Source organism: Chionomys nivalis, chromosome 1, assembly GCF_950005125.1.
Source record: "Chionomys nivalis chromosome 1, mChiNiv1.1, whole genome shotgun sequence".
NCBI classification, from domain to species: domain Eukaryota; kingdom Metazoa; phylum Chordata; class Mammalia; order Rodentia; family Cricetidae; genus Chionomys; species Chionomys nivalis.
In genome coordinates this window covers 59137851-59239841 of record NC_080086.1, presented here as the reverse complement: position 1 = coordinate 59239841, position 101991 = coordinate 59137851, and the positions used below count along the sequence as shown (strand labels likewise).

Here is a 101991-nt window from a genome sequence, read left to right as displayed (position 1 = left end):
AGAGGCAGGAAATTTCTTAAAACTGTCTTACCCTGTCTTGGCAAGATTTGACAGTCCTGCTTATTCATTTCCAGATATCATGTAACTTGTCAGTGGTTGAGGCATTGTCAGTTCCTTGTCCAAAGGCCAGTTTTACCAAGAAAAAAACAAGCTCCAAGTGGAGTGTTTTTGGTGCTCAACATTTTCTCAGGAATAGATTGGTGCCGTCAGAAGCAATCATGTCTCATGTCAACAGAACCCTAAGTTATTTAAATGCCATGTTTCACAGATCCTTGAAGTGGTTGAAGATTACCTAGCTAGACAGAATACAATCTCTATATATCAAAAGAACCTAGTTGATCTGACTGTATGTACAACAAACATGAACAACTATTGACCTATAATAATTACTACCTGTATAACTTAAAGACTAAAACTTCATGTCAGAATATTAAATAATCTGTAAACAAATGTGCAACAAATGAGGACAATGACCTCAAAATATAAACAATCTATAAGTATCTTGATCAGAGGTAGGGGTAATATATAATGCAATATGAAAATATATCCTAAAAGTTGTATTAATATACAAAATGTTTTAAACTGAGGTAGAAACATTCATATATACAATTTGACAAAATAACTTTGCATAGGTGTACAAATGTAGTGTGGCAGCCTGGATGGACAATACTGGGAAGGAAGAGCAGACTTCTTGACAGAATACACCAATGTTGGTTCTTGCATGTGATAAAAAACCCTGCAGTGACATATGCACAGAGGGAAGTGATCAAGGACCATATAGGAACTGTCCATGCTGTCTTTGAATACTTCTATAAATATAAAAACTTAAAATAGAAAGGTTTATTCTAAAATACATGTAAGAAAGCACTTAGTCCAGTGCCTGGTGTGTAGAAGGCACTCCCATGGCTCACAGCTGGTGTACTCACAGGCATTCTTCTTGCTCCATAGTGTATGCCTAGCCTTAAAATACAGAAGTGTTGGATCCCTTTCTGATTATCTGCGAAAGCTTGAATCAGGGAACCAGCCCCATTGTTAGAAAATGGTCTTGGCCAGCCTGGCAGCAGAGGAATCTTTCTAAACCCTAAGTTGAACCACCACATCCCTCCTCTGCCCAGCACTCTCCGTGACTCCTGCTTAGACAGAACAGACACCAGTGTGGCTTGAGGTGTTCTAGGGAGCATCAGGAGGTGCAAGCACTTCCTCCCTATTGTAGTGGCCGTCTGACACCTGCCTGCCTGTCTGTCCCTCCTCTGCCTGGACACCCCAGTCCCGCAGTCAAGCACCTTCTCAGAGTTCTATGGCCTTCCCCACGTCCAGTGTTCTCCTTGTCACCATATCAGCTCCTACCTGTTGCCAGATGTGGCTCTCACCAAGGTGAGTTCCCTTGTTCCTTGCTAATGCTTGGATCTGGAATCTCCCAGAGGTCCATGCGCTGAAGGCTGTTTTCAAGGGTGGTGCTGTGGGGCAAGTGGCAGAGCTTACCGGAAGGCCCTTAAGTGATGAGGGTGTGCCTTTGAAGGGAACAGCTGGATCCTTGATTCCTAACGTGCACATGCATTCTCCCCTCTTCCCTCCCCTCCCCTTCTTCCCTCCTTAGCCCTGAGGTGAATACTTAGCTCCACCACCTACTCCTGCAATGCTGTGCTTCCTCATCATTGGCCTACAACAATGGGGCCAACCAAACATGAACTCAAGTCTCTGCAGCCGTGAGCCTGAATGAACCTTTCCCCATTGTAAACTGGTTCTTCACCATTTGTGACAGTGACAGGCTGGTGGAGACACCACTCTGCGGGGAAGGGTGGCAGCATGCAGTGACCAGCCGAGACAGGGAGACCTGCTTCCCAGCAGCCTAGCCTGAGTGGCATAGGCATTTGCTTTGTTCATCTCCGTCCTCATCCAGTCTCTTTGCCACTCAGTGATGCTATTCTTAATAATGACAGGCCCTGTTTCTCAGTCATGGGTCTCAGGTCCCCTCCCCACCAATGCTGTGGACCTCAAGTGATTCTTTCCAAGACAGGTACTGGGGCCTGCTTTGCCTCCCCTACTCCAGAAAAAAGAAAAAAAATATGTTCAAAAATGCTGTCAGATTGTGACCTTCTTTGGAAATAGTGTCACTGCAGATGTCATTAGTAAAAGTGAGGTCATCCCAGATTCCAGAAGGCCCTTTGTCTCACATAGCCAGTGCCTTTACATGAAGACGCACGCAAAGACAGACATCCATGGAGGTGCATCGACAGGATTAAAGACATGGTGGGAAGCCCAGGAAAGCTGAGGATTGTCACCCCGTCAGCAGAAACTTGGAATGACCCAATGACAGGTCTCTTCTGCAGAAATAATTTGGGACAGGGGGCTGAATTTTTTTTTCCTTTCCCCAGTAGAGTTTGACTCCAAGCTGTGTGACTTTGGATACATACTTGCCTTCTCTGTGTTTCTGCTTGCTCCCGTATAAGAACAATGTGACAGCACCCACCCCCTGAGGTTGCTGTAGAAATTAAGTGCTGTGACTTCACAGCCAGTTCTGCCTGATCTCCATGAAGGTAGGCTGCACTGTCATCCAGGGCCCCACCCTGTTTATCTTTATGCCTCCTGCCTCATCCCCTGCCCTTATTGAAAACCCAATTTTCTTCCCTCCAACCTAATCTTTTCGTGCACATTGGACTCAGCTCATTCATCCATTGCTGAGCAATTTCTCCTTGGAGCCAGTGGTGTCAGAGAGAGAACAAAGGTGAGGGCTCTGTGGGCTGAACAAATGAGGGGAGACACAGCTTTCCTTTGGGGAAACAGGGTGTGTAGGAAAATGTCATTCACATGCTAAAAGGTTTCCTGGGCTCAATTAAGCCTGTAGACTTCACAGCTGATTAGCATCTTATCCCCTCAGCCTTGGCAGTCCTGAGTGCAGAGGGTGAGGCTGCCTCTTCAGCCCTGCATTTCTGGAAACCCCCTGCAGGACGCTGAAAATGAACCTGGCTGAAGCCCAGCTCCTGGGGGAGATGACTGATGACTGGGAAGATCTCCTCTCTCCACCTTGATTTAAAGCCAATAGGAGATTTCATAGACAATGCACATCCCACAGAGATGAACGGGAAGAGAATCCACCTGCCACCCGCTGCAGACCCCCGGGGCCCAGCAGGCGTGAGACACACTGTCAAATATGCAGTGTCACCATACAGATTGTTGTCACCCACAGCTCCGAGCCTGGGAGAGATGTGCACACATCTGCTTCCACATGCTTGTAGCTTGAATGTGAAATGTCTCCCATACTCTCACACGTTCGAACACTTGGTCTCTGGCTAATGGTGAGTTCCAGAAAGCTGTGACTTTCAGATGTGGGCCCTCACTGGAGGATGAGAATCACTGTGAAGAAATCTTGAAGGTATTTTATTCTAATCTGGGACCTATTTCCTCACCACTTTTTACTTTCTGTTTCCACCTAGATGCTACTACTGAATTTAGGGTTATACCCTATGCTCCAATAAGCCAGATTCAACCAACCATCCTTAAAAAACCAATTATAAGAGCCAAATTAATAGTGGAAAAAAAGGAACGGGAGATTTATTCTATGTGGCTACACTGGGAAGAGAGACAGATTTAGTGATCCCACCCCCACTCAAGTGCATCTTAGGAGTCTTAAGGTAAGGTTAAGGGTTAAGTAGAGGGCCAGGTAACGCACTGCTAAGCAATCCTCATCAAGGTGACATCTTCTCATCACTGTCTTGGGTTCCACTCTCTTGCAAGGCAGTCTGAAAATCTTTTAAGTTTCTGTTTTATTTAGTCCAAATTTTAGACTTTTTCATTTTCTTTAACTTTTTTTTTTTAAAAAACCTTTATGTCTATGGGTGTTTCACGTGCATGTATGCTTACAAATCATTCCTGGTGTCCACAGAGGTCAGAACACATAAAATTTTCTGGAACTGGGGTTACAGGTAGTTGGGAGCTGCTATATGGGTGCTGGGAGGTCCTCTGGAAGCATGGCAGTCTTCTGCCAGCATGAAATTCATGGAAGAAATTACATTTTCTTGGGATCCATTGTTTCAATTGTCTGACAGTCAAAGAGAAGAACAGTGTCTCTAGAATAGCTTAATTCCTTCCAGGCTGGACAAAATTCAAGGAAATGAAAGGTTCCAGCTTGGTTAGAGCTTGGAGTTGTGGAATCAAGCAATCTCCCACCATACCTTCTCCTCTGTGATAGACTGTATCCCTTCAAACTATGAGCCAAGATAAACCTTCCTCCCTTAAGTGCTCTTGTCAGGATTTGGTCATAACAAGAAAAATAATGAATACAGAGTCATTTTCATTTCATGATCTCAAACCTCCCATGTGCTCAGTCAGGTAAGAGAATTGAAATTCAGAGGGTGATGAGATGTGCCCAGGCCCCCGTCACCAATCTGAGTCCCTTTCTTCCTCTGTCTTCTGCAATAAACTTGGATGCCTTTGAGACTCTGGTCAAAGGTCTGGTTTAGAAGACAACATTCTGGGAATGGGCACTGGATCACTGCTGCATTATTGGGACTTGATAGAGGAAAGTAATACCAGACAGTCTCAGCTGCTGGGAAGGTATCAAATGAAACAAGGAGCTTTTGGAAATACAATGTATGAGAACTTGTGGACCTGCCAGAGCAGCATTCTGACCAACATCACAATCTTATTTTTATTCCCCCATTCCTGTACTAGGGATGGAAGCCAGGATCTTGCATGCACCACAACATTGAACTACATCCCATCCTTTTCTAGTTGAGAGAATTTTGACTTGGGATTAGAATAAAATTTCCAACAATTTCCCAAATGGCCCTAAACATGCCTTTGCTGTATTTCTGCAAGGCAGTGTTCTCAGCATTGATGAAGATGATTAAAAATGCCTTTTTCTTGGGAGGTATTCCCATTAGTGGGGTGCCACTAATTTCTCTTCATGAGAATTTCTAAGGTGTAAACTGTATAGCCAACCAGGAGATAATCAGAGATTCCCCACAGGCAGTCAACAGACAAAGTAAGACTCTAATGACTTACCATTAGTTTTCTAGGACAGGACTTCTTTAAAATTCCACTCACAACCTCTTTTTATCCAATATTTTTTCATGACCCCAGGTATATAAAATAGGTGTAAAAGCTATAGCGAAATTTATTTTAAAACAATTCTTTGGTATATGTAGATTTTCACCATTTATTAAAAATGAAAACCAATTTCTATCCTAGTGAGGTGGATATGCTTATTTTTAACATAAATAATTAAGTGTCAGCTAAATATTTGATACTATAGGACACAGTGTTTTTCAGAGTCGACAGCTTCGATTTTTATCATCTTCATCAATGCTGAGAACATTGCTTTGCAGAAATACAGCAAAGGCATGTTTAGGGCCATTTGGGAAATTGTTGGAAATTTTATTCTAATCCCAAGTCAAAATTCTCTCAATAAGTTAGCAGTTTAAACAGCAATTTCAAAAATAAAATATTCTGGGGGCTGGTTGTGGTGGTACACAGCTTTAATCCCAGCATTATGGAGAAAAAGGCAGGCAGGTAATTGTGAATTCAAGGCTAGCCTGTTCTAAAAAATGAAGTTCCAGGTCAGCCAGGAATACATAATGAGACCCTGTCTTATAAACAGATAGGTAGGTAGGTAAGTAGATAAAGATAATATACTTAAGATCGATAGATAGATAGATAGATAGATAGATAGATAGATAGATAGATAGATAGATAGATGACAGACAGATAGATACGTACTTAAAAATTACAGCTGTAATTCTAGCATTCAGGATTACAGAGGCAGGAGGATTGTTGCAAATTTGAGGCCACCCAAGTCTGCACAGTGAATTTGAGGTCAGTTGGCTATGAAGTAAAACCGTATCTCAAAAAACAAACAAAGAAAGAAAATCAAATAAAATGATAGTTTTTTTTCCCTCACAGTCCGTTTTCAAATAATAATTTGTTTTCCATTTTTACCAAATCCTTTGTTTTCATGAAGACACTTGAGTTTACTTAGCCCTCCTCAAGATGGCGCCATTCTTTTCCATCACCCAAGCCTCTCCACTCAATGTAGTATCTGTTGCAATGCAAGCTATTTTCCGCTCGCCTCAAGACGACGACAAAACTAGTCATTCTCGCCTCACTTTCTGCTCTCTTCAAGACGACTACAACGATCAACTTCAACCCTAGGGCACCCCCTCCTGACCTTCTCAAAATGGCGACGAAGCGAAGCGTCACCTCATACTGACGCTTTCAGGATGGCGCCGAGATCGTAAATTTGTGTCGCAAAATCACGCAAACTCAGCGTCGCTGCAAAGATACTTCCGGTTCCGGCTCAGGGCGGGCTCATAAGGCCTGGCAGTGGCTGAGGGGAGGCTAGGTGCTGCTGGGACCTGGTATCCTGGCGGCACGATGGACCGAAAGAAAAAACCTTTGGACGTTACAGCCTCCTCGGTGAGTTCGAGTGTGGCTTAGCTGCGTGCTCCTAGTTTTCCCCGCTTTTCTCAGTCGAGAATGGCGACCTAACCTATTGCCTCACGCAGGTCAGGAGCCTGGACTCTCCGTCTGACTTTCTCCCCGCAGGGACCCTCGACAATTCCTTATTCACAGGATCCTGAGCCCGGTTTCGGCAGGCACCTGGACTAGGCTCGCCCTACACACAAGTCCCGGAAGCCGTCCTCCCCGGGATCTCAGGGTGCATCCTGCGGGTCAGCCGCCACAGCCCAGCCAGGCTTCGCTGTCTGCAGGGACCTGGAGGATATGGAGCCCTTCCTGGCGTCTCCAATACAGAGATTTGACTCCCCAGGACCCCAGAATACCTAGGGTCCCCCTAGCAGGACCCAGACAAGTTAGTTAGTGACTTGTAGGATGGGCTGCCTCGGGCCGCGAGAGCTGACAAGATTTTGTCAGAATTTGGATTCAGTGCTTATACACTAAATTCAGCAGGGTGTAGTTGCACATGGCCTTTCCCCGCAGCATGTGAGAGGCCAGTCTCTGTGCTTTAGAGGCCAGCCCGAGCCACATAGTTTCAGGATAGCCTGGGCTACACAGTGAGACCCTGTCTTTAAAAACCAAAACAAACTAAAGCCAGATTATCCAGAGGATAGCATTTTCAAAAACTACAATACAAATGAAATCCAGGAACTGGTCATTTTGTGAGCTTAAATTCAGAAGTAGTTGTAGAATAGAAAAACATATAACTAGATAATTGATGCATTTAAGAAGAGGTAAAAGGCAAAATTTTCTTCTTCCTTCCTTCTTCCCTTCCTTCCTTGAAGAATTTTGAATAATTTTGAATATTGGGTCCTGGAGCGAGACTCCTTTATACTGTTAAAATTCTTACCAGCAGTACCTTTAAATAGATTTCTTTCAAATGGAAATCACTGAACTCAGTCGTCCCCCCCCCCCCGCCCCCAAAAAAGGTATGGGGCTGGAGAAATGACTCAGAGTGGTTAAGAATACTGACTGCTCTTTCAGAGGACCCTAGTTTATTCCTAGCACTCAGATAGCAGCTCACAGCTTTCACAATTTTCCAGAGAGTCTGACACCCTCATGCAGATACACATGCAAGCAAAACGCTACTGCCCCAAACATAAAAAAGGAATCATTTTTTTAAAAAAACTCTTTGTTTTGTTAATAGCTGTTCTGCCTGCACCTTTATATGTGCAACACGTGTGCCTGGTGCCTTCAAAAGCCAGAAGAGGGCATTGGATTCGCTAGAACTAGAGTTATGTATAGATGGTTGTAATGGTTGTATGCCACATGTGAGTTCTGGGAACCTAACCTGAGTCTTCTGCAAGAGCAGCAAGTATTCTTAACTCCTGACTCATCTCTTTATTTAGCTCCTGAACTCAGTCATTTTTCTTTTCCTTGTCAGCCAGTAGTGCCTGATTTACAGATGCCTGTACGTGTAGCTACTTGCCATCACATCATTTCCTCCCACTTGTTAGGACTAATACAGTGGAGAGGTAGGTGCAAGTATTTGCCCAGCTGCCTCATCTCTTCACCTGTGCTCCCCATCACATTTTCAAACCCTGTGATTCCTTTTAAAAACAAACTAAGTCACTGGACAGTGGTGGTGCTTGCCTTTTATCTCCTCAGCAATTGGTAGGCAGAGGCAGGTGGATCTCTGTGAGTTTGAAGCCAGCCTGGTCTACAGAGTGAGTTCCAGGACAGCCAGGGCTATACAGAGAAACCCTGTCTCAAAAAAACAAAACCAAGCCAAATCAAAGCAACAAGAACAAGAACAAACCAACCAAACAAACAAACAAAAACCAAAGTAAAGCTTGACCCTGTACTTCTGGTTATATGTCCCACAAACAGAAAGCGCTTCAGAAGTTAGTTGAATCCTATCTGTACCTGTTTGTAGATTTCATTTGTTTACTATGTCACTTTCTGTTGGCAGAAAAAAAAAGCCTTGAGTAGTAAAAGTTGGAGTAGAACTAAATTTGTAGCAAAACTACAATGAAACCCAATGTTGTTTAATTTTGTGTGGAGTTCTATATTTAAGCTTGTGTTTCTTGTCCATGTTCAGGAAGCCAAAATCTTGGAGAAGTACAGTTGCTTAGTAAGCCAGTCAACTGCCACAGTGAATGAAATATTGTTGTTTACTTTCTTGTTTTATTCTAGTTAGTAGATCTTAAAGCTGAGCTCTTCCGAAAACAAGAAGAATTCAAACAAGAAAAACTTCTAAAAGATTCTGGAGTCTTTGGAAAACCAAAGACAACTAATAAGGTAAAAATACCTCTACTGATTCCAAATATGGGAGAATTGCATTATAAGTTTTTGAAAAATGTCAGTGGTTATCTATAAATAAATAAATATAAAGAAAAAAGTCCCTGACTTATAATTGAATATTTGCATAAACTTTGTTAAATATTAAAATTAGTAAGATTATCTAATACTCTTAAAAAAAGACTTATTTTAAGTATATATGTTGTGTATGTGCTTGTATGTATACATATGTCATGCTTGTATATGCCATTTGTGTGTAGATGCCCTCAGAAACCAGAAAAGGGTGTTGAATCCCCTGGATCTGGAGTTACTTGTAGTTGTGAGCCAAGTAATATGGGTGCTGGGAACTGAACTCAGATCCTGTGCAAGAGCAGTAAGCCCTCATAATGAATGCTAATCTATCTCTCCAGTTCCTATATTCTTCTTTAACATGCTGTTAATAATTGGGTTGTTCACATTCTCATGGAAGATTAGCATGTATTTTGTGTCCAAATAGAGATAAATAACTGTAATATATAGATAGACTTAAAATATGAAAGTGTTTAAGAGTTTTAAAACTTGTATAGGTAGTAATCTGCTTACTATATTCCTTTGTATTCTGCTCATATCCATTAGAATGTTGAATGATGTTGTAATCTGTCATGGGTAAATGTCAGTTGAGAAATAACGCAGTGAAGTTCAGAGAAATTCTTCAGGTGATTTAGGAGTTTCCTCAGCCCCAGCTTTGTCATGGCCTGTCACGTCTGTTGTAAGCTGTAAGCTAGCTGTCAGAAGAAGTAGTTCTTTGATGGTTCATGAGATCCAAGGATTTTCTTTGCTTTTTGATGCTTTGTGATCATGTGGTTTTATTTTGTTCTTTTGAATCATTCTCCAGAAGCCAAGTATCTGGACCAAGCAGAATGCTGGTGTTTCCAGTCGAGCAGAGAAGGATGCAGAACAGAAGCTTGAAGAGCAGAAGACTTTAGACAAAGCAAGGTAGTTACACCTGAAAGGAGGGGTTACCAGACCAAGAAATAAACGTTTAGTTGATACTCTTCCTGATGTACAGATCTGATAGACATCTTTCTGGACAAATGCTTTATGAATGTAAATACAGTGTCCTTTGATATCTGAGGGGCATTGGTTGGTTCTAGGTTCCTACTCTTCCTCAGATACAAAGCTTAAGATGCTCCAAATAAACTAGTGTGTGTGGTCTGTGAAAACATTCAGTATACTCTAGAATCTTTTCTAGATTACTTGCTATGCCTAATATGGTGTAAGCACTTTGTAAATAGTTGTTATTCTGTATTGTTTAGGGAATAATGCCAAGAAGGAAAATATGTACAGACAGATGCACAGTATATATTAGCACAATATCATTGTTTTGGAATATTGTTTCTTTCCAGGTAGTTGAATCTGGAGATGTGGAGGGCCAGCTGTCCCCTAAAAATGCTGTAATTTACACATATCTGTTGTCTTGCACAAAGAAAAAAATTGAGCTTAGAAGATGAAGTAGGGTCCTGTTTTAAGCTTTTATCACATACTAAATATATCATTTTTTTTTTTAATTTGGGAAATAACTATTTGTTCTGGAAATTGGCCAGCGTCCTCTCAGAACTTCTGGTTGTTTCTTGGTGCTGGCAGCCTTGATGATCTTGAGCACATTGAAGAATACTGTCTTAACTTGGGCCTACACCCTCCCATGGTGATAATGTCACTAGTCTGTACATTCCCAAAAAGGGAACAGGCAGACAGATATGTTCTTTGTGCTTCTCAAAGCAATTGTACTTTTGGATATAGTAGATATAGTTCTAGATGATGACAGTGGTCCTCTGCACCTTCGTCTTGGTCACGACACCAGAGAGGATCTGCTCTCAGAGATGTTATCAGTGAAGAGGCATTTCTTGTCTGTTTAGGTGCCCTGGATGGCCTCCTTGAGCATGTTGAGCTTAGACTGATGCTCTTATAGTACCGAGGGTGCCCTTATAGTACCTTGCCTATAGTACCCACTTGTTGTTTTAAAAAGACCATGGACTGCTTTTGGTAAACACACTCGGTCTGAATATCTGACATCTTTCTGGCAGCCTGAGAAAAAGAAAAGGCTATATCAACAATTTTTTTGTTGTTATTGTTGCTTGCTTGCTTGTTTGTTCATTTTTTTCGAGACAGGGTTTCTCTGCATAGCCTTGTTTGCCCTGGCCTTGAACTTAGAGATCTACCTGCTTCTGCCTGAGTGCTGGGATTAAAGGGTTGGGCCACCACCACCTGGCCTATATCAACAATTTTTTAAAACTTGTATTTCTAGGGATGGGATCCCAATGGTCTTGTCCGCTAAACCACATCTTCAGCTTAACACTTTTTTCTTTTGTTGTTGTTGTTTCGAGACAAGGTTTCTCTGTAACTTTGGTGCTTTTCCTGGAACTAGCTCTTGTAGACCAGGCTGGCCTCGAACTCACAGAGATTCACCTGCCTCTGCCTCCCAAATGCTGGGAGAAGTGTTCCATGGACACTATTCCCCATACTGGATTGCTTTACCCAGCCTCAGTACATGGGGAGATGCATAGTTTTATTGCAACTTGATATGCCATGTTTTGTTGATACTCTCAGGAGACCTGTCCTTTCTTAAACAGATGGCCTCTTTGGGGCTTCTATTTTTAGGCAATTAGAGAATTCCTTGCCCTTTAGCTTGTTACTACTTGCTAAATGCCGTCAACATTATGTGAGCAGCGAGTCTGCTTTGTCAACATACCAAGGTTGTTGTCTTATATTAGTATGTAGTTTCAGTGTATTATTTGTGATATTGAAATAGATATTGTCATGTTTTTAACAAATTAACTTGGTATAAAGAAGTGTAATAAGCCACAAATGACCAGGACCCTGGTCTAAAAACACTATGGCAAAGAATCTTGCCTTGAGTCTGGTGATCCTTTTGGCAGACTAAATAGAAAATGTTTACATACATCTCTCTTACCACATGTCACTTAAGTTGCATTTAGCAGCTAGGTTGTTGGGCCTTAACTCAGTGCATCCCATTTGTTCACTCATCAGATACTTATTGAGCAGTTACTCTGTATCAGGTATGGCTTTCAGTCCTGCTTTCACTGATGAAGTAGATGAAGTGGGTCTGAAGTCTCTTCAGGACAGGGCAGTCAGCACCTGTTGTGCCCATCTTTTCATGGCTGGCCTCAGGGAGGTGTTAACTGTCAGCTGTTGATAGTTAGTGGCAGAAGGGACAGTTATAAGACCATTTCTAATTCTTGTCTGTTTTTCTCCTAGGGAAAAATTGGAAGAAAAAGCCAAATTATATGAAAAGATGACTAAAGGAGACTTTCCAGGTAAACAAATGTTTATTTGTATTTCTTTATTGTCTACAATTTGTACAGATTCTCAGTATTATATTATCTGTTTAAATGATTCTAAGAGGGAGAAATTTAAAAATCCAACTCAAAACTTTAATTTCAGTGGTTATATAGAGATAGGAAAATATTCAGTAATATTCCAGTGGTTCCCTGGGGGCCAGGCAGGGACAGGAGAGTGTAGGGAACCGATTCTACAGCTCTCACAGCAGGTCTCATCTGGTGGAGGAGGAGAGCACAGCACCAGGAGACAGTTTAAACAGACCAGCCTTGCATGTAGGGACATCCATGCCTATGGGAAAGATAAGGTGTGCCGAATTACGGGTTAAGCTGCCTCTTTTCCTGTTGTCTCTCTGTTTTCAGTTTTATCTCTGTGATGTGCTTTTTTTTTCTAACTTCATGGTTTTGCCCTATTGCATTTGTGTGTGAGTGTGGGCATGTTCATGCTACAGCATAGGTATGTAGTATGTGTTGATATTCACCTCTTGCTTTGTTTAAGGCAAAATTTGAAGGGTCTATTCTGCCTCCCATCTTGCTGCCATAGGAATTCTGGGATGTGCTGCAAACTAGGCTTAATGTGGGTTCTGGGGATTCAAACTCAGGTCTTCATGTTTGGGCAGCAAGTACTTATGCACTGAGTCATCTCACATTTTTAAATTTTAGTTCTCTCCTTATATTTATCCAGTTTGGAAATCTTTAATTTTTCTTTTTGCTAATTCCTTGCTCTTTTTGTTTTCTCTCCAGAATATTTGTTTCCTTTCCTCTTCTCTTTGTTTCCTCTATTCCTCCCTTTTCCTTGCCTCTTTCCTTTATCATACTTATTATTTCTATTCTAAGTAATTGTGACTTCATGGCATATTCAATTAGTAGTTGTACAATGTGCTTTGAATTGGTTTAGAAATTTGTAATACAATTCCCTTTTGTCATATCCCCCTGAAATAGCAGAATTCATAGTTGGACAACAGTGTAAGAGACTTTCTGGGCCAGTGTACACACCATTGGCAGGAGGCAGAGAAAGCAACTAAGAATTCAGGAAATTTCTAGAAAAAAATGGGCTTTGACTTGGTGAGCTGGAGGAAAGGATCCTGTCGGGGAGAGTGGTAAGAGTGGATGTTCAGAGTGGGGAGAGCTGGAGCCCAGCAGTTCCACCTTGCCTAGCAAACAAGACACCAGTGAGTGTGGCCATCATTTGCCTTTTCTCAGACGGCATCATTTACAAAGTTGGGGGCTGTGGTAACAGTACTACACTCTAAGGAGCAAGATGGTCATTCCCAGGATGCCTCACTGGTGTGTACATCTACACCTCATCTCTCAGAAACATACCTCTTCCCTTTTGAGATACTATGTGATTTTGAAAACTTGTTGTTTTATTCTTTTTTTGTCTGGTTCAAACTTTTATTGTTACTATAAAAACCTAGAGACTGGAAAGATGGCTTAACTGTTGAGAGCACTTGCTGTGCTTACAGAGGAACAGAGTTTGGTTCCCAGTACCCATGTATCACAACTGCCTATAACTCCAGCTACAGAACTAATGCCCTCTTCTGCCTTCTTAGGGCACTAGCACTCCCATGTACCCTTCTCCCTCATATGTGTAACTTAAAATAAAATGAAAATACAGTAAATCAATAAAAAGGAATGTGTTTGTGGAAATGGGGTTTTGTCAAAGCCAACAGTCCTACCTACTGATCCTTCTATTGTACCTGTGTGTCTGAACTGGTTAAGTCTTAGAGCCTTAGTTGTCTTCAGTGTAAAGGGGGATAGTACCACCACTTTGGTCATAGGGAACCCAGTGTATGTTTTAGTCCAGTCTCTGTCCTTAGGAAAAAACAAACAAAAAAACATGTTGAGTTCATCCCTATAGAACTTAACTCTTGCCTGAAAACGATGTCAACTTGTGAAAAGAACTCAAAAAACGCGTGTGCGTGCATGCTTGTGTGTGTGTGTGTGTGTGTGTGTGTGTACATGTTTGAGACAGTGTCTCACCATGTAACCCTACAGAGCCTGGAGCTCACTATGTAGACCAGGCTGACCTTGAACTCACAGATCTACTTGCCTCTGCCTCCTTAGTGCTCTAATTAAAGGTGTGTACACCATGCCCCAGCTTCAGAGGATATTGTTTACCTGCATTAGGACCTTTCAAGCACTTTCTACCACACATTAGTGTAAGAGTTGAATGATGCAATTCATATATTTAGAAAGATCTGTTACATCACAGCAAGAAGGGTCCACTATCTTGATTGGGAGAAATGCTGTTCTGCTTCTCTTAGACATTGTTGGCTATGAGTTGCTCAAAATCAGTGACTGTTGTCTTAAATGGTCCTATTGCTCACACAGTGTATTGATGACACAGCAGGAATCTCAAGGCTTTTTAAAGAGTATTATGGTCTGTGTTATGGATGGCCTATTTAAAGTTTTCTGTCAGGTGTTTTGTGTTTGTTGTCTCTGTAAATTGTGATGGAGGCATTGACTGGTGAACAAACAGTCAGGCAGTAGGGCTACTTCTTAATTCCAGCTATGGTTTTCTTTCTTTCTTTTTTTTTTTTTTGTTTTTCGAGACAGGATTTCTCTATGGTTTTGGAGCCTGTCCTGGAACTAGCTCTTGTAGACCAGGCTGGTCTCAAACTCACAGAGATCCGCCTGCCTCTGCCTCCCGAGTGCTGGGATTAAAGGCTTGTGCCACCACCGCCCGTATGGTTTTCTTCTTTAATGTAAAGAATCCATAAATTGATTTTTGTGTTCTAGATGAGGAAGTGGAGGACATGTACCTTGTGGATTTCACACAGAAGATCATAGACAAGCGAAAAGAAATGGAGGTGCTTGGTGCTACTAGAGAGTCTGGAAATGCAGAAGAGAGAGATGATGATGAAGAGTTTTCTGAAAAAGACATACCTCCTCCCCAAAACCCCAGTGAGGAGTGGTGGGTAATATTGGAGCTTAGATCATTGTGAGCCCCCCAGACTTGCTTTGGCTTTTTGAGAATCATTTTGCTTGATGGTATCACATCATGTTTTCTTACTCTGCCTGGGTTTTCTGTGTCCTGAGAACCACCCCCTCTAAGTTGGGATGAGCTAGTGTTGTATAAATTGTATAGATTTAAGCACACCAGTGGAGCAGTAACATCAGTGACTACAGATAAGAACTCAGCATCTACTGTGCCCAGTGTGGTGCCAGGCCCATGAATCCTTGGGCAGTGCATCAGTATCCTGCTCCCTTACTACATGTCCTGGTTCAGATGTCAGGTCCTGGGAAGTGGTCCCTTTTGAGTCCTGCAAAAGAAACTGGCAGGGTAGGCACAGTAAGCTATATCCTAACTACATTCTTTTCTGGTATTGAGGCGTGGGTTCCAGCACTGCCTTCTGCCTGTGTGGACTTGATAAATTTGCAGTTTCTCTGAGGCCTAGCTTCCTTCCATGGAAAGTAGAGATGCAGTGCTTCAGTACACAACTATTTCCCTTAAATTCCCTCATGGAAGCAAGTGTGTTCCATTCTGGGGCATAAGCAGATATTTTGCAAAGCTCCATTATTGATATTTTCCTGAGTTTAACCTGTACATATATAAAGGATGGAGGAACCCAGCCTTTTATAGATCAGATTGCAAATTCCATAACGGTGTCTTTTATGCTACTTAGACACTTATTCAGCAGAGCTTGCCATTGCTTAGACATCTCTGATGTTCTTGTTTTGGGAGATTTCTTAGAAGCTGCTCAGAACTGTTTGTAGATTTCTTAGCTTTTGCTAACTCCTTTGTACAGGTATTTATGCATAAATAAGATGTTTTTACTACTGTAGATGGCAGAGAACCTTTCTGTTCATAATATGGAAGGTGTCCACTGTGGTCCATACTTTCTTACCTTTTAAATAACTTAAGTCTAAAGTTAGAGACTATTGTGAGGGTAGGCATATGGCTGTATGGCACATGGAACCACAGAGAACGCAGCCTCTCTGTGCCTTTCTTCATCATTTGTAGTCTAAGTACTTGCTTCCTCTTCTGAACTATTTTTTGCGTCTTACCCTATTTATAGTTGACCCACTCTAGATCTTATTGTCTGCAAAACATCTGAGCCATACTTTTGCTTGTCTGGTTTTTGTTTGTGTTTTTTTTTAAAGACAGGGTCTCTCTGTGTGACAGCTCTGGCTGGAACTTGCTCTGTAGACCAGGCTGGCCTCAAACTCACAGATATCTGCCTGCTTCTGCCTCCCAAGTGCTGGGATTAAAGGTGTGTGCCAACACTTGCCGGTTTGCTTGTTTTTATACTCTGCCTAAATTGTGTTTTCTGGCCTGCACCCCTCCTGTTTCCCTAGAGCCCTATAGAGCTAGAGTACTCAGCCCTCCGTGGATCACCCAGCTTCTCCAGGTTTATGCTGGGACTGTTCAGTAAGCAGTTGCTGATGAGCTAGAGCCATTGCTGACTACTGTATTCCCTTGCTGGTGTTCTGTGTGTTTTGGAGGCCTGCTCCAGAACAGAATAGCTGTGATTGCTTTTCAAGGCAGAAATCTCATCTCTTTTGATTGGTCTAATGTCTTATTTATTTTTCTTATTAATGCCTGTATGATTACAAGCAATTTGTCAGCAATTTGAAGAGTTTGGAGGGCAATTGAAGGTGTCGCATGATACCATATGGTGCAGTAAGACGCAATGCAAGCAATTCCCACACTTTTTTTGTGTTTGAATTAAGCTCCAGAATTGTTAGTGCTTGTGAATCCTTTTGGTAATTAAATTCCAGGTGGTGGAAAATCTTTCTGCAAAAATACTGTAAATAATTACATGGACCATCTGGCTAGATTCCCCTCCCCATTCATTAAAAAAAAAAAAAGGAAAATGAAGTTGCTGCTCTATATAGTTGTAGGTTTGATTTCTTCTGACAGTTGTCTGTAGAAGTGGATTTCCAAGTGTTTGGTTTTTAAAACATGGGCTAACAAGGAAATCAGCATCACTTGAGAAGAAAGAAATTGCAGGCAACAGCAGAGCTAGCTGAGTCCGACCTTTATTGCTTTGCTAACTTGCTTTACAGCATATAGTATGTGCTTCACTGTGTGTTGTGCACTCTACTCAGACTATGGGAGATTCCTTGCCTATGATAGCAAATATAAAAAATCTGTTGCATGCCAGGCAGTGGTGTCCTTTAGTCCCAGTACTCGGGAAGCAGAGGCAGGCAGATCTCTGTGAGTTCAAGGCCAGCCTGGTCTGTAGAGTGAGTTCCAGGACAGGCTCCAAAAGTTACGCAGAGAAACCTTGTCTAAAACAAACAAACAAAATTCTGCTGCACCATAGTACAAAGGAGATGTTTTCTATGAATACCTGCCCATACTTTGTGTTATTAGGAAATCTCAGTGTTTTGTTTAACCTTCTGTGTGCTCAGCTTGCCCTGTCTCCACTGTCTGCTTTGGGCCAAGATGAAGAAGGGTATATATTGTTTGTCTTGTTAATTAAAGTGGGTCCAAAAATTACCATGACTTACATTAAAAAAACTAAGATTGCTGGAAAGAATGTGTCAATTAGAAGTAGAGCAGTAATAGAAAAACTGAGGTTTTGTGGAGGGCACAAAAAGCTTATTGGATGTCATCTGCTAATTAAGAAGCCTTTTCTCTGTGTTAGTGGTCTCTTGGCTTCAAGGTTCTTGGTAACAAGGTATGTAATGGCATTGCTTCTTTAAAGATCAACTGTCTTCCCAACTTCTCACTTTCAGGGTGGATTACGTGGACTCTTTGGGCCGATCCCGACGCTGCATGAGAAAGGATTTACCAGATCTATTGGAGATGGATAAAAATCTTCAGGGAAGACTGTAAGTTTAAAATGTGACCTGTGTTTGGAACACAGCCATGGGGATTGTCTTGTGGGAGAGGCTTCTGACTATTTGTTGCTCTGCTCTATTAGGATCTTTAATGTGTAAGACTATTATATACGGAAGCCTGTAATGGTTAACGTATTCAGAAACTCATAACTTTGCTCAGGGAACAACCTGAATGCCATTATTATTTACTGATTTTCTTTTCCTGAAACCCATTTTTGAGGGGAGTAGTGGGGAAATGAGTCACGTTATTTCCTGGGCTGGCCTTGATCTAGGTTTAAGTGATTCTTCTGACTTAGCTTCCCCGGCACGCACTCTGTTCTGGTCATGTACATTATAATTGCTGAAAGGGATGAGTAGACTATTGAGTAGGATGTCTGATCTAGGTCGCAAGTACAGAATGAGCCCAAACCTAGCTAACAAACCAGCCTTTATGGACAGAGGGATTTGAGAAGGTTCACTTGCTTTTATTCATTTCTTATTTATGTGTCTTTGTATATTGAATCAAAGGCTTCATGATTACATTTCTAATGGGACCAAAGAAATAACATTCAAAAATATCTTGGTGGTTAAAATTCCATATAGCCAGCTTTTATATGAGAAATATTGGAGAAGCTACACCTGTGTGTGTCTTCCCATCTTAGGCATCCTGTGAGTAGGCCTGGAGTAAACACAGAGGCCACAGCACAAACCATGACCACCTGGTGGGACAGGGAACTCTAGCAATGTCCGTGTCTCTAGACCAGAGGCCATTCAGGGAAGTCCAGTGGTTCATCCTTCCTGGTTAGGCCACTTTCCATATGTCAACCAGGACAAGTCTAGAAAGGAAAGGTGGTTGTCTTGAACACTGAGGCAAGATCCTATCATACTCATCTATAAGTGTGGTAATTAATTGTTGCTGTTTCATGGCACTCACCTGAACATAGGTTTCTGTTCCTCTACTAGTTTCGTTAGTCCTGCTAATGAAAAAACTTTATTATCTGAAGACATGAGGAAAGAACTTCAGCGCCAGCAATGGGAAGAAGAAGAAAGGGAGGCTCTGAAAAAGCCAATGGGGCCTATCCATTATGAAGACATTAGGGAAAATGGTATTGTTAATTTGGGAGGGAGGAGTATTTGTGTGTGTGTGTGTGTGGTGGTGGGTTTTTTTGTTTGTTTGTTTCTCTCTAGCCAGTAAGCACAAAGCCAGCACCTCTGATGCAGTCAGACTGTGCATTGGAGGGTGAAAACCATCCTCTTGTCCACAGCCTGAGAAACTTAGGGGCCTCTTCCTAACATGTCTGTTAGCCTAAGAATTTGTTCCCAGAGAGAAGAGGATACAGCCAGGGCTGAGTAGCCTGTCTATATGTTTTTCACTTAGCCATTTGACTTTTTTGTTTTTTCTTAATCAATTTTTTTTTTTTAAATTAAACTTGTGCTGATATCACTGTGTGTCTCTTTTGGCTTGTTAGGGAACTTGCTGTAAATGCGGTTTGCTAATCAGAGAAATCTAACATTTTGATATTTTTGATTATTTCAGAGGCCCGACAACTTGGTGTTGGGTATTTTGCCTTTGCCAAAGACAAAGAATTGAGAAACAAGCAAATGAAAACTTTAGAGATGCTTCGTGAACAGGTATAAGTTAACTTTAAGGTTTTTGTTATAGGTTTGAATAATTTTTTTATTGATAGGTCATGCTTTAAAAAATGTAGTAAATCCAGGTATGCATAATCAAGCATTGGGCAGAGAGAGAGTCCAAACTGAAGATCTCCATCAGGTCCCTCCCCTTGGAGCTCAGGAAGCCCTTTGGAAGAGAGGGAGGAACAGTGAGGAAGAAGGGGAGCTAGAGGGATCGAGGACACCAGAATACCCAGTTCACAGAATCAACTAAGCAGGACTCATGTATCATGAATTCTAATTGGTCTTAATAATAAAAACTTAGAGTCAGATATAGGGGTTAATGCTGAAAGATCATAAAAGCAGAAAAGCCAGCCACTAGTTCTTACCTCTACTGAATCCTCAGACCAAAGGGGCAATTTCTGTCCCTACGAATCCTCAGACTGAATGCTGTCACTACGAAACCTCAGGCTTAATCTGAGCTCTTGTCTCTTCCCGCCATATATTCCTCTCTCCACCCAGCCATATTACTTCTGTCTCCATCTCCGTCATGCTGGGATTAAAGGCATGTGATTCTAACTGCTGGGATCACCTTTGTATAATCTCTGTTTCTCTTTTAGACAGATTCAATCTTGTGTAGCCCAGAGTGGCCTTGAACTCACAGAGATCCATCTGCCTCTGTCTTCCGAGTGCTGAGATTAAAAGTGTGTGCCACTACTGTGTATTCCCTATAGCTAACTAGTGGTTTAGCTCTGCACTCTGATCTTCAGACAAGCTTATTTGTTAGATCACAAACAAAATACCACTCCAGATTCATACAGGCTCACAGACTAAAGCAGCAATCACAGAGCCTGTGTGGGTCTGAACTAAGTCCTCTGCATATATATTATGGTTGTTAGCTTGGTGTTGGTTTTTTTGTTTTGTTTTTGTGGGAGTGGGGGTATCTCTGATTCTTTCATCTGCTCCTGGGACCCTCTCTCTCCCACTGGTTTGTTTCACCCTGATATGAGGGTTTATGCCTAGTCTTATTGCATCTTGTTATGGCATGTTCGGTTCATATCCATGAGAGGCCTGCTTTTTTTTTTTTTTTTTTTTGAAGGGAAACAGGAGGAGTATATCTGGAAGAAAGGGGATTTGGGCTGGGGGCTGGGAGGAGTGGAAGGAGGGGAAACTGTAGTCAGGACATATTTGTATGAGAGAAGAATTTTAAAAATGTAAATTGAAAGTTGATATTCAGAATGCCATTGTTGGTTACATACAGGTAATTATTAAATTATTGAGGGTTTTTCAACTCTAAAATTTTAACTGTACTTTGCTAGGTTTTGTTCTTATTAGTAATATATGTGTATATAATGTGTATGTGTCATGGCATGTGTGGTGGTTAGAGGACAACTTTAGGGAGTTGGTATCTCCTTCTGTCTCTGTGTTGATTCCAGGGATTGAACTCAGGCTGCCAGGCTTGCATCATTGCAGCATGCATCTTTACCCACTGAGCCATCTTGCTAGCCCTACTGTTTTATTATTACTATTATTATTTTGTGTGTGTGTGTAAGCTCTGCCTGCATCTGTGTATGTGTACCATATGCACACGAGGCTCCTGTACAGGACATTGAACTCCTAGAACTGGAACTGTGGATAGTTGTAAGCTACCACGTGGGTGCTAGCAACTGAACTTGGGTTCTCTGCAAGAGCCACAGTATTCTTAACTACTGATTCCAGCTCTCAGCCCTGCTGTTTTAAGTCTAGCTTCAAACATAGCATTTTGGGATGATCTGTGTGAGGAAATAGGAAGCTGTGTTAAGGAATTAAGGAGCAGAAGAGAAATGAATGGCTTTTTTCCATGTGGAGGCTTCCATAGGGCTCTCTGAGTTCTCATTAAGCTTCCTAAGGACATTCCTTTTCATAGGCCACCATTTTCAGGGTCTTGAGGGGAGCTGCTTAGGTGTGCTGTTAAAATTAATTAGCACGCACTCGGGAGGCAGAGGCAGGCGGATCTCTGTGAGTTCGAGACCAGCCTGGTCTACAGAGCTAGTTCCAGGACAGGCTCCAAAGCCACAGAGAAACCCTGTCTCGAAAAACAAAACAAAACAAAACAACAACAACAAAAAATTAATTAGCACTTTTTTTTAAAAGAAAAAAGAATTATTTCATCATTTTATTTATTTATTTATTTATTTATTTATTTATTTATTTATTTATTGGTTTTTAGAAACAGGGTTTCTCTGTAGCTTTGGTGCCCGTCCCGGAACTAGCTCTTGTAGACCAGGCTGACCTCGAACTCCCAGAGATCCGCCTGCCTCTGCCTCCCGAGTGCTGGGATTAAAGGCGTGCGCCACCACTGCCCGGCTATTTCATCATTTTAAACAGAAATGTGAATTTGACTTTGAATAATTTTCTAATTTTTTGTTCTGTTCAGACAACAGATCAGAGAATAAAACGAGAAAACATAAAGGAAAAGCGAAAGGCTATGTTAGAAGCAAGACTTGCCAAACTTCGACAAAAAAAGATTAAAAAATCAAAGGAAGATGGGACTGAAGAAGAAAATAGAGGTATTTCATGTCTTAAATTTCTGACTTTCACAGGGAAATCTTAGATCTCTTGGTGTTCACTAATAGGATTGCAGTGTAGGAATCGGCAGCTTAGTTTTATCTCTAAATACCATGTGCCTTTGAAGTACCACCAGGATCAGTTTTTATTGCTCTTAATTATTTTATTGCTCTTAAATATTTCCATTGACTTATTTGTTAATGTATGTGGTGTGTGAGCGAATGTGAGTGAACATGTGTCAAAACACAGGTACGGAGGTCAGAGGTCAGTTTTCAGTAGTTTGCTTTTTGCTTTCTCTGTGAGATCCCTGGTTCAGAGTCAGGTCATCAGGTTTCCTTAGCAGGCACTCTTACCCACTGAGCCATCTCACTGTCCAGGAGCAGTTTTTGTAGCTAGAATGGTTTGGAATGACATTGTCATGTTTTTAGGCAATAAACAAGATGCATTGAGTTGCTTCTTCTTTTTTTTTTTTTTTAAATATTTATTTATTATGTATACAATATTCTGTCTGTGTGTATGCCTGAAGGCCAGAAGAGGGCGCCAGACCTCTTTACAGATGGTTGTGAGCCACCATGTGGTTGCTGGGAATTGAACTCAGTACCTTTGGAAGAACAGGCAATGCTCTTAACCACTGAGCCATCTCTCCAGCCCCTGAGTTGCTTCTTATAATGACAATTTTGTAAACCAAGACTTAAAAGTTTGGCTGGGTACATATATAAGAAATAAAGTTTTTAAGTTTAAAAATATAGACAAAAATATAAAACTACATATTTGGGGGGTGCCATGTGATGTTTTCCATAACTGCATATATTATGTGATAAAAATCAAGGTAAAGGTATGACCAGTTGCACAAAGTTGTCCTTTGACCTACATATGCTGTGGAAGTCACACCCACTCACATAGAGAAATAAGTACTAATGTCTGTCTAATCAGACATGCTTGCTGCTCCCATGAGCATTTACTTCAAAATTAGTGTTAAATTTTTATTTTTGGTTTTTCGAGACAGGGTTTCTCTGTATAGCCCTGGTTGTCCTGGAACTTGCCCTGTAGATCAGGCTGGCCTCAACTCAGAGATCTACCTACCTCTGTTTCTTGAGTGATGAGATTAAAGGCATGCACCACCACCTCCCAGCTTAGTATGTTGAATTTTAAACCCATGGTAATAAGGTCTTATTTCCTTACAAAACTAGGTGGAGATGTTACTGTGCTTTTGCCATCAGAACCAAAGGCTGTACCTGCTCCACCTCCTGTGGCCCAGAACAGCAAGGTAGAAGTCATCATCCAGGAGCGGAAGGATACCAAGCCTGGAGTGCCGCACATCCGAGAGTGGGACCGAGGAAAAGGTAGGGTGGAACTTCTAGGTCTGAAAACTTCCTAGTGAGGCCCTTGGAAAAGTAGTTTTTGTTTTAAATCTAAGTAAGATTCTGGTGTGCTTTTGTTTTTATTTTTTACGGTGTAGAGCTGGATCCAGGGCCTCACACGTGCTAGGAGGAGCTCTACATCTGAGCTCCACCGTCAGCTCCACGGGAGTTGTAGTCCTCCTGAGGCTTAAGGAAGTCTCCAGGTCTCTCAGCTTGTTTCTTTTCCATCCTGGACACTAGTTGTTTATACAGGGAAATATGGGTAAAATGTGATCACAAAAGACCAGCATCTGCGAAGGCATTCTGTCCACAGAATGAATACATTTCTGAAAATTACTTGGCAAGTTTAAGCCCTCTGGAATGTAACTTTTCAGGAACTGCTTTTAAAGTGTGATGGAGGTTTGGTGTTCTGAGGTACTCTGTCTTTAGCCATCTTTTTGTGTTTGTTTGAAAGCTTACCTAAGCTTCCATTGTTCATGCACGTCTTTCTCTAAGTTTTCACCAAGGTGCCCACCACAGTCTTCACTGCAGCAGACTGTGTTTTATGCCTTTTTCAAAGATACTCAGTGGAACCTTAGCTCCTGCTGTTGGAGCTGACAAGAGAAATCTAAGAGCCACTGTTCAGATCGGATGAGTCCCTTCTGTGTCCTCCAGAACTCAACAAATGACAAACTGCTTTGATATGAACCACCTACCATGTCAACTTCAGCAAATAATTGATTATTGATTATTTCATTTCTCTGTAATTGTAGTGCCCTTTAGGCAGTTGTGGTCCAGAGCATCTCTACAGAATCTTTCTCTCTTTTTTTTTTTTTTTTTTTGAGACAGGGTTTCACTATTTAGCTCTGGCTGTCCTGGAACTCAATTTGTAGACCAGGCTGGCCTCAAACTTACAGAGATCTGCCTACCTCAACCTCTCAAGTGCTAGGATTAAAAGCATGTGCCACCACTGCCCAGCCTATGGTAGCTTTTAAATGCATATAAGAACTGAAAAAATTTTTTTAAAAAAATGAAAAATTACAGTAAACTTGACTGGTTCATAATTGTTTCTAATAATATTCTTTTTTATTTTCACTAGAATTTTCTTTTGGGTTCTGGTCGAAGAAGCAGTCAGAACTCCGGGCTGAACGAGATCCTGAGTTTGCCCCACCATCGAATTACTTTGTGGGTCAAAAGAGAACTGGTGCTTTGAGTAGCCAGCCATGGAGCAAACCGGGGCCGGCACCAAGCGACTCGGGACACGGCTCTGGCTCGTCACACACATCTTCTGCCTCTGAAAGCCCATCACAGGCCTCCACAGTCACTTTCCAAACCCTAGATGATATGATATCTTATTATAAACAAGTCACATGACCTTGAAAAGCATGCTGTTGCATTTGTGTCATCAGAAGTCAGGATAGCTGAGTTTTACATCTTCCTTCCTGTCCTTTCCCTAGGATGCACAGGCTTGAGGCCAGATTACTTAGAAGGGAAGAGTGAGTCTGCCCATGGGAGCTCACTGTCTACTTAGCTGTCCATTTTTAATGCTTGGTGTAGAGGGAATTTAGCTCTTCCCCTTCATGCTGACCCAGTTGTAACTCATTTGGATTTCCAGGTGTGAGAACTGTAAATACTAATCTAAAATTTGATACTGAATAACTTGTTTCTTTTTTAGGTTATTTTATGTATGTGAATGTTTTGCCTTTCTGTATATGTGTGCACAACGTGTGTGCCTGGTGCCCAAAGGGGTCAGAAGAGTGCATTAGAACCCTAGAGCTGGAGTTACGGATAGTTGTGAGCCACTATGGGGTGCTGGGAACTGAACTTTGATCCTCTACAAGAGCAGCCAGTGTTGTTAACTACTGACCCATCTCTCCATACCTGCAGAGAAGCTTATAACCCTGCTTCACAAACACACCCACCCATGACTTCGCTTATAGGACTACATTCCTTTCCTTTCAGAAATGCTAGCATGCTAGTGTCTGCTCCACAGATTCAACTTCCCAGACAGGTAATGGAGCAATATCAGGAGTTTTTACCTGTCTATCAAGCAAATAAGGGACTATTGTAGGAGGCAAAGTGGAAAAGGGAAACTGGTGGAATGCTAACTAAGCAGTCACATCTGAAGTCATAAGGTCAGAAAGAGCACCTACAATTCAGAGAGGGAGAAGTTGATTGTTGATCTGTTCAACATGTTATCCAGTTGCCTACATCCCTGTTTCTCTGGACATCTGGAGCTGTGCTGAATTACTTGGGCATTCCTGAAGGCTGCTGAACGTGGTTAGAGACCAGCACTCCTAGTTTTGCCAGTTATAGCTTTGACCTTGTCTTTCTCTCCTGCCTTAGTATGTCCTGGTGTTTCCATTGCTTGAGGCTTTTTTGACTGTCTGTAGCCTGACTTGGACCCCATTGTGTAGACTAGGTAGGTCCCTACCTGTATCCTTATTGAATCCACAGGATGTCACTAAGTAGGGGTGTCAGAGGATTAACCCATGCAACTGCAAACAGGCAGTCAGGAGTTGGCTGCCAAGCCTTTGGGAGCAGTGGGTCGTTTCCAACTCAAGGAAAGTCTCTGCAGTGCCCTGAAAGAATGGAAAGAGGTGTGAAGGAAGACCTACTCTTTGGGGTCTCCTTGATAGTTTTTTCTCTGCTCACATAGCACTGCATCATGAGTAGAAGTGTTTGATTTGTCCTGTGATGACCCACCTGGCGCAAGGTCATGTGGCATCTACTAAGTGTCAGTTCCAGGACTTAAACAACTGATCTCTAACCTCTAGACTCATGCACCTTTTTCTAGAACCCAGTCTTGTCCCATTATGAAGGAAGTTACCTTTGAACTCCACAGCAAAGGGAAACCTAGACATAATGTCATTCTTTCAGTCTCATCAAACAAATACCTCTTAATATACATCAAAACGCTAACCCAGCTCCTTTTTTTTTTACCCCAGAAATGACAAATGCATCCTAAAATTCAATGGAAATGCCAGGGACCCAGAATAGCCAGAGAAAAGATGGAGGACCAAATTTCTTGATTCAAGACTTTGCAAAGCTACCACAGTACAAATGGTGTGGTGCTGGTACAAGAACACAGGCACATAGGTCAGTAGGGTAGAATAGAGCCAGGTATTCGTGGGCAGTTGACTCTTAATGAGGGTGCCAGGACCAATGGGAAGGAATGCACATTTCACAACATATTGTCCAGGGCAAAGCAATGAGTTTTGACCTGACACCATATCTAAAAGGCAACTCGGGATAAACTAAAGACCCAAAAGCAGGGACAGAAACTAAAAAGTCAACCTTTATGTGGGCAGAAGTAGTCAAGCACAGCCACTCATCACCGACAACTAGTAACTGTAGGTCACGTTTTCTCTGGGATTTTGAAGACTGTAAATCACTTTCTAATCCCTTCTTTACCACATCAATTATAAGGCTTTTTGACAAGTCCAGCTTACCTTCCTGTTTCAGCCCCTCAGATGAAACATGAAATCCACTTCAGAAAGTTGTTTCTCATGGAACAGTTTTGTATGCGAGTGTCCAGAAGATGGCAGCAGACCCTCAGAGTTCGGATCCCTGCTCTAAAACAGTACTGGTATCATAGGGATGCAAGGGAAAGTGTCACTTTCAGTTTTATTTCTTTTTGATAGACAGTTTTATGCAGCTCCAACTGGATATGTAGCAGAGATGATTTTGTAGTCAGTACAGTTTCATACATGTATGTATATAATGCATTCCTTTCCCCTTCACCCTCCATTCTTATTTCCTTACACCCGTCAACTCCCCCTTTTTCTTACAAGTCCTTTTTTCAGATTCTGTTCGTTGTCTTGTGATCCACTGATTTTATCTGAGACTGCCTGTGAGACCATGGGTTTAGTACTGTCTATTGGAACCTGGACAATAACAGTGACTTTCCCCCAAAATCCATTGTAGCCAGTTGTTCAGCAAGGAGAAATAGGGTCCCATGAACCCCTCACCAGTCAATGATTGCTTCTTGACAGTTGTAGTCTTTTGGAAGTCCTGTGCAGGTAGTTGAAACTCTCTGAGATTATATGTGCTGTGTCATGTATGCAGTGGCTATGTTGTGCCCTGAAGATGACATTTCACAGCTCTCTCTGTCTTCTAGTTTTACATTCTCTGTTCCCTTTCCTGATGTTACTGAGCTTAGGACAGGCACTCAGCCATCTCTTGTTCTCAGAACCTTGAGCACCATGTGCATAGTCACAGAGAGGCCAAAGTGTCAATATTGCATTTCTGATCCCCCATTTGTTCCTCTATCTCCAGAGTGCTAGGATTATAGGTGTACACCACCACATCTGGTTTATGCTTTGCTGGACTTCTTTGCATTCTGGATACACATTCTACCAGCTGAACTACACTCCCAGGTCATTTTAGCTTTGTAAGAACCACATTTAAAAAGTGAAATTAGTATTTTTCTATTGACCTTAGTATATCCAGAACATCTCAGTATATAGTCAAGATACAGGGACCATCAGGAGATACTCTGTTTTGTTTTTTTTGACAGGGTCTCTAAGTAACCCTGGCTGTCCTGAAACTCGCTATGTAGACTAGGCTGGTCACAAACTCAGAAATAAGTCTGCTTCTGCCTCCCTGGTGCTAGGAATAAAGATGTGTGTGCACCACAACACCCACTTTTGTTTTTGTGTATATGTGGGTGCCTGCATGTATGCCTGGTGCCCTCAGGTCGTAAGAGGGTGTCCTCTCCTGAAACTGGAGGTACAGGTGGAGCTGCTCCATGGGTATTGAGAACAGTCCTCTGCAAGATTAACAAGCACTTATAACTGATAAGACCTCTTTGTTCTTTTTTTGTATTAAGTCCTCAAAGTACACTGTATCCCACAGTGTAACTGAGCTTGCATACTCACAGTGTAACTGAGCTTGCATACTCATTTTTCACCAGAAACATTTTATCTGTATTTAGGTGTCATAAAGCAGTTGAAAAAAACATTCATATCCAAGTTGTCCCAAACAAACATTTAAGTTCTCTGATAATTGAATTGAGTGAAAATTTAAGAATTTCCATTGCTTTGGGTTTTTTTTTTTGAGATGTTAGGTTTTATCTTACACATGCTTGTCAAATGCACTGCCACTGAGCTACAGCCCCAGCTTCAATTTTCAAGTTCAAATTTTATTTATTATTATATGTATATTTGTGTGTGGAGTATATGTGCCATAGCACACATGTGGAGTCCGGACGACTTTGTAGAGTTAGTTCTCCTATTTCACCTTTACATGAGTTAATTCCAGTTCACACTTAGGTTTCCAGGCAAGCAGCTTTACTCTGTTATTTTCAGTGAAATTGAAGTTGAATTCCTTTCTTGTCCTAACCTCTTCTGAGTAAGACTGTTCCAAATGATCATTTACTGGTTTTGTGGTCCCTGTGCATTGTCTACCTGTTAGTGACCAAAGAACTGGCAAGTCAGTGTCTTCCAGATGCACATCTAAGACACTCTGTGACTGTCTTACTTGCGGACAGGAAGTGGTGAAACCTACAGAACATTCCTGCATCTTATTTGTGCCTCTGGAGAGCAAAGCAAACTGTTTAGGAAGAGGCTGCTTTGAGTCCTTGTTTTCATTGTAACCTCTCTCCGGGCCCTGTGTGCACTGGTGTAGTTCATCTGAATTGGTGCAGTTAATCATTCTGCTGGCCTTCAGAATTCCCAAAGGAAAATGTTCAAATCCATATACATGAGATGCATGGTGTACTTAGCTATACATTTGCCAAAGTCTTGGGTCATCCCCCAGGGTTGGTGTTCAGCTGGCCTAGTTGTGACATACAGATGAGGCAGTGGAATTTAGAACCTGGAACGGGGGTGGGTACTGGTCTTTACAGTTAACACAGCAGGTTAGCCATAGCATATGTGGTTCAAGTTTTCTTTTGAGCCAGTGAGGCAAGCTGAGTCAGTTATATGTCAGACTGATCACATAAAATGCTACTTAACCAAGGTGAGTGATGATATTGAAAATGATTTGGTGACTTGGAAAGGTGAGAGGAGACTAATGCTGACTGAGGACTCACATGGTTGGTAGAGGCTGTGGGCATCTGCCTCCATGTTTGAAGAGTAGGCAAGTGTGGTGCATGTGTACTGGTGAGGGCTTCAGTGTGGTGGGGTTGATGCTGATATCTGGGAAACTGGAAAGTCAAGATGCTCATGTGAAACCATGTTTTCATAAGAACCCATGTTGGGGTTGGCTGTGCATGCCTTTGATCTTAGCACTCAGGCAGGCAGATCTGAGACTACCCTAGTCTACATAATGAGTTCCAGTCCAGCCACAGTTATACAATGATATGTGTCTCAAAAACAACTAAATTAAAAATACAATAAGCCCTGACCTCTGGCAGAGCATTGGTGCTTTGCAGTGGTTTCTTACATCCAGGCTGCACATGTGTGTGTACAGTAAATGAGTATCCACCAATAGGAGCAGTCAGGATCTTTTTTTCCTTTTCACAATCACTTTGAGTCCCTCCCTCCCTTTCTTTTTCATTTAAATCCATTTCTAACTGCCCTGTTTTCCCTTACTCAGAAGCCTATATGTTTTTGTCAGTGTGGCCTGGCTTCAGCATTTTCTCTAGGCTGTGGCTTTATCCTCTTCTGTGTCTTGTTCATTGTCAGCGTTAAGCTCCCCTGAACTGGAAGCTGGTGTCCACCTTTTCCTTCCCCACCTGCTTCATCCTCTCCACCCTTCCACAGTTATTGTGGTCTGAGGTTTTGTGAAAAGACCTGGCTCTGCTCCCTACATGGTCTCCCAGGTTACAGGTATTCTGAGTTGTGCAGGACATGTGGTTTATGTAAAAATCTTTCTCTAGCTCTATGGATGCTATTTTGAATTTCTAGAGAATGGTGGTCAGTGCAGTGTAGAATGTAAACTAAGCACCACGGGGCTGGTTTGCTTTTGCTTAAGATTTCTAAAACTGAGCTGCTTAGTTATTTTCAGTCACTGCCTAGTAGTTCATTAAAGTAACAGAAACACAAACACAAGTCAGCGTTCAGACTTGTTAAGAAGGAACTACCAACTAACTCCTGACTGCCTGTTTGCAGATTGATTTAACAATTGTCTTATACTGTAGCCTTCCCTCTGCTTTTGAAATATTGCCTTGAGCATCACTTTGAGACGTGCTATCACTCGGTCATATGGACAGACATTCTTGATCTCTCCTCTCAGGAAATCCATCTCAGCTGGGACTTGTTAACACTGCAGTGGATGTCCCTGCAGAGGGGCCAGTTATTTAGAAGTGTTGGCACCCCAGGACTACATCACCAGGGTTTCATGTTGAGCCTTGGTATAACACGAGGTGAAGCAGACTGCATACTAGCTCACCATGTGATGCTAAGATGCACTTTTCCATGCAACCTATTTTCTTCCTTGCTAGAGAGTTCTCTAGCATCTCTCCACATAACCCCTCAGGTGCCAGGCAGCTCAGAGAACAGCAGGGATGAGCATTTCTGTTTTATCACCCACAAGCCATGCTTGTACACAGGACAGTCAACACAAACCACCTCCTACGAGTCCCTTAGAGGGACATCTGTAACTAAAGCCAGAGGGAGCCAGAAAGTAGAAAGGCAGAACCAGATGACCTGAGGAAGCCTGCTTTCTCTTTGAGTATTGTTATATGCATTGTTACCCAAATGTGTTTATGGCTCAGTGCCACAAGAGGGAAGAATGTGTGTCTTTCCTTTTAAATCTCAACACAAATTTGCCTCCTGTCACATGTGCCTTGCTGTTTTGTGGTGTGTGTGCTCACAGCAGTGTCATAAAAAGTAGGAGTAATTTGCTGCACAGTGCTGCCATGGCCATGACAACTGTGATGTCACTAAGTGATTGGACATTTTAACTCTATTGTGACCTGAAGTGCTGAGCATGCATTCTGTCATCATGCGCCCTTGGCAGTGCTGCCTGAAATGTTTGAATACACAGCAACCTCAAGCTTTAGTTTAACAGGCATGATCCTGTTCCATCTGTGGCTCTCTCCAGCTCCACTATGCCTCAGAGGGCTCTGTTATAACATCATGTGGTTTTTTTTTCCCTCTGAACTGCTTGTTGCCTTCATAACTTCAGGGACATCTTTTCGTCTCCTTCTTCTGATACTTCTTTGGGTGTTATGGTGGTTTGAATGATAGATGTCCCTCTATTTTTAGGCATTTGAATACTTGGCCTCCATTTTGAGGTACTATTTGTGTGTGGGGTGGCAGGTAGGAGCTATGCCCTCATAGGAGGAGGTATGTCACTGAGGTGGGTTTTGAGACCTTAAAGACTACCATTTTGAGTTCTCTGCTTGTGGCTTGAGGTTTGAAATTCAAGCTCTAAGATGTTCCTGCTGCCATGCCTACCTGCTGCTGAGCTTCCCCATTGTGATGGTGATGCTTATCTCTCTAGAGCCATAAACCCAAATAAACCCTTACCTTCATAAGTTGTTTATCATGGAGTTTTTTCACAGCAATGGAAAAGTAACAGGTTGGTACCAGGAGTAGGGTATTGCTGTGACAGACCTGACCATGCTGTCTTTTGGAGGATGTAGAAAACTTTGGAGCTTTAGACTAGAAAAGCAGTTGAACACTGTTAGCAGACCTTAATGGGCCATCTTAGTTGGAGCTTGGAAAACAGTAGTGCTGAGAGCTATGTGGATTGTGGAGGCCCAATTCAATAGGTTTCAGGGGGGAACAATATTAGCAAGTGTGCAAGATTGATATCTTGGTAAAACTGTGACTTCTGTCCTAAGAACATGCCTGAGACTAAATTTAAAAGCAATGGACTTTGGCAGAAGAGATTAAGACCTCATATTGACTCTGTTGCATATTTAGTAATCTTATGCAGTGAAAAAGAACAAGTAGAACAGAAAGAAATATAAAATGTAGTTTTAAGAGAAAAAGAACTCCAGGAAACATTGTTGCAGCCAAATCTTGTGCTGAAAGAGATAGGGAAATTGAAGAGAGGTCTGATCTATAGTAAAATAAAGGGAAGAGTGCCCTCAGGGAGAGACCCTATCTAGCTAAACTTCCAGCTTGTGAAAAGAAAAGGTCTAGGGAATTTTCTGCACCTAGAAAGGAACAAACAAGTGCAGCAAGTGTGACTCAGTGGGGCCCAGGGTCCATCCAGATCTGGCAGCTGAACTTGGAAATACTGCCTATGTGGTGCAGGTTCTAGAGTCATAAAGGATATACTAGTTAAGAGGTTGTGGAATCTTCCTCTGTGGTGTCAGAGAGCTGCTGAAGCCAGGCGTTTGAAGGGGAGTCCCTGTAGGAAGCCCTGAAAAGTCACTGTGTGGAGCTGTGGGAGTGAAGCTTGTGTTGCATTAGAGACCCTAGTATGTTGGAAATGCCAGAGCTGTGAGGCATCTGCCAAAGGGAGAACACAGGGAGTAGGACCAGTCTGAGAGGCATGCAGCAGAGCTGGAGATAGGAAACCATATAAGATCTTTGATATCAGGCATGGAGATACAGGATTTGGAGTTTGCCCTGCTGGGTTTTGGTGTTGTTTGGTCTAGTGTTTTCTCTCTATGCCCCCGGTCATCCTATTTGAAATGGTAATGTATGTCTATGCCATTGTATTTTGGATGTATATAATTTGCTTTTTTTATTTCATAGGAGGTTATAGTTAAGAGATTGCCTTGGTCTCAACAGAAACTTTGGACTTTTAAAACACTGCTGTGACTAAAGAGTACAGGGCTTTATAAGTTGGACTGAATATATTTTGCACTGTGATATGGCAATGACACTATGGGGGCCAGGGAGTGAAATGTGGTAGTTTTGAAAATTGGATGTCTCTTTGTATTTTCAAGCATTTAAATACTTGGCCCCTGGCAATGTTGGGGAATGTGGCTTAGAAGGATCTCATCATTGAGACAAGTTTTGAGAGCTTAGAGACTTGTACCATTTTCAGATTACTCTCTGCTTGCTGCTTTGAAATGTGGTCTCTCTCTCAGCTGTTCCCACCACCATGCCTTCCTGCTGTCATGTTTCCCCACTGTGATGGTAGTCCTGATCCCTCTGGAACTATAAGCCCTTCCTCCCATAACTTGTCACCTCAATAGAAACGTAGATATACAGATATCCATGGCATTTGCACATTTTTCTGAAGTGTGATTCCTATTGAAGGCAGTTTCATTTCATTCTTCCTTTTTGGCATTGAAGTTCTCCAAGGCTCAATCCTGGAAAAGTGAGTGGCAAAATAAAATTAGACAAGAGAGTAGAGTGACCTAAAATGGCTACTTCTCAGAAATCACATTTGATGGCACGAATAGAGGTATGAATGAAGAAGTAGCTTTTAGACACTAGGAACAAACACAAAAGTCTTTCTATGTGAGAGAAATTTGGAGACAGGCAAAGGTGGTATGGGGGTCCTACAATGTTATCAGTAGTTTAGGTTCTATTGTTCTATATGGCTACCTCTAGCTCATGGCTTCCCTCTTCAAGGTAACCTCATGATTCAAAATGACTGCTGGGAATATACCCATATCATCCCTTCCAGGCAAGACATATGAGAAGGGCAGTGAGTGACTAAAAGGTGTGTGTTCTATAAAGACAGCCTCCTTTACAGGTAAGTCTCAAGGTCCTGTACTCAACAGCGTCATATTCATCTTAGAGATAGACTGTAGTTAGATACTTTTTAAGGCTAATTTTGAAGAGATGTAGTATGTTATCTGTGCATTTAATTAAAATAACATTTCTTTTAAAATTGCTTCTTAGATCTGAGTAGATATATTTCCAATTATATAAAATATGGTAAGCATATGGAAAAGTGCTTAGCATCTCTAGACACATGGGATTGTAAATCAAATTACTACCTTCATACCCACTGTGATGATACCAGAATCAAAACAGTAGTGACAAGATTTGTTCAAAAGGACATATAGAAATTGGGATCTCTGAACCATTGCTGGTGACTGTGAAGTAGGGTTACTGCTTTGCTAAAGCCTGGAGTTCTTCAGAAAAGTAAACATTGAGCACTGGAGCTATGGTGCAGTCAGTAAAGTGCCTGCTGTGCAAACTTGGGGACCTGGGTTCTAAGCCCCAGTGTGGGGTGGAGGAGTAAATGGGGATGGGGAGAGACAAAGGCCAGTCCAGCCAATCAGTGTGCTCTAGTTTTAGAGAAAGACAAAAGTGAAATGGAGAATGGTCAAGAAAGTCACTAAAAACTAATCTGTAGCCTCCATTTACACATGCACACATGCACATGTACCCTTCCACACATGTAACACACCCCACCCCACACTCACAGAGATACAGGCTAGTAAGAGGACTCAGCAGGTAAAATGCTTCTTGTGCAACCCTGCATAATTTAAGTTGGGCCCTTTGAATCCATGTAAAGCTAGAAGGTGAGGGTCATCTACATACAGTTGTTCTCTAATCATGCAGATGTACCAACAATGATAAAATGAAAAACAAGATCTGGTGTTTTTTATTTTGTGTATGGGTATTTTGTTTGCATATATGTTAATGTACCACATGCATGAGTGATGCCACCAAGGCCAGAGGAGGGCATCAAATCTGGAACCAGAATTATAGATAGCTGTGAGCCACCGTGTTGGTGCTGGGAATTGAACCTGGGTCCTCTGGGAGAGCAGTCAGTGCTCTTAACCACTGAACTATTTCTCCAGCCCCATGGCACCTGCCTTTATTCCCAGCACTCAGGAGGCAGAGACAAGTGGATCTCTGGGAGTACTGAGGACAGCCTATACTACATCATTTCAGGCAAACCAGAGCTACAGTGAGACTGTCTCAACAAACAAGCAACAGTAAAACCCAAAAAGTAATGAAGTAATTGTGCATGCTGTTACATGGGTGAATTTTTAAAAATTGTTTTGTGTATGAGTGTTGTGTATGCATGTATGTCTGTACACTGTGTGTGCAGTGCCTGAAGAGGCCAGAAGAGGGGCATTAGATTCCCTGGGTCTGGAGTTACAGATGGTTGTGAGTTCTAAGAACCTGGGTCACTCTGAACTGCTGATCCATGTCTCCAGGTCATGGCTATTTTTTTTTCTTTGAGACAGGGTTTCTTTGTGTAACCTTGACTATCCTGAAACTTGATCTGTAGACCAAGCTAGCCTTGAACTCGGAAATCTGCCTGCCTCTCCAGTGCTGGAACTAAGGCATGTGCCATCATGCATGGCCCATCACAGATAAACTTTAAAAGCATCATGGCAAACGAAACAACCATCACAAAGGAGCATGCATATTTATGTTTTTATTTCTTCTTTGAGAATTTCATACATGCATATAATGTATTGTGACCTTATCCACACACACCCATTCCTTCCTACTACCCCTCCCAAAATCCACTAATCTTTTCACCTGGTAACTGCTTGTCTCTTCTTTCTTTCTTTCTTTCTTTCTTTCTTTCTTTCTTTCTTTCTTTCTTTCTTTCTTTCTCCCTTTCTCCCTTTCTCCCTTTCTCCCTTTCTTTCTTTTTTTTTAAAAAAAGCCCATTATATTGACTACCTTTCCATTTATGTGACAAAATACCATGACCATAAGCAACTTACAGAAGCAAGAATTTACTACTTTGGCTCACAGTTCCAGAGGGAAAGCCTGTAATGTCAAAGAAGGCGTGGCATGGATCAGGAAGATAACTGTTTACAACTTTATTTACTTACCCAAAGCAGAGAAAGAAAGTTAGATTGGGAAGTGAGGCAAGGCTAAAAACCCTCAAGGCCAACTCCGGTGACGCAAGCTTGCACCTCCTTACAGGCTCCCAAAACTTCTCCCAGAATAGTGCCACCAATCTAGGACCAAGAGTTCAAATATGTGAGCCTGAGACATTATTCATTTAAACCACCATGCCCACCAAGTCCAATTAGTGTTGCTGGTATGTCCATATATATGCTGGGAACCATATATATCAGTGACCATATTCTCAAACAAACATGACTTCTTCCTCCAGTAGCCGTCAAGTACCAAGAGCTCTTAAAGGGGTAGGAAGGACCACATAATTCATGATTCCCTTTATATTAAATGTTCAGAACAGGCAAATACAGGCTACTAGGAGATAGGAGATAACTCAATCGATATCTTGCCAACTGTGCAAGCATGAAGGCCTGGATTTGACCTCCAGTACTATATTTACTGTGCAGTAATTCCAGATTTCTGAGGAGAAACAGATTTCTGGGGCTCATTGATCATCTGGTCCCATCTATAAGTGACTCCCAGTTTCTAGTAAGAGACCCTGTCTGAAAAGAAACAAAGTGTGTGACTCTTGAGAAGCAATATCTAGTCTCCACATTCTTTTTCCTGGGGGGTGGGGGTAGGGTTGAGACAGGGTTTCTCTGTCCTGGAACTAGGTCTATGGACTAGCCTCAAACTCAGAGAGATTCACATGCTTCTGCCTCCCAAGTGCTGGGATTAAAGGCGTGTGCCACCACTGCCCAGCATAGTCTCCACATTCTTGCACAAGGATGTACATATATCTGCACATACATATGTATATAGACATACATAAAAAAGAGGCAAATCTGGGACTGGAGAGAAGTCTCAGTGGTTAACATTTGCTGCTCTTCCAGTGAACCCAAGATCAGTTTACAGCTCCCAAAAAAGGCAGCTCACAACTTGTCTATAACTTCAGTTCCAAGGGAATCCCATGCCTCTGGCCTCTGCAGGCACTTGCACTAATATGTACGTACCCACATGTGGATGTACATACCTACACCTTATTAAAATCATTTAAAAAAAATCTTAAAAACAGGTAAGTCTGTATACACAGGCTAGGTGAAGTTGTTTGGGGTGGGCAAAACGGGAGTGATCACAAATATACTTGTTTAGGAGATGAACTACTCTAAAATTCAGTAATAATATTGGCTGCATTTCTGAATATACAACACATAAATGTTCATTTTACAAAAACTGAGGCATACAGTGTAGGGTTTATAGCTCTGCCTGCTCTTTTATCTATATGTATAGCATATCTTCATAATTAATCTCAAGTGGTAGGAACTAATTAAGAGTATGGGAGAGAAGTTTCCCAAACAGTTAGCATTGCAAGGATTTCAGGGATTGCTTAGTCATCTTTTTTTCTTCATTTCAGTCCTAAGTGAAGGAAGAGGAGGAGGTGGAGGAGGAGAAAAATGAGGGTGGGATGGTGAGGGTGACAGAAGAAGAAATATCATCACCATCTGCCCTGTACAGTTAAGGTCAGACCTCTCTGACTTGCTGCCCTAATCCCTGAGATTCTGAGTGGTGTCTTTGTTCTGTGGACTGACCATTCCAGAATAAATCTATTTTTCTGAGTCTACGAAGCTGAGAAATGGCAATGCCAGAGGTCAGCAGATAGACACAGGAAGCCACTTTGTCTTCAAGCCTGTAGAATATTAGGAGCTTTGTCCTATGGGACTCTTGCTGTTTGGGAACTTTGTTCCTGATGGGCAAAGATAGATCAAAGGCCGGGGAGAAGTAGTATGGTGTTTGCAAAAGTCTTCATGCTAGGGACAGACATCTCCTAATCTAGAGCTCTGGCTGCTCTTCAGCAAGTTAGGATAGAACAGTCTTCTCACCACAGGTTGTGCACAGTGGGCATGGACCTCTGCAAGCACTTCAGGTGTGTGCCTGAGGAGCTGTCCTGGAATGGTCCTGGAACCTGGGGTGGGCCCCCAGATCAGAGCTTGAAAAGAAGAGGATTCCCTGTGTGGGGAAGTGGTAGTCAGGATGGAAAGTGGAAAAGAGGATGACTGGGAGGCTGCACTCTGCCAGATGCAGCCAACAGCCTACCTCTGCTCTTGTGGCTGACATGGCAAGCATACTAGATTGGCTTCTAGGTAGATGGTAGAGATAAGCCAGCACTGTAGGGAGAAGCTAGAAATGTTACAAGAGGAAAGTCCTGCATGAACTTCCCTCAAATGGACAGTCCCATGTGTTGCCCTCTTGTAGAAGTTCACATCCTCATGAAGGCCCTCAGAAATAAGCAGGCATTATTGGGCATTGTTCTTGTTCAGCATAAGATCTGAAAGAGGATTTATGTTTTCATAAATGTGTCATCATCTAAACCCAACCCCCTGCCTCCCAGTGCTTACTTGAGCATTGAGACTCCTTAAGCATCTCTGTTAAAAGAAGGAAAATGTTCCCACAGTCCCTAATGTTAGGTATGCATTTTTCACACTGTAACATCTCCACAGTTGTGTTGCATCTTCCAGCCAATGGCATCTTTATAACAGTTCATTTTCCAATTGTTGATGTCCTAGACTTGGTAGAATGTGGTCTGTGCTATCAGATACTGAATTGTGGGGTTGCATTGTCCTTCATGGTCTGTCTCTGGTCTAGGCTGTACATGTTGAGTAATCGGATTCCCAGCCCAGGTTTGTGACCAGAAGCTTCCATGTCCCTTGTTTCTGGAAAGAGCCAATGGCATCCTTTCATTTTTGCAGACTTTTGTCAGTAGACCACAGGCAGATCTTCTGTCCTCAGGTTGCTAACTAACAAAAGTATGGTGAGATTTTCCTCCTTGCCCTGTCCCTTTTGTTCATCTAGGTACTCAGTTTCTGTGACCCTCTCTGGAACCTCTCTGGGCCCATCCTTGTCAGCAGACCTTTCCCAGTGTAACTCACCCACATTGCTGTTCCTGGGAAGATGAGGGAAGGGAACAATGCTTTATTCTAGCATGGAAGAAAGACAAGAAACTTTCTTATCCTTCTGAGACAGAAAGTGCTGGCTCGATGACCTGTGAGGGCTATTTCTGCATGTACACTCCATCTTTTCTCAAGGCTTCTCTGTAGGTAAGAACTGACTAGACACTTCTCAGACTACAGAGTCTTTACAGCTGAACGTCCCTCTCCTCTGAGATGGACAGTACCACCTAGCAGTATGCTTGCCCAGGCAACATGAACCAGGTCAAAAGTAACCGAGAACTGTTCCTACAATACTCAGCCACAGCCCCCAAACTGCTGGCCCACGTCTCCAAACTCCTCATTGTCTGCCGAAACTCAGGCATTACCATCCCAAAAGGCATCAGGAATATCTTTGAGTTCACCTGGGAGGAACTCATCTGTGACCCTGCAGTGCCCACCCCATCTGAGATCCAGGATCTGGTGATCAGCTTTGGAACTCCTACAGTGGTGCTTGCAGAGGTGATCCCAGTGCAGGTCCCCTTGCAGAAGAAGCCACCCCCACCACCCCCACCCCCACCAGTACTGCTGACAACCTCCAGCGGGGGCAAGCACTCGACCCCCACTCCTGCCTCTACTCGACTGGTGCCCACTGGTCAAGATACCCTGCACAAGTTCCAGCGGCAATCCATCCACCTGCTGACAGAGCTGCTTTCCCTGAAGATGAAGGCCATGGTGGAGTCTGCCTCTGGTAAGGCTGCTCACAGATTCCCTTCCCCTCCGTTTCTGAACAGGTACGTGTGTGCGCGCTGTGTGTGCGTACATGCATAACATCTACCCCAACAGGTGTAAGTTGAGCATCCACAATCCAGAATCTAAAATACTCTGTAGTCTGAGGATGTTGAATGCTCACATAATGCCACAGAATATTCCACAGCTGACAGTGCACGGTGATTCAAATTCCATGTCTGAGTCCCATCCCCAGATATCTCCATATGTAAAGAAAGACATTCCCAAATCTGTCTCCCCCAAAGTCCCTCACTCTTTTAGCCCTGTGTTAAGGGATACTTAACCTATATAAGTATGCACTGGAAATGGGAGTGGTGGCCTTGGGTTTGCTGCAAGAATGCTTCCCTCTTCCCTGCCCAGTACTCTCCTTTTGCCTTCTTTGCTCTTCCACTTTGCTCCCAGTCATCCATCTCGAGTGCCCATTCAAAAATTAGCAGTGTTGGCAGTGAGACATTAGAGACACTGAAGGGAGCCTTCGGGATGATGATACGGAGGTGGAAAGAGCTGCATTGGAGAGAAGAGACATAGAATTTATGAATCAAGAGCCTGGTCCACCCAATGCCAAGAAAATTCTGAGCCCAGTGCCTCCAAACTAAGGGCATCATTCCAGGGATGGGGAAGAACCCAAGACAGTGTCAGCAGAAGTCTCTTGGAGGCCTCAGTGCTCAGCTGTGGGCAGGTAGGCCGGCAGGCAGGAAGATTGGGAGTAAAGTACTGCCTGCCGGATCTTGAGCTCTCTGCTCAATCAAGTGTACATGTCAGGAGCTCCTCACCTTTACATCAGGAATGAGTTCATCTTTTCCTGGGCCTTCCTAGTCTTCCACTATTTCCTGGGTCATTTGCAAAGGTTTTTTTCTGGAAGAGACATCCTTGCCAGGAAGAAAACACTTTGCCTTTGTTCATTCCTTCAGCAGGCGCTAATCCTCTGGACATCACCAAGCGCTTTGTGGAGGCCAGCCAGCTTCTCCATCTCAATGCCAAGGAGATGGCCTTTGACTGCTTGATTGGCACTGTCGGAAAAAGCTGCTTTAGTTCAACACAGCTGCGGAAAGGTGGGTACCCTCCTGTAGGGAAAATATGCAAACAGAGCCAACAAGAAGGTACTAGGAAGGTAAAAGCTACAGTTGAAAGGCCAAAGCTCCCAAGAGCTGAGGTGGCTAGACCCCAGCTGCTAACAGGGACGACTCATACACCTCTGGTGGAGGACAGCCTAGTTTTTTGTTGGTAGAAATGTCTACACCTCCCAATTCACCGTGTAACTCCTCTTTCTAGTTCTAGAGTATGCTTCTCAAGAGTCAAGCTTCTAAAATTTCCAGTCTGTTGCACACCGGCCCTTTAGTACACATGGTAAAGATGTCATAGCAATGAAGTCACTACTCAGATTGCTGTCGGTCCTGACGCTATGTCTGAGCTCACCTGTTCATGGCATATGCGAATCAGCTCCCATCTGCTGGCCCCAACTCAGCCCTTACATACAAGCAGTCCTACAGGAATGTTTGTCACAGAACCATTTGGAAAGGCAGAAAGATTAGAAACAGCTTTCTATCAATGGCGACGAATTATGATTCATGCAGATACTGTTCATAGTGAGCATCAAAAAGAACAAATCAAGCTGGGCACATAACGCATACCTCTTGTCCTGAGGCAAGAGAATTAGGAGTTCAAGATCATTCTCAGTTACCTAATGAGTTCTAGGCCAGTCTGGGCTACATGAGACCCTGTACCCCAACCCTAAAGCATTAGCAACTCAACAGTGTAGGTAATTCTTAAAAAATATCATCTGGCAAAAGAAAATATGAAAGGATGTGTTTGTGGTGATTTATTTAATAGTTTAATATAAGCAAAGAGATGTTGTTTATGAATATCACAAAATACGGCTGAACAGAATAGGAGGAGAAACATTAGAGGAGTGATCTTTGGAGATATGGAAGTAGGGGAGCAAGATCTGCAAAATCACAATTCACTCAGGTCAGCAGTTCAATGTTTGTAATCTGTTTTCATTTCATGTATTTACCTGTGTGCGTGAAGAGACCAGGTAAGCTCTACCGACCTTCTTTGCAAATATCAAGTGCACTAAACTGTAAAAGTGACAACACTGCCATGCTGCTCATTTGATCCCAGGACTTAGGAAAGTTTGTACCTAATACCAACATCACCCTGAATATGCACAGCAACCACCATTGTTCTTTCTACATCTGTGAGTTTGAATGTTTTAGAGCTCACACATGAGTGAGCTCTTGCAGGATTTATCTTTTATGCCTGATTTATTTCACTTAGCATAATGCCTTCTAAACTTCTCTATCTTGATGTAAATGGTAGGATTCCACTATCTTTTAAGACCAAATACTATCCTACTCTCTTTATGTATCACATTTTCTTTATTTGTTCATCCACTGATGGATACTCAAGCTCATCCCATTTGCCTGTTGGAAATTATGCTGCAGTGAACACCGGTATACAAGTATCTCTCTTATGATCCTGACTTCATTTCCTTTATATTACCTGCAAGTGGGGTTGCCATACAGTAGTTATATTTATAAGTTTTATTATTTTTTGTTTTGTTTGATACAGGGTCTTGCTATGTAGCATTACCTTGTAATTTTCCTGCCTTAGATTTCCAAGTGCTGTGATCACAGTTGTGTGCCACCTTGCACAACAGTTTTATTGTTCAGAGAATCTTTATTATGGTTATATTCAGTTACAATGCTACCACAATTACAAAACTCTTTCTTCCATGCCCTCATTAGCATTATTATTGTTTTTATTTTTGTTTATTATTATTATTTTGTTGTTTTTGTGACAGGATTTTTCTGTGTAGCCTTGGCTTGTCCTGGAACTTTCTCTACAGACCAGGTTGGCCTCAAACTCACAAAGATCATCCTGCCTCTGCCTCCTGAATCTGAGATTAAAGGCAGGTGCCACCACCACCTAGCTATTTTTTTTTATTTTTGATAAAAGTCACAAAATGATATTTATGGTCTTCTGATGATTAATAACTTAAAACATCTTTTTATATATATTTTTGGCCATTTGTATGTCTTTAGCAAATATCCATTCTGATTTTTTTCCATCAACATCCCCCTGTGATTTTTTTTTTTACTACAACCAAAGAGAGTCAACATTTATTTTATCATAAAAGTTCAGCAAATAAAACTATGTACAAGATTCATGCAAAGAATACAATTCCACACAAGATGTGAAAGCAGAGAGCACAGCAAAGGACGCTGTCGAGAAAGACTCTCCGCAGCCTCCCAGACCCGACCAGGAGATGCCCCAGCCCCAGCTTCAAGAGAAAGACAGCTCAGTGACCGTAGATGCCAGAGTGGCCGAAGCCAAGCAGATGGGGGCAGAGGGAACGTCCCAGCAGCTTGCGAAGGCCCCAGCCTGCGCCTCACAGAGTTTCTGTGAAAGTTCTAGCGAAACCCCATTTCATTTCACTTTGCCTAAAGAAGGTGATATTATCCCACCCTTGACTGGCACAACCCCACCTCATATTGGGCACCTAAAATTGGATCGCAACAGACATGGTACTCCTATTGGGATTTGCAGCTGTCCAGAAAGCACCATAGCAACCAGTGATGTCATGTCTGAAAGCACGATGGAGATCAATGATCCTCTACTTGGGAGTGAAAAAGGAGATTCCGAGTCTGCCCCAGAAATGGACGGAAAACTGTACCTGAAAATGAAACTGGTCAGTCCCGAGACAGAGGCCAGCGAAGAATCCCTACCCCTGTGATGTTTTATATCTTTAGTTTGGTTTGGTACACTAGTGTTCATTTGAAGGCTTAGCAGTACTGTCATTAGACCTCAGAACAAATCTTATACCTGTGCTCTGTCGCCTGAGGATCAGCCACCATTTCACTACTCCCTGCCACCAAGGCAGTGGCTTTGTCAAGCTCCCCTGATGATTGGAGGTTAAATACCTGATAATGATAGACATATCCAGAGTAAATCAGCTAAATAGTAAAATTCCAGATCTAGGAAAAAGCATAGGATTTCATGGAAGTTAATGAAAGTCATATTGGGAGTCCATGAAAACTGCTGGTGCATGCTATGGTGGGGCTAAGGAGGTGATGACGAAGTTCCAGGACTGCCAGGCCTATGCAGAGATCTCACAGCAGGAAAAGATGCCAGAACAATGGAAAAGCCCATCCCATCATTGAAGTCACTTAGAAATCTCTCACTGGTTGACACTTGGCGTAGATATTTATCTCTCTCGCTTTAAAAATTTTATTGATTGCTATTGTATATGTGTGCATGATGTGTACATGTGAGGTAAGAGCACAGCTCTATGTAGAATTTGTTCCCTTCTTTCATCGTTAGACAGGTTCTGGGGATTGAACTCAGCTCATCAGGCTTTCGAAGTGTTTTTATCTACTGAGCTATCTCCCTAGACTGAGATAGTCTTCTCTTTTAAAAAGCTCTGAGGATCTTTTTGCGGGGCGGGGGACAGGTAGGTGGTCAAAATAGTCAAATGCAGTGAAAGGAATGGTCCATTTATTTCGTCTGGGAAGGCTTTCATTTGACTCAAGATTTTATTAACTAGATTTCCTAGTGCATTAAGTTCAAAGTTTGATATTTTGTTGCAATATTTGTGTTTTTATGGGATGCCTTCTAGTAAGTTTGCCTGGCATATCTCCTTAAACATACCCTTTGTTAAGGAGACATTTTCCTGGTGGTAAGAATGCTTTCTCCTTATCTTCCTGTCATGACACCTGCCCTCCTGACTTGTCACAGACTAACTCAGGACTGCTCCTTTATTCTCCTTTGACAGTGGCATTACTGAGTAAAAAAATCCAAAAAGAAAACACTCTTGTTATTTTGGTTCATGCATATACGTTTTGATAGTATTGCCATTGTCTCTCAGTTTCTGTTACATGTCAACTGAAGATGTTTGCTAGGTGACTGTATGGTTTGCAACATGTGCCATGTGAGTGGGGCTAGACTCCAACACTCAAGTTCCATATTTATCTAAGAGCTTAGCTTCACACGCTTTTTGCTTCTACTTCTATATGCCAACTGTATTTTTCGTTCTGTTGCATTGGTTAAGACTATTTCCTAGGTGAGAGAGTACTGGGGCAGCGGATTACAGTCTGTGCATAGCTTTCCACATGACTTTTCTCTACATGGACAGACTGACCATTAGCTCTTACTCGTTTTTCTCATTTGTGCTGGAGTAGAAGGTGCTGAAAGCTGTTTTCATTTTAATAGCTGAAGCATTAGCAAAAGTGATTGTTCTTGTGTTTTGCTCCTCCAGAGTGGAGACTCTGTTTATAGTCTTTGTTTACTTAATGAGGTTGACTTTACCATTTTCTTTATGAATTTGAGTGTGTTGAATGAATTTCTGAGCGTTTTCCAACATTGGTTTTCTGCCCAACCAGTAACATAGCTGTATATGGGAAAGAACCAGTGAATGAGTCTGTAGGTTTTCTTATATGATTGTAACTAGGAGTGCAGATATTCTATAGAGATCATTTGTGCTCTTCCCTTTGGCTGTCACACTACTGGCACAATGAACCCCAAAGAAATGGAATTTCCCCAGGAGCCTCATGCTTGGGAAGGAAAAAGACTTGAGTCTTGTTGCCAGTCAGTGGGAAAACTTGTCTCCAAGAAAGAGATTTCACACAGAACAGGCAACTTGTAGGACATAGCTCAGAAGCAGTGCTTTGTCAGTGTTGGACAAGCCTGCTCCTGGGGCAGGACTACTTGGTGATACATGATTCTTGTCCTCTATTATAATACATAATTCTTGTCCCCTATTTAAACCTAAGACTCATGTATCAGGTGGTGGCACAGAAGACAGTGTGATGCTGTGGGACTGGGAGGCTATTGGAAGAACATCTGATTCCCATGCATTAGATAATGGGAACTCCCACTCTCATCCCTTCCTCCCCACTGCCTAGTGTCCACACCTAGTGCCAAACTGACATGTGCACTTGCCCTTTGAAGATTTTTCCCTGTGCTTTCTTTCTGCTCCTCATGTAAGTGTGAGACACTCTTCACCCTGAAGAGGCTGGGACAGGGAGACCTGTAAAGGGAGCCTTAAGATGTTGCTTACTTATTGAGTTCTTGCGTTTATGTCTAGAAGTCTCTCCTCAGAAGACTTCCTGGTTGGTTTATGACTATAGATAACTTTGCAATATCTGGCCCACCATCTTGTTTGAACAAGAAAACTATATTACATTTTGTAATTTAGGTAAAATTGTAAGAGATTGTAAAGAAGATTCATTCTTCTTATCTAGACTCCCCCATGAACATCTCTGCCATGGGAGTGAACACACCCTATCAGCTGGTCTACCAGAATTCCACAGCCTGTCTGAGCTTCTCCCTCTCCACAGGAAAGGAAGGCAAGAAGAAAGGTGAGAAAGAAAATAGTGTTTTCAGCCAGACACACACACTTCTCTGTGCCTGTTTCTCTGGTGGGGAGAGTCCACACCCTCAATGGTGCATTGGGAGGAGACATGAATGACTGGATCAGCATCTAACCTGTGCGGCTGGTAGCATGGTTAGGTCTCATGTCTGATAGAAGGATACTCAGCTCACCGAGATTCAGCAGCCTGTGACACAAATCCTTATAAGCACTCCAGAGCTGCAGCACATCCAGTCACTGCAATCAGAATTGCATTCCATTCCAGCGTGGGTCCCTCATGCAATTAAGTCCTTCAACCCAGGCAGTATCCATATCTAATGCCTGTGAATAAGACAGCTCTGTTCAGCCACACGGTCAGTGGAGAAATAGTGATCTTTGTGCCCCAAACTTAGCAGGCTCCAGTTCTGTGTTCTAGAGGGGCTACGACGCATGGGCAGAACACAAAGCCACAGAAGTCTCCCTTGCCCTGCTGAGAAAGGCCCACGTAGAAGGGAAGGGAACTTTAGGGAAAACAACAGGTGAGAGAAAGCAGCTCCAAGGGGAGGGGCCTGCTGAGAGTAAGAGAGACCTGAGGACCTTCCACCCACCCTGCCAGCTGTGATGACAACATGAACGAGACAGACAGGTAGGGGAGGAGTGGATAGTAAAGGAGGGCAGGGTTGGTTCACATTGCCCCTTTGATTTCCACAGACACTGGAGGTAAGGCTGGAAGTTGAGAAGCTTGAAGCCAAGTCTTCACCCATCCTGGCTGCCTGTGTGACTTGTCTTCTCATGCTTCACCCTCCTTGGTAAAAGGGAACTGGTTACAGGGCCCTATGGAAGCATCAGCCACACTTCATTGTTGTTACTGTTCATTGCTGTGTTCCTCAGCCTCTGATGTACCTTTAATTATTGGCTGGCTAAGTTCAGCCAATGATCCCCATTGCTGCAGAGTGTAAGAGCCTCCTAACATGTTCTGCAGCTCTCCCCCAAGAGAATGTGATGCTCAAGAACTCACCTCTGAAGCCCACCATATTTCTACTCCTTACCTCTAACTACAGGCAAAAAGGCTACAGATGAGCTCACGCCCCCGCTCCCACTCCCACGAGCCCGAACCCCTCCTGAAAGCACTGTTGTTGAGTTCCAGGACCCCTGCCCTGAGGCCCGGGAAAAGCTGCAGGATATGTGTCGTCACATGTGAGTGCCTAGATGTAGGGATGGTATCCATAGGAAGTGGGACACAAGGATAGATGGGTGTCACAGCAGTAAGTACACCCCCCATGCCAGTCCAGCCGTGTCCTACACACACACACACACACACACACATACACACACACACGAGCCTATGGTCCTTCCAATTTATAGATAATAAGAAAAGTAAAGCAGTTCCTGAGCTTGCCTAGCTCTGTCAGCCCAATTCCTATTCAATGCTCTTTGCCTCTGTAACATCCTCCCTCACCCAAGGAAGTCCTTTGTGTGGCTCCTGGCAATTCATAGACTTTATGCCCCAAGTACTAATTTTTTGGCATGATTTTCCAAGTGTTAAAAAAAAATCTCCCCCCAAAATATATCATCCACATAGGTGATTCCTAGTATATTATTTGGGGATACTGTGAGGCCTAACAGAAACCCATTTTTCTAAGGGCCCAGCTCCTAAAAACTAAAATTCCTTTCATACCTAAGTTATATATGTCTCCTGGGATCGTAGGGCCAGGGCACAGGTAGGCAACAGCCACCCAGTTCACCTCTGCACTATGACATTCTAGATGGATCCCACCTGGAACTTGAGGAGGGGGTAGAGGGGTGAGGGAATAGTCTGTCTCCAGCTGCTCCCAAGTTTGCTCCATAGAGCTCCACTCCATAGGCCCAGACAGTCAGACACAGCTGGTCTTTCCAGGGCATATTGGCACCTTCCCACTTCCTCCTAAAAGTACTACCTTTGCTCCTGAGGAAGACTGAGAAGAAGATGTGTACTTTAGGACAAGGGGACTGGGCTGAGAAGGGGCTATAGAGAACCTCTCTGGAGAGAGAGAACCGAGCGCCTAGAAGACGCGTTCATCTCCTTCCCACAGAGAAGCCGAAAGGATCTTGTGGAAAGGGAGGAATGTCTCCTGTCCCATGATTTTACGCAACTACAGGGCAAAGATACCCTCTCATTTAATGTTGACCTCCAAGGGGGACCCTCACCAACCTCTCACTGCGGGGACTCAGGTTACTGCTTCCACTCCTAACCAGCCTTCCAGCCACCATGCTCATATGGGTCGCCATTCTCAAGATTGGAAGGGGCCCAAGAAGCCAATCAAGCTGCATTACACTTTCTATGATGGCTCTTCCTTCATTTAATATCCTTTTGATGGGTGTTGCTCTTTCTCCTCAACTCAGCCCCAGAGAACCCCCGGGCTTGAAACAGCTAACTAGTCAATGGGGATTCTTGGTTAACTAGAGAAGCCTGGTGAGGATGCTCCAGGGGTAAGTGGTGGTTCAGGTCAAGCTCTGGAGGGAGTGAAGAAGGAATTTAAAGTTAAGTACAAGTCCAGTATAGTTCACATAGTAGGAGTATATCAAGCTCCTTATACCTCTGAGAAGCTTGGCTGTGTAGACGGATCCTTGCCTTCAAGGCATCTGCCAGGAGAGAGAAAGCTATAGACAGGGCAGTTCATTTCCAGCTGAGAGAAAAAGTGAGATGTCCCTAAATGCTGTGGTAGGGGTTGTTTCTTGGCTCCTTATTCACTAGTTTTACCCAGTGGTCCTTGCACATCACCTCTAAGGTTCGAGTGCTTAGAGTCTAAGCACTCATCCCACTTGCTGCTCATCTGTTTGACTGCAGCTGAGGTCTGCCTTGGTGTGGCTGAATGTGAATGTTGGGTGCAAAAGTGGCAGAAGAGGACACATTTCCCCCTGTGAATCTGATGGGCAGCATAGACCCTCTTTCTAGAAATATGCATGTGTGTGTATATCCACACACAGGCAAATTGTGAGCTGCAGCTGCAGGGAACTTGTGGCCCACAGAAAACAGCCTTTTTGCCTGGTCCTGAACTCCAGTCCAGAAAGCTCAGATGTTGAAAAGGCAGATGATCCTTTCAGAGGGTGAGCCCTAGGTTTGTACCATGCCTTGGGGTGGGTGGAGTTGGCTGCTTTTTCTACTCACAGGGATGTAACAAGTAGCTATTATGTACAGTGGGTCAGTAGAATGAACTGGATAGATAGACCTGGTTCATGAGAACCTCAGAAGGAGCAACTTTAGTCTGATTGTTGTCTTCTAAAATTAGGAAAGGAATTTGAATTTGGCTATAAAGGTAAAAAAAAGAGAGATCCTTTTGGAAAACATGGAGTTGAAAAGTCCCCTTTACTGTCCCTTTCAGGCGTCTCTCACCCATTTCCTCTCCAGCATCTTCTAGAGCTACACCAGATCCAGATGTCCAGCCTTAGGGCAATGTGAACTCTGAGTCCTTTGGAGGCAAACCATTTATTCCAGGTTCTGAGTTACACTAATTTCAAGGATGGGAGACATGACACAGAGTCATCTAGTTTTGCTCCTTTGTTGTAGAAACAGGGAAACTGAGCCCCAAAGAGGCAGTGTGACCTCTTTGTCACAAAAGGAGTTTGGTGGCAAAGCCTCAAGAGAAAAAGGGCTATTGTGCCTCTGTTTTGGTCCTCTCTCAGATACCAACATTTTGTCCTTAAAGATCATTCTTCATGGTAGAAAAGCATGGAAGGAAGACTTGGAAGGCCCTGGGTAATCAGATCTCCTACCATTGGAGCAGAGGGCAGGTATCTGAGTTAGCTACTTTCATGGAGCCATGGCACCAAACAAGTTTGCCCAGAAACAGCCTCCCCACTTTGTTCCACTTCCACTTGACTGAACTGGGTATTAAAGATTTAAACACCATGTCAAAGAAGTTTCATTGTTTCTCTGCCCATAAATGGATCCATTCTTCACACCCTCCCAGCCCTGCCTCTCCTCATTCCAATATAGAAGAGGCAAACTCCTTCCAAGGCAGCTGTTGCTTGAGAAGGTTGTGGAGCTCCTTCGCCCTTTATTTCTGACTCTTCACTGCATTAACCAGATTCAACACTGTGTTCACAAGTTAGATTTCTAGCAATGGGACCAGAGAACGTTTGCCTTGGATCTTTGTTCCTACCTGTCTCAGAATTATGAGATGCCTTATATGGAACCACCTCAGACCTCTTCTCCATTGCTGCAGGGACACTCAGTGATGGCATCTTGACAATTAGTCTGTTTTCACCTTGGGAGTTACAGAGACCAGGTTCAGTTCTTTTCTGCATCCATTTCCTGTCTTGTCAGTGTGACAAAATACCACACCAGGTATTTGGGGAAGGAAGAGTTTATTTTGGCTCTCAGTTTGAAGGTATAGGCCTTCATGTCAGGTATGAAGGCAGATGTGCAAAGTGGTTGATGACATGAGTCACAGCCAGGAAATGGAGATGAATGCCAGTCTGGGACCCTGGCCCATGGAATGGTGCTGCCCACATTTAGGTCTTCCTACCTCAGTTAAAACCCTCTCGGAGGAAATGCCCTCACAGACACCCACAGAGACTTGTCTCCTACATAATCCTAAATATCATGAAGTTGACAGTCCACATTAGCCCTCACAGTGACCCTGCACACATTACTCAATCTGTGTGCTTCACTTCTCTTGGTTACATGATGAGTGAGTTGGATCCAGTTAATCTTAAAGAAATTCTGTGTCTCTGTGTTCAAAGGCTAAGGTACACCAGCCAGCTGTTGGGTCCTCCCGAGTGAAACATGTTTGGAAAGCTTTTCTTCACCTCTTGGCTTCTTCAGAATGATGGCTTTAGCCACCAACTCTGTTTTTACATAAAGAGCTCAGATAAAAATGATAGGTCTTTGTTCATGGTCACCAGGTTGGCCAGTTGCAAGCCATAGCTGATTTGAACCTGCTGGTCCAGCTGTCAGAACCAGTTCTGTGTTCGTGTCACCATCCTTCACAGAAATCAGCTGGGATCCCCTGGTTTGGACTTGTGCTTTCCTGATTACAGTGATGCTGGACAGCTTTACATTTGCTTCTGTTTGGAGAAGTATGTGTTCTAGCATTTTGCTCATGCCTTGGTTGTGTTTTTGTGTGGCAGTTGCTCGAACTTGAAACTAAGGCCTCAAATGTGCCAAACATGCTTCACCACTGAGCTCTGCCTGTAACCCCAAAGGTTGTTAATGTTGATGAAGTCCAAATTTCCACATTTTATTGATCATGCTTTTGGTTTCAACATCCATGACATCACTGCCAGATCTAAGGTCATGAAGATTTAGCCTGTGTTTTCTTATATCAGCTTTATAGGTGAAGCTCTTAATATAAATCTTTGAGGTATTCAGAGCCAATATTTTACATCTTATATGAGTTAAGGGCCTTGTTTCATTCCTCTGCACTTGGGTATCCCATTGTCCTAGCGCCATTTGTCAAAGAGACCTTTCCACTTGGAATGGTCATGGAGAGCTTGACAAAAATAAGTTGACTATAGATGGAAGTGTCTATTTTTAGACTCATTTTTAATCCACTCTTATAATTTTGGTGTCTATCCTTATGCCAGATCACATTGGTTCAATTATTAAAGATTTGTGGTAAGTTTTTAAAACAACCCATGCTGTGAATCTTCCCAGTTTGGTTTTTTGTTTTTGTTTTAGTTATTTGAAATTCTTTCTTCTTTCTTTTTTTGAAACAAGGTCTCTCTGTGTAGCCCTGGCTGGGCTGGAACTCAAGAGATTTTTGCCTGCCTCTGCTTCCCAAATGCTAGGATTAAAGATATGTGCAACAATGCCCAGCTTCATTCAGTATATTTTGCTTCTGTAGATTTCCTCTCCGTCCTCTCTTTCCTGACTTTCTAATGATCTTCCCTGGGGCTCTGCGGTTCTATTCTTTCTTGGATTAAAAAACATATATAATATCTCATATTGTAGTTCAGGCTGACCTGAAACTGTGTAGCTCAGGCTAGCTTACAACTCACAATCATCTCCTGCCTCAGTGTCCCAAGTTCTGAAAGTCCGGGCATGAGTTCTCATACAATTCCTTCTTTTCCTTTATAATGTACAGTCTGTATAATTTCAACTCATTGACTTTCCAGAACAATTATTTTTTTCTTTTATTGTTTTAACTTGCTGCTTCATTTGTTTAGTGTAATTTTTGTTTTAATCATTGAACTACCTATCTAGGTCTAGAATTTCTGGTCTGTGCCATCTTGTGGGTCATTCTGTGTGACACTCTGTGTCTTTTCCTCCTGCTTATCACCCTCCCTCTTTCCACTTCTGTTTTTATTTGGCTGGTGGGAAAGATTTAGGAGGACAGATTGTGGTACCAGGCACTACAGCCCTACCTGGAGCACTGCTTCTGCAATTCTGTATAGAGAAGGAACTGCCGACACAGCTCTTCTGAGGACCAGTGCTTCTTGGGACCTCTCAAGCTAAGGAAGGAACAGAGAGAACGTACTTTCCCACTAGATTGGCCCAAAGAGGAGGCAGCCTGACAGTACTAGAAATACTGCTGCTGGTTCTGGAGATCATCCCCTGGCCCTGTCACTCACTGGTGGTGTAAGATGAGACAAAGCATGGGGTGACCTCCTCACCCTGCACCTAAGACCTTCATGTGTTAGTACTAAAAGTCTATGTAGTACCATTTAGACCCATGAAAACTCTGACATGTGAAATGGAGAAAGGAGCACTTCCCATAAGGTAGTGGAAAGGAAGGACCTGGAGCATGGCTGGGTCCATAATTATCTGTGACACATGCAAAGCACAGGCAGGATCTTTGAAGGAAGGGAGCAATGCACAACAGAAGAATCCTTTCGGAAGGAGGCTTGTTTCTGCGGGGACCCTGATAGCCAGCACCTGGAGAGTTGTGTTTGACTTGACTGTGTCTGCCAGCTATCCCTCTGGAAACATTGCCATGCTTCAGATTCCCACGTGCTGCAGAGGGAAACCCATCACCTGCCTCTTTAATGACACGCCTAACACCTTCCTGGCTCTGTTCAATGCTGATGGCCAAGGCTGTGTTTACTACAACCTAAAGAACTGGTGAGTAGGTCAAGGGACGTCTAGCCTCATGAAGTATCCCTTGGGATAATTGGTACTGTGTGTAATTAGTGACTAATAGTTCCTAGTTTAAGGAGTCTAGGGAGGTGCTGAGACAGAGTGAAGCAGTACCTGTAGGAACCTGTGGTTCTTTGAGGCCCAGCTGCTAGGTACATGTTGTACTTCACAAAGTGAGAAGGAACCCACTGATACACTAGAACATCAAGATCTCCCTCCATTCTTGGTCCGATAAACAGGGTGGTTTGTTTGTTTGTTTGTTCATTAATCTTTGTTTTTGTTTTTTGAGTCAGGGTTTCTCTGTGTAGCCCTGGATATACCAGAGTTTACTCTGTGGACCAGGCCGGCCTCAAACTCACAGAGATCCACCTGCCTTTACCTCCCAAGTGCTGGATTAAAGGTGTGCACCACCACCTGACTGATACACAGGGTTTTTGTTGCCATTGTTTTTCAGTGCCAAGGACCAGAACCTCATAAATGCTAGGCAAGTACTCTGCCATTGAGCCACACCCCCAGTTTTCACCCCTGGGAGAATTTTTTAGTGGGAAAAGTATCTTACACTCGGAGTGGGTAAACAAATGTGTGAATACAACTTGTGTGGTATATTTATTATCCATTACTGTGGTGAAGTACCTGACATTAATAACTTTAAGGAGAGATTTATTTTAGTTTGCAGTTTCAGAGGTGTTAGTTTGTTATAGCACAATGGATTAGAGCAATTCACTTCATGGTGACCTAGGAAATAGAGAAAGGAGATTACAAGGGATCAGAGCAAAATACAGCCCTCCCCAAGATACAATTTAGTGACTAACTTCCTCCTTCTCTTGTCTTTCCCTACCTCCTAATGATGCCAGCATATTATGAACTCATCAAAGGATTAATCTACTGATCAGGACAGAACACCTAGGATCCATCCATCTCTGAAAACACAGATAAACCCAGAGGCACACTCCACTAATCTAGGTATATCCAACCTACTCAAGTTGACAGCTCAGATTAAGAGCAGCACACTCTCCTGATAGCTAAGAGTTGATCTTTGCATAGCTTTTCATAAGTTGTTTTTGGGAGGTGTTACTTTCATGTTTGGATGTTGTAGCTCACATTTTGGTGCTGGATATCTTTGTGCCAAGCTACAGAACTACAGAAAAAAATCATTTTTCATCCTTTGGGTTTTGCTTGAGCCTACATTATCTACCTCAGCCTGTCTCTTCTCCAAAGATGCCCCACTAGCGTCAGGTGGTGTAAAGGAGTCCTAGACTACAGTGGCTGGAAAGGTGAAGCTGCTCACAGGAGTCTTTCCTTCCCTTCCTCAGGTTGTTTATGTCAGGTAAACATTGCTTCAGACTAGGGCAGGCTTTCCCAGCCCTGCCTGTTTGTAGCCTGCAGTAAGGAGGGAATTCTTTCAAGGAGGAAATTCTTTCAGGGCCTCTAAGTAGTTTCTATCTTCTGTGTGTCTCCCAGCTGTCCATATGTCTTGGTTTTGGATGAGGAAGGTGGAATCACAAATGACCAAAAGGGCTGCATAGTCCATAAGTGGAGCTGGACTAACAAGACTGAGACATTACTCTCTCTGGAATACAAGGTATGTGGGCATCATGGGTAGGGGGTGGCTTCCACAGGCTACTCAGCATCGGAAGGCAAGCACCTGTGAGACTGCACTGCCCCAGCAGCCACATGATCTTCAGAGATTATGAGTCAGTCAGTAGTAGTTCAGAGTAGGTTCTCTTGCTTTCCTCCAGCCTGTAGAACTGTGGGCTACTTTACTGACACTTCATGGCAACCTCCTTTCTATTTGATTTTTATTTATGTTGTTGCATTTTGTTGTGGAATATTCATTTTACGAAGCAACAGTTATAGTAGTTGACAATGTTATTTTTGATAATTTTAATTTTCAGGTTCTTAGAAATTTATTACATTTATTTTGTAGAAAACTGGCTAGTAAAGAACCAAGCAATACCTGAAGAGTTAGAGAACTTGGGTTCATTTTATGCTGGCTAGCTTGGGCTGAGCTCATGTTCTGCAAGTACAACTGCCCACTTATAGTTCCTTACAGCTTTTATAGGCTTATATCAGTTTTGTAATGTATTGCCTACGTGGCTATTTACATGTAACCTTATGTTTCATGATCATGGAGGGAAAATTTCACTGTGGTTAAGCATGTTTACAGAAGTTTGAACATTATGGGTATCAGCTAAGACATTCTACCTTCAGTAAGTAGGACTTGCCTAATCAGAGAACTAGCTGTGTCCCAAAACCAAATTTGGCATACTTAGGCAAGAAGTAAGGCTTTATTTCACTTGTCTCTAACTCTCTATAACTTTTAGGCCAAAATTGTTATTCAGCTATCAGAGTACAAGACAGCAGTTTGTCTACGTGAGGAACATACTCAATAAACATGTAGCACATATTTCTTTGTGTGTGTGTGTGTGTGTGTGTGTGTGCTTGCGCATGCATGTGTGTGCCATAAAACACATGCAGAGGTCAAGGGACAACTTTGCAAGGAGTTTGTTCTCTCCTGCCACACATGGCAGCATGCACCTTTATATACTGAGCCATCTTGCTGAGCTTATAGGGTTTTATGTGTGTCTATGTATGTATGTATGTGTGTGTGTGTGTGTGCCCATTGTGTGACTTTCCTGAGATGTGAATAATGTCTATGCACCCTACACAGGGCATAAATGCATGATTAAAGAAATGATTCTACCACAGTCTGGCTTATTGGAGTTACTTAGGAACATATTCATGAGAGTTACTTACAAAGCCTGAATGACTCTAAAGCAAGCTGCATTATCAGACATCTAACCCTGGCATGCTTGATAACCCACAAAAGATGCATCCCTGGAGTTTTCTATACAGCTTGTAAGCAGCTAGACAGGAACCAGAGTCTCTCTACACAGCATAGCTGATCCCAGAGTCTCCTCCCCAGAAGGAGTCTATGTTATGTCTTGTATAACCTAGGCAGGGGCCCCAACAATCTTTTAAATTTCATCTTTCTTGGATTTGTAAACTTGTTTATTTCCTAAATACTAGGAGCCTCCTTCCTCCCTCCAGGACAGTGTTTCAGTTCAAAGAAAATTGCTGCACAGTAATGCTGTCTGTGGCAATAATACAGATAGGACGGCACTGAACTCTGATCTTTCTGCTCAGGCTTCTGAGTGCTAGGATTACAGGTGTACACTGTCATGCCCAGCTATTTAGCACTGTGCCTTATATTTTAGTTCCCCCGGGAGGTGCACAGCAAAGGCCTATATGATCAGAAGTTGCTTGGAATCAAAAGTGGCCCATGAATTATAACTTGGAGTGACAGTGTATGATTCAGAGGTGGCGAAGGAGTACAATTCTCGGAAAAATGAAAGAATGAACATTAGTTGTAAAGGCTTTGTGTTGGGGGATTGGTATGGCACCTTTTAAGAGTCCATATGTGCTTCCTATGGAAGAAAGTAGATAACATAGGGTAGGATGACAGGCACCAGGTATCAGGCTCTCTTAACTCAAATACTGGCTTTTTCTAACTCCCTTCATTCTGCCCTCCAAATCCAAGCTACTCTCTGGTATTATTTCTCTTCAATCTGAAGAACTTTTTTGGCATTTCTATAAACAGAGATCTTTTGAGAACAAGTTTGCTGTTGTTTTCATGTGAAAAATGTCATTGTTAAGGGATTTTTTTCCCCAAGACATTGTTTCTCTGTATAGCTTTGGACCCTGTTCTGGAACTCACTCTGTAGCCCAGGCTGGCTTCAAACTCACAGAGATCCACCTGCCTCTGCCTCCTGAGTGCTGGGATTAAAGGCATGCACCACCACCACCTGGCCGTTAAAGGATATTTTTATGGGATATGAGATTCTAGATTGGCTTTCTTTTTTCTTTTAACATTTTGAAAATAGTGTCACATTGTGCCTTCCTTCCATAGTTTAGGATGAAAGTCTGAATTTTTAGTTACTCAAATTTATTTGCTTTCTCTGGTTGCTAGGTTTTAAAGGTTTTCTCTTAGTTTCTGGTGTGCTGGTTAGTTTTTGTCATTTTGATAACAAACCTAGACATATCTAGAAAGAGAGAGAATTTTTTTTTTTTTTTTTTTTTTTTTTTTTGGATTTTTAGAGACAGGGTTTCTCCGTAGCTTTTGGTTCTTGTCCTGGAACTAGCTCTTGTAGACCAGGCTGGCCTCGAACTCACAGAGATCCGCCTGCCTCTGCCTCCCGAGTGCTGGGATTAAAGGTGTGCGCCACCACCGCCCGGCAAGAGAGAGAATTTTAATTGACTCTCATATTAGATTGGCCTGTAGGCAAGTCTGTGGCAAAGGGGCATTTTCTTTATTAATGATTAATGTGGGAGAATCCAACACACTGTAATCAGTACTACTTCTGGGCAAAGTGGTTCTAGGTTGTATAAGAAAGCAAGACGAAGGCCTGGAGAGATGGCTCAGTGATTAAAAACTAGCTACTCTCCCATAAGATCAGTTTGATTTTCAGCACCCTTATGGCAGTTAACATCCATTTGTAACTCCTGTTCCAGAGGATCCGTCTCCCTTTTTTGGCCTCCATGAACAATGTATACACATGGTGCACAGATGTACATACAGGAAAAATACCCATACATATAACATAAAAATAAATGTTTTAAAATAAAGAGAGCCAAACAGTGATGAGGAACAAGCCAGTAAGTAACATTTCTCCATGACCTCTACTTCAGTTTCTGTCTCTGTTCCTGCCATGTTTGAGTTCCTGTGTTAGCTTCTCTCAGTGATGGACTGCGACTGGGACATGGAAGTCAAACCTTTTCCTCCCAAACTTGCTTTTGGGCAAAGTGGTCTTTATCACAGCAATAGAAAGCAAACTAGGACATTTAAGTTTGATGATTTTTTAAAGTATGATTGTCATGTTTATCCTATTTTATTTGTTTTTTAATCTTTTAAATTATAAGTATATGTAAATGCATTTAATCAAATTTGAAAAATCTTCTATCATTTCTAGAAGTATAAACAATACACAATACAACTATGTCCCAGACTGTCTCCTTTTCTTTGGAGGTGTCAATTATATATATTATACCTTTAAGGTGTGTTTGTGTGCCACATGTGTGTAGATGCCCTTGAAGGCCAGGGAAGGATGGTGAATCCCCTAAATGGCAGTTGTGAGATACCTGGCATGGGTTCTGGAAACTGAACTCTGGTCCTCTGGAAGAGTAGCAAATGCTTTTAATTCCTGACTGCCCCATGGGTCTTTCAAGCTCTTTTTGTTGTGGTTCTAATTTTGTCTCTTTGCTTTTCAGAAGTAATTTCTCTTGATCTGTTTCCAAATTCTCTGGATTCCTTGTCATCTCAATTTTGCTTTTATGATAACCTTATAAAAAGTTTAAATTTCAGTATTCTAGAATTCTCTTTAGTTTTCTCTATATATTATCCTTTTGCAGAGAGCTTCCCTTTTAACAATTCACAAGCGTATTTCCCCTTAAATCATTGCATATTGTTGCATCAGGTGTCTCAGAGTATAATATGTAAAGATTTCTGTGTTCTGGTTGTGCCAAACATGGCCAACTTCAGTCATTGACCTATTGCCTTGAGAATGGCTCATTCTTTATTAGTCCTTCTTCTACCATAGAATTTTGGGTTATAGACTGCCACTGTCACGCTGTGGAATCTCAGAATCCTGGTGTCTTTCTGTGAATGGTATTGGATGTGATTGTTCTAAAAGGCAAAGAACTTGGTCAACTGAAGCTATGAACTTTTCCCCATCAGCAATAGACAGAACCTCAAATCACAGCATTTTAAATTTCTCTGTGAGCTGTCTTGAGACTGTCTTCACATTTAGGGTTTAGGGACTAGCCAGAGATGTGGGCAAGTTTGTACACAGAATTCTAGACTCTCCTCAGACTCAGTCTCTTCCAGAACTCTTTGTATACTTTACTGTGACTTCTGTTGCCCATGATCCTTCACCAGAAAGTGGTAGTTTTAACCATGACTGTGGCCTCTAAGCTAGAACTTTGAGACAAAAGTTCCTTTCATACTCATCCTTAAGTTTGGCTCTTCAAAATTCACCTGACTGTGCTCACTCTTCTAAGCCACTAAGTAGTTTTTTGGGGGGAGGAGGGGGGTTGTTTTCATTTTCTTCAACTATTTAGTTACCTGTGGGAGGGTCAACCTTTTAGGCATTGGTTTAGCTCTACTAGAAGTAGGGCTAAGGCTGAGAGCTGGAATGCTTGGTTCAGCCTCAATGTGGACGGTTAATGAGAGTAAAGACCAGAGCTAGAGCACTGACTCAGTGCTTAAGACTATGTTCTGCTCTTGTATAGGACCTGAGTTTGGTTTCTAACACCCTCACTGGATGGCTCACAATGACCTGTAACTCCAGCTACAGGGAATCCGAAGACTCTGTCCCCGTGGGCATCTGCATTTACATATACATAACTCCCAACACACATAATGAAAAATAATACATTTTTTAGAAAGACCAGCAGATGAATGAGTAGAATGATTAGTGTAGTTACTAGCAAGAACTAGCATGGTTAGAAATGTTGGCAGTGTTTTTTTTAAACAGGACCATTTCATTAGATGAATGCTAGCATTCAGGCATGAACTGCAGAGATAGATGAGGATGAAGACATTGCAAGAGTCCTGGGATTCAGGAATGAATATGAACATTTTAAAATTAATTTTTAAGTTAGCATGCAGAATAACAGACTTGTTATAATATTTTGCAAATATATATTACTATACCCTTTACGATTTTAGATGATCATTATTTGACTTAGTAGAAAAGCTCTCTGGGTACCTATGACCTTATTCCTGACCTGGAACAAGAACTTGGAGAGAACAGACAAGTCAAGAATCAAATGATCTCTTCAGAAGAGGAGCCTTGACTGAGTTTATAGAACATTCATATTGTGAGCTTTAGAAAAGGGCACATCCCCAGGGAGTGGGACAATAGCTGTACTCTGTTAAGCTTTGTGCATGTTTTAGCCCACAAACTATATCAGCACCCTTAGAGAATGGCTGTATTATTGATTTCCCTAAATTATTCAATTGCTAAGAGGCAAAACTAGAATAGAATCTGATCCCTCAAGCAAAGCTTGAGTTCCTGAAGACATCTCTATTCCGTTTCTCTAGAAGACCCAGAGTGGGTAGTTTCTCTTAAGTGAGAGCAATCAACAAGTCTGAAGATATCCAGAGATTTGGCACATCATGGTTTATTATCTTTCAGATACTGATGGGCCAGATACAGATGACAGTGTGTGTGAGGCAGAGACTCAGAGATGAGAAAATGAAGCCCTGGCTACCGGGTCAACATTTGAACTAGTGGAAGTAGGAGGAGCAGAGCAGAGAATTCTCTTGATGCAGAACAGTCTGGGGTATCTTGTCGTTAAAGAGATGTAGGTCAGAACACTGAAGACTGGAACGAGCACAGCGATGGAGGGCTACACGCTTTGTGATCTTGGATGAATAACACTCAGAATTGGCAAACTGTTCACAATTAAACAAGCTGCCCTGTTGTACATCCTCTGACACTGTTCTCTTATGAGGGCAGGAACATTTATGACTTAAAAAGACACTCCTGTCATTAAAAACCTCCTTTGAACAGTACTCCCATAGCTACTTCATGCTAAAGGGTTTGAGATTCAGACAGACTGAACAGCTTGCTAATAGAACAAGACTCAAATTAGTTGGTGTTCGAGTAGTCACATCCCAGGGCAGCCTACGGATTCAGACTGACTCACCTGTTTGACACCTGTGCTGCTTTCACAGCTGTTTCCAACAGTGGGAGGGAAGGAAGGAAGGAAGGAAGGAAGGAAGGAAGGAAGGAAGGAAGGAAGGAAGGAAGGAAGGAAGGAAGGAAACGGAAAGAAGGCATTGTTTACTTTCTCAGTTAATCTCCCAAAGAACACTGGTATTCTGTCTTCTACATGATAGTTAGAGTCTAGCAAAAGGCCCAGAAAGAGTTTACAAAGCTCAGCTCCAAGCCAAGAAGGGTTTGTGCCTTGGACTTGGAAGAAATGAGGATTTATGTGTGCTGGTTTCTTTATCTGCAGGTGAATGAACAAATGAAGCTAACAGTCTTGGGGCCGGACTCCATCACTGTCACCTTCACCTCCATGAATGAGATGGTAACACTCAGTGTGTCGCCCAAAAGCTGTCCCCATGGCATAGTGCATGACAAACGGGTAAGGCAAAGTAGACAAATAGAGCGAAGTAGGTGGGGAATCTAGCCCTGACCCAGGATGTCTCAGCAAAGCTAGCCACATCATAGCTCTGGAACTTTTCCCCAACTACCTCCTACGCAAGGCTCTTCCATAGCCTCGTATTTAAGCAACTATAAATGGAAAATTCTCAGAAAAAGGTACTGTATCTGAACTGAGCACACACAAACTGCTTGTGCCTCACTCCCTGAATAACACAGTGGAGCAATAACTGATGCAAGACCTGCACTGTACTAGTCTGCCAAGTAATCTAGAGATGGCTAAAAGACACAGGGAATATGAATCCCACACCATTTATACAGGGGACTTGAGCACCTTCAGGTTGAACTATCTGTGGAGATGCTCACATCTGTGAGGATATAGATCCCACAAACAAAGAGAGGTGGTGACTGTATTTCCCATTATTTATTGGGGGATAAAATTAAACAGAACCTTTTCAAGTTCAGTCTTTCCATTTATTGGTCTAGCTATGGCCCAGGCTAAATCAGCATCATGGAAAAGATAGAACAGATGAAGTGGATGCCATCCCCAAACCTTGAGGTGTCCAAAAGGCAACCCTTGGCATGGGAAGTAAAATTGGAATAACCAAGAGCTCCTGTGAATGGGGCAGATCACCGTAATTCCCGTTGATACTTTGCTAAGATTGGCTTATAGGACCAGAAGCAGTTTGCCCAGTGCCAGTCCATATTCACACTTGTCCGCCTACAGAAATTACAAATAGTATCCCTTTCCCATTCAATGGTGTCCTGCTGGGATGGTAAATTCTAAGGATCTGGCCAAGAGGCTCTTAAGCTAGGGGATATTACCATAGTGTGCCATAAGCTGTCAGGCTCTCCAAGATAGCTAACATTGAGTTACACAAAGACATGGGACAGGAATTCATTGTAGACCCAAAGTATATGAAGAAGACAATGCTCTCCCCAGAAGAAAGCGTTGTGCCTGCTTTACCCATTGCATTTTCATTCTAGCAACATTTCTCTCTCATTGATTTACCAAGTAATCCAGCAAGCATTTGTTAACATTTGTAATGTGCCACAGTAGCTGCTGGAGGTGCAGAAATGAAGGCACTTTCTAGTGAATAGAACTCTCAGTCTAAGGCACAGAAGAACACAAACCAATTATGAGTCCCACCTGGTTAGTGTCATGTGAAAGGCCTATGGGAGCTGCTGAGACAGAGGAGAGACAGTGTTCATTAAGGCTCTCCTAGAAACACCAATGACACTCAGATGCCTGTGAGCTCAAGCTGTATCAGCTTCAATAATTATACCTACAGTGGGCTTAGGTGCGGTACAGAGTAGAGTGCGGCTAGCACATGGGAGGCTAGTTCCATCCCCAGCAAAAAGAAAGGAAGGGAGGAAGGAAGCAAATATGGCAGGCAGGTAGACTTGTCGAATAAGCTGAGATGAATGCGCTTGCATGTTGATGCCTCTCTTATGTCCATTTGGTTCCAGGTTCTGCTCTAATGGTCATTGTTAAATGCATACTATGTCTGATGATCTCTGAGTGTTTCGTGAGAGCCATGATATAAGCAACTTAAAGACCATCCTGAGAGCTGAATGAAATGACTTTCAAGTCTGTGTGTGCAAGCACATTCTAAGCCTAGGAAAACTAAGTAATTCAAATGTGATTTTGCCTTACCTTAGTAAGCCAGAATTAGATGCCCAAAGCATCTGTTCAATGTGGCAGACTCAAGTAAAAGTCATACAGGGCTGTCGAACCCTTGAAGTGCAATGAGTGCAAACTGATCAGAGATCTCAGTAAAAAAAAAAAAATCATTGTGTTTCTAAGACTTAATATAAAATTTTTCAGTAATTTCAAATTTTCATTGTGTGTTAAGTGATCATTTTTATATACTGAGTAAAACAAATATATTGTTAGAATTAATTATAACTTTAGGATGTTTTGAATGTAGTTGCTAAATATTAAACTAGCTTACATTGTATTTCTACTAGACCATGCTAAATGTCTAGGGTAGTGTCTCCATCAAGAGGCTCACAAAGGCACAGTCTGACAGTGCAGTAGAAGGGTGAAAAGTTATCTAAAATGACTCAATAACTCAAAGAACATGACTATCTTGGGAACATTTAAGGTAGGGATAAACAGGCCGATGCATTAAAATGGCCTCAGAAAACATGCTGCATTATAGATGACAAACACTGGTGACAGCGAAGGCAGCCTGCCAAAAAAGCATTGTCTGTAATTGCTTGTATTTTAAAAATGCATGGTATGTTCTATAATGTATATTTATAACCAGATGAATATAAATATAAAAATAAATGTAATCATTTTCTGTGAGCAACAGGATTTCCAAACTTTGTCCTGAACACCAGGTTCAGCATTTCAAGTTATTTTTGCATGAACTTCCCAGGTTCAAATAACTGGTCATCTTAGATCCTTGGAATTGATAAAGTTTCAAAGACCAAGAAAACTTTCAGAGTACTGGGTCTCGCAAAGAGCCCAGGTTAGGAAGAGACCACAGGACCTTACTCCAGGCATATTTCTGGTTGAGCCCAAGTTTTCCCGTCTATATAGTGATGTGTAAAGGCCAACCTGACTCTAATTCCATCCTAGGATTCTCACAGCCCTTTCAAACATACCATGTGTGCTCGAATGGCTCCAGTTCTATAAATCCATGGACATCTAGAAAGGCTGAAACTGGAGGAGGGTAGTGTCTCTGTCATTGGGAAGCTTGTTAAATGGTTTCCCCAGACACCCATCCCAGAGAGAGCCACCTATCACAGCGACAGGCAGAATGGCAGACCCAGCTTTTACAGCCCTGAGGCCTGGTTTCTCACTAAATATTTCTTATCTAGGCAGCACTTTGGAAGCGAGGCGATGCTTTGACTTAAATGCTTTATTAGCCAAGAGTGCCGCTTCAGATTCTTTTTGGAGCCAGGGTGGATATAAATTACAAATAAATAAATAAAATTATCCCAGAAGCAGTGGCTGGAACTGCTCAGAAGGAGGCTGGGACTTTTCTAGTAACTGAGGCCATCCTTTACATGGTTCTTGCCTGGAGGGGAAAAAGACCAACTTAGTCCTTGTCCAGAATCTCTGTCTACTCCTCATCCCACTCACTCCCCCTGAGACTAAAGTAGTACAGAAGAGACTTTCTCATACTTCCACTAATTTCAGAGGGCAATAGAAGAGCATAGAGCCTGCTCTTTAGGAGCCAGCCAAGAAATAAAGGAAGTGAGAAAAATGAAAAAGACCCAGGCAAACATGTTGGGAATGGGTAGATGCAGATGTTTAGTAGAGAGCAAATGCCACTGGCTAAGGAAACAAGGGCTTCCCAGGGAAAGACTGACTGCAGTGAACTCTGGATTCTGAGCATGGTTTTGCAGTACCATGCAGGCACTTGGTTCTGCGCAGCAGCTTCCTCGGAAAACAAGACTGGCACACAGCTTACTGGAAATGACTACTTTGAGGATTAGGGAAGAGAACGAGGTGGAATTTCAGGGAAGCTGAAGCAAAGGCCTCTGGGATACCAAAGGGAGTCCAGGTGGACCCATCAGAGTAATTCCAACTCCAGGTAAAAGCCTGGGCCTTTGTGCGGTAGACGACCCACTGGTCTCTGTAACCTTGGCCAAGCATAGCTTCCAACTATGAGTTGTCCACAGCCAGTACTCTGGTAGCTGGCTGGGTGGAAGGGTTCTAAAAGATGTATATGCACCATAGGGAGAGACTGGCAGTGGACACTCCAGAGGAGCCTCTCTGCATCAGATTATTTATAAAGCAATAACATTTATTGAACACTTCTGCATGAAATCAGAGCACATCAAGGCACAGTCTTCACCTCCAAGAAGCTTGCAGTTTAGGGGGACAAAACATATGTACCCAATTGTTTAGTTAAGTCCTAACTTGTCTTGCAGTCACACAGCACAGTGGGAGTCAATGCAAGCAGTAGTGCTACACAGTGGAATCAGAGAGGCCCTCCACAATAGGAGAATCTGACTTAGGTCTGGCCCTGACTCAGGAAAGACTAGGCCAGGAGGGACAGAGATGTATTCTAGGAAGAAGGAACAGCCCCTTAACCTTCAGAGCAAAGTCAGTCCTGCCGAACAGGCAGACAGCTCCCTGGGGTCAGGTGACCACTACCCCCAACCCCTTTGCTTTCCTCCAGCCAGTTCGCAGAATCAGTACCTTGGATGAAAAGATGTTAAAGATAAACAGAGCCCTGGTTGAGATCAAGAAGCGGTTTCAGAAGACTGTGACTCAGTTTATGAACTCTGTGTTGCTGGCAGCAGGTAAGGGTAGAAAGGTGCATAGGCCTACCTACTAGAAGGTCTCTTAAATCTTGGGTCACCTGTCTCAAAATTCAGTCTTTTTCACCTCTTGAGTTTCAGCCTCCTGAGAGGTAAGGGCAACCAGTATTTTCTATGGGGATTGCCTGAGGACACACAGCTGGGACTGGTGAGCGGAGATAACTTTAATTCCTGAACTTTTCCCCTATGTGCCTTTAATGTCTCCATGCAATTATGTTACTTTTCCATAGCTCATAGATTTTGTGCATCCCTCTGGGCCCTTTCTGTTTTGCCCCTTGTACCATCTGACATCCTCTATAACTGTCATTTGCTCTTCTCTCTTCTGTGGATAACAGAAGAAAAGAAAAATCCAATCACTTCACAAAACTGTCCCTGCTAGACACAGAGCACTCTTGGGCCCAGTCAGACAGGCTTCAGGAGCTTTCATGCCTGTGCTTTCTGCTCTACTGATAGCCCTTGGAAACAAGGTGCTACCTCCTGGTTGGGCCTGCAGCCATGCTCCCCACACAGCTTCCCCAAGGAATCCCTCCTTGGCAGCAGAGGTTTAGTTCAATTGTGCCTTTCCTTTGTGAGCCTTCCTTGATTTCCCTTACAAAGTAGGGCTCCCCTTCCCATTCTGATGGTTCCCATGGCTGCTCTGATGGTTCTCAACACTGCTCTAGGTATAAATCTTGTTACCAGGGCTGGAGAGATGGCTCAGTGGTTAAGAGCACTGGCTGCTCTTTTCCAGAAGACCTGGGTTAAATTCCTAGCACCCACATAGCAGCTCACAGTTGTCTGTAACTCTAGTTTCAGGTAAATCTGATGTCTTCACACCAATGAACATAAGATAAATTTAAATAATTATATATATAAAAATCTTGTTACCTAGCCTTGTGAATATTTATCTCCTTTTCTTCCCATCCCATCTTTTCTTAGCAGCAAAAGATGTCTTGAGTTGTCTTTACGCATAGCATACTCATTCAATAAATGTTTGCTAGCCGAATAAAGGAGCACTAGGTCTCTGGCCTCAGAAATTTCTACTGGACTAAGTAAAAAAGCAAGACAGAGAAACAAAAATCCCACAACACACCAAAGAGGAGGATGAAACCAGCCTCTTCTCAGCAAAGGGAACACATGGTGTACCTAACCTTACTGTTGAGTGCTATAAAGTGCTGAGTGAAATACAGGGCATCTGGGAAAGTAAGACTGAAACTGGATCATGCAGGACAATTAGAAATGAGGTGTGTTTATTCTTGCTGACTACTTACTAGGGCAGTGTGCTAGATACAGAGCAAGGCAGACTGGACAAAAGCCAGTGAGGGATCTGTGGGTGTGAGCTAAAGTAGGCTCTGATGGTCCAGGTGATAGGAGCCAAGAAGCAGGGGCAGAGGTGACGTGGTAGTCTGGGAAAGTGACAACAGTAATCTTGTTGGCAGGTCTGTTTACCATAGAATATCCCACTATGAAGGAAGACACAGAAGCTAGTCGTGTCAAGTTGAAATCTGGGTCTTATCCTGATCGGAGCCGTAAGTCAAGTTTATACCAAGGAGAAACCCTTGTACGATCCCAGTCAGCCCGACCAGATTCCTTAATTGAAGACACATTGAAGGAAGAGTCTATACAAACACCCTTGATCCCTGTTCGAAAGAAGAGTAACAAAGTCCAGGCCAGAGTCACACCAAGGTTGGCTTAATCCTTCATTTCTTTCATAGAGCCAAGGGATGTGATGGGCAGTACAAATGTAGTGGGAACCACGCAAGCCCCCTGCCTTTGCAGCTCCCACTCTAGGGGTGGAGGAGATACACATGGATTTAAATGGAATCTTTGACTTTTTGAACATTTATTTATTTATTGTTTATGTATTTGTATGTATATGGGTATACACATACCATAGACTACATGTAGAGATCAAAGGATACCTCAAGGGAGTTGGTTTTCTCCTCCCACTGTGTGCGCTCCAGAGATTGAACCCGAGTTGTCAGCCACAGCATCTTTACCTGATAAGCCATTTCACTAATCCAAAAATGATGTCATTCCAGATGGCCATGGTATAACTGGAGGTTTCGTTTTAGTCTGTCAGTTCTCGAATAACCATGTTGGGCGCCAATTTGTAGACGGAGGCTGCTGTTCATTTCCTGGCCACCCAGACTGGAAATAATCACACAGAAACTATATTAACGAAAACACTGCTTGGCCAATCACTTAAGCATATCATTAACTAGCTCTTATATCTTAAATTAACCCATTTACATTATTTTATATTTTACCATGAGGCTCCTGGTTTACCTGTAAGGTTCTGAACAGCATCTGTCTCATTTGGCAGCTACATGGCATCTCTTTGACTCTGCCTTCTTTCTTCCTCTATCTGTTTGGAATTCCTACCTTACTCTATTCTGCCCTGACAAGGCCCAAAGCAGCTTCTTTATTAACTAATGGTAATAAACATATTCACAGCATAGAGGGGAATTCCACATCATCAGACTGTTTGACTGGTGGTTCAGACTACTTACTGGATAGCTCTACATATAAATTAACCCATTTCTAATAATCTGTGCATCGCCACATACCCAGTGACTTACCGGTAATACTCTGGCATCTTACTCCTTCAACAGCTGTTGTCATCTGTCTGACTCTGCCTTCCTTTTCCCTTTATCTTTGCTTGAATTTCCTGCCTGGATATTGACCAAATCAGCTTCTTTATTAACCAACTATAATAAAACCTATTCACAGCATAAAGAAGGGCATCCCACATCACCATTGGGCTAATAAGAAAAGGTTTAGAACAGTGTGACATAATAGAGACTGGTCATGGGCCAAATCTAGCCTGGATGCCTAATTTTTTTTTTATCTATTTTTAAATGCTTTGGGTGGAACCAAAAGAAGGCTATTTTATGACATATGAAATGAGAGGAAACTCATTAGTTGATGATATTCTATTGGAACACAACCATGTCCACCATTTCCCACCATCCATAGATGCTTCCCCTTAACATGAAAATGCCGAGTCCTCAGGACAGAGCTCATCAGGCCTCTGAAGGGTGGGATACTTACTTTTTGGTCCACTGTAGAAAAGACTAGCCCATTCCTGGAATAGAGTGGCTGTGGAGTAGACTGGCAAGGCTGTTGTAAGGGGCGGTGGGCTGCGTCCCGCCACCGGGCTAGCTTTACCCGAAATAATTACACGGAAAATGTATTCTTTTAAACACTGCCTGGTCCATTAGTTCCAGCCTCTTATTGGCTAATTCTTACATCTTGCTTTAACCCATATTTAACATCTGTGTAGTACCACGAGGTGTGGCTTACCAGGAAAGATCTTAACCTACATCTGTCTGGGGTCGGAGAATCATGGCGACTGCCTGATTCGGCTTTCTTTCTCCCAGAATTCTGTTCGGTCTACTCCACCTACCTAATTTTCTGTCCTATTAAAGGGCCAAGGCAGTCTCTTTATTTAACCAATGAAATTAACACAAAACAGAAGACTCTCCCCCATCATTTTTCCTTTTTCTGTTTAAACAAAAAAGAAAGGCTTTTATTTTAACATAGTAAGATTACATATAACAAAACAGTTATCAAGCAAGAATTATAGTTACATTATTTAGATCTATTTTATCTTTTATCATAACTAAGTATAACTATAACTAACCATTTTTCAACTCTATCAAAGACTCCAGAAGGATATAATATTACCTAAGCAAACAAGAAGTCCAAAACCCTAGAAATGACAGAGACATCTCGCTGTCTGGACAGTCACCCAAGGTTTTTTTGTACCGTTGGGGGATCCATCTTTGGCCTACAGGCCCATAGTATCCAGCAGACATTTCTATGAAGCAGGAAATTTTAAAGACAGTTTAGTTACTATCTGCTATGTCCTGCAGAATGTCTCATGAATTCTTTTATGAAGCAGGAACCCCAAAAGATCATATCACCTTTGGACAAGTTCAGCAGTCCTTTCTCTGCGGGTTCTTTATGTCCAGTTTATGCGTTAGTCCAGGCAGGAGCAGTTTCTTGCCCAAATGGCTATCAAGCTCCATAAGGAGCCTCTTTGATGCCCATCATCCTCTTTAAGTAGATTAAGCGCTGTCAGGAGCAGACGTGTCTCATTGTCATGAAAAGCCCTAAGTTATTAAAACATTAAGTGTCATGTTCTGTAGTCTTTGAAAGATATGAAGAATGCCTATCTAATTGAAATATATCTCTATATATCTAGAAAATCTAACTAACATGACTACAAGCTTGACTATTATTTATGATTACCCATCAACAACCTATATTTCCTAATTATACATTACATTTTAAAAATGAACTTCACAATCACAATACCTTAATCAATATTAGAAGTACACATACATTTAACAAAATTGACCTTAAAATCCATACCAATGCAAATTATTTATATCTATATCATATCCCCCTTTAAATGTAAAAGAACATTTATAAACAATATTTGGGAACATGGGCGCAGTTTTTTCTCTCCAAACTGCTTTCTGCTGAATGGGAGCGCTGTTATTTAGGTGTTTCATGGTATAACCTGTGTGCTAGTTTTATCTCAGTTGGCAGTTGAGCGAAGCAATTTTTTGAAGGTGTTCACAGCAACCTTTCAGGAGGGCATGGTCTATCATACCATATTGGGATAGAAGCAATCCACAGGGTCTCATCCTCTGTGAAAACAAAAGAAGACCCTCTCCAAAGCATCATATCCTTAATTTTTTATTTTTACGTGGCTTATTTTTACTCTATCACTTTACTTTATTTTGTCTCTTTAAAGACTTTATCCTTTTTTTTTTTTAAAGGCATTAACTTTATATATATATATTTTTCTCTCTCCCAAGCCTACATCTGAATCTGTCCTATTGTGAAGCTGTAATTTTTTTTACTATCCAGGAGCAGCATTTAAAATGCTAAGAACTTTTTAAAAACTTAAGTTGTACCATGTAGGGGTGATACAGTACTGCCTGTTTACTGCCAGTCTAAATCTTAACTGCACTGTTGTTATGGTAATTGCGATCATTCCTGCCTGAGGTCAGCACAGTTCAGCATGGAGCAGCTGTTCCTGCCTCATATCCATTTGGTGCCCCTGAGCTGCACACAGTTCCAGGCACACAGTAAGTCCACATTGGAGCCGCATTCAGCAGTTTGATTCTGAGACTGAGCATGCAGCACAGAAACTCGTTTCATCCAAGTTAAAGCCAAATCGGACACGCAGAGCATTGCACAGCCTGGAAACATATCTCTGTATGGTGGCAGGAATCCGCCATGCTCTTCTGCCTGTCTAAGCCTGATTCTGCATTCTGCCCAAATGCAGGCAGGGAGCCCTGAGCCATTGGCACAGTCTCAGAGCACTCTCTTTCCAATCCCAAGCGGGAACACAAACATCCAATCCCATAAAAGCCATAGAAATGCTTTAAAGCTGGAGTTTGCACTGGCGGTACAACCCTAGGAAGCCGCGCTCTAAAATGACGCAGCGTTTTTTCTGATGCTGTTGCTGAATCAGGAAATCTCTCTACAACACGCCCTAGCAAATAGCAAAAAGGCTGTGTTAAACTCTGTTTTTTCTCTGTTTAAAATGAAGCTCTCTCTCAGGTTTTATGTGGAGTTCATTACCACGTTGGGTGCCACTCTGTTGTACGAATGGCAGCGGGCTGCGTCCCGCCTCGCGGTTAGCTTTACCTGAAATAATTACACAGAAACTGTATTCTTTTAAACACTGCCTGGCCCATTAGTTATAACCTCTTATTGGCTAGCTCTTACATATTGATCTAACCCATTTCTAATATCCGTATTGCCACTTGAGTGTGGCTTACCGGGACGAGTCTAACGGGCATCCATCTCAGAGAGCAGAGTCATGGCGACTGCCTGACTCAGCTTGTTTCTCCCAGCATTCTGTTCTGTTTACTCTGCCTACCTAATTTTCTGTCCTATTAAAGGACCAAGGCAGTTTCTTTATTTAACCAATGAAATCAACACAAAGCAGAAGACTCCCACATCACAAGGCTGCCTTCAATAAGAGGGTCAGGAAAGCTGTTTTAAGGTGATATTTAAAGTGAGACGTGAAGGATGAGAAACAAGTCGTCCAAACAGATGTGGTAAAGGAACATCACAGAGCCTCAGGGGACAAGAACAAGCTTGGTGTGTGTGAGAACTAGTAAGAACAGTGTGGCTGGGATGTCACAAAGGAGGCCATGGGGCTGGCAAGTACAGATAATTTCTGCCAAGCCCAACATCATGAAGTTGACCCCTGAGACCCACATGGTAGGAAACAACTGACTCCTAAAAGTTTTACTCTTATATTCTGCTGTGGCACAAATACACACACACAACCAATGTAATTTTTAATTTTTTTTTTAAAGAATAAAGCCATGATATTAGTTGAGAACACAGGAGCAAGCAGGAGGCTAACCAAGTTGCCTCACTATGCTAGAGGTGCCATCCCATATGTGGAAATGGAACCTCATTAGATTTATCCGTTTTTATTTTAAAAACTTAAAATAAGTATATTGGGGCTGGTGAGATGCCTCAGTGAGTAAGGGGCTGTGTTATCAAATTTGATGACCTGAGTTCAATCCCTAGGAATTTACATGGTAGAAGAAGAGAGCTGAGTCCCACAAGTTGTCCTCTGACTTCCACATACAATTATAATTCCATAAATTATACAAATAGACATGTATAATTTAAAGTATATATTTTAAAATATGAAATTGAGCCGAGCAGTGGTGGTGCATGCCTTTAATCCCAGCACACAGGAGGCAAAGGCAGGCGGATCTCTGTGCGTTCAAGGCCAGACTGATCTACAAGAGCTAGTTCCAGGACAGGCTCTAAAACTACAGCGAAACCCTGTCTCGAAAAACCAAAATATATATATATGAAACTTACACAAAAGACTGAGAAAATTCTACCCACATAGCTCAAGTGCACAGACCCTGTAGCCACCAAGTCAAGAACAGACAGACCCTTACCATAAGTTCCTTTATGCCAATCCAGTCTTTGCTTCCTTCCTCCCCAGGCCAAACATTGTGAACACTGCAGACTAGCTTTTGTTCTAACTTTATGTGAATGGATGTGTGTGGTTTGTTTTCTGGGTGTGTGGTTTTTTTCATTCATTGTTATGAATTGACATTTACCAATGTCCTGTGCACAGCACTCATTTGTTCTCTCTCTTCACTATATAACAATTTATTCTGTGATCATGCCATAGACCATGCATTCTAATGACATAGGTGTTTGGTTGTTCATGGCTGTTGTGCTGCAAAATTGTGCTGCTGTGGGCATTTGTCTTTCATGTGATCATCAAATCCCAAGGTACAAAGCCAGAGTGTGTATAGATATGCTCTGCTCCCTGTATAGATGATTGGTCTTCCAGTCGTTCTAGCAAGCTCAGCTCCCAGCAGCAGTGTATGAGAACTCCAGTTCTCAGTTGCTCCACGTTCTTACCAGTGATAATGTTGTTGTTCTTTCTCTGTCTAAAAAAATGGTGTGTGTGTGTGTGTTTGTGTGTATATATATGCACACTTGGGGGACATTGAATGCTCTTTCATTGAATACTCTATGATTCTCTGCCTTATTTCCTTGGAACAGGGTTTCTCACCGAGTTCTGAGTTGCTTTGGCATTCAGCAAGTCCCAGCAAACTTGTCTCCATTCTCTCATAGCCTGTGGCTATAGGAATTTGTGGTCATGCCCTGCTTTTTATTTAGGTGTTGGGGATTTTAACTCAGGTCTTTGTGCTTGTGCAACAAACACTTTTACTTTATTGAACCATTTCCCCAACTCCTAGATTATGTTTCACACTGTCCATTTTGAGATAATTTTGTATAAGATACAGTGTATGATTTGAAATTTGTTTGTTTTACACATGGCTATATATTTGTTTCCACAGAATTAAAAAAATAGATACTTTTCTTCATTAACTTGTCTTTGCACCATTCTAAAGAAAAACGATGGGTCTTATTTGTGTGGGTCTCTTTCTGTACTGTTTTATTAACATGACTTTCAAATATAGAAGCAGCCTTGTATTTCTGGATAAACTTCTTTCAATTATAAAGGTTTCTCTCCCTGTATTTCTGGGTACAACTTGCTAAGATTTTGTTGAAGCTTTTGCATATATACTTGTTAGGGTTCTTCATGAATAGTTTTTCTTTTCTGGTAATGTTATTGTCTGACTTACTAGAGCAATACTGACTTTTAAAAAATGAATTGGGAAGTATATCTCCTTTATTTGTGTTGGGTCCAGGTCTTTTCCTTTAAAGGTTTGTTAAGATTTACCAGAAACCATCTTACTCAGAGTCTACTTTGTAGGGAAGTTTTTTTTTTTTTTTTTTTTTTTGGACATAATTTTTTTTTTGAGTTCTTTTATTTTTTTTATTTTTTTATTAATTAATTAATTTAATTATTAAAGATTTCTGCCTCTTCCCCGCCACCACCTCCCATTCCCTCCCCCTCCCCCAATCAAGTCTTCCTTCCTCCTCAGCCCAAAGAGTAAGCAGGTTTCTCTGCCCTGTGGGAGGTCCAAGGACCACCCACCTCCATCCAGGTCTATTAAGGTGAGCATCCAAACTACCTGGGCTTGTAGGGAAGTTTTTAAAAACAAAATTGTTTTTGTAAATATGGAGCTAGTTAGGCCATTTGTTTTTTTTTCCTTGAATGAATGTTTAGTAATTCATCTCTTTAAGTCATCCAAGTTATTGGATTTATAGACACGGGAACTTCTTTTGAAAACTTTTTATGTTTATTTGGTATTTGTGCATAATAACTTGTAACTGGTATACAAGGGAGGTCAGAGGACAGGCAGGGTCTTGCTGAGGTAGGCGCTCTCTTTCCTCCATGTGAATGGGTGGGTCCCAGGGATTGAGCTCAGGTTGTCAAGCTTCTGGCCAGTGCCTTTACTGGCTGAGCTCATATGACCTCCTTAATGTCTGTAGGATCTATAGTGCTATCTCCTCACTTCTGCCACTTCTTGCTTCATGTATTTAGGACTCCCTGGTTCATACATACAGATATAATCACTGTGCTTCCACATGGAATAACTTCTCTCCATTGTCATGTTTTTCCTTTCTTTAATACCATTTTTAGCTTCATTTCTTTTTTTCTTTTTTTTAGCTTCATTTATTAATTGTGTATGTGTATGTGTGCATGTATGTGCTCATGAGTGCAGGTGCTTGTGGAGGCAAGAAGAGGGTGTCAGATCTCCTGGAACCATCCAGTATGGTGCTGGGAACCAAACTTGGATCTTCAGCAAGAACAGTTCATGCTCTTAACTAGTGAGTGATTTTTCTGGTCCCAGCCTATAATGATTTTTTACTTATATTTTTCTGGTATTAGTATAATTACTCCTTATTTCCTAAATATTATTTGATTGATATGCTTTATTCCAACGTATTATTTTCAACTTAATTGTATATTTGAATCTAAATTGCATCCCTATGGAGAACATGTATTAGAGCATAGATTATGGTTCTATTAAGATTTCTATATATTATTTAATTATTTGCTGTCAACTTATCTCTAAATGTGGTGGGTTGCTTCTCTCCTTTTCCTCCCAAGGTTCTCTTTGTGTGTGTGTGTGTGTGACATGTGCATGAGCACATTCATACGTGCACATGTGTGTGTGTGTGTGTGTGTATGTGTGATGTTGTTACTGTATTGTTCTGGAACTGTTTAATTCTCCTATTTTAAGCCTCTTGAGTACTGGGTTTGCAGTACCACCACACACACCTGCCTTTCTCTTAACAGTTTGTCTGTAAAGAGTCTACTATACTAATCTTACTATCTTCATGTTGGTGGCTCTCTGTTGCTGAGATTCACTGTTGAAGTTTTCATTTCAGCCATTGTGCATTCAGTTCTAGTTTTGTTTTGTTATATTTTAATTTCTGCCTCTATTGATTTCCTATGTTTGATGAGACACTGTTCTTCTGGGTGCCTTGGTTCTTGTTCCTTGGTTTGCTTTGAGTATCTCTAAAAGTTAACTTTAAGCCCCTTTTCTAGGAAGTCTAATATCTATCTTTCCTAAGGAGCAATCTCTTCTTAATGTTTTTTTGTATATTCCTTATAACCTTTTTCTTGAAAACTGATCATTTTAAATATAGTAGCCATTGAAGACCAACTCTTTTTCCCTAGGGTTCCTTGTGTTGGATTTGTTTGTTTAGTAACTTTTACAAACTCTTTTTGCAAGGGCAGTGTCCTTTATTGCTCACAGTTAATGGTGTTCAGCTAGTGATTTAACCTGAGAGCCCCTGAAGCTAAGGCCCAGAACATTTTTGCTGTTGTGGATAGCTCTGTGTTGGGGCATTACTCCTTTCAGTGATGGAAGGTGAAAGATGAGGATGTTCTTGGATCTTTCCCAACCTGACACCTCGATCTCCAGTGTACTTGAGAGGCTTTAAAGCCTCCATTTTGCCATCTACCTCCTTCCTTCATCTTTTTTTTTTCCTATTGGGGCTTTCTTTTTCCTTTTTCTTTTTTGTCTATGCCCATGTGTCTTCCTTTGTACAAGAAATAATGTCTGATGTTTTTTTGCCTTTGTATGTGTTCTAGTTAATTCTCATTGTTGCTGTAATAAGCACTGACCAAAATAAAACTGGGGGAGTGTCTTAGTCAGGGTTTCTATTGTGGTGAAGAGACACCATGACCACAGCAACTCATATAAAGGAAAACATTTAATTGGGGTGGCTTACAGTTTTAGAAGTTTAGTCCATTATCATCATGACAGGACATGGCTGCATGCAGGTAGACATGGTGCTGGAGAAGGAGCTGAGAGTTCTACATCTCGATCTACAGGAAACAGGAAGTGAACTGTGTACCACACTGGATGTAGCTTGAGCACAGGAGATCTCAAAGCATCCCTCCCACACACACAGTGACACACTTTCTCCAATAAAGTCACATCTACTCCAACAAAGTCACACCTCCTAATAGTGCCACTCCATGTGGAAGCTATTTTCCTTCAATCCTCCATAGGGAGGAAAGGATTTATTTGGCATACAGGTTATAGTTCATTTCTGAAGAAAGACAGGAACAGAAGCAGATACCATGGAAGGACCTTACTTACTGACTTGTTTCCCTTGGCTTACTCAGTTGCCTCTCATAGGCAACCCAAAACAACTTGCGTAGAGATGGCACCAGCCACCATGGGCTGGGGTCACCCACATCAAATTAGCAAAAAAGAAAAATCCCCGCAGACGTGCCCAGGCCATTCTGAGGCTTTCTCTTCTCTGGTGTCAAGTTGATAGATAAAACTGACTATGACAAGTGCTTTCAACAATTTTTTTTGCTGGGGCTGCGCAAGGCAGGTCCTGAGCTAATCCCTTAGGGAACCCAGACAGGTCAGCCACCCGGCCACAATTCTTTGAGCCTGAGCCCACATTGCCCACCTTATAACCGCACACAAGTTAGGAATAGGAGTGGCAGAGAAATACCAGCTTCCTTGCCCCAACGCTTGGCAGTTTCTGGTTCCTGAGCTTTACTTAAGTTCGTTTTGATTGGTCCTGGTCAGTTTGTCTATATAGATACTTGCCCAGTCTCCCTCTCTCCCTCTCTCTTTCCCCAACTTTGTTGCCACCTCTAGTGGAAGAATAGTTTTGATGTTCTACCCTGCTAATTTTGGTGACTTCTTTGTTTCCAAAGTTTTAAGAACTCATTCTGAACTCATTGTTCATCATTCTGTCCTCATTTGATCAGATGTTAATGCGTGTGTGCATGTGTGTGTGTGTGTGTGTGTGCTATATGTGGATGTACTTATCTATGAGTATACATGTGGAAGCCAGTACATGTGGAGGCCAATGTAAATTGACTTCAGTGTCTTCTTCTATCATTGTTCACCTTACTTTCTGAGAAAAGGTTCCTCACTAAACTTGGAGTTTGTAGTTCAGCTAGACTGGCTGGTCAGTAAGATCCTGGGATCCATCTATCTCGACCCACCTCCAGCACTGGAGTTATCTATGTGCCCTGCTATGCCCAGATTTTTACATGTGTGCTAAGAACACAAACTTAGGTTTTATACTTGCACAATGAGCACTTCACTCACTGAGCTATCTGTCCAGCCCCAAATGTTGGCTTTTCTAATACACTCCTGAGCCTTCACATAGCAACCTACTACTCACAATAGCTGGGGAAGTAGTTCCTGCCTCAGTTTCTTCTTTGCATTTTGTACTTTTACCCCAAAGGTCTTTTCTCTTTGCTTTGTTTGCTTTGTTTGATCATTTGAAACAGGGTTTCTAGCCCAGGCTAGGCCTAGAACTCCCTACATAGTTGAGAATAACCTTGAACTTTTGGTCCTCCTGCCTCTATCCCCCAAAAATTGGGATTACAAATCTATATCACCATACCCAGTTTGAGTTCTGGACTTTTAAATTGGTTTCAAAAGGCTTCCTTGCTCCAAAATTGCAGAATAATTTGTTCTATTTTCACTATTACAAATTGTAAGAAATTATAAAGTCAAATTCTCCCACATTAAAAGCCTTAATCCCTTTGAATATCTATGGTATAAATTATGGTGAATATATTCAAGATTCCCCATGGATGTTTAGGTTCGTAAACAACAGATACTCTACTTTATTTTTATTATTTATTTGGTGTTGTGAGTCAAATCCAGGACCTCACGTATACTAAATGTGTGCTCCATCACTGTACTCCTCCCCTCTTCCACAAACAGATTCACTTACTAGCTTTGGTCAGTGAATTTATATTTCCTCTGAAGAATTTTAAATTGTAAAACTAGGTATGATAGTGTATGGGTATAATCACAGCACAAAGGAGGCTGAGGCAGAAGGATTACCATAAGTTCAAAGCCAGCCTGGGATACCTGGCAAGATGCTGTCAGAAAAATAAGTCAGGACAACCTGGGCTGTAACACAGAAACCCTGTCTTGAAAAATAAAGAAGTGGCTGGAGAGATGGCTCGTCAGTCAAGAGTGCTTGTTGCTCTTGTAGCGGACCCAGGCTCCAGTCCTAGTACTCAAATGGCAGTTCACACCATCTGAACCTCCAGTTCCAGGTGATCTGATGGCCTCTTCTGTGGACTGTGCACACACTTACAATCAAGGAAAATACACATGAAATAAAATGAATCTATGTAAAACAAACTTATCAAGTGATGAATCATGGCATTGCTCTTATTTTAGGATGACTTGATTCTGATTTGCCTGAGGCCTTGCTAATTTAAAGACTTCATTGAGCTTGGGCAACCCATGGGAGGGAGCCTACTGTATTTTTGCCTGTAAATGGTAATAGCAGTTTTTGTCCTGCCTATCCTGTGGGGTTTCTACAAAATTAACCATGGAAATGCCTATTCAAGGGCCATAGAGCCTGTAAAATATTAAATGTGTAAGACGGCAATAATGAAAGGAGTAAAAAAAGGAGCACTTTACATCTACTGGTGCTTATTTAGACTAAGCACCATGCTGCTATAGCAGGTCGCTGATAAATGCTGGAGTGTTGACTGAATTTCTATTGCATCTTTGATTTGCCACATGTTCCTATTGTATTCCACCAATCGAAATACTGCAGGTAGCTAATCTCTTGGTACTTGTAGAGGGATAGAAAAGTATAATAATAAAAATTGCTTTAAAAGTAAGCAATGCTTGAGAGAAAGAAAATAGGCAAGAAAGAGTGTTGAGGTGGAAACATTCAATGGGGTGCTTAGAAAGTCAACAGGAAGGCAACATTTCAATAGATGTAAAGGTGACGAGAGGGAACAAGCAAAGGCGGAAGTCAGTTTGGCCATGCGAGACTACCTGGGGAGCATGGTGAGAGTCCTGGGGAATATGAGGGCTTGAGGGGATGAGAAGCAGGAGTTAGATCTGATACAGCCTGCTGCTGCCTAACCTAAAACTAAGCTAGAAAGCCCAGGAAGGTTCCAGAGAATGATTCAGATTCCGACAGAATCCCTTAGTGGGTCCAAGAGAGATCAGGGAGTGGAAGTGTAAACCCCTAGGAACTACTTAAGAAATGATTGGAGGCTGGACTATGTTGGGGGTAGTGGAGGGCAGTTAGATTCTGTGTAATTGGTTGTTTTATTACTTTTTATTCTTTGGCCCTTTTGGGGGCTTGCCACCCAGCACCCAAATACACACAGAAGCTTATTATTACTTATAAATGCCTGGCCTTAGCTTGGCTTATTTCGCCAACTGTTCTTAAATTATCCCATCTACCTTTTGCCTCTGGACTTTTACCTTTTTCTATTTCTCTGTATCTTTTCTTTCCTTCTTATTCCATGTCTGGCTGTGTGGCTAGTCTCCTTCTTTCCTCCTTGTTCTCTTGCTCCTCCTACACTCCTCAAAGATTTCCCCTCCTATTTATTCCGTCTGCCTGCCAGTCCTGCCTTTCCTTTCTCCTGCCTCGCTGTTGGCCGTTCAGCTCTTTATCAGACCATCAGGTGTTTTAGACAGTCAAAGTAACACAGCTTCACAGAGTTAAACAAATGCAACATAAAAGAATGCAACACATCTTTGCATCATTAAACAAATGTTCCACATCATAAACAAATGTCACACATCTTAAAATAATATTCTACAACAAATATGGATCTGTCAAACTGAGGAAGAGGCTTGTAGATGGGATTGGTCAAGTGTGGGGTGTGGAGTGAGAATCATAGATGACTGAAATGTCAGTTGAATAACTTCTTATGCCTCCTTTTGCACATGAGAAAACTGAGGCCTGGCGTGGTTAGGGGTCCCTCCCCTGAGGGCCTGGACCAGGATCTGCCTACAGCACTGGCACTGCAGTGGCCTCTTTCTATCTAGAAACAAGAACTGTAGGATCATAGGTTGAAGCTTGCTCACATGCTCCTATCACTGTGTTCCCCTTTGCAGAGGGAAGCCGGGAGAAGTACGCAGCCCCACCAGATGGGCCGCCTCACCCTATGACTGCCCACTGGTGCTGCGGAGGCTCATTCGCAAGGAAGACATTCGGGCTGGCTGCAAGTGTATTGTGAAAGCACCCCTGGTGTCTGACTTGGAACTAGAGCGCTTCCTGTCTGCACCCCGAGACCCCAACCAAGTGCTGGTATTCGGGATAATGTCAAGCCAGAATCCCAACAATACTGCACAGCTGCAATGGCTGCTGGACACACTGTATAGCCATCGGCAGCAGGGCCGTTCGTCACCCTGCACCCAGGTTGGTTCAGGATCCAGTGAGAAGACCCTTGGGCCAGGGACAGAGAGAAGGACCAAATGTAACCCCCACTGCATGAGGATGGGTTGGGTGTCTGACAGTTCCTTTTCTTTCCTGGGCCTTGGCATACACTCCCTTTTCTGTCTGCAGTGTTTTGTCCCATCTTCTCTCTTCTGCTCATTCTTCTCTACCAGGATGAGTGTCACCACATCAGAGCAGGTGCTTCTTCTAACTTTTGAGACAAGGTCAAGACACAGTCCTTTTCTTTCAGAGCACTTAGCACAGTTTGTGTCCACAACTGGTGTGACTGTTCAGGGCAAGGACAGTGCCTGCTACCCATGTTCTTACAGTTCAGTATATGTTTGTGGACTGTCCCCAAGTCCCTCCATATGCTGGACTTGTGCCAGGCTCTGGGCACCTATTGCTGGTTCAGCATGAGCCAGTCCCTGAAGGAATTCTCAGTATGACTGCAGCTACAGAAGGTCTTTGAAAGGGCCATGGCAGGACAGCTCTGGAAAGTGTGACTTCTGTCTCCTTGGCTCAGAAAGAGCAGCCTAGAATGCTCAGGGCTTTGGCAGGCAACTGAGTATGCCTGGCAGGGCCTGTGCAGGAATGAGGACAGTTTGAGGTCCCAATTTGTCTAAGAGGTATTAGAGTACAAGGTTTAGGGCACAGGGAACCTCCTCCCTCTAGAGTTTTTCCTAAGCTCAGCCTCATCATCCTGAGTGTGCCTTCATTTAAAACGGTGTTGGAGAATCCCCCAGACTCATGTGGATATGTGAGCTAGGTGACTTCTTCTAAGCTGTCTTTCCTCTAAAGCCTGTTGCATTACCCCTGCCCTACTCCTAGCACCCTACTCCCCACTCGCACCCCGCTGCTGCAGAGTTCTGAATTTGTGTGGGAAACTTGGGGTAGGGTCTGCCTGAATACTGCTTCTTAACCTTTCTTTCTAGGAGTGCTGCCTGCAGCCTGTTCCAGGAGCTCAGCATTTAGGGCCCTTCTAAAATAAGATGTCCCCTTCCCCACCAGGACCCTTCTCTTGACTCTTTTCAAGAAAACAGTCAGCCACAGCCTTGCACCCAGCCCTGCAACAGAGCCACATTTATTTCATGCATTATTTTCTAGCTTACTTCAATTTAGAGAATGTTCACTGAGAACCTGCTCTGGGCTCACCTGTTTCCTCATGGCAATGTACAGTTGGCTGTAGTTCACCTGGGGGCTATTAATTGTTCACTAAGGAATAAAATGCTTAGGTGTCTTATTCCAGCCACAAGCAGTGTGAATGGGGCCAAGATCTAACCTGAAATAGTTGGAAGGGTGGAAGGAATGGCGGTGAGTCTGTGGATAGGCATGGAGGGTAGTGTTGGTCTTTACAGAGACTGGACTTCTGCCCTGGCTAATAACTAGTCATTAATACTCTCATCCCACAACGGCTGACTGAACACCACAAAGGGGTCAAGAGGGGCAGCCAGGGAGAGGTGGGGTGAAAAGTTCCTCTGAACTGTGCAACATAGCTTTCTAAATCTGGTCCACTTAGGGCAGGACTTCCATTCCAGAGTGAGGGACATCATAGTCCACAGATCCCAGGGTACACCTAGTGCTGTCACATGCAGGAGGGTCACTCTAGTGATGATGTCTTCCACAGGGGGCTCAGAGCAGATCTGGAGACCTCCTCTGTGGACAGTGATGGCTTCAGGGAAGTTAACGCATGTCTTCTTACATCAGGGTGACCAGTTCCCACATCTCTATTTGGCAGTGCCGGCTTGACCCTTATCGTCTGCTGCGGTATGACATAGACAGCCCCCTGCAGAAGGATCCACCCCTAATGGTGAAGAAGTTTGCTGTGGTGCACGGGATGGTTTTGGTGAGCAGGGGCCCTGCAAAGGGCTAGACATCCATCACCAACCACTACTGTCTTAGCCGTGTGGGGGATGGGGGATAAAGCGATCTTCTCCCACCCACACTGAGGCCCAGAGAACAGGACTTCCTGACAGTCACCCAATAGACTCCCATCCCTATCCTAGGAGATGGAGGGGTTGGGTGACATTAACACAGAAAATCAAATTCTATTCATCTGATTCTTACTAAATTATACTAAAATATAAAATTTTTTATGTTTATTGAAAAATAGGGTATACAATCTAGAAAATATGTTTGGTTGTGAGCCTAGCCTTTTACGACTGAGCCATCTCTCCAGCCCTCTAGAAAATAATGACACCTTCCTACCACCCAGGATATTGCTCATCTATCCAGTACTTAGGTTCTGGAGCCCCTGCTAGGCCACATCCACCTGACACTGTAGTATCTGGCCTTTGCTGTCTTTCTCCACACACATATTTTAGGGCTCCATCTTTCCAATAAGATAACAGAGCACCATCCCACATCTTCAGTTTGTAGCACCAGCATTTTTACCACTGGATGAGTCTTATCACTACCCATGCTGCTTTTGTTGGACAGTTGGGTTCTTTCCCTCTCTTTCTTCTTCCTGTTTTTCTTTTTCCCATAATGGTATGATGAATACCCCCACCTAACCATCTCTAGACAGATGTCCATGGTGAAGAATGGAGTAGAGGGTATGAGACCTCCATTCCATAAAATGAGCTGAATGGTACATCCTATTATGCGGGTTTGGAGCAGAAGGGGCTACACAGCTCTAGGTAGGTGGGTAGGAGTCTTGAAAGTATGAAGTGTACATCTGACAGGCCCCAAGTAGGGGTCAAAAACTGGGCAGGTTGGGCTGTCCTCTGACTCAGGAGGGCCTTGCAGGGGCTAGACTCAATCATATCTCCCTGGGTTGCTGAGGTAGGGTAGCACACTTTCCCATGCTCTCAAAGGCCTGAGTCCTATCCCAGCTCTGAGGGACCTGTGGCCAGGCCTACTAAGACTTGGAACTTGGCTGTCATTATCGGTCATGCCACTATGTCGATACACTGAAGTATTTCTTACTTCATTTCTTTCCTATCTTCCAACAGATGTTTGCTGGGGGGAAGCTCCTTTTTGGGGGCTGTCTCCTAAATGGCTATGGCTTCAGCAAGCAGAATCTACTGAAACAGATCTTCCGGGCTCGACAGGATTGCAAGATGGGCTACTTCCTGCCAGACAACTACAAATTCAAGTAAAACTGGATAAGGCATCACACAGGATGGGATAATGGGGCAGGAGACTTGGGCTATGGGAAGGCCATGGGTGGGAAAGCAGGTAGTCCCAAAGGTATGAGGCGGGGGAGAGCCAGAGCCAGGAAAGTAGAGTAAAGGGTTTTGTAGGCGCACAGGGGAAGAGGAAGAAAAGGCAGGAAGAGGTGAACAAGGTCGCACTGTTTGTCTCTGAGTCGCAAGTTTGGAGAAAGGGCTGTGTGGAGAAAAGAAGGCACTGCTTGTTTGCACAATGTCCTGCTCAGATGGAGATAGTGTTAATATGTCTGGGTGGGCAGGAGGCTCAGTCAACACCCATCAGGTCCAACCTGTGTGCACATTCACCTTGGCTTCTATTGGATTGCCAGATGGGCCCCATAGACACAGACAGTCATTGGTGGAATAGGCTTAGGTATCAGCATCCAACTAAGCATCTCCAGGCTGGTTCTGGTGTGTGGCAGAGGGTAGTCTGAGCTCAGGACACTCTAGTCTAGTCCAGGAGGAGCCTGGGCTTTATGCTAAAGGCTGCGTTCAAGGAAGACTGGCAGGTTCCGGATTCCATTGTGCTCCACAGTGCAGGTTCCGGAGAAACTTGCTAGGTTGGGTGTCCTAAGACAAGGTTAGAGCCCCACCTTTACCTTGCATTATCTGGGTGACTGTCAGGTAGGCTGATGAGGTGGACTCCCAAATCTTTAACTCTTTGCCTTTACAATGAAGATAATACTCGGTCTTGCAGGACTGTAAGGATTTCACAAAAGAGTATTTGTTAACAAGCTCTGTAAGTGGTAAACAATGATGAAATCCAGGATAATGTCATCTGTAATATCTGTACGCAGACCTAAGCTACCTGTGGTACACCCCTATAGCACCAAGTTAAGTCCCCCATGCCAATTTTCCATCTTTTTGTTTGTTTGTTTGTTTGTTTGGTTGGTTGGTTGGTTTTTCAAGACAGGGTTTCTCTGTGTAGCCCTGACTGTCCTGGAATTTGTTCTTTAGACCAGGATAGCCTCAAGCTCAGAAATCTATCTACCTGCCTCTGTCTCCCAAGTACTGGGATTAAAGGTATGTACCACCATGCTTGGCTGTAGCTTTCTGTCTTGATGCCAGTTCACCCCAGGGAGCTGAGTTGGGTTTTTTTTTTTTTTTCAGTCTGCTTCTCCCTGAGGTTGGGGATGCATTCATGGAAAATCCATGAAGGTCACACCAAGTGACCCCAATATTTTGACTGGAAGAGGATGAGCCTGTGGGGATAAGGCAGGACAGACAGAAGATCCTGAGTGTTCTGAGTGCCTATCACTCAGAACATCAAGAGAAGAGAGTAGAGCGGCTAGAGACCAGACGTTGGCAGGTCCAGGGAGTTAAAGCTGAGTTTCAGGGGCTGTTGACAGTTAATGTGCCAGAGATATGTTGGGTCTTACTGGGCATTTATGTCCATAAACTCAGCACCTTAGATCCATGTAACAAAAAGATACTAGGAAACAGCAAAAGAAGACGGATTTGTTTACAGTTTAAACAAATAGGCAGGAGTCTAATTATTTCCCCCACTGTGCTTGTGGCCACCTTATAGTTTATGGAAAGTTATACAACAAAGGATATGGTATATGAAAATTTATCTGTGGACCCAGAGTTCAGCTCCCTCACCCAAGCCTCTGGGTCCTTGTTGGGAGGGCACAGCAGATCTGTAGCCAGACAGCCTCAGTGGGAAGACATGTAGAATGTGGTCCTCGCATGAGCATCCCTGAATGAAATTGTGTCCACCTGCACACAACACTCACACTTATCCCCTGCCTTTTTCTCTAGGGTTGGGGACAGCTAAGGGAGGTCACATGTGGTTTGCAGGCTCCACTTCCTGTGTCTGTGAGCAGAGAGGTGTTACCCTGCCGTGCTCACTCCAGTGAGGATTAGGTACAAGAGGGACCAGGTTAGGGCAGTGTAAGATTTCCAGGGAGGCTAAGGGGTTGGGAGAGCAGACCAAACAGAGAAAACAGTTTGTCCTCTGGAAGCACAAAGGGACTTAGCCTGCAGCAGTCCCAGAAGTGTGTGTGTGTGTATGAGTCCTCCCTCCCCATATAGCAGTGAAATGGCTAGTGGAAACATTTCCTGTCTCCCTCCACCTGGGTTCTTATCCTTCCTTTCATCAAGAATGAAGTGGACCAGTCAGTGAAGACAACCAATAGAAGGTTGGTTTATTGCTTTAGTGCCAATTTGAGATTAACAACTTTAAATGGGAAAAAGAATAACTTTAAACAGGTTGGTACACAGGTTTTGACAACTTAAATGGATCAGGTTTGAATTCTTGCTAGCAGAAGGATGGTAGCCTCTTAGAGCTCTTTCAGCTCTGAAAAGTTTAACAGCTTAAAAATTCTTGGAGGGCTTCAGGGCATTAATGTAGAGCAGTCCCTTGCAGAACAAATCTGCTGGTCAAACAACAGGAACACAAAGAGCAGCCGGTCATGAAGGCTGGAAGCAGCTCAGAAACGAATGCTCATCTGCAGTGAAAGTATAGCATCTTGGAGGCTGAGGCAGAGATGAGTGCTCCTGCCTGAAGCTACTGCTCATGTCCTGGAGGCTGGCTCACATGAATTTCCTGCATAAGAGCAATTCTGTCCCCTGCCTGTCTTAAAGGCTGCCTTCAGTGAGGGCAGCCTTCCTTCAGTGAAGATGAGCAACTGGCTGGAGTCCAACCTGAAGTCTTCCTTTTCTTCTTCCTCCCTCGGTTCCAGCAACACTTCTTCTGTCTCTTCATCCCCCAGACCATCCGAATGTACTGGGTACCCGATGGACCCTGATTGGCTGAATGTGGGTATGCAAATAAAGTGGAAAATAAGACCAATCATGGAAGAGGTGTTAAACCTGCTTGGGGAGGGAGAAGAGCCCTTAGTCCTCCAAAAAGTTGCTAAAAGTTCACAATCAGGTTGTGAAGACTGTCTCCAGAGACAGGGACATTAGAAAGAGTATTAGTCTGTCCCTAGTTGCTACAGGAGCCCAGTGGGGGAGATTTTGGTCAGGTTTCTTCTTCTTTTGTGGCAACAAAATATGCAATTGTATAACTCTTGCAAGTGTGCCCGTGACATCTTGTGGCCGTTTGCTGCCTGTGGGACATGGCATGGTCATCAGGGAGAAGAGTGTGGAACTCTAGGCTCCAAGTTCTCTGCTCAGTATTGCTAGAGTCTAGGTGGGTAGCTGTGTCCAGAAAAGCAACCCAGGACCCTGATTCTGAGCCAGGAGTTTTTGACATTAGCACAGAAGGAGAAACTGAGGGCCAGCAAGGACAAGGATGTGCTTTGAATAGGGGATAAGTCCAGGCCGCAGTACAACTATGACCTTTGTTTTCAGTCGTGTCCTGAAGGAATGGAACATAACCTTTTTAGGGCTGTTCTTACAGGAGACAATCAAAGTCTGTCAGAAACGGCCGCACTCTGCAGAGACCAAAGTGCTTGGAAAACAGTCTTGGCCCCATAAACTGAATGCTGTGTAAACTGTAATGTGCTCAGTGAACCACAGAGAACCTTGCAAATGGTCGAGAAATCTGTGAGAGACAAAGTCCTTTGTAAATTGCCACATCCCTGATAAGACACAGTGGGAGCTGCTGAGTGCCCTGTGAACTAGGGAGGGTTTCTAGGCCTCCTCTCAGACTAGCTCAACCTAAACAGCACAGCACTTGGTAAACTACATGGCAGTCTATGAAGGACAAAGCATCTTATAAACTGTCAAGTACCCTGTGACAAACAGACTGGAGTGAAGCCTCGTAAAGATAATCTGGTATGCAAATGCCTGTGTGAGAACGTCAATGGGTTTGTGAATAGTCATGATCTTTATGAACGTCAAGTGAAGTCTTGGTGTGCTCTGAGTGCTACCAGTTGTGAGAGAGTTCTTCACCCCGGGTTACTATACTGTGCCTATTTTCTGCCCACGCACCTTAGAAGAGGCAGGGTCACCTGAGCCACAACAGGAGGTGGCCAGGGACTAGTGAGGAGAAGTGGTTGCAGCAAGGTGCCATGTTCCACAGATTCATGCACTGAAATCCTTAGCTCCATGGCAATGGTGTTAGGAACGTGGACACTAGGAAGTGATTAGGTCAGACGTACAGAGCTATGAGTGGAGTTAATACCTAGTAGCCAGCTTACCCCTTCTGCCATGTGAGAGCAGTGAGAGGCTGCCATCCATGAGGATATCATCCATGAGTGCCACCGGGCACTGAATCTCCTGGCACCTTGATGGTGGACTGCTTGTCTGTTTTGAGAACTGAGTGTAGTTCATGTCAGTGATCTGTTTGCCATGTAGGCACAGCACTTTTAGAACAGCCAGAATAGCCACAGTGAGTGGAATAAGCAGCATCTGCGCATCGTCTCAGTTCTGAGGACTGGAAATTGGATCCAGGTACCAGAGGACCATAATCCCTCTCGAGACACATTCTAGCCTCTATTTGGCTTTGGTGACAGCATTACTTTGATGTGGCACTAGTCATTCCAGAATGACTGCATCACAACTAATTATATCTATACTGATGCCAGGGTTCTGGGGTTAGAACTTCTGCATATGAATTTGGGGGACACATTTGGTCCACAGTATTGCATGATGGCATCATTTCCTTGACCTCTCCTTTTCTGCTTTGCAAAGCTCTCTGTATCCTGCGGGCATTGCCTATGGGTAGCATGGACCAGGTAGCTGGTGGCATGGGAACGAGGGCTATGCAGTCCTATATAGAAGCCAAGGTTTCCCGGGTTCCCAGGGCAGACAGTTTCTCCCTTGGTACAAATGGGAGCAAGAGTATTTTGCTGGCCTGTCTAGGGCTGGGATAGGGTGGTATAGCACTGAGTAAATCCTAGACTCTCACCTCTGTTCCCCTATACTGTGTCTTCCTACCACCCCTCCCTGCAGCGTTCCAACCTATATCACAAGCCTGGAAGATTCTGAGTCATCTAAAAGACCCCCATCTGAAGATTTCGAAGGAAGTGTCTCTTCATTGGCTCTTGGGGACAAAATGGAAAAAACACCTTCTACCCCCCCTGACAAGTATGTTTTCCCCATGCCTCTGGTTGGCAGATTAGGAATGGCTCATTATAGCATCTCTAGCTTCATCACGGGCCACTAAGGCTACCATGGCATGGCTTCTGTGCCTTCCAAATCTGTGTCCTTCCAAGGTACAGGTCAGCCCCTGATTTCCAGCCTGTTTTGCAGTATCCCATTGGGAGTCAGGGTTAGGCACTAGGATATAACACTTTGCAGCAAGGCCCCACAGTCTGGGCCCATCTGTCAGAAGGATGGAGGCCATCCCCGACTCCAGCAAGTTCCTTGGTGATGGTGACAGGGAACCAAATCAAAATTCTGTAGTGTGACTCTTTCCAGAAAGATGGAAAAGTGCTAAAATTAAACTAATGGTGCCACTGGTCCCCCAAGTTGGAGATGTCCCCTGGCACTCTTCCCTCCAGGGCCATGCCCGCATCATGTGGGCCATACCCTGCTTGCTTCTTGCCCAATGCCTGCTTCTTCCTATTGCGTGTTTAGGTTGAAACAGCCTGAAGAGGACCTGCTGCAGCCTTTCATCAAGAGTAGGAGGAGCAGCAGGAAGATAAATAGCTGGAAAAAGTCTAAGAAGTGACACTGGAAGAGCCAGCGATGCCCTCCCCACACCCAGTCCTACTTCCTGGTCTCCCACCACCCTTCAATAAATGTGCATGCCTCCAGCATCTGGGTGAGGCGGTGGTGGGTGGGAAAGGCCCAACTTTGACTCCAAGAAGGCCTGAGGCCTCCCAACTAGTTTCAGGCCGTGTTCTTGGAAACTTGCTACCTCCAACTCAGAGCTTCCTCTGTGTCCAGGAGTAAGCCTGAATCTGCCATTCTGGTGAACAAAGGTCTCATGGTCCAGGGCCTGCCTGCTCAACCACTCAGCAACCCCAGGGAGCCTCAGAAGGGTCTGGATGGTGTATCTCACCCTCTGTCAAGTTGGAAAGACTTTTGGTAGAAAGAAGATGAGAAAGGAGAGGGACACGGAAACGGAAAAGAGACTGAGGGAGTGGTGAAAAGAAATGAGGAAGCAGGCAGGAATGAGAAGGAAGGAGGGGCAGAAAGGGACGATGAAGGAAGTGAGAGACAAAGATGAAGAGGAGGAGTGGGCCGAAAGCCAGAGTCCAGCAGACACCTTGCAGGCTCTCATCAACATTTAGCTCAGCAATAGAACACATGGCTGGACTGGATTTTCCTTTTTCTGAGTGCATGGGCCTGGGGTATCCTTACCAACATCCAGGGGGCCCAGGCAACTGTCTTCTGGGGTGATACTTTGTCCTTACCTCTGAGAGAGCTGGATCTCTCACCGCTGTGTGGTTGGTAAGAGCTGTGTTCCCATAGCAAGGATTGTGGAGGGTCTGCCTTGGCCTTTGTGCCTAGAGTGGTCTAGGTCCCAAACAGGCAGTAATCGTTGGTGCTTCTTGCTTTTTCAATCTGAATTTGCCACAGCTTAGTATTTTGTTTGCTTGTTTTGTTTTGTTTTTTTTTCATTTTGTTTTGTAGCTTTCAAAGACATTTTGTGAGTCATGTGTTTCTTCCCCTAGAAGTGTATTTGAAGCGGCCTGCCCTGTTCTTAAGTTGCATCTGTTGATATTTTCAGGCCGTGAGGTTTGTTAGGGGGTTAGAGCTCTAAGCATCCCCCATCCTTCCCCTCCAAACACAAAGACAGATAAAAGCAAGAAGACAAGGGGCAAAAGTTCTGTTCTGTCCTCACATGCTCCAGCCCGATGAAGGTCAGAACCAAGGCCTCTGCTCTGACCCGTGCCTCTCTGACCTTCAGGCTGTATGCTCTGCTGTGCTCAAGCGAATATGCTAAGCAGTCAGTGCTGTGCGCTTCAGGAACAGAGGCAGGGCAGGTCCTGGTCCTCTGCAGGGTCCTCTGCAGGGTGCTCGTCACCCTGGGGGGCTGCCTGTGAACAGGAACACCTCCCACTAGCAGAGCAGGCAGTGAATGTCCAGGGCAACACCATCAGATTGCTCCTGGAGGAGCAGGATAAGGACGAGGAGGAGGACAAGAAGGAGGAAATCCTTCCCCATGGAAATGACAGGAGAGAGAGGTAGGCTTTCTTCCACAATGGCTCCCACAAAGCAGGCTGCTAGGTGTCTGAGCTGTAAACTGTGTTGATTAGAGCAGGGCTTCTTAAACTTTTCTCACTTAGTACAAGAAATTTCTGCATAATCCTGGGCATATAGGTATGTAAAACAGGTATGCAAATCAGATATTTACTAATAATAAATAATAAAGAAATTTATTTTAAAGCAATTCTTTGATATACCTATGATTTTCCATTTACTAAGGATGAAAGCAAATTTGCATCCTTATGCAATGAATGCACTTATGTACTTTATGTAAGGAATTACATCTTGCCGAATATTTAATGTTATAAAAGTTAGAGCATCTTGCCACTTTGCAGAGTTGATAGTCATTCTGATTTTATAATCATCAGTGCTAAGAATACCACATTACATAAAGTGGCAGAATCACATTTGGGGCCATTTTAGGAAAGGCTGGGAAATTTCAAAATGTGCATTGTGTCCAAGTAAGGTTTTTCCTAAAGATACAAAGCATCAAACACTAGTCAACATCACTCCCCATATAATAGACTAAAGAAACCAAATGCTGACTAACCACACTGGTGAAGAAATATAGCAAATACAACCATAGCAAACCAAAAATAGAAGATCAACATCTTAACTTCAAAAGGCTAATAAGGAAAACCTCCAGCAAACTTTCTTCATAGTGACTCTTTAAATGTATTGCCAGTGAGGTTAGACAGAAGACAAGGCTACCACCAGCACCACCACTGACAAAATGCCCTGGACACCCGAACCCTCTACACAAAGAAAGTGTGGGGGGAGGACGTGAGAGGAAAGGAGCAAACTGAGTTGATGCAGGTGATTCCATTATCTACCTAGAAAGCCAACAGAATCAACACACAAACATCAGAGCCATGTGATAACTAGATAAAAATATGAAGCCACTTTCTTACCACAAAATGCCTAGTACCAAGATGCAGGGCCAGTGGTGTGGAGTCCTAAGCAGAATGACATCCATCAATGCTTTCATCCCAGAGTGAACTGAAACTGGAGGAGGCTGTTCAACCAGAAGCCCAGCATGTCTACCCAAGGCCACCAAGACACACCATGAATCCAAGGCTCCTGGATGCTGAGGTCCCTGATGCCTCTCACCCAAGAGCCTTGAGTATCTCTTTCATAAAGTAGAGCCACTCTCTGCACTCTCCCTCCCCGCTGCACTGAGACTGGGCAAACCACTTTTGGTGTCTGAGTCTCCATGTCTTCATCCATAAAATGTGATGTTCTGGGATAGTAATCTTCCAAGGACCTGGGCTGGATCAGATACAATGCAGAGAAAGAGGTATATGAGAACAAATTATTTGAATTATTAAGCACACCTTCCCATTGCCACTTTCCACATCACAGCACCCACCTCCTTGTGGGTTGTCTCCCAGGCACCAGCATCAGCAAGGGTTAAGGAGCTTGGCTACTAGCCAAGCAGAAATAGTGTTAGCCTTGAGCAACATAGCATCCCCCTATCTGTGCAATCTCCCGGCCCCTAGCTCAGTCTTTGGAAATGAAAGCTCAGCCTAGCTACGGCTCCTCTGCCTCCTGCATCCTAATGATCTCCACACGGAGTGTGGGCAACCCGCCCTCCCCAGCTCCTTCAGCTCCCCAGCCCTGAGCTTCCCGGAAGCTGTCGGCTCACATGTGGGAAGAAGATTGGGTCGTACCCACAGCTGGTCCAGTTTGGAGGGAAGAAACTAGGGAAGGGAGGGCTGAAAGTGGGCTGGGGTGGAGAACAGGTGCTGGGGTCAGGTGCCCAGGGTCTAAGCCATCCTGTGGGTTCCAACTACAGATTATGGCCTGCTAATGAGTGAAAAATCCATTTGGAGGATATGATTCACATTTTGAAGAAGAAAACTGGAATAGGAAATGGCACAATGCGTGTAGAAAGGTGGCAGGCTTTGTTTCAGCCACCCTGAGTGTAATACCTGAGACACAGACCTGAAGCATACACCACCCCGTTGCCCAGCCGTCTGTGCATGTGACCTTGGGTACTATTTGAAATGAGTAATGTTGGAGGGCCTAGTCTGTTGGGTGGTACCACCCCTGGGAAGGTGGTTCTGAGTCATATAGAAAAGCAAGCTGAGCAAGCCATAAGGAACAAGTCAGCAGCATCTCTCTAGAGCCTCTGCCTCAGTTCCCGCCTCCAGGGTTCTGCCTTGAGTTCCTGCCCTGACTTCCCTTGATATGGAAGAATAAGTAAAATAAACCGTTTCTTCCCCAGGTTTCCTCTAGTCATGGTCTTTATCACAGACATAGAAAGCAAACTAAGTTTGTGTGGCATATGTGCACATGCGGGTGAGTGTGCACAGTTGTGCATGCAGAGAGGCCAGAGGACGACACTGGGTGTCCTTCTCTACCATGCTTCACCCCATTCTCTTGAAGACAGAGTCACTCCCTAACCTGGAGCTAGGCTGGTGCCATTGTCCTGTCTACTGCCTCCACCCCAGAGAGTGCAAGAGCTTTGGACTCAGGTCCTCATGCTTGTGCAGCCAGTGCTTTTGGCCACTGAGCCATGTCCTCAGTCCAGATTTTGGTCAATCTAATAGGCATGTAATGCTACCCCCATTGTCTTTTAAACTGTATTTCCCTAATGAGTATCTTCCTACAAGTCATTTGCCATTTTTATCTCTTGTTTTTGGTTTTTCATGACAGGTTTCCCCTGTGTAGCTGTGGCTGGCCTAGAGATCCACCTGCCTCTGCCTATAGAGTGCTGGGATTAAAGATGTGAGCCAACCACAGCCTGGCTCTCATCTCTTCCTAAGTACAGTGCTTATTTGGGTGTTTGGTCTATTTTGTTAATAAAGTTGTTTTCTCTTCATCAGCATTTATATTTATAGATATTGTTTATGTATAACCCTCCCCCCACCCAAGCTGGGCCTTGTGCAAGCTAGGCAAGTAAGAACTTACCTCTGAGCTTCAGCCTCAGTCCTTGGGCAACAGTCTTTAAAAAAAAAATAAAAGATTTATTTATTATGTATACAACATTCTGCCTCCATGTATGCCCACACACCAGAGGAGGGCGCCAGATCTCATTACAGATGGTTGTGAGCCACCATGTGGTTGTTGGGAATTGAACTCAGGACCTCTGGAAGAGCAGACAGTGCTCTTAACCACTGAGCCATCTCTCCGGCCCTGACAACAGTCTTTTATTGGATATGGATTCTGCAAATATTTTCTGTCGTGACCAGTGCTGTTTAAATGTGCTCTGGAGTTTTGTAATTTTGCTCTCTATGCTTCTATCTGTAATCTTTTATGAATTAGCCTTTATGTCAAGCTTGAGTCCTGTGCAGAGTCACTGTGGGCACTTGCCCACCCAACATGACTTTCAGACTTTCTCCATTGTGGCACCTTTGCCCCTCTGTGCATGGATGGTTGACAGCATTCTGTGAGTTTATCTACGGGTTCTCGGTTGTGTTTCATTGATGTGTTGGCTTGTTCTTCATCATGGCCGCAGAGACTTGATGTTACCTGTGATACAGTATGACTTGAAGTCTAGGGGTGTCTCCAAGATTTGTTCTTCTGGCATTTTTCAGAAGTGGGAATCGAGATGCCAAGATGTTAAGTCGTTTGCCCAAAGCCACACAGCCAGCCGTCTTTCTTAGGGCTGGTGGGAATGCAGGCTGGCTCAGCACTCGAGAAAGCATTACAGCTCAAGTCATTTGACTACAAAGCTTGCATCTGGGACCTAGATTAAAACAGGAAATGAAGGGGAGAGAAAAGGGAATAAGATATCTTTATCATCAGCTTGATGGGATTTCAGATGATCGTGGAAACAAACTTCTGGGCATGTATATGAGCGATTCTGTACGAGAGGCTAATTGGTCAGGCCCTCCCTAGATATGAGGGACACCGTTCGTTGTGCTGAGGTCTCAGACCACGTGTTGCGAGAAAGTGCACACCAGCTCCTCATGCTGCTGCTCCCCGACTGTGGACCTCAGGTGGCAAACTGTTTTCATTCTCTTGCTGAAAACAGGAGTTTCATGACTTCCTGCCATTATAGGTGGGCGTTCCTCCTTTAATATGTCAGGTATTTGAAGTTTTCCTTTTGCTGTTTGTATGTGTATGTCAGGCATTTGATAAAGTAACTTCTACAGGAGATAACAAGAGAATGTCAGGCTATGTCCCCCAAAGCCACTAATAGTGGTGAGTAGGGTTTGCCACACTGGCCACTTAAGTGGCAGCTAATTCCCCCAGGAAACAAGGGTCTCTTTTCCCAGTGAAATGTGACATATTTGTGTGTACTCGAATATGTAGCTCCTACCCAACCTCCAGCAATGAGCCAGACAGGAAATCAGCCCTGGCTGTGGGAAGAGAGACCCCAGACTCAGCATAATGTGTGGTGTATTCAGTATTGACAAGGGCTATGGGACAATGAAGGGGGGGGGTCTGACTGAAGAGATGGCTTTTGAACAAAACCCTGAAGGAAGTGAGAGAGGAGCCATGCAGATGTCTGGAAGGAAAGTCTAAGCAAAGGTCCTGGGGTAGGTACGTGCTTGCAGCAATGACCCAACCAAGGATTTGCCAGGTCTCAGGGGACTAGGATGAAAAATTAGGGGGCACTGAGGGGAAAGGTGAGTCCTAAGGGAGCAACAGCCTTGGGAAAGGGGGGTTGGGGTCCTGGAAGGACTTTGGTTCTTACTCCAGGGAGGAGGAGCCACAGAGGTACTGAGCAAGGTAAGACCACAGTCAGGGTAGTTTTCACAGGGTCCCTGTGGCTGCTGGCAAGAATAGTGTCTGGCCCAAGATGGAGGCTGGGAAAGTGTGAATATGTTTTAGGGATCAAGCTAAGATTTCTTAACCAACCACCTGTGAGTGGCAGGGGAAAAGGTGGCAGGAACCTTCCAGAGTTTCTGGAGAAGGTTCTAGAGTCCTAAGGAACATGGGATGCCAGGAGCTAGGGCTTGTGTACCTTTGAGAGAAACCCCTGTCTCCCCATGGAGATCATGCTAGTCTATGGGTCCCAATCCAACCTGTTACCCCTGCAGGTAAAGAAGGCGGGGAGAGGGGAGGGAGAGGGGAGGCGTTTGCTGGGGAGGAGAGGCCCTGGAGTGTCTATATCCTGAAGAGCAGGTGTCAGCAATAGTCACACCCATAAGAGCCAGGTGCAGCCTAGGTCCTAGAGCGCCTCAGGCCAAGATCTAGGGCTGGATGGAGAATTCACACCTTACTGGTACGGTAAAGAGATGTCTTCAGCTGTCCAGATGTAAGTGCTTTCTTTGAGTAGAAATACATAGGCCTAGAGAAGAGAGATCTTTGTACACTCTCCCCAGCCTTCAGTCGTATCAAACATGGTCTCACTCTGAACGCCACTGTGCCTGGAACCCCACTTGACCTATGCCTTCTCTCCTCTTAGCCAGGGGAGAGCAGATCTGCTGAGCCTTCTGAAGCAACATTGTTGGGCTGGAATTCAGCACGTGGCTTTGTACCCTCCCTATCTCCAGTGACCTTGAATTCCTGGAGTCAAAGAGACAAAGACTGTCTCTTCAGTACACCTGAATTGAAAATGGGCACTTGCTGTCTGCTGCCGTCTCTCAGTCCCCTCCCTAAGCACAGTGACAGTGTTTGCCTCTGTGGGCTTGACTCTGAGCACCCACCCAGCTCCCAGTGTACCGCCTTATCTGACCCTTCTCACTGGGCATGGAACATAGGGACCAGGAAGGCCCCCGTTTTACATACAACAAAAGAGAGACAAGACGTCAGCTCAGCTCAGCTCAGCTGGTGAGCAGATAACTGATCCAGGGTGTGTCAGCTCCCATGACAGTGGACGCCAGCCTGGATCCAAGGCCCATGAAAGGATTCCCTAGGACTAAAGGGCAGAAAGAGAAGGGATAAAGGGATCTCAGAGCTATGTCTTTTCCCCTATGTAGGAGCTCATTCACATGGCCAGTACCTTTCCCTGTTAGGAATGAAGCTGACTCCCAGACATCGGGAACTCCCTCCCTTCTCCCCCAGAGAGCTTCACACAATCAGTCACCGTTGCTGACTTCAGGAAGGTAAGGAAGACTTTTCTGAGTGTCCTGCTGCTGCTGCCCTGGACCGCAGCTCTCTGAGACAGGCACCGTTCTTAGTTCTCACAGTTACTGTCCATGCTTTCTAAGAGCACAAAGCTGCGGTGTTTACCATCCCCACGGCCCAGCACAGAGAAGCACTCAGTAGAGCTGCATTAGGACTAGAAGTCAAGCCCAGAGACTACAACTGCACATGAGCCCAAACCCACTGGCCAGTCCCATGTGGACAGAGGGGCCAGCATCTCCATACTCTGCCAAGTCATGGCCACATTGGCAGGAGTCTGGAAGACCCCTCTGGGTATATGCATCTAACCTGTGTTGTCGGCCCTGAACAGTTTCCCAAGTAGATGGCATGCCATTGTGTGCATACCCCTAATGACAAGGCTTTCATACTCTCCTGGCTGCCTGTGCCTACTTCAAAGGAACCGCCTTCCTCTCTGTGCATGTAGCAACTGGTACATCCTCAGGGCTGACCACTCGCTACTCTCAGACAGCATCTCAGATCTCCAAGGCTATTATCCCACAGCTGCCTGTCCTCTGCACTGGGTCCCAAAGGCCTCTGAGGCAGCTTGGGCGATTGAAGACTGCCACAGCCACCTGTGTGCTTTTTGAGGTGCTGTGTGTGGTGGCGCTAGCCACTCCACATGTATTAGTCAGGGTTCTCTAGAGAAACAGAAAACTAATAGAATATATTATTATACATAGGACTTATTAGAGTGCCTTACAGGTTTTAGTCCAACAATAGCCGTCTCCCGGTAGGAAGTTCAAGAATTCGGTAGTTGTTCAGTCTGTGAAGCTGAATGTCTAAGTGGGTCTTCAGCATACACTAGAACCCAGAAGAAACTGGATCTAAGAGTAGTGAAGGAATGAACTTGCAGTGAGAGTGAGGGCACGCGAGCAAAGGCCGAGTGCTTGCTTCTTCCATCCTTTACACGGGCTGCCACCAGAAAGTGGTGTCCAGATTGAAGGTGGGTCTTCCCGCCTTGAAAGATCCAGATTCAGGGTGGGTCTTGCCTGAGCCTTCAAATCCCTTCATCAACACTAAGCCAAGGGATATCAGGTATCTCTGGCTCCTTTCCAGCAACCATTTTTTGACAAATGCTTCAGCCAACTATTCAAACTTTGACACTTGTTTTTAAACAGTGTATGCTGAGCACCACAGCCCCGGTCTGTGCTCAATGCGCTAGACCTCAGTTCGCGAGCTTCGGCCAAGGGACTGGAGGTTGAGAACACAGACGCAGAGACAGACAGACACACAGACCTTTCGACACTGATACCAAAAGCCCCTCTTTATTAGCCCCATGTAGGCTTAAATACACTGCAGTCAATGGCCAACAGGTGAAAATCCCATCCTCTGATCCTCTAAGTTAGGCACAGCTTCTAGTAACTTCAATCAGAAGGTTCTAGGAGGGAAGAGCATCTGAAGGCCAGGACTCATTAGTCCCAACAAGTATATAAACAATATATAAATTCTGGTTACAGGTCTAGCGGCAACTATGGACGTGCCGTGAGGTGTATCAGCGTTGCCACCTCTGGCATCTCCTTCAGGGAAAGTCACTGCTGCTTTAGCAGACAATGAAGGATTACTTTCCACAGGCAAAGGAGGAAAAGGCAATACTTCAGGTGTTGGGAGTGTGGGTATATTTTCTGCTAAGGGTAGAGAGATTTCTTCCTCAGATGAAAGAAACACTTGTGAGTCTGAGGGTTCAAAGTTCTTGGTGCTAGGGCTCTTCCATAGGGCTCCATCTTGCCATAGGATCCCGTTCTTAACCAATAAATGCCTTCACTTTAATTGCCTCTACTTTCCAAAGCTGGGACATGAATTTCTGTTACAATTCATCCAATTCATTCCTCTTGTAATGAAGACTTCAGTTTGATTTTCCACAACTTGAGCTCGATGGCTGCTGGAAAGAAGCTATTTTTCCAGAGAACACTAAGAAACCTTTAGATGGTTTATGTGAACCCAGAGCCACTCAGTCTTATCACTGAGTTTGTTGCTGTTCTTCACCGTATTCTGACATGCTAGAAGTTAGCTAATTTTATCACAGAGCTCATTCTTTAACTTTGTCAATTTATCCAGAGTTACTAGGAGCAACCCACCAATCTCATCATTTTTCTCGCTTATTTTTCCACAAATTCTCAAAAGTTTAATATACAGAGTCACCAAATCTGTAGCCTCTCATGACTGGTGAATTAGCATAATCAAATGCATTTGTCTCTCTAAGTTTGTAAAATAGTTCACTCCATAGGCTTTCAGTGCTCTTCAAGCTTCTAGGAGGGGCCTCAGTAACTGTAGGCTTTAGCAGAATGGAAAGCCTGTTCCAGACGCTTAAAGAGATTCATCCTTATTCTTCTATTGCCTTTCACCACTCCTGGCACCAAAATCTGTATTTAGTCTAGGTTCTCTAAAGAAACAGAACTGGTTGAATATATATATAATTTTCAACTATTTCAACAATGACTGTCTCCTAATGGAAAACTCAGTAATGCAGTGGTTTCTCAGTCCATGAAGTTGGATATCTCTGCTCGTCTTCAAGTATATGCTATAATCTCAAAAAAAAAAAAAAAAAAGTAGGCTCTAATACCAATGAATGACTTGACAGCGAGAGTAAGGGTGGGCAGACAAAGTTCAAGTCCTTCCACCCTCCATGCCTTTACATAGACTGCCACCTGAGGTGTGCGCCAGACTCAGGGTGGGTCTCCCACCTCAAAAGATTCAATCAAGAAAATCCCCTCACAGGTGGACCCAGAAGTTTGGGTTTTAGTTAATTCCAGATGTAGTCAAGTTGACAACCAAGAATAGCTATCACAGCACCTTTGCCCTTGCAATGAGGCCAGTCTGGTACACTGTTTCCAGGGTCTGGCCCTTTTAAATTTAGCTGCAGGAAAAAGCAGTTTGTGCAGGCCTGGAACTCGCAGACAATCAGCAACAGGAAAAAGTTATCCAAGGGGAGTGCTCAATGAATTATGGAGGCATTGTTCCCAAGCCCAAGGAGCCAGCGTTGCTGCTCTGAGCTCAGTGGCCTGAACCCAGCAGGCTCAACACTGCTGCTTGTGTCAAACAACACAGTGTGTGGAGCCAGAGACAAGAAAGAAAGAAAGAAAAACACCAGAGGGAGAAAAATCCTGGAAATTCCCTGTGTCCAGGGACAGAAGAGCCTTTCTAGAAAATCGACAGCCAGGGAAAGGCGGCTTCACTCTTGGGCGGGGGCCTGCTTGAACAAGAGGAAGTTGCAAGCGATATTTTGAGATATTTTCAGTCTAGTGTGATGTCGATTGATTTTCCAAAACACGGGTACCTCCTGGGGTAGGGAGAGCTGAAGTTGAACTGGGGCTGACCAGAGGTGGGGCAGGGTGCAGGACCAGCCTGGACATAAACAGGAGCTGACCCAGTTGGAGAGTTCCAGTGCTCTAGATGGCGAGTTTGCAGCCCCCAGGGAAACAGGCTTGTGTTTCAGACCACACCTTGATGGGAGAGCAACAGGGGAAACTGGGGTCCCCTGCTCAGAAAGCCTGAAACATGTTCTGCTCGCCTCCCTCTCCTAGGAGGGAGGTTGTGCACTCTATCACACAACCAGTCCTGCTTCTGCATGGCAGATGAGAAACGTAACCGTGTTTCTGGAGAAGATACAACTGTGAACAGAGCGGGCAAAGGCTGCCCTGCTGGAACGGATGTCGAGGGACTTGCTGTGCAAAAGGAATAGCACGCACAGCATGTTGGGTATGAAGGGCACCATGAGAAGATAAAGCAGAGAGTAGGCTAAGAATGTTTGGGTGCAGATGGTCAGGAGGATGTGCCCCCCCCGTGGCACCTGCCCCCCCCCCCAGCCTTGTGTCACAGCCTCTGTGCTTCTGGCATCTTCTTGCTCTAGGCTAAGCAAGACCCAGCTCTATCACCCTTCTCCAGGGGCCCAAAGGCAGGTAAACCAACCACTTTACACCCTTCTTATGGAATGCACATAAGGTCCCTTTTAGCTGTCTTAGCAGTTGTATGCCTTAGTCTCCTGAAGTCACCAACCTGATGTCATATATAGTTAACCACATTGAACTCACAAATCCAAGAGCTAGAATCTGAATTTGCTCCTACGGTTTCTTCCTGTGGCATTCTATCCACAAAGCTGACAGATGTCATTTCCATACAGAGGTAGACCCCACATAAGAAAATGAGTTAATATTTACAACACACAAAGAGAAATTGGTAATAAAATGCAAAACAAAAATAAAGGGCACCTGGTCAAAGAATATAATTAGGCCACTCATTGACATATAAATGCAAATGACTAATAAGCAAGCAAAAGATGAGGGCCTCCCAGGCAGTCATGGAAATGCAAATTAAAAAAACAATAGAATGCCATTTTCTCGCATCAGATTGGAGAAAATATGAAATATTGATGACATCCCATATCAGCAAGGAGTGGGGGAAGCAAGCAGTCTTGACACTGCTGTTGGAGTGAGCTACACAATCTTTGGGAACAGCCATCTGTATTAAAGTTTAAAATGTTGTGTGCCCTTTGATCCTGCAGTTCTGTTTTGGAGATGTGACTCTGCAAAGCCATCTGCCGGCACAGAAGAAGCTTTGATGGCAAAACCAAAGGGAATGCAAATGGGAGATAGAGTGGCGGTGATGGGGCTCCCGCGTCGGCACTGTTGAACCTGTGCGAGTTTCTAGAGCACGCTAGGGCTCTAACGGTTTCTGCAGGGCCTGCTCGTCTTGAAAGTCTCTTTCTCTTCAGCATGTGTCTGTGGGGTGCAAGCATATTTGTAGGTGCATTGCCATTTGTATGGGCACATGGGTAGTTGTGCGTGTACGTATACGTGAGTTTGTGGAAGCCAGAGGCTAAGATTGGTGTCTTCCCCAGTCACTGCCTACCTTTTGTCTACTGAGGCAGTCTTTCAGCAGACCCAAAGCTTGCTGAATTTGGCTAGTCTAGCTAGCCAGCTTACACTGCAGAGCCTTTGTCTCTGCCTCCCAAGAGCTAAGATTACAGGGTGGCTGCCATTCACACATCATTTATGTGAGCTCTAGGGAATTTGAATTCTGGTCCTTGTGCTTGGGCGGCAAGCACCTTATCCACTGAGCTATCTCCCTCGCCCTGAAAGTCATTTTGAGCAGTTCCTATGGTGATCTGCCTGTCATACTATCTTGTCATGTTGTTGTAAGACACCAAAGTCAGACTCACTTC

The 101991-nt window shown here is 43.5% G+C and overlaps 2 protein-coding genes across 2 annotated transcripts; both read left to right on the top strand.

Annotated features, from left to right (window-relative positions):
- Positions 1–6294: 6294 nt before the first annotated feature.
- Ccdc174 (coiled-coil domain containing 174) lies at positions 6295–28668 on the top strand. The gene is made up of 11 exons (XM_057790842.1): positions 6295–6414; positions 8590–8694; positions 9569–9669; positions 11950–12008; positions 14772–14946; positions 17718–17813; positions 18765–18907; positions 19339–19433; positions 21832–21964; positions 23153–23305; positions 24402–28668. The coding sequence occupies exons 1-11, from the start codon at positions 6373–6375 to the stop codon at positions 24674–24676; spliced, it is 1377 nt and encodes a 458-aa protein (XP_057646825.1). The 5' UTR covers positions 6295–6372; the 3' UTR covers positions 24677–28668.
- A 10451-nt stretch (positions 28669–39119) lies between these two features.
- C1H3orf20 (chromosome 1 C3orf20 homolog) lies at positions 39120–89579 on the top strand. The gene is made up of 16 exons (XM_057785413.1): positions 39120–39594; positions 40544–40684; positions 45875–45991; positions 46693–46713; positions 47043–47178; positions 48054–48323; positions 52877–53026; positions 54503–54623; positions 61064–61195; positions 65355–65478; positions 66915–67161; positions 80277–80580; positions 82334–82441; positions 83550–83692; positions 88590–88724; positions 89217–89579. Exons 1-16 carry the CDS (start codon positions 39120–39122, stop codon positions 89308–89310), a joined length of 2718 nt encoding a protein of 905 aa, XP_057641396.1. The 3' UTR covers positions 89311–89579.
- The last annotated feature ends 12412 nt before the right edge of the window (positions 89580–101991 follow it).

Excerpts from the sequence above, each read along its gene's own strand:
- Ccdc174 (XM_057790842.1), top strand. The coding sequence starts at position 6,373 with ATGGACCGAAAGAAAAAACCTTTGGACGTTACAGCCTCCTCG. Across the intron at positions 6,415-8,589 it reads TGGACGTTACAGCCTCCTCG|TTAGTAGATCTTAAAGCTGA; the intron begins GTGAGTTCGAGT and ends GTTTTATTCTAG. Across the intron at positions 8,695-9,568 it reads AACCAAAGACAACTAATAAG|AAGCCAAGTATCTGGACCAA; the intron begins GTAAAAATACCT and ends ATCATTCTCCAG.
- C1H3orf20 (XM_057785413.1), top strand. The coding sequence starts at position 39,120 with ATGAACCAGGTCAAAAGTAACCGAGAACTGTTCCTACAATACTCAGCC. Across the intron at positions 67,162-80,276 it reads CAGGCCAGAGTCACACCAAG|AGGGAAGCCGGGAGAAGTAC; the intron begins GTTGGCTTAATC and ends TCCCCTTTGCAG. Across the intron at positions 88,725-89,216 it reads CCTTCTACCCCCCCTGACAA|GTTGAAACAGCCTGAAGAGG; the intron begins GTATGTTTTCCC and ends TTGCGTGTTTAG.